Source organism: Neopsephotus bourkii, unplaced genomic scaffold (genome assembly GCF_033783945.1).
Source record: "Neopsephotus bourkii isolate Nb327-2 ecotype Australia unplaced genomic scaffold, CSIRO-AGI_Nbou_v1 NB_1433, whole genome shotgun sequence".
Classification (NCBI taxonomy): domain Eukaryota; kingdom Metazoa; phylum Chordata; class Aves; order Psittaciformes; family Psittacidae; genus Neopsephotus; species Neopsephotus bourkii.
Genome location: NW_026901910.1, coordinates 6,450,813 through 6,588,551, shown reverse-complemented (window position 1 = coordinate 6,588,551; position 137,739 = coordinate 6,450,813). Strand labels below are relative to the sequence as shown.

At 50.7% G+C, this 137,739-nt stretch overlaps 9 protein-coding genes and 1 long non-coding RNA gene across 11 annotated transcripts in view; 3 read left to right on the top strand and 7 right to left on the bottom strand.

Annotated features, from left to right (window-relative positions):
* The window catches only part of LOC133220280 (E3 ubiquitin-protein ligase RBBP6-like), a 2,451-nt gene extending 2,351 nt beyond the window's left edge, over positions 1–100 (top strand). The window contains exon 3 of the mRNA XM_061368223.1: positions 1–100. This exon is cut by the window's left edge and continues 503 nt beyond it. The gene's annotated coding sequence lies outside the window, so the exon portion shown is untranslated.
* Positions 101–2,537: 2,437 nt separating this feature from the next.
* On the top strand, positions 2,538–8,768 carry LOC133220246 (E3 ubiquitin-protein ligase RBBP6-like). The gene is made up of 9 exons (XM_061368196.1): positions 2,538–3,829; positions 3,925–4,021; positions 5,049–5,188; positions 5,748–5,917; positions 6,496–6,599; positions 7,030–7,218; positions 7,299–7,377; positions 7,471–7,528; positions 8,558–8,768. The coding sequence occupies exons 1-9, from the start codon at positions 3,792–3,794 to the stop codon at positions 8,766–8,768; spliced, it is 1,086 nt and encodes a 361-aa protein (XP_061224180.1). The 5' UTR covers positions 2,538–3,791.
* A 22,268-nt stretch (positions 8,769–31,036) lies between these two features.
* CHEK1 (checkpoint kinase 1) lies at positions 31,037–37,321 on the bottom strand. Of its 2 annotated transcripts, none has more exons than XM_061368636.1 (12): positions 37,169–37,321; positions 36,551–36,774; positions 36,016–36,080; positions 35,872–35,941; positions 35,194–35,382; positions 34,342–34,446; positions 34,171–34,266; positions 33,989–34,097; positions 33,261–33,438; positions 32,487–32,618; positions 32,288–32,389; positions 31,037–31,271 (listed from the first exon to the last, which is right to left on the bottom strand). In XM_061368636.1, exons 1-12 carry the CDS (start codon positions 37,231–37,233, stop codon positions 31,176–31,178), a joined length of 1,431 nt encoding a protein of 476 aa, XP_061224620.1. In that variant the 5' UTR covers positions 37,234–37,321; the 3' UTR covers positions 31,037–31,175. The 2 variants fall into 2 exon arrangements, with proteins under 2 accessions (XP_061224620.1, XP_061224622.1); XM_061368638.1 differs by having other exon boundaries at positions 33,989–34,070.
* A 181-nt stretch (positions 37,322–37,502) lies between these two features.
* STT3A (STT3 oligosaccharyltransferase complex catalytic subunit A) lies at positions 37,503–45,302 on the bottom strand. The gene is made up of 17 exons (XM_061368635.1): positions 45,179–45,302; positions 45,029–45,089; positions 44,126–44,247; positions 43,816–43,961; positions 43,178–43,268; positions 42,665–42,771; positions 41,974–42,138; positions 41,583–41,763; positions 40,488–40,643; positions 40,280–40,371; positions 39,508–39,663; positions 39,213–39,401; positions 39,017–39,133; positions 38,834–38,936; positions 38,137–38,325; positions 37,904–38,019; positions 37,503–37,816 (listed from the first exon to the last, which is right to left on the bottom strand). The coding sequence occupies exons 1-17, from the start codon at positions 45,264–45,266 to the stop codon at positions 37,778–37,780; spliced, it is 2,118 nt and encodes a 705-aa protein (XP_061224619.1). The 5' UTR covers positions 45,267–45,302; the 3' UTR covers positions 37,503–37,777.
* Positions 45,303–47,389: 2,087 nt separating this feature from the next.
* On the bottom strand, positions 47,390–54,827 carry EI24 (EI24 autophagy associated transmembrane protein). Its single transcript, XM_061368634.1, has 11 exons — positions 54,726–54,827; positions 53,076–53,223; positions 51,246–51,391; positions 50,083–50,143; positions 49,335–49,401; positions 48,582–48,706; positions 48,377–48,496; positions 48,174–48,285; positions 47,969–48,080; positions 47,800–47,874; positions 47,390–47,704 (listed from the first exon to the last, which is right to left on the bottom strand). Exons 2-11 carry the CDS (start codon positions 53,115–53,117, stop codon positions 47,530–47,532), a joined length of 1,035 nt encoding a protein of 344 aa, XP_061224618.1. The 5' UTR covers positions 53,118–53,223; positions 54,726–54,827; the 3' UTR covers positions 47,390–47,529.
* A 1,447-nt stretch (positions 54,828–56,274) lies between these two features.
* FOXRED1 (FAD dependent oxidoreductase domain containing 1) lies at positions 56,275–59,277 on the bottom strand. The gene is made up of 10 exons (XM_061368195.1): positions 59,268–59,277; positions 58,734–59,014; positions 58,537–58,647; positions 58,341–58,459; positions 58,149–58,243; positions 57,641–57,742; positions 57,494–57,570; positions 57,243–57,391; positions 56,761–56,890; positions 56,275–56,639 (listed from the first exon to the last, which is right to left on the bottom strand). Exons 1-10 carry the CDS (start codon positions 59,275–59,277, stop codon positions 56,280–56,282), a joined length of 1,434 nt encoding a protein of 477 aa, XP_061224179.1. The 3' UTR covers positions 56,275–56,279.
* A 208-nt stretch (positions 59,278–59,485) lies between these two features.
* On the top strand, positions 59,486–66,252 carry SRPRA (SRP receptor subunit alpha). The gene is made up of 14 exons (XM_061368633.1): positions 59,486–59,632; positions 60,081–60,164; positions 61,884–62,047; positions 62,137–62,297; positions 62,418–62,565; positions 63,010–63,163; positions 63,310–63,416; positions 63,581–63,699; positions 63,905–63,991; positions 64,082–64,254; positions 64,349–64,562; positions 64,642–64,805; positions 65,269–65,367; positions 65,560–66,252. Exons 1-14 carry the CDS (start codon positions 59,519–59,521, stop codon positions 65,686–65,688), a joined length of 1,917 nt encoding a protein of 638 aa, XP_061224617.1. The 5' UTR covers positions 59,486–59,518; the 3' UTR covers positions 65,689–66,252.
* Positions 66,253–66,370: 118 nt separating this feature from the next.
* LOC133220465 (multiple epidermal growth factor-like domains protein 6) lies at positions 66,371–90,433 on the bottom strand. The gene is made up of 41 exons (XM_061368632.1): positions 90,201–90,433; positions 89,596–89,693; positions 88,785–88,962; positions 88,208–88,435; positions 87,913–88,008; positions 87,588–87,761; positions 86,804–86,959; positions 85,535–86,264; positions 84,774–85,025; positions 84,479–84,670; positions 82,951–83,100; positions 82,709–82,812; positions 81,565–81,782; positions 81,030–81,250; positions 80,714–80,860; positions 79,925–80,089; positions 79,612–79,763; positions 79,267–79,435; positions 78,937–79,045; positions 78,295–78,440; positions 77,823–77,948; positions 77,227–77,406; positions 76,868–77,092; positions 76,659–76,785; positions 76,125–76,324; positions 75,166–75,378; positions 74,455–74,600; positions 73,835–73,962; positions 72,409–72,541; positions 72,080–72,212; positions 71,548–71,700; positions 71,082–71,208; positions 70,680–70,891; positions 70,191–70,353; positions 69,808–69,890; positions 69,107–69,267; positions 68,777–68,903; positions 68,223–68,410; positions 68,048–68,126; positions 67,470–67,607; positions 66,371–66,533 (listed from the first exon to the last, which is right to left on the bottom strand). Exons 8-41 carry the CDS (start codon positions 85,551–85,553, stop codon positions 66,520–66,522), a joined length of 5,100 nt encoding a protein of 1,699 aa, XP_061224616.1. The 5' UTR covers positions 85,554–86,264; positions 86,804–86,959; positions 87,588–87,761; positions 87,913–88,008; positions 88,208–88,435; positions 88,785–88,962; positions 89,596–89,693; positions 90,201–90,433; the 3' UTR covers positions 66,371–66,519.
* Positions 90,434–90,521: 88 nt separating this feature from the next.
* Positions 90,522–114,670, bottom strand: LOC133220243 (multiple epidermal growth factor-like domains protein 6). Its single transcript, XM_061368194.1, has 35 exons — positions 114,557–114,670; positions 114,099–114,186; positions 113,689–113,877; positions 113,126–113,234; positions 110,566–110,673; positions 107,907–108,099; positions 107,361–107,497; positions 106,624–106,848; positions 106,039–106,180; positions 105,298–105,421; positions 104,055–104,246; positions 103,593–103,721; positions 102,779–102,961; positions 102,485–102,679; positions 101,865–102,013; positions 100,715–100,883; positions 100,048–100,182; positions 99,810–99,953; positions 99,528–99,729; positions 99,296–99,436; positions 98,625–98,807; positions 98,161–98,232; positions 96,789–96,915; positions 96,424–96,563; positions 95,747–95,950; positions 95,267–95,416; positions 94,918–95,097; positions 94,276–94,392; positions 93,700–93,849; positions 92,494–92,709; positions 92,206–92,310; positions 91,972–92,116; positions 91,653–91,867; positions 91,470–91,569; positions 90,522–90,753 (listed from the first exon to the last, which is right to left on the bottom strand). The coding sequence occupies exons 8-35, from the start codon at positions 106,652–106,654 to the stop codon at positions 90,522–90,524; spliced, it is 4,272 nt and encodes a 1,423-aa protein (XP_061224178.1). The 5' UTR covers positions 106,655–106,848; positions 107,361–107,497; positions 107,907–108,099; positions 110,566–110,673; positions 113,126–113,234; positions 113,689–113,877; positions 114,099–114,186; positions 114,557–114,670.
* Positions 114,671–130,556: 15,886 nt separating this feature from the next.
* LOC133220279 (uncharacterized) lies at positions 130,557–131,822 on the bottom strand. The gene is made up of 2 exons (XR_009727687.1): positions 131,551–131,822; positions 130,557–131,071 (listed from the first exon to the last, which is right to left on the bottom strand). It is a non-coding gene; the product is annotated as an uncharacterized LOC133220279 (long non-coding RNA).
* Positions 131,823–137,739: the final 5,917 nt, after the last annotated feature.

The window sequence follows — 137,739 nt, the reverse complement described above, 5'->3', positions numbered from 1 at the left end:
ATTTTGGAGGTTTTTTAGTTGCACTGAATGACCAAGAGATAAGAGTTTGTGTACACAAATAAATTTCCATATTCCCTAGACTATGGGAACATAATGTTTTGATGTTCGGGATTTATAATTGATTTTTGGTGCTTTCTGTTGGGTACAAGTGCTTTATTTTAAGTTCTGATCACCTTTCTGTCTCCTCCTAGAAGTCGAACGGAGCCAGCGAGCAGAACATCAGAAGCAGTATGTAAAGACCCGATCTAACCCGTTTTTCTACGCACTGCACTGAATTCTAAACAATGTAGCCTTGTATTAATTTTCCAAACATTAACTTCATCTGTCTTCCAGTAAAACACAGTCCAGAGTGTAATTCCAATGCACTGATTCATCATAGTGAAAACTGAGTCACGCCATCAATTTGCAGAGTTCTGATGTGAATGTTGGGATTTATGCCTAGTAATGCATGGTATTTCCTATTGCATACGCTAGGATATGTCCTGTGTGACTTTGTGTTGTGCAGATAGTGCCTGATCATCTTTAGTTCACGCAGGTTCCAGGTGTGCCCAATTCAACTTGGTGCCACGTTCGAGATCTGTCTGCCTATAGTTAATAATGTTGTGAGTTTGTACAGCCTTTTCTGTGCTTTTTGTACAAACTGCACTTCAGCAGTAGTTCTCTGCAAACACTGCGGCCCATTCCTAACCAGCGGCCTGAGGACTTCATTGGCAAGCTACAGGCGTAGGCAGCTGGGAGGGAGGAGTATGTTTGCAATGGAGGAAGAAATGCCATGACTGTGCTTTGAATCCATGCTTTCATCGTCAGGAAAGATTGGGTTTGGTCTGATAGAAAGAAGAACAAAAATTCTCACACTTCCCAAACTGATTTGGAGAGTGTGTCCTGTGGTCTATTAAAATACAAGAAATATTTTTTCTCCATTTTTATAGGCTATTCTGTCATAGTAAACACCTTTTTTTTTTTTGTTTTTCCCAGTAATTTGAGCAGTTTCTTTTTTTCCTAGACAAATTGGCAGGTTACTTTTATGGCTGGTGGTTCAGATTGGTGTTTGGGTTTGGTGGGGTATGGTGAGTTTGGCATCTTTGCAGTTATTTGTCAAAGCATAACTGTATAAATGCATGTTTAAATGATGAGACATTAGCTGACCAATTTACAAACTACACTGCAAGTAAGTTTCCTGTAGTGATGTTTCCTTCTCAAATAAACTTCAGCATTTTTCACAAAGGCCCCTCTCTGAGGTACTCTGGAGCAGTAAGTCTATCTCCAGTGAGTTGGTTAGTTTAGTTTCGTCTCATTAGCCACATAGGCACTTTTCAGCTGTCACAGGTTTGGACTTTATTCTGAACAAATACAAATTACAGTAGGCTGGCAATGCCTCTTTCAGTGACACGCAGAGGATAGAGTGCAGATTTTCAGACTGCAGTAGAGGTTAACTCTTGCTATGTTTTGATTATAGAACTTGAATATGCGTTTATTTTTTTTGCTGAACAGGTGAATGATGAGCCTTCTGCATCTCTTTCTCTGGCCCAGCTTTTAAAGGTGTGTATATTTGTATTGTTGTAAAATATTTAAAAATAAGTGTTTCCTTCATGTTTTTAAGCCTCACTTGCAGTCTATAGATGGATAAGTGTTGTAATGTGAACAAAACTTTAATTTTTAATAAAGTATTTAGTTTAACAGGTATGTCTAATTTGATACTGTGCTGTAAAGAGTACTTGCCAGTTTGGGAAGACAGAAGGGGAGTACCTTCTCAGCCTCAACATAATGTTGCAGCGTAACTCATCTTCAGGACATAAAGCAGCAGTACCTCAAAAGCTGTTTACTGTTTTTCCTATGTTTCATTAAGTTTGTGTTGGAATCTAACAGCATCTTTACAAAAGAATTTAATTGGCTGTGTGGTATGGACATTTCAGGGCAGTTTGCAACAGCTGAAGTAGAAGTGTTTCTGGAACTTGGACAAAGGCATGGCTGGTTTTGAATTTCTGGTCATTAGAGGCATAGAAACATTCTTTGAACACGGCACAGTCCCCTGAATTCCAGCCTCTGGACAGTGGAGAACGCAATCAAATTTGTTTGCGTGCAGACTGTGCCAACTCTGTAAATTGTGTACTTGATTGTTCAGAGGAATGTACCAGTGTGTATCTGCGGTGTGTTAGCAGATGTGACCAGCTGAAAATGTTGCAATGGCCTGTTTTGGGATGGAATTGCTTGCTCCTTTGCCTCAACACTGTGTAACTTTGGCAGGACACTAATGACTGCCCTTTGTGAAAAAGCGTAGCGCTAGCCAATTAAATGGAAAAGATGGGAGTTAGTTCTTTCTCCTGAGAAGAGAGGCAGGAGTTCATTTCTAAGAACGAGAGGTCTTCCCACCGGCAGCATCTTCCCTCTCTCGCTGAAGAAATGAAATCTGGGGCCTTCGGCTGTCCCTGCGTGTCTTGGTTCTGTAAACCCATGTGAAGTTTTACTCTCAAATGTGGAAAACTGTGGTGTGCACATTGAATCTTTTGAGAAACGCACAAACAACACATAAGGCAGCTCAAAACTGTTACTTGCTCGAAACACGTTATTCAGGCTGGCTTAGCACAGGGGCAGTGTGCTGTGAACTAGTTTCTGTTTTATTATTACAGTGCAGTAAATGCCATAGTTGAATTTTGGTCTATTGCTAGTAATGTTTTGTGGGGTTTGGATATGTTTTGTAAACTGTTTGGGTTTGAACAAATCAGTCAAACGTCTGCAAAGTTTCCTGTAAACGTTAATGGAAATGATTTCATAGATGTCCATCTGGATCGTATAACTGGTAAGAAAAAACTGTGTATGTGAACAAGCCACTTAATAAAATGCAGAAACTGGTTGATTGCTCTTGTGAACGAATGCGTGTAGAAGTGAAGACGTACGTGGTTGATCTGAAAGATGGGTGGTTGGAGGTCCGAATCATTTACAGGCACTCCCTTAGACCTTTCTTGTGTATGGACTAGTGTGTAATAAAAGCACCAGAAAAATCAGCTGGCTTCAAGATCTAGTTCTGCACGTGGGTGGTATTACAATACGTCCATTAAAAGGACACAGTCCCCTGGAAAAGCCTGCAGGTTGTGCTCTCTGTAGTTAAATTCCTTAGTAGGAAGAAGTTAGTAGGGGGTAAATGCAGTTTGGATTGCCCACAGGACACGGTGGTCACATTTCTACTGAAAAGAACCTTGTGTCTTGCTGAGGGATCAGAAAGATTCCTTTCAGTGCTTTTGTGTCTGATGCTGAGTTTCAGCAAGCAAAAACTACAGCCCTGCCACTAACACTGTGTGTTCTTTTTAGTGCTGCAGAATGTAAATACTATAACTTGCAGAAATCTTTCTCAGTTAAATGCACAGTAGCTATCTTCTCCTTCAAATGGGCTGGAGCTTCAAAACCCGTTGAAAACTACTGCTAGGTCATTTCTTTTACTGATCACTTCAGTCCACCTGGAAGAAAAGTGGATCGGTTACACAAGTCTATGTCAAGCCTAAGGTTTTGAGTGCCCAAGAATGCTCTTTTCAAGTAGGCTAGCGGGCACATAAGCATCCTGTAGAAGCACAAAGTCTCCCCAGCGCACGCTCAGGACAACTGTGTCTTATAGAAGCATCTGTTTTCAGGCAACATCAGCTAGCATTGTGGTGCCCTTTACAGGACTGAGCAAGTGGTGTTGTCTTTGGCTGGGTGAGCTTGCATGTGTTTCTAATGTGTGTGTCAAATAATTCCGTGTTAAACAGACTGCCAACCTGGCTGAAGCCAATGCTTCTGAAGAAGATAAAATAAAAGCCATGATGATACAGTCTGCCCGTCAATATGATCCAGTCAAGTAAGTGTAGATAATGTCAAATCAGTCCTTTGATGATTATGGGAAAAATTGTGTAGAGACACATGCATACCTTTTTCTTCCTGAAACCTTTTCAGTTACAGGAAGAAGCCCTTGGGTACACCTCCACCATCGTACGTTTGCTTTCACTGCGGAAAACCTGGCCACTATAGAAAGGACTGCCCAAGAAACGGGGTAAGGTTTTGGGGACTTCCGGTGTTACTTTCTGACCTTGTTTAATTTCTGACCATGGCAGTCAAGTACCAAATACAGGAATAATCGTATTGAGAACTCTTGAGGGGAAATACAGAGGTTACATGGCAATGCTGAAAAGCCCTTCAAAGTTCAAGGGAAAGCCGGGATTATAAATGTAATTTTTTCTTTTTTCTAAGCCACAGGCCTGAAGTAAGTCCATAGATCTTTTCACCTGTGAGTTTACATGCATATTTTTATGTATTTTAATATTACTGGAAATGTTTCTGGTTTAGCTCTTTTTAATGACAGTTCACGTTTTCAGGATTTTGCACGAAATCAAGATGCTTCTGTTGACCCCATCTACTGAATATTTGTGTGTTTTACTGACACAAGTCCCTGGTTGAGTATTCATGCCCTTTAACATTAGTCCCTGAATGTATACTCATGAGGTATGAATTCAAGCTTCATCTATAGCTGGTGAATAGATGTTTCTCCAGTGGCTGACCCAGAGCCCTGACTTAAGCTTTCCCTCTGAATTGTGCTTTTGGGGGGGGGGGGAGCAGGTTTGTATCTCTTCTCCCAGTGCATCATGAGGCAAGGGATGTTTCACCCTTAAGAAACCTGTTGTTAAGCCAAAGAATGTCGACTCAGATCAAAACTCTGCTGAAGCCTTTCACAGGATCAGAGAACCAACTAGGTTGGAAGAGATGCATCAAGTCCAACTGATACTTCAGGACTGACAAATCCATCACGAACCATGTCACTAAGGGCCTCATCTATGTGTTCTTTTGAACACTTCAGGGACAGTGATTCCACCACTTCCCTGAGAAGCTGACTTAGGAGCAATAGCTGACTTAGGAACATCCTGGCCATGTTCATTTAGGAAAAGAAGTATTTCAGTTGAACAACCTTCACGCTGGGTAAAAGGAGAGGATTTAAAGGGTTTTGCTTCTTACAGTCATCACTGAACTGTCATTTTAAGTGTAGGTCTTAAGATGAGGTATGTCTGCATTTCTTTTCCTAACAGGACAAAAATGTCCAGTCTGTTCCCAGACTGAAAAGGAGCACAGGAATTCCAAGTAGTTTCATGATAGAGGTGAAAGATCCCAACACGAAGGGTGCGATGCTGACAAACACCGGCAAATATGCAATACCGGTTATTAATGCGTAAGTATGGAATTAATTGGACTGACCAAAAAGCGAATGAGAGAAAGCAGGCATAAACATCTGAGTGGCCATGCCACCAAGTTGGACTGCATCTGTAATTAAGGGAGAGGAAGCGCAGTCCTTGCATTTTAACCTTAAGACCTGTGACACTTACCCTCTAAAAAAGAGAGTGGTCATTCATACTTGTCATGCCCCTGGAAGCTGGTTCAGGTTGTGGTGCACCAGGGATCTGTATTTCTGCAAAACATTTTGGTAGTGTTGGCAGGGGACTCGTTCTCTTTGAGAGCTCATTTTGCTTCTGGTTTATGTTTCAAACGCTTCTTACAAAACTGTAACCAATAGCTGTTGGGTTGAGATTTCCTCCCCCTCCGAGTTTTTATTTTACAGAGTTATGGCTGTAGAAAAGTAGTTTCAGCTCAGTGCCTACACTTCAGAAGGCTAACGTGGAGTGAGAAGAATTCTGTCCAGTATCTTCTTTTGATAAAATGCAAAACTCGGAAAAGTATTCCTTTACCCATCTTTAAATTTGTTCTTTTTTTCTTCCCCACACGCCCTCCAGGGAAGCTTATGCTAGAGGAAAGAGGGAAAGGCCTCCATTTTTACCAGAGGAGCCATCCTCCTCCTCTTCTGATGGTCCTATTCCGGATGAGCTGTTATGTCTCATTTGTAAAGATATAATGACTGATGCAGCTATTCTTCCCTGCTGTAGAAGCAGTTATTGTGACGAATGTAAGTGTTATTCCCATATTGTTAATTCAAAACATCACATCTCATCTTCTGAAAGCAAACATAGCAGATAACAAGATTACTTTGTTACCTGTTCTAATTAAAACCTAAGTATACCTTGACTAGGAAAGGACTCGTCTCGTATAAAGTAAAAAAAAAACGAAAACACCAAAAAAGAAAAGGCAGAAAACCTGGTTCTCTTTCTACAGATCCAGTTACATCCTCTTTACATGCAGAGGAGTGCCTAACTGTGCAGGTGATTACAGTATTAGGTATCAAATGTTTGTCCACAGCCCTTTCTCTCACACAAAATTATACAGCCATCTCTGGTGACTGACTGTGGTCTACAGCAAACGGATAGTAAGGCATTTAATCCACATTCTTCTCCACGGGAGAGCTGGTTCAAACCTTCAGAACTCAGAGCTACCAATGCTTGTTTTTGAGATGTGCTTTGTAGCTTCATGCTGTACCCTCAAGACCACATTCACCAATGAATCATACACGTGTTTTGGTTAGAACCCAACAACTTTCCTTAGTTTGGATAAAAACTATTGTATTGTGATTACACTAATTATGCACAGGTATTAGAACAGCATTGCTGGAGTCTGAGGAATTTACATGCCCAGCGTGTCATCAGACAGATGTTTCTCCTGATGCTTTAGTTGCCAACCAGAGCCTACGCCAGGTAGTGTGATGAGTTTTACATCAGTTGTACAAAGAGCTTGTAAGGAGCTGAAAGAGAAGACAATATTACTGTAACATTAATTTAGCCTTAAGCAAGGCTAAATTGAATAAGGCTAAATTTACTTTTCAAACACATTATCTCTGACAGCTCTTTAGAGACAATCTGACAAATTCAGGTCACGCTTCTGTTTAACACAATCACCTCACTTTCAAATTTGGTGTTAACACTGAAGTATTTTAAATACAGATACCCTGAGTTAACCCTCATTGACATCAGTGTTGAATGCGGTGTGTTTATATAGCTGTGGTCGAATGCTGTTAGGATTGATAGCATTTCCAGGAGTACACGAGTCATTTTACTCCGTGGAGGTTTTGTTGGTGTATCTGCTGAAGTTTCAGATTACCTTTATAAAATGTTCCTCTGCCTCTAGGCTGTGAACAACTTCAGAAATGGAGCTGGCTACACAAAAAGGCTCCGTAAGCAGATTCAGCAGCAGCAGCAGCCGCCGCCACCACCTGCAGCACCACTCACGACTGTTATCCCTCCTGCTGCTTTGGTGACTGCCGCTGAACTGCCTCCATCTTCCTCTCTGTCAATCCGCAGCTTGTTGGAAGAGAAGGTAAGCTTTATTTCCACATATGCAGTGACTCCAGGATTTCAGTAGAGCTTATTTTGCAGCTGTTTGCCTTTATTCACAAGGGCTCTCAAGTTCCTGTACGAAGACAGCTAGCGCTACCAAGTCTTCTGGGCTCCCAAGGGCAATCGGTACCCACAGCTGGTAAGTAATGATAGCTTTAGAACTTGTGATAAAAAATTACCTTCAGATAAGCTGAATGGGTCTTTTTTCTTTTGCTTCTCCCCTCTCCAAAAGGTCATCCGAGGGCAGACAGTACCATCCACTCACCAGGTGCCAGAACAAGCTGTGAACTGTAAGTATGCTATAGAAATTCAATATGTAACTACTGGTAACCTAGGCTGTAACGTATGACTTAGACAACAGCTGATCCATAATCAAATAAGTGTGCACAGAGAGCTGCGGGGAATACAACTGGTAACTGATTTTTGAATGGCTCAGTAATAATTCCACATCCTCTTTTTCCTACCTACATCTAACACACCTCTTACCAATACTACACGCAGAACATCAGCTCTTGAGCAGTTTGTTATTAACAAAAAACACTCTCTAAGGCTCAATGTGGAGTTTCAGAAAGCAGCTTTCTTTATTGCAGCGCTGGGCGCACACGCAAACAGTTCCGCAAAGGTGAGCGTGCCCGTTCCTTGCCGTCAGCAGCTCTGTATTCAGCATACTCATGCATATTTACAGTCTTTCCAGGAGAGCATTTCCATACTCACGAGATTCCCAGGAGCTAATTATAATATCTGCATCTCAATTACACATGCGCTTTCTTGCGGAGTGGGGGTCTCTGATGGTCGCCCACAGTCTGCCTTACTGTGTTTACTGAGTGACATTTTTGCTTGCGCATGCTCGCAAGGTCCTAGTGCTGAGTTAGCAGAGGTACGGCTTTGCTTTCTTTGCGTTCCGGTCTCTGTTATCCTGAAGGTCTGCATCCTTGGTCTTACTTACTGCCTCCTTAGTTGTTACCATTCCCTTGATGTTCCTTCCCCCATCAGCTGGACATTCCTTATTCCCTGCGTGTCTGTAAGAACAGTTTGCTGTATTTTACTGTGTTAGTTTAAAGTCATACACTTTATTGTTAGTTTAAACCTATAATTGAAACCTACATAATGGCTTGAGTAATACTGCTGGAGGCTATGTTTAGCTCTTCAATTTGCAGTAGCATTAAGTTAGCAGCTAAAAGAGAAGAAAGCCCAAACCAAGTTTGGGAGGAAAAAAATTAGCGAGAATGACTGTTTTGAATTAACTTCCATTTGTGTGTGTGTGTGTTGTGGGTTTTTTTAAGATCCCAGCCTCACTGTCGTACTTCATTTTACTTTAGGAGTTCGCATACCTACTCCAAGCCAAGATCAGGTCCTTCCTGCACTGGCTGCTACTCTGGCTCACGCAGTTGTTCCCATTCACATTCCAACTTGCCATCACCGCAGTATCCAAGAAGAAGCAGGAGGAAGAGTCGTGACTATTCCAGGAGAAGGTCACATGGTCGTCACTGCTCAAGGTCAAGGTCCCCCCATCAAAGAAGACACCACTGATGGTCAAGGACCTGCCCCAGCCCTCTCCCCATCCCTGTTTCTTGTTCCATTCATTAAAAGGTCTGGGTGTTTGCTTCACAGCACCTCTCTGCCTGCAGTCATTTGCACAGCGGGAAGTGGGTAGGGGCTTAATGCAGCCCCTGGCACCCTGCAGGTGACTGAGCTGGGATGGGGATGGCCGCTGAGAGGATGGGTAGTTGGGGCATTGCTCCGGGTGCTGTGAAGCCATGGGGGAAGCCATATTGATTAGTATCAATGCCAGGAGGATAGAGACCTCCATCGCTGCCCCAGGACCAGCATCACTGCAGCGGGCTGGATCCAGCCCTGGGAAGGAACCATGGCTGCCCCAGGCGCTAGGCTGAGACTGGCTGAGCATGGGAAACTCAGCTCACACCTGGCTGGTGAGTGGGAATTGCTGGCTGGGGCTCACACAGCGATTTTCCAGAGCTGGCGCTGCAGTGGCTGCCCAGCTTGCTCCAGCCTTCTGTGGCCTCATCCAACGCTGCCTTGGCGTCAGCCAGCAAAAGCCCCGGCCCACAGGTGAGCCCCAAGCCTGTGTCACAAAAAAATCAAGCTGACCCATGAAGACCAAGGCAAGAGGCTAGGATGCAAAGGGTAGAATTAGAAGAACAAATATTTTTTCATGTGCATGTCATGCCCCTGCTCCATTGGAGCACACAAATGTGCCTCTACAGAGGGTCCTTATGCCCTTCAATCATTCAGGTACAAGACGACTTGCCTAATCACCAGCACCCACACTGCAAATTACTAATCCCTGTAAACCTTGCAAAGCAACTCCAGGTTTTCAGCATTCTCACTGCTTGCCTACTGATCCCTGGAGTCAGTCTTTCCTGAATTATTGATCTGTGATGCCAAAAAATGTTGGGAGGGGTTCCAAGATGTGTCTCAGGGGCTAGGATCAGACTTGTTCGTAAGGAAATCTTAAACTGGTGAAGATCTTTGTGAAGAGGAAAGGTGCTAATGAGCATATGCAGAATAATGTGAAATAGGAAGTAACTCTCTTCCAGCCAATACCAGGACATCCAGTTCCAACCCCCTGCCACGGGTAGGGACACCTTCTACTAGGCCACATAGAGGGGAAGCGCCATTAGGAAACGAAAATGTTGGAGCGAGGCCGGAGGAGGCCGCGGAGCTGCTGCGAGGGCTGGAGCAGCTCTGCTCTGGAGCCAGGCTGAGAGAGCTGGGCTGGGGCAGCCTGGAGAAGAGAAGGCTCCTGAAGGGGAGACCTCAGAGCAGCTCCAGTGCCTAAAGGGGCTGCAGGAAAGCTGGAGAGGGGCTTGGGACAAGGGAGGTAGGGACAGGCCAAGGGGAATGGCTTGAACCTGCCCGAGGGGAGACTGAGCTGAGCTCTTAGGCAGAAGCTCTTCCCTGTGAGGGTGCTGAGGCGCTGGCACAGGGTGCCCAGAGAAGCTGTGGCTGCCCCATCCCTGGCAGTGCTCAAGGCCAGGTTGGACACAGGGGCTTGGAACAAGCTGCTCCAGTGGAAGGGCTCCCTGCCCGTGGCAGGGGTTGGAGCTGGATGAGCTTTAAGGTCCCTTCTCAGCAAACCGATCCTGTGATCAGCACAGAACAGGTCTCCACGTGAGCTGTGTTTGCAGCTGGGCTCTGCTGTGCTCTTGTTTGAAAGCAGCCATGGCAAGTCTGCCGCTGCTGGGGGTGCCTGTTCAAGCCTGTGCTTCTTACTGGGGTTGCTGTCCCCAGGCCTTTTGAGGGTGGGAAAACAGAACAGGGCTATATGCATGTCACTTCAGGTTGCGGCTTATGTTGGATGTAGAGTAAAAAAAATCCTTGCTGAGAAACTTGTTAATAAACCTGTGATCCTGGGAAATGAGGAAGTTTGGAAGCCCAGCTCATTTTTAATTTCTGCAAGCTTAGGCCCGTGGCAAATCCATGCAGTAATTTTCATTTCTGTTTCTCAGTGCTGTAATGTTTGCTTTGGGAAGAGGGCTGGGACCACTGGGCTGAAAACCCGGCTTCAGCAGCTCCTATGTGGTTATTTTAAGAGAAACCATCATAAACCCATCCCCTGTTTGGGCTTTAGCAGGCTGGGCCATTCTTGCCCTGGGTGACTTTACAAAACTAAGCCCAGAATTGCATTTTCTTCCTGGAGCTGACAGGACCTGGGAGCCCTGAGCAGGCCGGCTCTGCTGGAGAAGAAGTTGATGTGTGAGACCAGACCAGATGTTTGGAAGCTGCCCCTAAACTAAAGGGTTGAGTCTGGGCAGCATTAACTGCTGCTCTGATGCTGTAAACACAGGCAGCACCCAGTGTCCTGTGCTGCGGAGCACTTCTTGAGAAAGATTGAGGGGCAGAAAAATACCAAGGAAAGTGTGCAAGTCCGATCAGAAGGAAAGTGTGCAAGTCCGATCAGAGTTAATGAGTAAAAGGACAATTAGCTTGTAATGGGAAATGGAGCTGGTGGTGGTGGTGGTACCGGCCCAGCCTGGCTGGCCTGGGGCTCTGGAATAATAGGCAGCACAAGGTGGTGCAAAGATCCACTCGCTTCATTTTCCTCTTTAATTTGGCTTTAAACAAAGGACACGGATGAAAGAATCCCAGGACCCTCTGCCACTTGGGAGAGGAACCCCCTCCCAGTGCCCTGCCTTGCTGAGAAGCTGCAGAAACCCTGGGTTGCTGTTTTATTTTACACTTGATTTGTTTTTGTTCCCTTGCATTCCTCCAAGAGAGGCGTTGCCTTGTCTGAATCCAGACACGGAAAAGGATTGATTTTATTTATTCATTTTTAATCAGAGTTGAAAGGGGAACAACAGCCCTGGAGCTCCTGGGTCATGGCAGTGCCCCGGCTGCTGGCAAGGATGTTGATTCCAGCTGGGACAAGCCTTAGAAAAACTGCGGACAACAAAAATACCTGGGGAATGAGAAAAAGAGAGGACCCGCAGGGTTTTTATTGACAGGCTTCCTTCAGGATGGGTGCCTGATGGGGCAGGATGGTGCTGAGTGTCAGTGGCCGGCAGCGGGAGCTGCTGTGGTTCTTGGAGGGATTTCACAGCCTTTTTATCTTGTTTTCACAGCAAATTCTGCTGCAGCAGGGGACAAACAACAGGTTGCTCCAGGCGGCTTCTTGGCACAGCACCCATGAGCAGGAGAGCTTCCCCTGTGCGCAGCTGCAGAGCAATGCAGATGGTGAATAAAGTGGTTTTTCCTACTCTGGGTATTTCCTATAACTAAAAAGAAATAAGAACCAGGAAATCAGAGAGGGGCAGCTGCAGTGATGTACCCTCAAAACCAACTCTGGTAGAGCGGGTGCTGGGCCTGCTCCTGTGAAAGGGCTGTGCTGGCCAGGTGCACGGTGAGCACTGATTCTGCGCAGCTCAGGCTTGCCCCATTGACCTTGCAGATGGGCAGTACTGCCATTGATTAGGTACTAAGTAAATTGCAGAGCATTAGAGGCACAGAAATGATCAGAGGGCTGGAAAACCTCTCTTGTGAGGAAAGGCTGAGAGAGTTGGGGTTGTTCAGCCTGAAGAAGACTCCAGGGAGACCTTATTAATCATAGAATAGTTATTGCAGCCTTTCCGTTCTTAAAGTGGGGCCGTAGGAAAGATGGGGAGAGACTTTCCAGCAGGGCCTGTTGTGATAGGACGAGGGGTGATGGTCTGACATTCCCATTTGTCTCAAGCCAACATCCCATCACCCGCAAAACCATCTGGTGATTTATGGACAAAAAGAACAAGTTGAAAAAGAACCAAAGCCCTACCCCCTAACCCAAACCCTAAGCCTAAACCTAACCCTAAACCCCCTAACCTTAACTCTAACACTAACCCTAAACTTAACCCCTAACCCTAATGCTAACCCTAACCCAAAATCGCTCATGTACTGGGACGAGCAGTTTGTAACCCACCTCTATCAGCTGCTGCAGGGGAGGAGTGGCCACTCAGCCAAGTCCCATGGAAACTCTTCCTTTATGCACTGGGACCTGCCTGAAACGTCAGGAGCCCATACACTACCCCTGGAGAACATCGTGGCCTCACCATCCTTGGTCACCCAGCCTCAGCTCTTCACAGTCCTCTGCCCTCACCCGTTTTCAGAGTGCACCTCTTCTGCCTGGGACATGAGTGCTCCTCAGCCCCCACCAAGGGCTGCTCCTCCCTTGCAGGACTCCTGCTGCTGCTCCCCGCCTGCAGCACATTTGGAAGCACAGCTCACATCGACTGCGAGGGGACACTGAGGAGGAGGCATGGAGGTGTCTTGGCACTCCCAGAGACCCCTGCACCCCCGTGGGGCACCCAACCCTCTGGCTCCAGGCCCATGGCCTCCCCATCAGCTGAGCGAGCCCAGCAGGAGGCTGGGAGAGAGAAAAAGGATCTTTGGGAATCTCCAGACAAAGTTGCTGCTCGTCCCAAAAGGAAGATCCCAGGAGTGGCCAAGGGCACAGCCCTGCCTCTGTGCCTTGAGCACCTGCTCAGCTGCAACCTAGGGCAAGCTGGGCTCAGCTCCAGGGAGCTGCAGTGAGGGCAGGGCAAGCACAGGAGCTCAGAGCTGTGTCCCAAAAGTACCCTGGGCCTGTGCCCAGCAGGAGCGAGGGCCCTGCAGGCAGAGCAGCGTGCCATCAGCCTGGCTTTCCCTCGCTGGCACTTTCTGTGCTAACTGCTGCACTCCCAGCCTCTCCTGTGTGCTCAGCTCGGTGCTAACATGACCCATCTCTGAAGGAGAGCCCAGGCACTAAGTCCTGGGGAAAAAAGACATCTCCAGGGCCGTGAGAGCCTTCTACCGCCTTCACCTCCTTGTGAGCACTGAGCCTGGGGCAGCTGCTGTTGTACACCAAAGAGGGGGTGCGTGTGTCCTCTGGGCTAGCCCTGTGCCAAACTGGGGGCAGAGCATGGCAAAGGCTCTGCTATTTCTGAGAGCACCTGGTTGGGAAAGAGGGAAGCGCTCTGGTCAGCGGAAATAGGAGGAGAAATAGGTTTGAGAAGGTGGGATGCAAACATCCTACCCTACAGCCCCCCTTCACACACACTTCATCCTTCCTGAGGGTGCTTCAGCACAGGGCCTTCCCTTGGAACCATTTCTGATGGTTTGGGGGCAGCAGAGCCAGTGCATCTCCATGGAGAGCTGGAATCGCACATTCTGCCTAGCTGAAACCAGACATTTTTCCATTTTGGGTTTGTGGAAGGAAATGGGGAGTGAAAGTTTCCCCATAGTGGGGTCAAAGACGTCACAATGGGGTCAATGATGTCACACTGGGGGGTCAATGAGGTCACAATGGTGCCAAGGACTTCACAATGCGGTCAATGACGTCACAATGGGGTCAGTGGGATATCAATGGGGTCAATGATGCCACAATGATGTCACAATGGGATTAATGATGTCACAACGGGGTCAATGAGATCACAATGGGGGTTCATGATGTCAAATGGGGGGTCAATGATGTCACAATGGTATCACAATGGGGTCAATAGGATCACAATGGGGTCACAATGGGGTCAATGAGGTCATAATGGGGTCAATGATGTCACAATGGGATCAATGACACCACAATGGCGGCAACGAGGGCGTAATGGTGTCAATGAGGTCACAATGGGGTTCATGAGGTCACAATGGGGTCAAGGATGTCACAATGGGATCAATGATGTCACAGTGATGTCACAATGGGGTCAGCGGGGTCACTATGGTGTCAATGAGATCACAATGGGGTTCATGATGTCACAATGATGTCACTATGTGGGTCACTGGGGTCACAATGGGGTCAGTGATGTCATAATGGTGTCAATGAGGTCACAACGGGGTCAATGAGATCACAATGGGGTCCATTTTGTCAAACGGGGATCAATGATGTCACAATGGGATCACAATGGGGTCAATGGAATCACAATGGGGTCACAATGGGGTCAATGAGGTCATAATGGGGTCAATGATGTCACAATGGGATCAATGACATCACAATGGTGGCAACGAGGTCATAATGGGGTCAATGAGGTCACAATGGGGTTCATGAAGTCACAATGGGGTCAAGGATGTCAGAATGGGATCAATGATGTCACAATGATGTCACAATGGGGTCAGCGGGGTCACTATGGTGTCAATGAGATCACAATGGGGTTCATGATGTCACAATGGGATCAATGATGTCACAATGATGTCACTATGTGGGTCACTGGGGTCACAATGGGGTCAATGATGTCATAATGGTGTCAATGAGGTCACAATGGGGTCCATGACGTCACAATAGGTGTCAGGGATTTCACAATGTATTCAATGATGTCACAATGATGTTACAATTGGGTAGTGGGGTCACAATGTGGTTGATGTCATCACAATTGGGTCAGTGAGGTCACAATAGGGTCCATGATGTCACAATGGGGTCAATGGGGTCACAATGGGGTCAATGAGGTCACAATAAGGTCCATGATGTCACAATAAGGTCAATGAAGTCACAATGGGGCCAATGATGTCAGAATGCTGTCTCAATGGGTCAATGAATTTGCAATGGGGTCAATGGGGTCGCAATGGGGTCAGTGGGTTCACAATGGGGTCAATGATGTCACAATGGGGTCAATGATGTCACAATGGGGTCCATAATCTCACAATGGGTGTCAAAGATGTCACAATGGATCAATGAGTTCACAATGATGTCACAATGGGGTCAATGGGGGCACAATGCGGTTAATGAGGTCACAATGGGGTCAATGATGTCACAATGTTATCAATGAGGTCACAATGGGGTCCATGAGGTCACAATAAGTTCAATAATGGTACAAAGTGATCAGTGTTGTTGCAACGTGTTCACAATGGGGTCAATGATATAATAATGGGGTCAATGAGGTCACAATGGGGGTCTATGATGTCACAATGGGGTCAATGAGGTCACAATGGGATCACAATGGGGTCAATGGTGTCACAATGGGGTCAATGATGTCATAACATCGTCAATGAGGTCACAATGGGTTCCATGATGTCATGATGGGGTCCATGATATCACAATGGGGTCAGTGATGCCACAATGGGGTCACAGTGGGGTCAAAGATATCACAATTGGGTCAATGAGGTCAGAATGGGGTCCATGATATCACAATGCACACAATGATTTCACAATGGGATTAATGATGCCCCAATGGGTCCACAATGAGTTCAATGACATCACAAAGGGGTCAATGAGGTCACAATGGAGTTGATAATGCCATACCGCAGTCAGTGATATCACAATGATGGCAAAGAGGTCACAATGGGTTCAATGATGTCACAGTGGGATCAAAGAGGTCACAATGGGGTCAAAGATGTCATCATGGGGTCAGTGACGCCACAATGAGGTCAATCAGTTCACAATGGGGGTCCATGGTGTCACAATGGGGTCAATGATGTCACAGTAGGATCTATGAGTTCACAATGATGTCACAATGTGGTCAATCTGGTCACAATGGGGTCCGTGATGTCACAATGGGGGTCAGTGATGTCAGAATGGGATTAATGATGACACGATGGGATTATTCTTTTCACAATGGGGTCACAATGGGGTCAATGAATTGACAGTGTCATCAATGATGTCATAGTGGGGTCAATGATATCACAATGGAGGCAACAAGGTCACAATGGGGTCGATGAAGTCACAATGGGGCCAATGATGTCTGAATGCTGTCTCAGTGGGGTCAATGAGTTCAATGGGGTCAATGGGGTCACAATGAAGTGAATGGGGTGACAATGGGGTCAATGAGGTCACAATAAGGTCCATGATGTCACAATAAGGTCAATGAGGTCAAAATCGTATCAGTGTTGTCACAATGGGTTCACAAAGGGGTCAATGATGTCATAATGGGTTCAATGAGGTTCCAGTGGGGTACATGATATCACAATGGGGTCAATGTTGTCAGAATGGCATTAATGATGTCACAATGGGGTCACAATGGAGTCAAAGAGGTCACAATGGTTTCAATGAGGTTACAATGGGGTCAATGATGCCACAATAGGATTAATGATGTCCCAATGGGGTCACAATGAGGTCAATGACATCACAATGAGATCAATGAGTTCACAATTGGGTCAATGATGCCATAATGTGGTCAATGATATCACAATGGATGCAAGGAGGTCACAATGGATTCATGATGTCAGAATGGGGTCAATGATGTCACAATGGCGTCAATGGGGTCTCAATGTAGTCAATGAGGTCACAATGGGGTCAAGGGGATAACAACATGGTCAATGAGGTCACAAGGGGTCCATGATGTCACAATGGGATTAATGATATCACAATGCGGTCAGTGATGTCACAATGGGGTCCATGATTTCACAATGGGTGTCAAAGATGTCACAATGGATCAATGGGTCCCAATGTAGTCAATAAGGTCACAATGGGGTCAAGGGGATAACAACATGGTCAATGAGGTCACAAGGGGTCCATGATGTCACAATGGGATTCATGATATCACAATGCGGTCAATGATGTCACAATGGGGTCCACGATTTCACAATGGGTGTCAAAGATGTCACAATGGATCAATGAGATCATAATGATGTCACAATGGGGTCAATGGGGGCACAATGTGGTTAATGAGGTCACAATGAGGTCAATGATTTCACAATGATGTCACAATGATGTCACAATGGGGTCAATGAGGTCACAATGGGGGTCAGTGATGTCACAATGGGTTCCATGAGGTCACAATAAGTTCAATAATGTTACATGGGGATCAGTGATGTCGCAACGTGGTCACAATGGGGTCAATGATATAATAAGGGGGTCAATGAGGTCACAATGGGATCACAACTGGGTCAGTGGGGTCACAGTGGGGTCAATGATGTCATAACGTCGTCAATGAGGTCACAATGGGTTCCATGATGCCACAATGGGGTCACACTGGGGTCAAATATATCACAATTGTGTCAATGAGGTCAGAATGGGGTCCATGATATCACAATGCACTCAATGATTTCACAATGGGATTAATGATGTCCCTATGGGTCCACAATGAGTTCAATGACGTCACAAAGGGGTCAATGAGGTCACAATGGAGTTGATAATGCCATACCGCAGTCAGTGATATCACAATGATGGCAAAGAGGTCACAATGGGTTCAATGATGTCACAGTGGGATCAAAGAGGTCACAATGGGGTCAAAGATGTCATCATGGGGTCAGTGACGCCACAATGAGGTCAATCACTTCACAATGGGGGTCCATGATGTCACAATGGGGTCAGTGATGTCACAATAGGATCTATGAGTTCACAATGATGTCACAATGTGGTCAATGGGGTCACAATGGGGTCCGTGATGTCACAAGGGGGGTCAGTGATGTCAGAATGGGATTAATGATGACACGATGGGATTATTCATTTCACAATGGGGTCACAATGGGGTCAATGAATTGACAATGTCATCAATGATGCCATAGTGGGGTCAATGATATCACATAGAGGTCAATGAAGTCACAATGGGGCCAATGATGTCAGAATGCTGTCTCAATGAGTTCGCAATGGGGTCAATGATGTCACAATGGGGGTCAGTTACGTCACAATTGGATCAATAATGTACAATGATTTCACAATGGTATCAGTGATGTCACAATAGGATTAATCATGTTACAAAGGGGTCACAATGGGGTCAATGATGCAATAAAGGGGTCAATGAAATCACAATAACGGGAATGATGTCATGAGTAGTCAATGACTTCACAATGGGGTCAGTGAGGTCACAATGGGGTCCATGATGTCACAATGGGGTTCAGTGATGTCACAATGGGATTAATGATGTCATGATGGCATCACAATGGAGTCAAAGGGGTCACAATGGGGTCAATGATGCCATAATTGGGTCAATGACATCACAGAGGGGTCAATGGGGTCATAATGGGGTCCATGAGGTCACAATGGGGTCAATGAGGTCACAATGGGTTCCATGATGTCACAATGAGATTAACGATGTCACAATGGGGTCACAATGGGGTCACAATGGTGTCAATGACATCACACCAGGGTCAGTGGGGTCACAAAGAGGTCAATGATGTCACAATGGGGTCAGTGGTGCCATTATGGGGTCAATGATATCACAATGGTGGCAACGAGGTCAGAATGGTGTACATGAGGCCACAATGGTGGCAATGATGTCACAATGGGGTCACAATTGGGTCAATGAGCTCACAATTGGGTCAATGATGTTGCAATGCTGCCAATGACATCACAATGGATTCAGTGATGTCTCAATGGGTTCAATGAGGTCACAATGGGGTCAATGACATCACAATTGCATCAATGAGGTCACAGTGGAGTCAATGATGTCACAATGGGGGCAATGCTGTCACAGTAGGGTCACAATGGGTTCAATGGGGTCACAATGGGGTCAATGAGGTCACAAAAAGTGTCAATGATACTATAATGGGGGTCAATGAGGTCACAATGAGGTCACGATGTGGCCAATGGGGTCACAATGGGGTCGAAGAGGTCACAATGGGATCAATGAGGTCACAATGTGGTCAATGACTTCACAATGGCAGCAATTGGGGTACATGAGGTCACAATAGAATCAATGATGTCACAATGGTTTCAATGATGTCACAGTAGAGTCAGAATGGGGTCAATGATGTCACAGTGAAGTCACTGATACCTCAATGGTTTCTCAATGGGGTCAATGAGGTCACAATGGGGTCACTGATGTCATAATGGGGACAATGACGTCACAATGGGTTCAGGGGGGGTCTCACCGGGTCCTCGGAGGCCTCCCCAGCACCTCAAGGGGCTCCCAGTGCAGCATGAGCCCATCGGCCTGTGCCAACCAGTACAGACCCATACGAACCAGTGCAGAACCACATTGGCCCCAGGCACCTCCAATGGCTCCATTCATTGCTCCCTGGCTATTCCAGTGCCCCCCATTCCCTCCCAATCTATCCCATTCCCCCCATTCCCTCCCAGTGACCCCCCTTCACTCCCAGTCTATCCCATTCCTCCCCATTGCCCTGCTATTCTCTCCCAGTCTATCCCAGTACGACCCCCATTCCCTCCCAATCTATCCCATTTCCCCTCATTCCCTCCCAGTCTATCTCAGTGCCACCCACATTCCCTCCCAGTCTATCCCATTCCCCCTCCATTCCATCCCTGTCTATCCCAATGCCCCCCCATTCCCTCCCTGTCTATTCCATCCCCCCCATTCCTCATCTTGTGATGTGAGAAATGAAACAGAGCTCATAGATCCCGCTGCCAGGCCTCGGTTAGTTCAGTGACACCAACCTGTAAGTGGGTGCGCTGCACTGCTTGGTGTTTCCACCAGCTGTGCCATGCTTCCTAGGGGTCAAGAAGCTTCCTTTCAGAGCCAAAGCTCAAGGAGGAGCAATGACCCATCTGATAACCAAGCTGAGCTGATGGAGCTTGAGACCTGATTCATGTTTTGGCTTCCAAGTGCAGGACCTGAGTTTGAGAGCCGGAGCCCTTCTGGTGGCTGTCACATGGGCACACTGGGGTTTGTATTGAGTCGCTGTTTGCCATGGGGAGTCTCCAGCCCAGCCCAGCCCAGGGCCAGGCAGCAGGGAGCCCCTGGGGATGCTCTGGGGGCACCTCTGAGATCAGAGACAGTGAACAGCCAGGGCCAGGTTTGTGCTAACTGCTGCACTCCCAGCCTCTCCTGTGTGCTCAGCTCGGTGCTAACATGACCCATCTCTGAAGGAGAGCCCAGGCACTAAGTCCTGGGGAAAAAAGACATCTCCAGGGCCGTGAGAGTCTTCTACCGCCTTCACCTCCTTGTGAGCACTGAGCCTGGGGCAGCTGCTGTTGTACACCAAAGAGGGGGTGCGTGTGTCCTCTGGGCTAGCCCTGTGCCAAACTGGGGGCAGAGCATGGCAAAGGCTCTGCTATTTCCGAGAGCACCTGGTTGGGAAAGAGGGAAGCGCTCTGGTCAGCGGAAATAGGAGGAGAAATAGGTTTGAGAAGGTGGGATGCAAACATCCTACCCTACAGCCCCCCCTTCACACACACTTCATCCTTCCTGAGGGTGCTTCAGCACAGGGCCTTCCCTTGGAACCATTTCTGATGGTTTGGGGGCAGCAGAGCCAGTGCATCTCCATGGAGAGCTGGAATCGCACATTCTGCCTAGCTGAAACCAGACATTTTTCCATTTTGGGATTGTGGAGGGAAATGGGGAGTGAAATGTTGCCCATAGTGAGAGGGCTGAAGTAACCACCTCAAGCACCAGCCCAGCCCCAGGTATGTGCAGGCCTTCCAGCTTGCTCAGCACTGCCTTGGAGCCTCTGGTTGTGTTATTTGCTTTCACTGTCTCCTGAACTCCAGTAAACAGTCCAATTGTGTGCATCTTCCCTGGTGGCCTCTCCTGGGTGTCCTGCATCAGAGTGAGTAGAATACAAATGTTTGGTCTCTGCTCCAACAGTCTAAGAGGCAGGACAGAAAGCTGATGCTGGGCCTCTTCTGCAGACAGTGAGATTTGCAACGGTGCCATCTGCATAGCTGTTGCTCCTCGCTTTCCCACCTAAAAGTCCATTTGAAACCAACATCTGTGGCGCCTGCTCTCTTCTGTCCTGCAGCAGAGTGAGTACAGGACGAATGTTTGGCCTCTTGTCCCACAGAAGTATAGCCAGGATAGAAAGCTGGTGCTGGGTCTCTTCTGCACACAATGAGCTTTGCAATGGTGCCACCAGCATTGCTGTCATTCCTCGCTTTCTCACCTAGAAGTCCAATTGTGTGCATCTTCTCTGGTGCCCTATGCTAGCCGTTCTACTGCCGAGTGAGTAGATCATGAATGTTTGGCCTCTGCTCCCACAGCCGAAGAGCCAGGACAGAAATCTGGTGCTGGCCCTCTTATGCAGGCTGTGAGCTTTGCAACGGTGCCACATGCATTGCTGTCGCTCCTCACCTTCCCACCCAAAAATCCAATTGTGTGCATCTTCTCTGGTGGCCTCTCCTGGCTGTCCTGCATCAGAGTGAGTAGAATACAAATGTTTGGTCTCTGCTCCAACAGTCTAAGAGACAGAACAGAAAGCTGGTGCTGGGCCTCTTCTGCAGACAGTGAGCTTTGGAACGGTGCAACCCGCATTGCTGTCACTGGTCACTTTCCCACCTAAAAGTCCAATTGCATGCAACCTGTCCACTGCCTGCTCTTGGCTGTCCTGCAGCACAGTGAGAAGAGCACACGTTTGGCCTCTGCTCCCACAAAGAGCCAAGACTGAAAGCTGCTGCTGGGCCTCTGCAATGTGTGAGCTCCGCAGTGACGCCACCTGCACTGCTGTCACTCCTCGCTTTCCTACCTAAACGTCCATTTGTGTGCGAGGTCTGAGATGCCCGTTCCTGGCTGTCCTGCAGCACAGTGAGAGGAGCACAAACGTTAGACTTCTGCTCCCACAGACTAAGACCCAGGACAGAAAGCTTCCGCTCTGCTTCTTCTGCAGACATTGAGCTCCACAGCGGTGCCAGCACCGTTGCCGTCTCTCCTCTCTTTCCTTTCTAAAAGTCCAACCGTGTGCAACCTCTCTGCCATCTGCTCCCGTTTGTCCTGCAGCACAGTGAGCAGAGCACTAATGTTTGGCCTCTGCTCCCACAGGTGAAGACCCAGGACAGAAAGCTGCTGCTGTTCCTCTTCTGCAGACAGTGAGCTTCACAGTGGTGCCATCACCATTGCTGTTGCTCCTTGCTTTCCTACCTAAAAGTCCATTTGAGTCAAACTTCTCCCACACCCATTCTGCAGTGTCCTGCAGCAGAGCGAGTAGAGCACGAATGTTTGGCCTCTGCTACCACAGCTGAAGAGGCAAGACAGAAATCTGGTGCTGGGCCACTTCTGCAGACAGTGAGCTTTGCAACAGTGCCACCCGCATTGCTGTCACTCCTCGCTTTCCCACCTAAAAGTCCATTTGAATCCAGCCTCTGTGGTGCCCACTCTCAGCTGTTCAGCAGCAGAGTGAGTAGAGCACGAACGTTTGGCCTCTGCTCCCACAGCCAAAGAGCCAGGAGGGAAAGCTGGTGCTGGGCCTCTTCTGCATACAGTGAGCTTTGCACTGGTGCCACCTGCATTGCTGTCACTACTTGCTTTCCCACATAAAAGTCCAATTATGTGCAACATCTCTGCTGTCCTACCCACCCCTACCTTTCCCATGGGCTGCTCCCAGCCAGGCAGCCCCAGCCTGTGCCATTGCAGGGGATTCTTCTGCAGGGACCCCTGTGTCCCCTGTTCTTATGTGCAGGTCTCCCTGAGAGGTCTGCAGCCCCCCCATGCTGTCCCATCTTTCCACACTAGCACAACAGCCCCACCCCTTGGGCTCCTCAAGAGCTCTTCCTGCTCCAAGGACAGAGCAGCCACCCCAGAGCTGGAGCAGCACGAAAGCTGATTTCATTCCCCTTCACTCCTGCTATGTGAGGATATATTGCAGAGAAGAAGTTGCTGTAGGATGGTTTATTTTACTCAGATACAGTGAGCGAACCCATTGACACAAAGTCTGTGGATGTCATGGTTTCAGTCCAGCTGGCAACCTAGAACCACGCAGCAGCTAGGTCACTCCCCCCTCTTTCTTCCCCTGCTCCCGGAGGGATGGGGAGGAGAATCAAAAGAATGTAATTCCCACGGGTTGAGATAAGAACAGTCCAGTAACTAAGGTATAACACAAAGCACTGCTGCTGCCACCAATAATCACAGAATAGCTAGGGTTGGAAAGGACCTTAAGGTCGTCTAGTCCCAACCCCCCTGCCATGGGCAGGGACACGTCACACTAAACCATCTCACCCACGGCCTCATCCAGCCTGGCCTTGAACACTGCCAGGGATGGAGCATTCACAACCTCCCTGGGCACCCATTCCAGTGCCTCACCGCCCTAACAGGAAAGAATTTCCTCCTTATATCCAATCTAAACTTCCCCTGTTTCAGTTTTAACCCGTTACCCCTTGTCCTATCACTACAGTCCCTAATGAAGAGTCCCTCCCCAGCATTATTATAATAACAATGATAAGGGAAATAACAAGGGAAGAGAATACAACTGCTAACAACCCACCAACTGATACCCAGCCTGATCAAGCAGTGATCTAGCCCTTCTGGGTAACTGCCCCAGCTTATATACTGGGCATGACGTGCTGTGGTACGGAATACCTCTTTGGCTAGTTTGGGTCAGGGGTCCTGTCTCTGCTTCTCCCCAGCTTCCCTTCCTCCCTGGCAGAGCATGAGACTCAAAGGCCTTGGTCAGAGTAAGCATTACTGAGCAACAACTAAAACCATCGGTGTTATCAGCGCTGTTCCCAGGCCGAAAGTCAAAACCACAGCACTGCACCGGCTACTAAGAAGGAGAAAAATAACTGCTAGTGCTAAACCCAGGACAGTATCCACCCCTTATTCCATACCATTCTCGTCATGCTCAGATCCCACATTTTTCAATATATCATCACTCTTGTCTCATATATATATATACACACACACACACCCACAGAGAGAGAGAGAGAGAGAGAGATCATTCCTTAGTGCATGGACCAATCCCTATAAAGCTACTGAGTTCATCCGGTCCATGATGTTGGGCTCTATCTCTTGTAACAGTCTTTCAGAGCAGGACAGTGTGATGTAGTCAGTCTGCCAGGCCTCCCCATATTTGTATTTCAGCCGTCGTCCTCCATACCAGAGAGAGGCTTTAACCGCTTGGCTCGTTTAATTGCAGCATGTTTCACACTCATGAATAACCTGGGCAATAGTGTCCATTGCTAAGTCCACCCCTCGATCATGAGTCCATCTCTATGTTGCATCTCTGCCCTGATGGCCTGAGGTGTCATGGGCCCATCAGGCTCAAAATAATTCACCCTCCCCTTCATCAGTTTCTGCAACTTGTCACTGGTGACTCCATACAGATGCCTTCCATCTCCAATGCTTCCAAAGCACTGGAGGGGCCCACTGGCGTGGATACTTGCCCATACTGTCCCACATACCCTGCCACTCATGACTGTTCAGCCTTGGGGAAAATCTCTTGGTCTTCCTGTATCTTCATCTAACCATAGACAAGACCCCAACATGACTCTGCTTAACTCTTGAAATCAGATGAAATGATCATGGGTAAATACACTCTGTATGCATGCCAATACAGTGATCCCCATCACAATCAGCAGCCAGGTCTCAAGGGTACACAAAAGACATTCAAAACCTTCAGAACTCACAGATAATGCCGCTGTACTTGTCGCTTGTGGCTGGTGTAGCCGCTGTGCTTGTAGCTGGAGTAGCTGCACTGTCTGCTGCGGTCAGAGTTTTGAGTAGCTGCTGTGCTTGTCACTGGGGTGTGTGGGAATGTCTCCCTCAGAGGCTGACCACCCGAGGAGGAGAAAAACATATGTAATTGCTATGCACTTCTATTATATACCTCGCAAAATATAGAGGTGGTGACCACACTGGGAACACAGGCCAGATCAGTTTCATGATCAATGAGTCTATTGAATTACAAGCCATTACCATAAAGTACAATGAAACAAGAACCCTAACCCAAGGCCCAAGGCCCCCAGCTGATAAACACTAACACAGCAAATACCAGCTGTAAGTAAGGTACGACATGCTGAAACTGTGAGATTGAGAGCAACAACTTTGAGAGCCAATAAATCAACATTGTGATGAGTGACTATTAATCTGAAACAACGAATGCTTATCACAAATATGATTAGACACACTCCAATCAGATCTGTCGCTATCTCAGCCCTTCATGCTCCATGTTGGATGCCAAAAAAAGAAGTCGTGGTTTAAGCCCAGCCATAAATCAGATCCACGCAGCCACTGCCTGTCCCCCCAAGGGATGGGGAGGAGAATCAAAAGAATGTAACTCCCACGGGTTGAGATAAGAACAGTCCAGTAACTAAGGTAAAACACAAACCACTGCTGCTGCCACCAGTACTAATAATGATAAGGGAAATAACAAGGGAAGAGAACACAGCTGCTCACCACCCGCCAGCTGATACACATCCTGGGCGTGAAGTGCTGTGGTACGGAATACCTCTTTGGTCAGGTTGGGTCAGGGGTCCTGTCTCTGCTTCTCCCCAGCTTCCCCTCCTCCCTGGCAGAGCATGAAACTCAAAGGCCTTGGTCAGAGTAAGCATTACTGAGCAACAACTAAAACCATCCGTGTTATCAGCGCTGTTCCCAGGGTGAAAGTCAAAACCACAGCACTGCACCGGCTACTAAGAAGGAGAAAGATAACTGTTACTGCCGAACCCAGGACAATATAGGACCCTATAAAAGGGCTCTAGCTTAGTTCTCAAAGCAACTAGATGAAGTAAGCAAAGGATGGCCTGGAGGCTTATGGACAGCAGCAGCCGTAGTCCTAAATATCCAGGAAGCTCAAAAACTTACTATGGAACAAAAGATGACTGTCCTGGTATCACATACCATATCTATGCTACTGGAACAAAAAGGGGGGCACTGGCTGTCTCCCTCTCGGGTCCTTAAGTACCAAGTGATATTGCTAGAACCAGATGACATAGATACAGTCACTACTAATATTGTCAGCCCAGCCTCTTTCCTCAGCAATGTCGCAGCAATCAGGGAACCAGTAACTCATGACTGCCTAAAAACCATCAAAACCACTTCCTCAAGCCGGCCTGATCTAAAAGAACCCTTGCTGAGAACAGAGCAGGAGAAAGGGAACTGACTGGCAGATTTAGAGGCAAAAAGAGAGGCAGAAGGAGGAGAGGTAAACCTATTGGCCTCAATAGCAGTTTGAAAGATAGGAAGTATTAATTCTCGGATTTCTTATTCAAAGGAAGATTTAAAACTAGCTCAGGATTTAAAGGCACAACTTCAAGACAAGATGTATGTTCTTCCTGCAGGACAAATAGTAGTGCCAGAACGAATATTGTGGAAAATAGTTCAAAAAGAACATAAGACACACTGGGGAGCAAACACCCTATATAATAGTTTAAGGAGACAAGTAGTGGGATGTAACCTGTACATCACAGTAACATAAATAACAAAACAATGTAAACTCTGTCTCCATAATAACGCCAAGACTACTAGTAAACCCAATTTAGGGGCAGTTGGGAAGGGCAGTGTCCCTGGACAACAGTGGCAAATTGATTTCTCTGAATTGCCCAGAAAAGGGGGGTACACATACCTTTTAGTACTAACAGATACCTTCTCTGGCTGGCCAGCAGCTTTTCCAACCTGGAGCAACGAGGCTCGAGAAGGAACCAAGGTGCTCCTTAATGAAATAATCCCCAGATTTGGAGTGCCAGCAGCCATATCCTCAGATAGAGGTACTCATTTTTGTGCACAAATTGTACAGCCAGTCAGTCAGATATTACAAACTGATTGGCAGTTACATACCCCTTAATGGCCACAGGCTAGTGGACAGGTAGAGAAAATGAATCATCTGATTAAACAACAACTAGCAATGTTTGTGAGGAAACTAATTTAAACTGGAGTCAAGCATTACCTCTACCCTTGTTGTGAATAAGGGTTAAACCACAATAAGAAGAAAACCTAAGCCCTTTTGAAATGCTTTCTGGATGACTGTACGCTGTACAATACCAAGGGGAAGATTTAAATCAGGTGGCAGAAGGGTATGTGAGGAATTAATTATAGAATTAAGTAAACAACTGTTGAAAGTTAACAAAGAGGTAATGGACACTCGATCAAGAGGTCTTGATCACCCATTACATGATGCTAAGCTGGGAGACTGGATCTACATTAAATCATTCACAGAGCATCCAGCAGGTGAGAAGTGGAAAGGACCGTACCAGCCACTCCTGACAACATACACTGCAGTGAAAGCTTGCAGGATAACCACTTGCCTGCACTACTCCAAGATAAAGAAAGCCCCTGCACCAGAAAACTCTACCACGACATGGAAAGCAGAGCTTATTGGAACCAGTCCTGTGCGTGCACGGCAGTGACTGTATTCACCTTTGTCCCTGGGAGAACTGCCCAGACTTCCAAGGTGTGTAAAAAGCGCTTTGATATAGAATACGACCACTCACTGGATTGGACCGCTGCATACAACGGAAACATCGGACTGATTACACAGATGACAAGAGTGAGGTCACAAAAGCAGTGTATGTTCTCCTGACCAGAAACGGTCACACAACCACGTACACAGAATGAGAAAAACAACAGCTCGCGCCGATACTCATCAAGAGGTGTTCCCAGCCTGTCACTCTGGCATGCCAATTCGAAACAAAATCGATTGCATGGCCAGTTATGATGGTAAATCCTTACGCCATACCTAGCCTAAATCCAGACTGTACCCTGTCTGTATCTTGCATGAGTGGAGAGTGTTTTACTATCCAGGAAGACAGCACTTTATCTTGTGTAGGACACGTAGAGAGAACCACAGATGGAGACGAGCCTCTACGCAAATTAACATTAACATACCACAAGATCAATCCTCTAAGGAATGTAATCTAAACCTTTCCTTCCTGGGAAAGATGGAAGGGGGAATTCATTTACAGCATACGGTTGGACCCTGTACTCGAGATAGGACCTGTGAGATACCTGTAAGGCCTCGCTGGGGGAAATACCCCACAACAATACTTGGTAAAAATAACACCCAGATTCTGATATGTGCTCAAAGATATGGAAACCTATCCTATCCTAGACTTTTCTTGAAGGCACCTGAAAACTGTGCCCCTGAGTTTACAGTATCCCGAATAAGACCAGATCAAAATCAAACTTTAATCAACTGTTCTTACAAGGAAACTTGCCGACTCAGTCTCGCAGTGACAAAACCAAATACTCTAGCATTTAACTGGGAACAAGGACTTGATAGAATAACAATTAGGCTGAGACTGGAAGTCTCCATACTACACCTACTCCCTTGTCCCCCACAGACTTCTCCCCTTTAGAACATACAGTCAAATACCACAGCCTCTTATTTGCAGAACCTTATGGGGTAAGGCAATCAAATGAACAAAAATTCATGCTAGACCCCAAATACTCTTTAAAGAAAGTGCTGGTAAAGCTACAAGCCAATATCTCAACCCTAAAATTGGAATGTAAATATTTTACTAACCCAAGCCTTACAGGATGGGGAACCTGGATTCAGTCTAGAACGCCACGTACTAGACTTAGAAGAGATTTGGCGGGATGGTTCGGATCAGGAATGGCAGTCTTAAACTCCACTGATCAAGAAATCTTAGGAAATAACTAAAGCACAGTCACCCCAGAGTTAGGAAATGTACCAATTCCGCTCAGATCATCTCTCCTTACTGTTGCTGGAACACAGCAGCTGGTAAGTGATCTTACCACAGGGTTAGCAGAACACCCCCCCCAGGACCTGCATCACGTTACTAGCTTCCTAGGGAATGTGCGAGGAAAAGTGCCCCTAGCCTTAAGCTGCAGTCAGTCACAACTTTGGTTACAGCGGCTGTTATTAGGGAAGGAGAAACAGGACTTTTGCCACAAGAGGTACGAACGATCATTGCTAGAAGTCATGCTTAAGTTCAAGAAAACACATCAAGCATGGTGGAAAGTAGTAAATTTCATGTATAACCCATTTCAAAGACAAATTACTGCGTTTGTATTGACAACTGAGCATGCCAAAGTATTAGACATATGCTCATTAGACATGTATTGTCTCTAGGGACCGTACACCAGGATGTTGCAGTGAGACCAGTGAGCCACCACGTATGGGCAAGATTTAACACTAGGACCCAAAAGTGATGAACTGTAAGTACAGAGGTATGTAACCCATGTGAACAGTTAGGGTTTATCTGTGAAAATCCTATAACTGAAAACAAAGATCTCTGTCTCTATACGGAGGGTAGAACTTGCATTTTCTACACGACCCCTGTCACTCATGCAAGATCCCAAGTGTATTATATTGGAAAAGGATGTGCTTGTATGAGAACTGTGTGTGAGAATCTAACAATTGATAGCTGTATCGAAGAAACAAATGCTACCAACTTGTGTGTGAGCAATTTTACCAAAATCATTGGATGCGATTTTAACTGCACCACCCCTGTCACTAGTAACCAACTAATACAAGGTACCTATGTGCTATACCATGGTATACCTGCCCTACAGATTGGAATGCAAATAGAAATGCTAAAGAAAACGTTGCATCACCCAGACCTCGAGAAGGTGATGCAGAAGGCCAATGAAATACCAAGCAATATGGGCTGTTAAGCATAATGTAGAAGAAACCAAAGAAATCATCACCGACACCAAGAAAACTGGAGAGCATCACTGGTGGGGTTTTCTTGGTAGGGACAAAATGGCAATCTCCTACAGAAACTCGACTGTTTAAGATACTGGTCCACACTGTGCTTGTGCTACCGTTGATTTGTGGACGTGGTGGAAAGTTCCTACAGCAGGAATGCTATGTGCATGCTATGGGCTGTGCAAAGGAATTCACACAGTTTTAAGGAAAAGGGGGGAAATTGACAGCAAGCCGCTAGGCCTTAGCTGAAATAACTTGGCTTTTTAGCATGAGGATGACTTAGCACCTAAACATGAAACAGGGAACCCCTCTGAGGGTGGGAACCTGCCCCTCTGGTGAGGCATGATAGACAATGCATTGGAATTCAGGCCTTGCATCTGCTTCTGGCAACTGCTTCTAAGCGGGGACATCCCTAATGGGACACCCCTCCGATCACCACCTGCAGTACCGACCTCTGCCCACAGATGGCAGCAGCGACCGGCGCCACAGCGCACCCCTCCGCCTGCTGTACCCAGTTTTGGGGGGGTACCCCCCCCACACCAGCCCCCCTGCCCCAACCCTTGCAGACCCAGAATCAGGGGGTTTGGGGTATTTTGGGGCCACCACAAGCACAGCCCGTCATGGAAAAGTCTTTTTAGGGGAATCAGCCCCAAATCCAGCTGTTACCCCCCTTTCTTCAGAGGAGCCCCCCATCCTCTACTCACCTGCTCCTCTGCTGAACCATCGCCAAGCACCAGCTTTCTGTCCTGGCACCTTAGGCTTAGGAGCAGGGCCTGGATGTCTGCACTCTGGGATCTCGTGGTTTGAGTGTAATTTGGGGCATCTGAAGGTGGTTTGGGGGCATTTCTGGAAGGTTTGGGGCACAGTTTGTGCTCTTTGTGCATCATTTGGGGTAATTCCAGCCTTCTGGAGGCGTTTGGGGTGAATGTTGAGCTGCTGTGGGGACCTGTGGGGCATTCCAGGGAGTTTGGGGGTACTTGGGGGCTGGTTTAGGACCATTAAAGCCATTTGGAGGTGCATTTGAGCTGATTTGGGACAATTTGCGTGGGTTGTTGGGGCAGTTTGGGGCGTTTCAGGCTGGTTTGGGGTATTTTGGGTAAATTTTGAGGGACCCATCAGTCCATCCCTGCATCCTCCAGGAACGGTGGCAGGATGGGACCCATTGCGGCCTCTCCGCTTGCAAGAAGCATCGCTTCATGTCTCCCCAAGGACTTTATTGAACCTTTAAAACCTGAAGCATGTGGCTGGTTGGGTGCTCCCCACAGGAAGAAGAGGAAAAGGAAGAGGAGGAGGAAGAGGAGGATGAGGATGAGGCAGGTGGGATGCTGGGGCTCAGGTGGCGGGCAGCCAGACTTTCTGGGTGCTGATGATGTCGCTGAGCTTGCCCTTGATCTTCAGAAAGTGTCTCTTGAACTCCAGGCCATCGCCCTGTATGGGGAGACACTGTGTTATCTTGCACCCACCCACCCTGGTCCTGCATCACCTTGCACCCACCCACCATGGTCCTGCATCACCCTGAACCCATCCACCATGGTCCTGCATCACCTTGCACACAACTATCATGGTCCTGCATCACCCTGAACCCACCCACCATGGTCCTGCATCACCTTGCACACAACTAACATGGTCCTGCATCACCTTGCACCCACCCACCATGGTCCTGCATCACCCTGAACCCACCCATCATGGTCCTGCATCACCTTGCACACAACTAACATGGTCCTGCATCACCTTGCACCCACCCACCATGGTCCTGCATCACCCTGAACCCACCCATCATGGTCCTGCATCACCTTGCACACAACTATCATGGTCCTGCATCACCTTGCACCCACCCACCATGGTCCTGCATCACCCTGAACCCACCCACCATGGTCCTGCATCACCTTGGACCCACCCACCATGGTCCTGCATCACCCTGAACCCACCCACCATGGTCCTGCATCACCTTGCACCCACCCATCATGATCCTGCATCACCTTGCACCCACCCATCGTGGTCCTGCATCACCTTGCGCACAACTAACATGGTCCTGCATCACCTTGCACCCACCCATCGTGGTCCTGCATCACCCTGCACCCACCTAACATGGTCCTACATCACCTTGCACCCATCCATCGTGGTCCTGCATCACCTTGCACCCACCCATCGTGGTCCTGCATCACCTTGCACCCACCCATAGTGGTCCTGCATCACCTTGCACCCACCCATCGTGGTCCTGCATCACCTTGCACCCACCTAACATGGTCCTGCATCACCTTGCACCCACCCATCGTGGTCCTGCATCACCTTGCACCACCCCACCATGATCCTGCATGACCTTGCACCCACCTAACATGGTCCTGCATCACCCTGAATGATCCTGCATGACCTTGCACCCACCATGCATCACCTTGCAAGTCCCTGCATCACCTTACACCTACTGTGCGTCACTATGTGCCCACCTTGGAGAGGCGAAAATCCACCAAGATCTTGCTCTCCATCTCCACCAGGTTCACCTTGAAGATGAGTTTGTTGTTCCTCCTGTCTGTGGTCGAGATGGTGACCTGAAAACAGCAGCAAGGAGGGGAGGATCCCCTGGATTACCTGCAGATACAACAGCAGGGAGGCCTCACCCCAGGATCTCGCCCCCCCAGCACCCACCTGGTTGGTGCAACTCTTCTTCCAGCCGTACCCCATCTTCTCACACACCTCCCTCAGGGCACGGTACGAGCCGTCAGCGTCCAGCTTGGTGAAGAAGCGCGTCATCCGCTTCACCAGGCGCTGCCACGGGCTCTGCCGGCCCCAAAGCCATGGGAAAGGTCAGAAATCCCACCAGCCTGCAGCAGCCCCCAGGGTGAGCCCCGGAAAGCTGCACCCCCTGATGGCAAAGGCTGCGAACTGCATCGCCCAGGATGCAGACCTGCATCCTGAACATCACAAACACTGTGAAGCTGCGTCCCAGTACCACAAAACTGCTCCCTAATGGTATCAGTATTGCACAGTTCCCGCTGAATCTCACAAATATAATGCAAAGTTGCATCCCAAATGTAATAAATACGGCAAAGTTGGGCTCCAAGGTTATAAATGGGATGAAAAGCTGCATCCCAAACACTTGCAGTTGCAAAGCAACACCTAAACACTGCAAAGCTGCATCCTGCTGCTAAAAATACCCTAAAGGCACACCCAAAACACTGCAAAGTTTCTTCTGGAGATGATAAAACGTTGCAAAGCTGCATCTCTGATATTGCAAAGCTGCATCTTGGTATCATAAATGCTGCAAAGCTGCATCCTGCTGCTAAAAACACTGCAAAAACATGCTGCAAACTCACGCCCAGAGATGACCAATAGTGCAAAGCTGCTCCCTAGTATTATATATGTGCAGACTTACACCCCAAACACTGCAGAGCTGCACCCCAACAGAGTGGAGCCCCATACCTGTGAGGAGCCCGGGGTGCCGAGGAGCTGGCTGTTGACCAGCATGTGCTCCGGGCAGGCAGGCTGGGAGAAGCTGATGCCCTGCACCAGCTTGTCGATGGCAGCTGCTCCACAATCCCAGAGCATCCCCCCAGTGCCCGGCTCCGGCTGCGAGGTGGAGTAGCTCACCTTCTCCTCACTGCAATGCAAGGGGAGACGGGGTGTTACAGGGGTGTGAGCGCAAAGCAGAGGCTGCAAGGATGGGGAATGCAGGGATATTGCAGCAGGATATTGGAGAGGGGCTCTTCATCGGGGACTGCAGCAATAGGACAAGAGGGAATGGGATCAAGCTGAAACAGAGTAGATTCAGGCTCAATATAAAGCTCTTCCCTGTGAGGGTGCTGAGGCGCTGGCACAGGGTGCCCAGAGAAGCTGTGGCTGCCCCATCCCTGGCAGTGCTCAAGGCCAGGTTGGACACAGGGGCTTGGAACAAGCTGCTCCAGTGGAAGGGGTCCCTGCCTGTGGCACGGACTGGAACTGGATGAGTTTTAAGGTCCTTTCCAGCCCAAACCATTCCATGATTCTGGTCAACCCTGCATTGCACAGGCAGGGTAAACACAGGCTTCTGCATGGTTTCCACCACCAACCTCATGGGGAAAACACAGGGAAAGCCCTGGAAGGTGCAACAGGGACACAGCACTTACATACCCCAGGGCATGGAGAGGGACACGGAGGGATCAGGGGCTCACCCAAGCGGGCTCTTCACCGGTGAGAAGTCCGTATCGGATCGGACGTGCTTGGAGAAGCCACCAGGAGAATCAGAGACCCCCCCTGTGGACATACGAGCCCGCTTGATGCCTGCAAAGGGACGAGATACCCCAATAATTCCCTACAACAGGAGTGACGAGTGCATTCCCACGTGTCCCCTTACCCTTCTTGAGGGGTTTGCTGTACCACCGGTCCTTCTTGATATCGGGAATGGTGATCCTCGCTGCAGGGCTCTCCGTCAGGATCTTGTGCAGCAGAGCTGGAGGAGATGGAGAGGGGTGGGAATGGCGACCCCAGCATGGCATGGGGCTCTGCTGGGGGGCTGCGGACTCACCTAAGGGGGCAGAATCAATCTTTTTCCAAGGCGGGAGGTAGGTTTTCCTCTCCTTCCAGTCACTGTACTCCTGGCAGCTGTCGCTGGGCTGGTCCCAGGGCAGCTCTGCCGGGGGGGAAACCTCGGTTACTGCCCCATGAGAAGGGGAGAAGGCAGGCAAGGAGGCAGCACGTGGGGAGGGTTTGCAAGGGGAGGGGGAATGAACACCACTGCTTTGGGGTTTTAGAACACGCAAAGCCCTGCAGCGTGCACAAGCACCCAGCACTACCACCTACAATACAACGCTCATCTCCTGCACCAGGCATCTCTGCACTGCATCCATTGTGTTGCCCCCCTGTTCTCTGGGCACCCTGTGCCAGCGCCTCAGCACCCTCACAGGGAAGAGCTTCTGCCTAAGAGCTCAGCTCAGTCTCCCCTCGGGCAGGTTCAAGCCATTCCCCTTGGCCTGTCCCTACATCCCTTGTCCCAAGCCCCTCTCCAGGTTTCCTGCAGCCCCTTTAGGCACTGGAGCTGCTCTGAGGTCTCCCCTTCAGGAGCCTTCTCTTCTCCAGGCTGCCCCAGCCCAGCTCTCTCAGCCTGGCTCCAGAGCAGAGCTGCTCCAGCCCTCGCAGCATCTCCATGGCCTCCTCTGGCCTCGCTCCAACAGCTCCAGGTCCCTCTTGTGCTGCTGCCTCAGGGCTGGATCAGGGCTGCAGGGGGGGTCTCACAGAGCGCAGCAGAGGGGGGAGAATCCCCTCCCTTGACAGGTCACCCCCATTCCCATCCCAAGAGCTCTACACACCTCCCTCTATGCATCTCCCCTGTGTCCCTCGAGCACGTCACGCGTGCCCCACACGCATGGGGCAGCCCCACCTCCAGCCAGCATGGCCGTCAGCACCACGCCGCAGGCCCAGACGTCGACAGGCTCCGCACTGAACTCAGGGCACCGCAGCAGCTCGGGGGCCACGTAGGGCAGGGTCCCACACATCTTATTGAGCAGGCGCTCCCGGCCGTTGTGCCTGAAGACTGTGGCCAGGCCGAAATCCGAGATCTTCAGGTTATCTGAAAGCGGAAAAGAGAAGGAATCTGAAGTCAGGCAAAGCGGGCATGCAAGGGATAAGCAGAGGGCAAGTGGTGGCCACAGAAGGGCCACACAATGGGCAAGCAGTGGGAACAGAGCACGCAAGCATTTGAGCACGTGCAGTGCATAGTAGCCGGGGAGAAGGCACATCAGAGCCATGCAATGAACAAGCAGCAGGCCAGCAGTGCACATACAACAGGCAGGTGATGCAGGTGCAGGTCAAGCAATGGCCAAGCAGCAGCCATGCAGCAGGCACACAAGGGGCATGCTGTGGGTAAGCAGTGGGCAAACGCAGGGCATGCAACGGCCCTGCAGTGGCCACATGGTGGGCACAGGACAGCCAAGCAGTGGGCACACAAGGGGCATGCGACAGCCGAGCAGTGGGCACACAGAGACCAAACTGCAATGTACAGATCAGTTCAAAGTAAACCTCAAAATGAATGGGCAGAGAAGATGCCCTCCCGCCTCACCTCGCTCGTCCAGCAGCAGGTTCTCCGGCTTCAGGTCCCGGTGGGTGATGCCGATGCTGTGCAGGTAGACCTGGAGATGGCAGAGAAGGGTCAGCACCGTGCAGGGACCACCACTGGTGTCAGCAGCACTGCCACCACACTCACCACACCAGCAATCAGCTGCTGGAAGAACCGGTGCGCCTCCGGCTCTGGCATCCCGATATCTGGCTCTGTGTAAGGGGGGAAAGAATGGAAACAGATTCTCAACCATTTAGGGATTAGTTTCTAATGAGAAGACAGGCAAAGAAAATGGGGCCTGGAGAAGAGAAGGCTCCTTAAGGAGAGACTTAGAGCAGTTCCAGTGCCTAAAGGGGAAACCTGGAGAGGGGCTTGGGACAAGGTCCTGTAGGGACAGGCCAAGGGGAATGGCTTGAACCTGCCCGAGGGGAGACTGAGCTGAGCTCTTAGGCAGAAGCTCTTCCCTGTGAGGGTGCTGAGGCGCTGGCACAGGGTGCCCAGAGAAGCTGTGGCTGCCCCATCCCTGGCAGTGCTCAAGGCCAGGTTGGACACAGGGTCTTGGAGCAAGCTGCTCCAGTGGAAGGGGTCCCTGCCTGTGGCATGGGGCTGGAACTGGATGAGCTTTAAGGTCCCTTCAACCCAAACCATTCTAGATGCTACGAGGTGTCTGTCGGCAGCGCACCGATGCGGTCAAAGAGCTCCCCGCCGCTGCAGTACTCCAGGAACAGGTACTGAGTGGCGCCTTCCCGCCGGTGCCCGTAGAACTTGACGATGTTCTCGTGGTTGAGCATCTTGTTGATGCAGATTTCCTTCTTGATGTTCTCGGGGCAGTCGGCCGCTCGCTTCATGTCCACGATCTTGACAGCCACGGCCTCCTCGGTGCGGCGGTTGACAGCGAGCTGCACCCTGGGGACAAGAGGGGCCTGAGAGGCTGCCACGGAGATGGGCTGCGGGCAGGGACGGGCAGGGGATGCAGGTGCAGGCATGCAATGGGTGGATAAGGGGCATGCAATGGGCAAGCGGTGGGCACACAAGGGGCATGCAACTGCAAGCAGTGGGCATAGACGGGGCATGGAGTGGCCACGCAGCAGGCACACAAGGGGCACGCAGTGGGCAAGCACTGGGCATACACAGCGCATGCAACGGCACTGCAGCAGTGGCAGTGACCACACAATCAGCAAGCAGTGGGCACGCAGCAGGCACAAAGGGACAAGCAGTGGCCACACAGCCTGTGTGTTTGCGGGGACACACTGGGCGCGCAAGCGCAGGCAACAGCCCCGACCGAACGCCGCGCACTCACTCCCCATAGGCGCCTTCTCCCAGCGTCTGCACCAGGTCCCAGTCCTCCACGAACGGCACCGCCATTCCCGGCCCTTCCTCCTCAGGTCCCGTTTCCCGCCAGCGCCAACCCCGTCCCGCCCCGCCCTGCGCGCGCAGCGCCCAAGCCCCGCCCCCTGCCGCCCTGGGTCCCCGCGCCCGCCCGCCCGCCGGAGGCAGCCCCGCTGCCCCCCCCCCATCTTTTCACCCGTACCCATAAAAGCCGTAAAACGCCCCCTAAATCCATTCCCCTTGCTCTGGATAGGGAGGGAGGAAACCCCAGCAAAACCCCAGCATCTCCAAACCACCGCCATCGCCCTTTTTTATCTTTTATTATTCATAACTCCCCATTAAAGCCGTTATTCCCGATTTGGCGACTGCTTCGTGTATAAAAATCACTCCCCGGCAGGCAGGGAGGGGCGGGGAGGCCCCACTGCTGCCTCTGCTTACAAACTGTATAAAACAAAAGGAAAACAACCAATTCCCCCGAAAGAAAACCCCAAAACCAACCACCCCCCCCCCCCCCCCCAAAACGTTTCTGCTTCACAGGCAAAGGCTGGGTCAGTGCGGTGGGAGGAGGCCATCAGCACCTCTACGTCCTCGACAAGCCGCGGTTATCCAGATCTTTCACCTGGGAGGTAAACAACAGGGCTCAGTGGGGTGAAAGTTCATGCTTTTACCCAAAGCTGAGGGGTTTGGGGCTGTTTTGGGGCTGCACCTTGTATATCCGGACGAGCCAGTGCTCTGTGGTGTATGCCTCCTCCAGCACATCCAGCTCAAAGTCCTTGTTGCCGATTTCAGCGTTCCTCACCCGGTCGTAGCCCGGCGGTCGCTCTAGGAGAGGGCAAAGTACAGGCAGTGCTGCCACATCACAGCCCAGAGATGGTGGGGGCACGGTGGGGTCTCCCTGCAGCGGTGTCACCCCCTCCAGGGGCGGTTCTGGGGACTTACTGGCCTCAGTGTAGACCTGGCCGAAGCGGTAGTAGCACATCTTGTACATGAGGCAGTTGAGGAGCACCGGGGAGCCCTCGCGGTCCACCCGGAACTCCCCCGTAGGGGTGTAGTAGTCGTGCTCCTTGATGTGGCGCCCTGTGTCCGTGCTGCCCCCGATCCGCACCATCCACAGGAACTTGTTGATGTCTGACACGGGGAGAGCAAAACGAGGTGAGAGAAGGAGGAGTTGAGCAAGGGCAGGAGTTGAGCTGGGGGGTGACAGACAAGGGGTTGAGTTGGGGGGTCAAGAGGAAGGGACCCAGTCGAGTCAGAGTGAAAGAAGAAGGAGCTGAGTTGGGGGAGCGAGAGGGTTGAGCTGGGTGGTGAAAGAACAAGGAGCTGAGGTGAAAGAATGAGGAGGCTGAGTCGTTTGTGGGCTGCAAGTGAGGGGTTGAATTGAGCTGGGAGAACCACAACAAGGAGTTGAGATGGAAAGCCTAGAGCGAAGAGGCTGAGCTGGGAGGCCAAGAGCAAGAGGTTGAGTGTTGGAGTGCAAAAAAGGCACATGCAGCTTCCAAAGAGGAGAGTTTTGGTACCATTTCCACTTTGCAGCCTCAGCTGCAGGTGGAACTTCACTCCTCAGAGCTACTCTGGAGAAGTCTGAGCCACAAACAGCCCCTAGATGGGGCTGACCCAGCTCAGAGCGAGATCTTACCATCAGATGAGTACCCAGTGAGGCCTCCAAAGATGACCAGCACATAGCTGACATCCAGCTCCCGCATGATCTCGTAGGCTCTCTCCTCCGTTGATGCCATGGCCTGGAGCAGATGCAGTGTCAGTGATACCACGAGGTGCCCCAGAAAGGCAGGACAAGGCAGTGGGTGAGGGAAGGACCTACCTGACCAACACGGGAGATGTGCGTGTTGTTCCAGGTGTTGTTGTCCACCAGGATGGTCCTGTTGGCCATGGCGGTTATCTGGTACCCGTAATCCCACCAGGACATCACCTTTGCATCCTACACACAACACCAGATGTGCTGTTGGCACCTCAGGGGACAACACTGGGTCCCCACCACCCAAATCCTCCCCGTTTACCTCTGGTGTGTTGTGCCGCAGCCAGTAATAAGCTTCTCTGAAGTCATCAAAAATGATCCTGCTGCCATCCCCACCACGGGCAGAGAGCACGATGGAGGGGGACGAGTACGCCTCGCTCGTCACCCAGGTGGAGTGGAAGGTGTAGGTGATCAGGAAGAAAGCCATGACCAGGATCATGCCACTGGCAACCTGGGGGAACAAACCGGGATCAACACTGAATGGAAGAGGCCACCACCTCCACTTGTCCCCAGCCAGGATGAGGCGTCTCCTCCTGTCCCAAGCCAGCCTAACTCACTTCGTTTTTGATGGGGTAGGTGGAGTCTTGCTGCTTTTTGCTCTTCTTGTCTGGCCGGCTGATATCCAGGTTCTTCATGTAGGTGGACAGCACCTGAGAAACCCCGATGCCAGAGAGGATGCACATCACCGGGGCCAGCACCAGCATGAGACGCACCTGTGGGTGACAGCAGAACCATCAGTGGCTGCTGGAGAAGGAATCCAGGCAGAAATCTGAGAGAAGGGGAGTGAAACACCAGAAACCTCAGCCTCGACATAAACCTCCAGCTGACTTATTTAGCCCCCAAGGGATGTTCTCAGAAAACTGGCCAGTGTGCAGAACTGACCTCAACTGAGCACCCTTGGGCAGGCTTAGGTGGAGCCAAGGATTTGTAGATGCCTCCATAGCAAAAATCAACCCATATTTAGAGCTTGGGGTGCTAAAGCAAGAGTGAAAACAGACTGAGCAGCAGCTATTTGCTGGAGTGACTGCTTGGATACCTGTAAAATCTGTTTGGGGTTGCAACTCAGCTATGGGAGACCAGGAAGAGACCCAGTGTGGCCACCTGGAAGCAAGTTAACACCAAACCCTTTGAGCTTTGCCACGTCACATTCCCTCACTGCACGGGGAGGCACACAAAGCAGTTTTAAGGAAGGGAGCAAAGCCTCACAAACACTTTGGCCAGCTCAGGGTGGAAGAACCCATCATCAGCTTGAGGAAAGAGAACATTAAATTAGCTTTGTGAGGACCATTTCACCATCACGCTTGCGCCCAGCAGGAAGCAGCCCCTCACCATCACAGCAGAGAAGTACATGCTGGTCACGCCATACATGATGATGAAAATGCGGGCATCCGAGAGGTTGCTGAAGCAGTAATAGAGACCAACTGTGGAGAGGAGAGGAGAGAGAACCAGGTCAGGTCCACCTTGGGGATCTGCTGCCTACAGTGAGAAACAGCTGCAGGGGCACATCAGGGCCTGGTGGCATCTGCGCTGGGCTCACCTGGGAACATGAACACGAGGAGCTGCAGGTCAAAGTAATAGGAGGACCAGGTGGTGGGCTGGTGCTCCGAGACCGAGGCGATGATGGGGATGTTGTTCTTTGCATAGGAAGGATCCAGGAGGGAGTAGAAACGCCCCGTCCACGGGGAGATTTTCCCTAGGCAAGAGGAGATAAAACCCAACCAACTTCACTTCCAGCAATGTCGGTATGATCCCTCACAAGGGAAGCACGTGCAAGGCTGGCTGAGCAATCCCAGAGTTTGTTTAACGTCCCTATTACTCAAACCTGCCTTTTTAGAAAGGAAATAAAGAGCAATTTTAACCTAAAAAGGCTTCACCCCCCCCTCCCAGCCATTTTTAGCATCTCTTTGCTACTACAGATCAACATGTGTCAGCTCAGCAGCTCCAGCACACCGAGTCATGGCAGGTTACTCTGCAGCTCGTGACAGCAGCAGCCCAGATCTTACAGCTGCTTCCCAAGTCTTTTCCTGGTGATGGAGAAACTGGGGCAGTCCCCAGCCTCCACCTCAGAGGGCAGGTCTGCAGGCAGCAATGTGGAATCTGGATTGACAAATGATGTGATTTTCAAAGGGCAGGGAGCTGATGCGAGGGCTGGAGCAGCTCTGCTCTGGAGCCAGGCTGAGAGAGCTGGGCTGGGGCAGCCTGGAGAAGAGAAGGCTCCTGAAGGGGAGACCTCAGAGCAGCTCCAGTGCCTAAAGGGGCTGCAGGAAACCTGGAGAGGGGCTTGGGACAAGGGATGTAGGGACAGGCCAAGGGGAATGGCTTGAACCTGCCCGAGGGGAGACTGAGCTGAGCTCTTAGGCAGAAGCTCTTCCCTGTGAGGGTGCTGAGGCGCTGGCACAGGGTGCCCAGAGAAGCTGTGGCTGCCCCATCCCTGGCAGTGCTCAAGGCCAGGTTGGACACAGGGGCTTGGAACAAGCTGCTCCAGTGGAAGGTGACACTGCCAGTGGCAGGGGGTTGGAAATGGGTGAGCTCTAAGGTCCCTTCCAACCCAGACAAGTCTGGGATTCTATGATGCAAAGCAGGGAAAGGAGGCAGTGAAATGCACTCACGGTCCCCCACCATCTCAGGCTACCTGTCAGCATCAGCACAGCCCCAATAGTGAGGAGCACGAAGCCAACCAGGGAGATGACACTCCTGAAGAGGATTTCAAACTGCTGTGGGTTCAGCTTGCTCCGAAGGTAGTCAACGAAGGCGTGGATCTGGCACAAGCCAAAGACTCCAAGGGCAGCCATGTGCTCCGAGGAGAGGACAGGCTGCAAGCAGGGGAGACGTGGATCAGGCACAGAGGAGAACAAGAGTCCAAAAGCTGATTCTGCAACAAATCAGCATTAGCAAGATCTCCAACAAGAAGCCAGCACCCACTTACAGCCTCAAGGGCAAAGGAAAGAGAAACAACTCGCTGTTGTTCTGCTACAAGCACCAAAACAACCAGCCTTGACTTTGCAAATCATTCTGGTCCCCACCTGGAAGCCAACAAAAGAGATCTGCATGGAGAGGATGGTTCCCAAGCAGTAGACAGTGCAATAGGCTACGTAGATCCTGTGGGAGAAGCGCCCGGTCAGCATCAGCACAAGAACATGCAAGGGGATGAGGTTAATCAGGAAGACGTAGCCACCCCACGAGGAGACCTGCCAAGAGAGAAAACAAACAACACCCCACAAGTTCCAGGATGGAACTGGTCTCACAGCAGAGCTCAAATGCAGCAGGTTCCATATTCCTGGGATCAAGCACAAATAGAAGCTGGGTGGAGACCGGATTGAGAGCAGTCCTGAGACTAAACTGACAGGAGCCCTGACCTGACAGAGACTGAGATGGGATGGTAGGAAGCTCGTCCCTGTGAGGGTGCTGAGGCGCTGGCACAGGGTGCCCAGAGAAGCTGTGGCTGCCCCATCCCTGGCAGTGCTCAAGGCCAGGTTGGACACAGGGGCTTGGAGCAAGCTGCTCCAGTGGAAGGGGTCCCTGCCGATGGCAGGGGTTGGAGCTGGATGAGCTTTAAGGTCCCTTCCAACACCAACCAGTCTGGGATTTTCACACCAAGCTGTAGCTACCGGAACACAAGGACACAGGAATGGGACACTGGGTGGGTTTGGTCACCATCTCCAGAACAGACTTTGTAGTCCAAAGTACCTCTGTGCCAGGAGAAAGAACACTCACCATGTAGAAATAGGCCAGAGCACACATGGCTGCCCAATAGATGGAGCCAGTTTTGACAGCTTTGATCCACATGTAGTAAGTTAACAGCATGCAGAAGATGGCAATACCTGGGTGGAAGGACAAAGAGACATCAAAGCAAGCCCGTATGAGCCCTGAAATGTTAATCTATGACCTCTGGGGCACAGCAGAGCACTCAATGCATTAACAATGCACATATAAATGCTTTTGCTGCTCCATCAGAAATGGAACAGAGCCTCATGCAAAGAGGCAGAGGTGGGAAATGGGTTTCTGAACACAGCATCTCCTCACACAGGCCCCAGAGCCCAGCTACAGGAGAGGAACCTGATCACTGGGAACAAGACTGTTGCCTTTGCCAGCCCCAGAACTGCTTCTGGAACGGATATAAACAGAGCACAGCGTCCCTCTGTCGTTCTGTGGCATCCCTACCACCATCACCCAGCAGCCAACAGCTGGGAACAGCAGCGCTCCCTGCTCCCAGGGCCACAAACCCACCTTCGTTATCATAGGAGCCGGCAACGGATCGGGAGATGTACCCGGGCACCACGGAGATCATAGCAGCAGCCAGGAGCCCTGCGCCTGCGTCCTGGAAGAGAAACCAGCCACAGGGTGGGAAAAGCCTCTTGGGAATTCTGCCCTGTTCCACATGGACACACCTCAAAGGAATACATCCTACAGGGGTGCTGGAGAGGGACTCTTCATCAGGGCTTGTAGCGGTAAGACACGGGGTGATGGGTGCAAACTGAAACAGGGCAGTTCAGGTTGGACACAAGGCAGAAGCTCTTCCCTGTGAGGGTGCTGAGGCGCTGGCACAGGGTGCCCAGAGAAGCTGTGGCTGCCCCATCCCTGGCAGTGCTCAAGGCCAGGTTGGACACAGGGGCTTGGGTGACACGGTCTAGTGTGAGGCGTCCCTGCCCATGGCAGGGAGTTGGAACTGGATGTCTTTAGGTCCTTTCCAACCCAAACCATTCTATCCATGATTCTATAAAACTGAGCACCAAAACGACGCTTCAGAACAGAAGCTGTGGGTTTTCACTGAGGTGGTGATCACCTCCAAGCTTCCAAGACAACCATGAGTTGCTTTTGCACAAGCCCATGCTCCTCCTGCGAGGTGCATCGCGCTCACCCCTTACCTTGAGCTCCTTGGTGAGGTGGTAAGTCACTATGGTGGTGAAGGAGGAGAAGAGGGGAGCCAGGAACACGCACACATTCCGGATGTCGATGGTGATGTGGAAGAAGTGCAGCACATGGTAAATCGCTGCTGATGTGATCATCAGGCCTGAGGGGTGGAAATGACACCAGAGCAGCCAAAACTCATCAGCAATGCCTTGGCAGAGGGAATCCCCCTTCTCCTACCCAGCACTGGGACCCTGCTCCCTCCACATCACCCCCTTTCCCATTTTCCCCTCATGTGAGGTGCATCTGAGCTCAGCAGCAGCTTACCTGGATAAATGGTGCCACCGATGATCCTGCCCAAGGGGTACCATGCTCGGTCATCAAACCAGTTGTGGAATTTATAGAAGCCCTCCTCTGCCAGGAAGCGGGTTGTGCGATAGTTAAAGTACCTGTAACGGGGACAGAGGTTAAACCAGCAGCTTGGGACAGGCACTTAAATCCTATTAAAGCCCACCTGGATGCCCTTCTCTGATGTTCGGGGCAGGACAGCGTTGTAAGGTGTGTTTTCCACCCTAAGACTCCTACAAACCTCAACTGCAAAAGCTCACCCTCCTCCTCAGGGGTTTAAATTGGGTTTGCAGAGGTAGCACCCTCCCTTGAGCCCGGTTTAGCCAGCAGCAAGCCCAGCAGTGTTTGCAGTGAGCCCTCTCCCCTGCTGTGTGCTGCGCAGCCCAAGAAAAACCAAACCCCAGCAAAGAAGGCCAAGGGGAATGGCTTGAACCTGCCCGAGGGGAGACTGAGCTGAGCTCTTAGGCAGAAGCTCTTCCCTGTGAGGGTGCTGAGGCGCTGGCACAGGGTGCCCAGAGAAGCTGTGGCTGCCCCATCCCTGGCAGTGCTCAAGGCCAGGTTGGACACAGGGGCTTGGAGCAAGCTGCTCCAGTGGAAGGGGCCCCTGCCCATGGCAGGGGTTGGGACTGGGTAAGCTTTAAGGTCCCTTCCAAGCCAAAGCATTCCAGGATTCCAGTGGCAAGTGGTTACTCAGATCCAGGCAGCAGGAAGAGTCCCAATAAGTTAATTTTTGGTCTGGAAGAGGAAAACCTGTCTGCAGTGAAAACCTCCCTCCAAATCCCGCATCCTCAATGCGGGTTAACCTGAGCCGGGTGTACGGCACCCTAATCCTGTGCGCTGTGGACGAGGAGAACCCCCAGGAGAGGAGCAGACGACACTTACGGATCAAACTCATGGATGACACTCTCAAACCTTAAGACAGAGAAGAGCCTCGTGGAGAAAGCTGCAAACACAGAGCCAGGGTTAGAGGCAGATGAGCGCAGAGGCAGCTCCCCCCCGCGATTCCCCTTCCAGGGCAGCGGCAGCACTTACAGAGCACGGCTGCCATGGACAGGATGAGGAGCTTGAGCAGAGTGTCCTGCTTCTCGTAGGAGAGCCGGAGAAACCCCAGCTTGGTCATCTTCACATCAAAAGTGGTGACTGAGGATGCTCCAGCACCTGCAAACAAGCAGAAAGAGCATCAGAGCACAGCATGGCCAAAGGTTCCATGAAGCACACCTTCAATACTCCGCTTTTGCAACATGCTTCCCATCCCCAAATCCCCTTCCCTCCCATCCTCACCTGATTAGCTGCCCTCTCAGCTGAGGCTTTCCCTCCTATAGACACCAGAGCTTCTCTGGGGCACAGGAGGCGTCTGTTTCTCTGCATAGGAAACAAAGCCCCAGTGTAAGCTCTTAACAAACCCACCAAGCTTCCCCTGGCTGGAGTTGAACCATCGCTTCTGAGAATGCACACAGAACACAAGGAATTGGTCTCGGACACCAAGGAGATGAAACTGTCACCAAGGAATAACATCTCTGTACTCCTGAAACCAGGGATTGCTGCAGGATGCTTCTTGGCCCAGTCAGCACGGAAAAACCCAGTCCCAGAACTGGTGGCTAAACCCTTAGGTCACGTATCAGAGCTGCAGCTGAGAGTGGGACAGGCTGAGGTTTAAGGCATAAACTGGGCTTTAAGAGCCTGAAAAAGGACGTTTGATTTTAACTTGCACACGTCCACGCCTGACACAGAAACAAGCCCCTGATGGATTTCTTTCCTGGGGGTAACAAGCAGCAGCTCAAGAGAGATGTCATGCGGGCGCCTGCAGGGCGTGAGCGGTTCTGCCAGTGAGGCCCCACTGGTACCCCGATTTCACAGCTCCTGCAGACCACTCATGGGGTGTGGGGGACCCTCTGCCACAGCACAGCTATGGGGGAAGGCAGTCCCAGGGATCCTGGAACAGGAAGGAGGAAGAGCCATCCCCAGGCTATGGATTATGGCCCCGCACTCACTGCCAGCCCCTCTGAGCTGGTCTGTGCCACACAAGGCACTGTACCCCGCACAAACCCCCATGCAGCACCCCACAGCCACCCCCTATCTCCCCACAGCACAGGACACCCCACAGCTCCACATCCCACAGGCTCCAGCCCCTGACAACCACCAGCCCCTCGTCCCACAGCATCACCCACCCCAAAACACACACACCCCATAACCCCCACAGCCCCCTGCCCCACACACACCCCATAACCCCCACAGCCCCCTGCCCCACACACACCCAATAACCCCCCACAGCCCCCTGCCCCACACACACCCCATAACCCCCCACAGGCCCCTGCCCCACACACACCCCATAACCCCCCACAGCTCCCTGCCACACATACACCCCATAACCCCCCATAGGCCCCTGCCTCACACACACCCCATAACCTCCCATACACACCCCATAACCCCTCACAGCCCCCTGCCCCACACACACCCTATAACCCCCACAGCCCCCTACCCCACACACACCCTATAACCCCCACAGCTCCCTACCCCACACACTCCATAACCCCCCACAGGACCCTGCCCCACACACCCCATAACCCCCACAGCGCCCTGCCACACACACACCCCATAACCCCCACAGCTTTCTGCCCCACACACCCCTATAACCCCCATAGCCCCCTGCCACACACACACCCCATAACCCCCACAGCTCTCTGCCCCACACACACCCTATAACCCCCATAGCCCCCTGCCCCACACACACCCCATAACCCCCCATAGGCCCCTACCCATAGCCTCTCTCCCCCCAGACCACGGCCCTCACCCGAGCCCCGCCGCCCCGTCCATCCGCCTTGCGCAGCCTCCCTTGCCCTCCGCCGCACCCCCTGCCCCGCTCGCCATTGGCCGCCACTCGAGCACGGCCGCTCCCATTGGCCGAGCCGCAGCGCACTCAAGCGGAGGGGCTGGGCGTGCCGCGTACGGCGCCTCCTGATTGGCGGGGAGAGAGCTACGGCGAACGAGCCGCGACGTGTCCCCCGTAGCTTGGGAGCGCGTCACGTGGCCGGAAGCGGAAGCAGGCTGCGGTGCCGCCACGTGGGTGGTGACACGTGGGGCGGTGCTACCGGGAGGCCCCGGCCGCGCATGGGGGGCTCAAGCCGTGTTTCGTCCGTTTAATGTTTCCGTGTGAAAATACTAGAGAAAAGTTGATAAACCGCCCCAAAAAAAACACCCCCAAACCCACCAACCCCGGCCCGGTTCCGTCCCGACCCCACCGGAACCGGCGCATGCACCGGGAGGGGGACGGGAGCTCCTTAAAAAGTATATCCCCCCCCTTAAAATTCCCATGGCGGGGCGAAGAACCGCCCCCGGGGGGGGGCTGTCGGTCACCGGGGGACACGGGGACCCCCACCAGGGGCTCAGTGCCCCGGGGCCGGTGTGTGTTTGGTAGGAGAGGGCTGAGGGGGAAGGGGGCGGTCGGAGGAGGAGGAGGAGGAGGAAGCACCGCCCAGGGCCGACTGCAGGTAAACGGTCTTGTGGAAGAGTCTGTTGCTGAGGAAAACCACCAAGGAGAAGAGCCGGAGCTGGAAGTGGCTGGGAAAGGGAAGAGAACGCCGTGAGCTTCCTCCCGGATGGAGGTTGGGAAGGGGTGAGGCTGAAGGTCTGGGGGCACGGAGGGTCTCACTCACTAGGTTTTGCCGGGGGTCCTCGCCTCGTTGGCGCTGATGATGAAGAGGGGGAAAAGGATGGAGAAGAGGCAACCGCTGGAAGGGAAAAAAAACCCAAAATATGATAAAATGACATTAAAAAGGGCATTGGGGTGAGGACGTGGATGTGGAATGGCAGCTCTCCCCTCACCTGATGATGTAGGAGGACTGCATTGCTGTGAGGAAGGCGAGTGGCAAGCCGAAGCCAAAGTAGTAGGGCCAGTTCCTCTCGATGTTGGACAAGCGCTGGTGCATCTCTATTCCTGGTGGGAAAGGGGGAGAAAACCCATTAGAACCCAACCATTGGCATGGAGCAGCCTCCACCCCGACACATCCCATCTGGAAGTGTCTCCCACCTTTGTTAAACCAGCGGTACTCAAAGCAGTAGAGCGAGTACAGTAGTGACATGTGGAGGAGCCCAACCAGCTGGCCGACCAGATCGATGGGGAAGAGGCTCACGATCATTCCCTATGGATAAAATCCCAGTGGGAGCATGAGGGGAGCTCTGGAGAAGGTGGCTCTGGGGGGATGTGGTTGTTTGGGGGGATTAAATCCTCACCTGGATGAGGAAGAGCGCCTGCAGCAAGAGGTTGAAGAGCATGTCGGCGATGATTTTGCTGACGCTGGGGAAGGGGTGAGGTTTCCTGCCGGAGACTTCGAAGGCGAGATCTGCAATGTCCTGATGGAGAGGAGAGAGGGGATCCAAAGTCCACTGGGATTATGTCACCAGGAATACACCCAGAGCCTGTTTTCTGGGCACCCACCTGAAACCAGATGGCGTTGACGACCTTACTGAGGACGAAGAGGGGCAGGACCCAGAGGGCGCTGAAGATGGAGGTGAGGATGAACTCCAGCCAGGCCCAGACATCGCTGTGCAAGGAAGGGTCACCTTCCAGAAACAGGGAAACATGTCAGCATTCCGGCAGGGAAGCGCCTCGGCTCAGGGAGCTCCTCAGTACAAGAACCACGTTTCAGGGAGCTCCTCATTAGAGGAACCTCCTTGTCTCTGGGAGCTCCATGTTAAAGGAACCTACTCATTTTGGGGAGCTCCCCACTGGACAAAACCTGGTTTTGGGAAGCTCCTTACTTTGGGAAGCTCAACATTTCAGAGCACTCCTTGTTGGAGGAACATCCTCACTGAAGGAACCTCCTTGTTTTGGAAAGCTCCTCATTACAGGAAGCTACATGTTTCAGGGAGCTCCTCATTGGAGGAACCTCAATTTAGGGAACTCCTCAATTGGAGGAACCTTCTTTTCCCATCAGAAATTCCCCCTGGCATCTCTGCTCCCAGGGCAGCCCCCAGCAGGAGGAATCCCACTTGCTTTTCATGCCTTTGCAAACCCACAGCGCCAGCTGTGTGGTAGAACCCTGCACAGAGCCCAGCAGGCAGTCCGTGAGTGGGACTCTCCATCCCTGATTCCCCCTGGATAATTAACAGCAGCCCTCATTAGCTCGGGGAGGAGGACAAGAACAAGGCAAGGAGAGGGCAGCTCAAGGGCTGGTGGGAAGGAACTCACCGATGATGCGCGCCGTGACGGACTGAAGGGCGGGTATGAACACGCGGTAGAACAAGAAGAGGCTGAGCTGGGGGAAGAGGAAGGTTCGGTGATGCTGGGTCAGGTTTTGGGCTGCTGCTGCTGGACCCTTTACCCATGGGGATCCAGGAACAGCCCAGGACTGGCACACCCCAAATCTACAACGGAGCACATTCCCTTTAACATTCCTGGGCCAATTCCTCATTCTCTGCCGAATGGGAAAATGAAGCTGGTGATTTATAAGGATCGGCCTCACAGTAAGGTCAGAGCTGAGGAATCAATATTCAATTCAGTGAAGCAATATCCCGCACAGAGCCCTCTCAAAGCAGTTTAGATTGGATCTAAGGAGGAAATTCTTTCCTGTTAGGGTGGTGAGGCACTGGAATGGGTTGCCCAGGGAGGTTGTGAATGCTCCACCCCTGGCAGTGTTCAAGGCCAGGTTGGACCAGGCCTTGGGTGAGATGGTTTAGAGCGAGGTGTCCCTGCCCATGACAGGGGGGTTGGAACTTGATGATCTGAAGGTCCTTTCCCACCCTAACTATTCTATGATTCTATGTGGGCTTTCCCAAGCAGGTCTATATCCCAGTTCCCTTAAAACACAGCGGTGGGACAAGGAATATGGCAGCTGGCACAGGTCCCTGCAGCCCAGCTGATGGCTCAGCACCAAAGGTGCACAAGGGTTGGTTTCCACAGAGGGGTTTAACACAGAAGGAACAAAATTCCCACTTACCCAGAACACGCCTCCATTCCAGGCACAACACTGAAATATCCGGCTCACTATCCGGGGTTCACTGCGGAGCAATGGGAGAGAGACACATCAAGGACCTTTAGTAATTCCCTGTATCCATGCTGGAATGGAAGAGAAGCAGAGCTTTCCTCCTGAGTTTTAAGCATTTATGGGGGAGCTCAGGGTTGGTTTGCCTCAAATCTCTCAGTGTAATAGAACTGGAGGGGTTTGGGGGCATTTTGTCCTTGGAAAAGGCTGGTTTTGGCTTCTCTCTCCTCACAATGTACCTATGGACATGCCAAGAGCACAGTCGGGATTTAATCCCAGTGTTTTCATCCTTAGTGGATGCATTCAGAGATCTAAAATGACTAGAGCTGCAGGGGCACTACTGCTGTAAAAGTCATGGCAAGAGAAAGGTTTCCCAGCAGCAACATTACTTGTTGCAGATCTTTTTCAAGTGGGCGAACCTTGATGCTGGGTATGTAGGCCTCAAGTCAAGAGAACTGCCTTAATTAGGGGTAGTTAGGGTTAGCATTTTGAGATGTAAAATGGCTAGATCTCTAGGGCATTAGTGCTGTAAAATTCATGCCAAGCGATATCTGGCAGAGCAACAATATTTTCCTTCCAGAGCTTTCTCAGTTGGGCATGCCTTAATGCTGGTGATACAAGCTTCATGTCCTGGGAGGTGGCTAAAATTAGGGTTAGGGTTAGGCTTAGGGGTTAGGGTTAGTAGGGTTAGTAACTAAGGGTTAGGTTTAGGGTTATGGCTAGGGTTAAGTGTTAGGGTAAGGGGTTAGGGTTAGGTGTGAGGGGTTAGGATTAGTAAGTAAGGGTTAGGTTTAGGGTTAGGGTTAAGTGTTAGGGTTAGGTTAGGGTTAGCGGTAGGGTTAGTGTTGAGTTAGGGGTTAGGGTTAGAGGTTAGGGTTAGGGGGTTAGGGTTAGGGGTTAGGGTTAGTAATGGTTATTGTTAATAGAGGGTTAGGGTTGGGGTAGTTGGGTTAGGGTTAGGGGTTAGTAGGTTAGGGTTAGTAAGGGTTAGGTTAGGGTTAGTAAGGGTTACGGTTAGAGATGGCAGTGCAACACAGCACCGCTCTGGAAAAAGAACCTTGATTCACCGTTGTTGGAGTGGGAGAAGGGAATTCCCAGTCCTCAGGCCCCACACTCACTTCTCTTGCTTCTTCTCTTCCAAGTGAAACCTCCGCTGGGCCAGTGCACTGTTGGCTCTCCTCCGCCTCTGCTCTTCCCTTTTCTGCTGGATGCGGGCATCCAGCTTGGAGATGGTGCAGATGCCCCAGATGGAGTCCTTAATTCCCTGTGGACATGAGGAGAGGCTGCGGCACTCCTTCCCACTTCCTGGTTATGGAAGGGGATGAGCCTTGCTGCCCAGAGTGGAGGTGGCAGCACCAGGCTAAGGCAGAGCCAGGGTTTGGAGTGCTGCCTGTTCTCCATAGCCTGGTGACCTAAATCAGTGCCTGTTCCAGCAGCAGCCTCTCTTTGAAGGTGTGATTTCTCATCCAAAATCCACTATTTATAACCCAGAGAGTCACATCTCTCACGGCCCATTTCTTCTGCCTGGCAGAAAGCCCTTCTCCTCCCCGCTAGCCACTACAGGCCAATAAAATAGAATTACATCAAACATTCAGGAGGTGCAAAGCCCTCGTGGCCTGATCATACATCTGAGTGTGATGCTCGTGGCTTTACAGATGACAGCATCCCTGAAACAGCCTCGGAGCCACATCCGTGCAAACCTGTTAACAGAGAAGTGTCAAGAAGTCTCTGCCTCAACTCCTGCTTTAAAAGACTTCTACCAACACCTCTCTAGCACTTATTTCCACCTGTGGGACACATTTGTTATCAAACATTTCACTTCAAAATGAATTGTGAAAGCACTGTGAAATAACTGAGGAGAAAGACTTGGGGGTGTTGGTCCATGAGAAGCTCCCCATGACCTAACTTCAGTGCACTTTAGCCCAGAATTCCCCCGTGTGCTGGGCTGCACCAAAAGGAGCATGAGAAGCAGGTCATAGAGTGGATTCTCCCCCTCTGCTGTGTTCTGCTGAGACGCCCCCTGCAGCCCTGATCCAGCTCTGGGGCAGCAGCACAAGAGGGACCTGGAGCTGTTGGAGCGAGGCCAGAGGAGGCCATGGAGATGCTGCGAGAGCTGGAGCAGCTCTGCTCTGGAGCCAGGCTGAGAGAGCTGGGCTGGGGCAGCCTGGAGAAGAGAAGGCTCCTGAAGGGGAGACCTCAGAGCAGCTCCAGTGCCTAAAGGGGCTACAAGAAACCTGGAGAGGGGCTTTGGGCAAGGGCCTGTAGGGACAGGCCAAGGGGAATGGCTTGAACCTGCCAGAGGGGAGACTGAGCTGAGCTCTTAGGCAGAAGCTCTTCCCTGTGAGGGTGCTGAGGCGCTGGCACAGGGTGCCCAGAGAAGCTGTGGCTGCCCCATCCCTGGCAGTGCTCAAGGCCAGGTTGGACACAGGGGCTTGGAGCAAGCTGCTCCAGTGGAAGGGGTCCCTGCCTATGGCAGGGGGCTGGAACTGGACGAGCTTTAGTGTCCTTTCCAACTCAAACCATTCGGTGATTCTAGGAACCAAATCCTTCTGCTTGAGGCCATGGCCAGTGAACACCAGTTTCTGAACATGAATTACTTCTTAGCATCCCATCAGCAACATTTTTGAGCCTGTGTTTATGCCTGGATGATACAAGATGGTGTGGGAGCACTGAGGTCACATGAAGCCTTATCACTGTGACTCTCTGCAACAGACACACCAACGCCAGCTTGGGAAAACACTTGGGAAGCAACACATCCCACACAGCTACCTCAAACCTAACAGCAGAAAGCCTGCTGACAGGTATCTCTGCCTGACTAAATTGAAGTCTTTGATTAACATACACCCAGAGCCCCTTTTCCTTCCCATTCTTTAATTCCCCTTTGACAAAGCCACGGATGGGAACAGGACCAGTGCCCATGACCAGGGAGCTGCAGTGCATGGACTCACCCTGACAAGGTCATGCAGGAAGGTTTTCACGCTGTCTGCCATCTCGACTCCAGCATCACCTCCGGTTCCAAAACTATCAACTACAGGGAGAGGGGAAAAGCCGAACCCAAACCTCTCTCATCCTGGAGGGATGGGAAACGGATGGAGCCTGTGGAGAGAGAAGACACAAAGGATCGTGACTGGCATTAACTACACAGTGGGATTCCAAGCTAATCCCACCAACAGGCTTCCAGCCCCCCCAAACACACAGGCAGAGAAAGGATCCATCCTGTGTCATTGTATCTCATGTTAGAAACCTCAGTTTCAGGAACAGCCCAGGCTTTAGTTCTATGCTAACACCTCACTGCACCACTCATTTTGGGAAGAGAAAAGCCAGCAGAGCCAGCCCAGGGAGGTGTGAAGGCATCTGTGCTAAGCCCAGCATTCAGTTAACACCATCCAGCTCCACAGCTCCTCTGACAGGGAGGAAACTCCAGGTCTGCACTCAGGAGCCTCACAAACCCAGGGCTGCTCTTTGAGCTGTCCCATCAGCTTCTGCCCAAAGCAGGAACAACTCCCAACAGCCCTTGTGCTGAGTGCCTTGTGCTGAGTGCCTTGTGCTGAGTGCCTTGTGCTGAGCCTTGCTTCTTGTGAAGCGCTGCAGAAACAGGTTTTTGAGTCAAGGAAAACAAAATATAAAGCACATGGGGCTCTTCCAATGGGATCCAAACTGATCGCTTTTCCTAGGCAGGAGCTCCCACAGCTCTGGAGCAGGCTGGTATCACAAGCCCCAACATGTCACGGGTGCTGTTGCTTTATAGAGTGCAGCGGAGGGGATAAACGAGTGAAATGATTCATTTTAACACAGGATTTTAGTTGGGTTATTCCAAGATGAACCCTGCCAGGGTGTGAACCCCACTCCCGTGAAGCGCGGATGCCGGTTGAGATGAAGCTGTGGAAGGAGAACCAGCCCCCTGCGTTATTAACATCAGGTTCATCACAGGCACTTCCACCCCAAAACGAAGCTTTTGGAGCAGGCACAGTCAGATGGAGGGGGGGGGGGGGGGTGTCTCTGCTTTAGCAAGTGTCCATGGTCCGGGTCACACTGGCAGGCCCCAGCAGAAACAGAAGGCACAAGAGCGTTCTCTTTGTTCCCAACACTGCACCTCACCCTGCCTTGGGCTCGGAAACCCTACAGTGAGACCCTGCTCCCGCAGGCAGCTCCTCCCGTTGGGCGATTCCAGCCGTGGGGATCCCTGTGCACAGAGGGGATCCCCACAGCACCCAGAGGTGCCCGGGCACCATCTCCCCGCCGTTACCTGGGGGGCAGTTACCTCAGACCTGCGGGCACTGTGGCCCCTGTAACCGCAGCGGGGGAGCACCGCTTCACCGCCGCTGCCCGCACGATCAGGGCAGGGAGCGGAGCCGGACGGGACGGGACACTCTGCACACGCGCCACCGCGGCCCAAGCCCGCACCGCCCCCGGGATCCCCTCAAGCTGTTACCTCAGCGCTGCCCCCGCAGGGCCCCCAGGCCCGAAGGTCCCTCAGCCTCTCCCCATGGATCCCCCCAGACCCCGCAGCACCCCAGGGCTCCGAGCGGTGCCGCCCGCCCCGCTCCCGGCACGGCTCCCTCGGGCTGCCCCCACGGCCCTTCCATGGCCCCACTCACCGCGGGCCGGGCTCACGGCGCTCACGGCCCAGCTCCAGCGGCCCGGCCGCCACCGCCGCCGCCACCGCGCATGCGCCGGGCTCCCGCCGCGCAGCCGCCCGCATCCCCCCGCCCCGCCCCGCGCAGGCGCACTGCCGGCGGAGAGCCATACCGCCGCGCCGCCAGGGGGCGACGTGTGAGCGAGCGGGGATGGGGACGCTTGGGGGCGATGGGAGCTTGGGAGGGGCTAGGGGGTCACAGGGGGATATTGGGGGTAATGGGGGGCAATGGGAGGGATGTTGGGGTAATGGGTGGCAATGGGAGGGATGTTGGTGGGTCATAGGGGGATATTGGGGGTAATGGGAGGGATGCTGGGGGTCATAGGCGATATTGAGGGTAATGGGGGAATGGGAGGGATGTTGGGGGTCACAGGGGGATACTGGGGGTAATGGGGGGCAATGGGAGGGATATTGGGGGTAATGAGGGGCAATGGGAGGGATGTTGGGGGGTCACAGGGGGATACTGGGGGTAATGGGGGGCAATGGGAGGGATGTTGCGGGTAATGGGGGCAATGGGAGGGATGTTGGGGGGTTATAGGGGGATATAGGGGATAATGGGAGAAATGAGAGGGATATTGGGGGTAATGGGGGCAATGGGAAGGATGTTGGGGGGGTTATAGGGGGATATGGGGGAAATGGGAGGGATATTGGGGGTAATGGGCGGCAATGGGAGGGATATTGGGGGTAATGGGAGGAATGTTGGGAGTCATACAAGGATATGGGGGGTAATGGGCAGCAATGGGAGGGAAGTTGGGGTCATAGGGGGATATTGGGGGTAATGAGGGGTAATGGGAGGGATGTTGGGGGGTCATAAGGGGGTATTGCGGGTAATGAAGGGCAATGGGAGGGATGGGGTGTCACTGGGGGATATTGGGGGGCAATGTGGGGGTCATAGGGGGATATTGGGCAGCAATGGGAGGGATACTGGAGGTCATAGGAGAATATTGGGGGTAATGGGAGGGATGTTAGGGGGTCATAGGGGGATATTGGGGGTAATGGGGGGCAATGGGAGGGATGTTGGGGTGTCATAGGGGGATATTGGGGGTAATGGGGAAATGGAGGAGTAATAGGGGGCAATGTTGGGGACCTCGGGGAGAGAGGCTGGGGGGTCATGGGGGGATAATAGGGGGTAATGGGGACACTGGGGGCATTGGGTGAGAATGGGTGGGCACTGGGTGGGAATGGAACGCAGTGGGGACACTGGGGGTGCGTAGTGAAGACACCAGAATGGGTGACAATGGGGCTGGGGAGCACTGGGTGAGCAATAGGGGGAGCACTGGTGTGTGCCTGCTGTGCAGAGCAGAGCAGAACCAGGTGGCATCGGGGGTGTCCCCATTCCCCCATGTACTCCCCCAGCACATTCCACATTGTCCCGTTTATTGGTGCAGGGCTCAGCGTGGCCCCTACCCGTGCCTCAGTTTCCCCACGTCCATCACCCCACGTCCATCACCCCACGTCCATCTCCCCACGTCCATCTCCCCACGTCCATCACCCCACGTCCATCACCCCACGTCCATCACACCACGCCGCCTTCCACCAGCGGCTCCCCTCGCACCAGCCTCCTCCAGCCCAACCTGCTCAGGTCCAAGGTCTCGTATCGCCCCTTGAGCACCAGCTCGGCCACGGCTCTGCCGGCCGCCGGCGCGTGCTGCAGCCCGTGACCGCTGAACCCGGCGGCCACAAAGAGGTTGTCCAGCCTGGGGTGAGGTCCCAGCACCCCGTTGCGGTCGAAGGAGTTGTGGTCGTAGTAACCAGCCCAGGAGCTGCCGGGACGGAGGGAGGAGAAAGCGGGGACGCGCCGGGCCAACCGCGGCCAGACCTGCTCCTGGAAGTAGTTGTGATCCACAGAGAGATCGCTGGGATCAGGCTCCTCCTCCTGGGAAAAACAGGTTGGGAGGGAGTAAGAAAGGAAACTACGGAGGGAAAGCACGTAACTAACGTATTAAAATAGCATAAATGATCAATGCACATAGAGAGGAACCTCCCTTTGGGCGCACCTCGGGGGGGCTCATGCCGCCCAAGTAGTTGCCGGCAATGCCCTCACGGCGAAAGTAAGCACCGGTGGTGTCAATGAGGAATGGGCAGGATAAGCCAGGACCATCGTGACAGTGCCAGGAGAAGATGTACCTATAGGACAAAGGAGATTCCCCCCCCAAAAAAAATATAGGGATGAGGGGAGTGGGTTGTGCCTCAGAACACACCAGGGGGTGCATGGAAATGAAAGCATTGAGGGTTCACAGCATTCCTGACAATTGGAGAGGCATCCCAAAAGAAGGACCAAGGGGTTTACCAGCCCTTGAAGATGGACAGTGGTGAGTGCTGGGATGTGAGATCCCCCCCAAAACCCCACTAAAGGCCTCACAGCCCCTTTGCAAAGGGATGGATGGTGGGTACCGGTACACAACCACCATCCCCATAGAGCACAAAGGGGCTCCACGGTGATGCCAGGATGTGAACCCCCAAATCCTGCCCTCCCCACCTCTTCCGGGGCTGGATGGGCAGGGGGGGCTGGCACAGCGCCTCGGGCAGCCCGGCTGCCTCCAGCAGCTTCCCGGCCCAGGCACCCGCTGCATTCACCACGATGGCGCAGGTCACGGGCTGGTACTCCAGGCTGTCCTGCATGTACACCTGGGGGGGACGGGACAGACACCCCACATGAGCCAGGGGGTCCTGCACACCCGTGGGGTGTCACTCCCCCTCTCAGGTGTGTTCTGGGGGGGATACACTCACATGGATGCGTTTGATGCGCGCGGACAACAGCTCCGGTCCCTGCGGTGGCATCAAGTCCTCAGCCGAGGTGACAAAACCTGAAGGATTGGGGGGGTGAGGGGGTGACACCCCCAGGGACACCCCGCTCCGTGCGTGTTCCCCCCTCACCTCGCACCTCCCCGGCACAGCTGAGCACCCCCAGGGACATGGCTTTGCGCCGCAGAGCGGTGAGGAGGGTCCAGGGGTCGAACCAGCCCTCGTCCTCCAGACCTGGGGGGCACACAGGGGGTGGGGGATGCTGGTGGGACCCCTCCAAACACAGCCGAGTCTGGGGGGGGAAGAGCCCCCTTGCCCAGATTAAAGTGGGATGAATGATGTGCGCAGTGGGGATGATTATGTGGGATGTGGGTGAGGGTAGGAATGGATAAGGATGAGCGCAGGGATGAAGATGGGGATCAGGATGGGGAATAAGGTGAGGATGGGGGTAAGAATGGGAAGGGATGAGGATGCGGATGGTGACAGAAATGAGAATGAGGATACAGATAAGGATGAGGAATGGGGTGAGGATGGGATGGGGTTGAGAATGGTGACAGGGATGAGGAACAGGATAAGAATTCAGAGAAGGATCAGGACAGGGAATGGGATGAGGATGGGTGGTGATGGGGTCCCCACATACCATAGGATGCCACGGCCACATCCTCTGTATCTATCCATGGGAATTTCTCCTTCAGCTGAGTGGGTGACAGCAGTGTCACCTGCACCCCTTCCTCCCTGGGGACAGCCAGCATGGGGGGGGGGGAGTGTGTGTCAAGATGAAAACCCCAAACCCAAAACCCCTTGATGGGGACACTCTGTGTGCGTGTCCCACCTCTGGACCTTGACAGTGGCCTCCAGCCCATCAGCATCCTGCGGGGAGGCCAGGAAGAGGTATCCTGAAGGCTGGAACTGGATGTCAACGGCTGGCTCGTTTGGCACCCTAAGGTGCTCCTGTGAGGACAGGGGGCACCCATTGAGTAGGGCTGGACCTCCCCACGCTGCCACCCCCCCCCAGTGACCCCACGTACATTGATATTGCGGAGAAAACTGGCTGAGAACCGGGACATGTGGATATTCTCCGGGAGGGAAAACTGCTGCCGGATGCCCCCGGCCGACAGCACCGTGGAAGCTCGGGAATACTGAAAGAGAGAAACACCCCCCACAGCATAGGAGGGGTTCCGGGGGGGTCCCCAAGGCTATGCCCTGCCCAGGAGGGGGTGCTCACCGTGGGGTCCCGCTCCACCACCAGCACCCTCATGCCGTGCCGCCGGGCCTCCAGCGCCTTCAGCCAGTAGGCCACGGACCAGCCCACCACGCCGCCCCCCACCACCACCACGTCGGCCTCTTCGGGGGGCCGCGGGTCCCGGGGCGTTCCCGGGGGAACCCAGCCCCCTGTGCCGGGTCCCAGCGCCGGCAGCTGAGCCTGCAGGGTCCGCCCCAGGCGCCTCAGGCTCAGACCCAGCTCTGATGGGGTACGGGGGGGGGGTGACGGGTTTGGGGGCAGCCCTGGGACACCCCAGTGCCTTCTGCACCCTCCGGGACCCCCCCCCCCCCTTCCCTGGCTGCCCCCTCAGCATCCCGAGGCCTTTGGAGCCACCAGAACCCCCTGTACACCTCCCCCTCCATGGACTCCAGTGCCCCCCACATCCACCCACTGTCCTCTGGGGTCACCCTGCGACCTCCCTGCACCCTCCAGCCCCCCGCCCCGGACTCCCTGTGACCCCCAGGCCCCTGCAGCCCCGCTCCCCCCGGCTCTCACCCCGGAACATGGCCGCAGTGCTCAGGGCCCGGCTCGGAGCCCCCCCCTCAGCCTCAGCGCGCTCCCCCGGGAGCAAGGTCCTAACCACGCCCCCCACTCCCTATTGGCTAACCACACTTCCCACCTCCCTCCATCCCCTCCGCCAATGGGAGGTGTTTCCCGGCGGAAGTAGGGCGCACGGGAAGTCGGAGGGAAAGGGAGGGGGCGGGCAGGCGACGTGTGCGGGAGCCGGTCCCGCCGCCGCCGCCGCCATGTTGGACTTCTTCACCATCTTCAGCAAGGGCGGGCTCGTCCTGTGGTGCTTCCAGGGCGGCTCCGCCGCCACCGCGCCCGTCAACGCCCTCATCCGCTCCGTGCTGCTGCAGGTGCGCGGGGCCGCGCCGTCTGCCTGAGGGGGGCGGGGGGAGGCGGGCGGGACCACTTCATGGTGATGGGGGGGCGTTCAGAAGGGAGCGGTTGGACCGGACCATCCTGCTGCGGAGCGGGCACGGGCATGGGCATGGGCATCGTCATGTAGTGGGGTGGGATCATCCGGAGGGGGGGTTAAGGGGGAAATGGACGGGGCCATCTGCTGGGGGAGAGGGGGGTGACAGGGGCGAGCCCATCTGCCTGGGGACGGGGGGGAAGTGACCCGTTCTGGGATTGGGTTGAGCAGTATGGGGGGAGAACTGAGCCACTGCGGGGGAGAAGGATGGGGCCCCCTGCGCAGGGGTATGGGCTGGACCACTTTTTAGGGAGGAAGGGGGGGGTAAGGATCATGGGGGGGGTTTGCTCGCTGCTGACACCCCTTTTCCAATGTCTCCTTGTCCCCAGGAGCGCGGTGGCAACAACTCCTTCACCCATGAAGCCCTCACGCTCAAGTACAAGCTGGACAACCAGTTTGAGCTGGTGTTTGTGGTAAGGGATAGCCCCAGGTCACCCCAAAACCCCACAGAGGGGGTACCACAGGAAGGGGGCTTTGACTGCCATGGGCTCTACCTTGGCTCCCCAGATTGCAGGATTTTGGGGATGATGGGGGTCTTGGCCACACGCTACCGTGGGGCAGCTAATTCTGATCATCATTTAAACTCATTAAGTCTCCAGGAGAAGCTGCAGGGGTTGCTCTGCCCTAATGAAACCTTTGATTTTGACCAAATCTGTTTAAAACCAGCCAGAAATCATAGAACTGTAGAATGCGTTGGGTTGGAAAGGACATTAAGATCAACCAGTTCCAACCCCTGCCACCGGGTTGGGGACCCCTTCCACTGGAGCAGCTTGCTCCAAGCCCCTGTGTCCAACCTGGCCTTGAGCACTGCCAGGGATGGGGCAGCCACAGCTTCTCTGGGCACCCTGTGCCAGCGCCTCAACACCCTCACAGGGAAGAGCTGCTGCCTTATCTCCAACCTGAGCTTCCCCTGTTTTAGTTTGAACCCATCAGCCCTTGTCCTTTCACTACAGTGCCTAGTGAAGGTTGCTGTCCAGCACTGGAAGCTGCTCTGAGGTCTCCACGCAGCTTCTGTTCTCCAGGCTGAACAAGCCCAATGTTCTCAGCCTGGATCCATATAGGAGGTGATCCAGTCCTGTGATCATTCTCATGGCCTCCTCTGGACTTGTTCCAACAGTTCCATGTCCTTTTTATGTTGGGGACACCAGAACTGTACGCAATACTCCAAGTGAGGTCTCCTGAGAGCAGAGCAGAGGGGGAGGATCACCTCCATAGACCTGCTGGTCACACTCCTTTTGATGCAGCCCAGGATACGGTTGCTTTCTGGGCTGGAAGCACACACTGAAGCCGGCTCATGTTCACTTTCTCATCAACCAGCACTGCCTGGTCCTTCTGCGCAGGGCTGCTCTGAATCAATTCTCTGCCCAACCTGTAGCTGTGCCTGGGATTGCCCCGACCCAGGTGTAGGACCTTGCACTTGGCATGGTTGAACTTCATGAGGCTGGCATCAGCCCACCTCACAAGTGTGTCAAGGTCCCTCTGGATGGCATTCCTTCCCTCCAGCGGATCAACCGAACCACACGGCTTGGTGTCATCGGCAAACTTGCTGAGGGCGCACTCAATGCCACTGTCCATGTCAGTGACAAAGGTGTTGGAACAGGATCACTCCCAGCACGGACCCCTGTGCCATCCCTTTACTTTAGAGAGTTGTAGAATGAATCACAGGATGGTTTGGGTTGAAGGGACCTTAAAGCTCCTCCGGTTCCAACCCCCTGCCATGGGCAGGGACACCTTCTTCTAGAGCAGGTTGCGCCAAGCCCAGTTCAGCCTGGCCCTGAGGGTTTTAGTGCACTTCCTTGTCATCTGGCTGACCTTATCTCTCTAAATCCACACAACCTCCATTTGCACCTGAAGATAAGCAAAACCTTCCCTGGTCTGCCACATGGCTTTGTTGCTGTGAAACAGCCAACCTGGTTTTATCAGTGTTGTCTTTTAAAGTGAAGTTCTGTGCCACTGTTTTCCCTGTCTTTTTCCCCTTTAATTTCTTGGCAAGTCCAACTAGAACACATAGCCTGAAGCTTGATGACATTCAAGAGTGCTGTATTAAACGGAGAGGTTTTCCCCTCCACGCCAAGCAGACTGTTGTTAAATGAGGTCATGGACCAACATCTTTCCACTGTGCTGCTTCCCAGGTGGGGTTTCAGAAGATCCTGACTCTAACCTACGTGGACAAGTTGATAGACGACGTGCACAAGGAGTTCAGGGACAAGTACCGCAATGAGTTCCAGCAGAAGGGCACCTTGGGCCTCCTAAATGGCACCTTTGATTTTAAAGACGACTTCATGCGCCTCCTCCGGTAGCAGAGCCTGTTTTTAACTCCCACATCCCTGTTTAGAGTGCAGCTAGGGCTGAAATCCAGGCTCTTAACGGGTGTCCTCTCCGCAGGGATGCAGAGGAGAGCAGTAAAGTCCGAGCTCCCACGGTAATGAAGACGTTTGAGCAGTCTCTGAAGTCTCAGAAGACTGTCAAGTGTATGATTGAAACCCGGGGGGAGAAACCAAAGGAGAAAGTCAAGAACAAGAAGAACAAAGGTTCCAAAAAGGAGGGTGAGTTTGTGGGAAAGAAAATTGAGACGGGGGAATAAAGATTCCAGAGTTTTGTGTCTTTCCCAGTCCTCTTGCGCTGCGCAGCGCTGGCCTGAGCTCACGTTGGGTTCTTCCCATCAGGAACTGAAGCTGTCGCAGCGCCTGGCAAAGCCTCTGCAGGTGAGAAGCAGTCCTCTGGGGACAGGGAGGAGCTGACCAAGGATGAAATCCTGCAGAAGAACCGGGAGGAATTCTTCAGGAGGCACATGAAAGCAGGGGAGAAGTCCAGGTGGGTGGCAAGGACGTGCTCAGGCTGCCTGTGGTCCAACCCCGCTGTCCCTCAGCCACGGCCGAGGCCCTCCAGCCTTTGGGGCATCCCAGAATGCAAACTTTGCTTTCCGTTTTCCTTATTTCCCTGCTCACTGGGAGGACTGGGAGAGGGCAAACTGTGGGTCCTGGAGGTGTAATGGGAATTGATCCATTCTTTTCCTGCAAGAGCCAGGAACCAGGAGTGCTGTGAGCAAAAGGCAGTGGCACATCAGTGCCTGGCTTGAGTGAAGGGATCTGCTACAGGGTCAAACATCAGTTAATGAAACTGTGGAGACTAAATCAACCAGGTTTAGCCTTAATTTCTGCCTTTCTGGGGTTAACGCAGGCTTGTAATTGTCACATCTTCCAAGCAGGCCATTGCTGCCCTGCACCGAACAAACCACGTTTCCCATCTTTATTCCAGCAAATCTCCAAAGCCCGAGGCACAGAAGGAGAAAGGGAAGAAGCCCAGAGTGTGGGATCTGGAGAACTCTAATGCCAAAGTACTGGATTACAGTAACTCTGCTACCAACGGGAGCGCCGAGGCTTGTCCTGTGGAAGAATTTGACCCCGATGCAGTAAGGAAAAGCTGGGTCACTGTGTCCTGGGGTGTGCTGGGATCAGCTGGGTGTTGCTGTCCCAGCCCATGGAGACTGGATGTGGCTGGAGCAGGATGAGGGGCAGCAGTTGATGGTTTTCAGGGTGTCTTCTCCCCTCCTCGCAGGCCCTGGGGGATAGGAATCGGGAGCCCGGCCGTCTCTACGACCTTGAGTATGAGAGTGATGAGGAGGCTGAAGAGGAGAAGGTTGTTCAGAACCCTTCAAAGCCCAGGTAGAGGCTCCTGCAGCCCCCACGTGTCACACACCTTGGTTTCTGCCCCGTAACTCCTCTACTCTTAACTGGTTGTGAAGTAGGGACAAAGCAGTGGTTGTCAGCTGTGGTGGGCTCTGCACAGCTCGCCCCTTGAGCCTAAAGGTGACCCCTCTTCTCCACAGTGTGAAGAAAGGTGGCCTGGGGGGCATGTTTGGCATGCTGAAGGGCCTGGTGGGCTCCAAGAGCTTGACAAGAGGGGACATGGACCCCGTACTGGAGAAGATGAAGGATCACTTGATTGGTAGGTCTGGCTCTGCTGAAAGCAGGTTGATTTGTGGTGGCTCCATGGGGTAGCATGTGGGGGACTGTGGTGGGTTCTTGTCTCACCCTCAACAACGCATCAAAATGGGGATCCTGCATGGTGACTCCATGCTCCCTCAGCGTTGATGTCTGGTGTGTGTAACCTCGGCAGCACTCACTCTCCTCTCTCTGTCTCCCTCTTGAAGCTAAAAACGTGGCAGCTGAGATCGCGGTGCAGCTCTGCGAGTCAGTGGCCAAGAAACTGGAAGGGAAGGTGATGGGGACGTTCACCAGTAAGTGGCCATGAGGCCTCCTGCTCGTGGTATGGGGCTCAGGAGCGTTCCCGGGTGTGACAGGTTCTCATTCCACCTCCTCCTTCCCAGCGGTGACCTCGACAGTGAAGCAGGCCCTGCAGGAGGCTCTGGTCCAGATCCTGCAGCCCCAGCGCCGGGTGGATGTCCTCCGGGATGTCATGGATGCCCAGCGCCACCGCCGACCCTACGTGGTCACCTTCTGTGGCGTCAACGGTGTTGGGAAGTCCACCAACTTGGCCAAGGTTGGACACGGTGCTCGTGGGGAGGAGGCCGGGGTGAGGAGGTGAGGCTGTAGTTGCTGACGGGCGTTTCTGCTCCCTCTCCTTGCCGCTGCAGATCTCGTTCTGGCTCATCGAGAACGGTTTCAGTGTCCTCATTGCCGCCTGTGACACGTTCCGGGCTGGAGCCGTGGAGCAGCTCCGCACCCACACCCGGCGCCTCAACGCCCTGCACCCTCCAGAGAGCCACGGTGGGCGCACCATGGTGCAGCTCTATGAGAAGGGCTACGGCAAGGACGCGGCCGGGATTGCCATGGAGGCCATTGCTTACGGTACACGCCAAGAACTAGGGGTGGGAGACGTTCTGGGGGGGCATCCTGCTCACTGGTGCCTCTTCTTCATCTTCCCCAGCTCGGAACCAGGGCTTCGACGTGGTCCTGGTGGACACAGCTGGCCGCATGCAGGACAACGCGCCCTTGATGACGGCGTTGGCCAAACTGATCGCGGTCAACACTCCTGACCTGGTCCTGTTCGTTGGGGAAGCGCTGGTGGGAAATGAGGCAGTGGATCAGCTGGTGAGGGACCAGGCTCTGGGTCCTGGGAGATAGAGTATCATCATCATTATTATCCTTCCAGTATCTGCAGGGATGCTGGAGACAGGTTCTTCACCAGGGACTGGAGTGATAGGACAAGGGGTGATGGGTTCACACTGAAACGGGGGAAGCTCAGATTAGATATAAGGAAAAGTTCATCCCTGAGGGTGCTGAGGCGCTGGCACAGGGTGCCCAGAGAAGCTGTGGCTGCCCCATCCCTGGCAGTGCTCAAGGCCAGGTTGGACACAGGGGCTTGGAGCAAGCCGCTCCAGTGGAAGGTGTTTGTGCCCATGGTAGGGGTTGGAACTGGATAATCTCAAGGTCCTTTCCAGCCCAAACCAGTCTGTGATTACGGGGGGGAAAACTCTGCTTCCGTGGGTTTTATCAGGCATTTGGACAGCGACAGCACCATAAGTGAGTTTCTTGGATCCGTTTTCTCCCTCAGGTTAAGTTCAACAAGGCCCTGGCTGATCACTCCATGGCCCAGACACCACGGCTCATTGACGGGATTGTCCTCACCAAGTTTGATACCATCGACGACAAGGTAAGGAGGCTGTTGAGACATCTCCACATGGAGCTTCCCGCTGGAGAGGTAGGAAGTGTCCAACACAGGGTGCTTTGGTGCTGCCTCGGATGCCATCTCTTGCTTTCCTCTTGCATTGCAACCCAATTCAGCGATGGGCTGAGCGAACAGCAAGGAGGCAGAGTGGCTGATAGTGCTGCTTGTGCTTGGCAGGTCGGCGCTGCCATCTCCATGACCTACATCACGAGCAAGCCCATCGTTTTCGTTGGTACCGGACAGACCTACTGTGATCTGCGAAGCCTTAACGCCAAGGCCGTGGTCGCAGCGCTCATGAAGGCCTGAACCCCACCAACGGCTGTTGCAGATGTCCAAGAAGAACATGCTTTACCCCGTTCCCAGCTCGTCCTTCCCACAATGAAGGGATGCCAGCGTGAGGGGAATGGTTCTGGGAGGGTAAAATTCCCTTTATCCAGCAAAAGCCCTTCACCTGGATTCCTTCATTCTGGCTGAGGGGGCACAGGCTCCCTCGCAGGGAAGCTGAAGCCAGAGCTTTGTATTGTTCATGCTGCAAGGACCTGCTGTGCTTTTTTGGGGGGGTTGAAGGCTTTAATTCCTTAGAGCTGCTTTTGGATTTCTTTTAGACCAGTTGAGGGAGGATGAGGAGTGATGGTGTTCGCTGGTGCATAGGAAGAAAATCCCAATTCATGCTGGCAGATAACTGGTGGTGGCTTTGGTGTTCTCCCCCTTCGAGTGCCTCTTGAGCCCGGTCTGAAGTGCTACACTTGAGTAATACAAACCTCTGTTACAATGTCTTGTAGCTCCATATCGCAGATGTGCTCCAGTGCAATAAGTTGAATGCTGTCTGCTCAGAGACATAATTTATATGAAATAAACCTCATAATTTGTCCTCTGTGTGTACATAACTCGCCTCCAGGCAGGACCTGCTCACTCCTTGGGGGTAGGGAGGAGACAAACCCGGGGTGAGGGGTTGGGGAGAGCAAGTAAATCACCCACCAGGCATAAGGTCAGTGAACAGGCTTTTAATAGAAGTTTCCTTATATAAAACACTACACAATAAAGACAGAAACTAGAGAAGTGGAGCTTTAAGTAGGCAAAAAACCCATCAGCTGTGCCTGGGAGCTGTGGACTCAGGTCCTGGGATGAGGCTGCTCCTCAGATGCTGCATCCTGGAAGGATGAAAGGGAATCAACAACAGGGAAAATACTGCTGGCATGTGTGGGGAGCAGCAGGGCTGTTCATGCAGTGATTTCCTAAAGGTAAATCCCAAGTCCAGCTACATTCACAGCAGGTTTTGGGGGAAGAGACCCCAAGCTCCAAGTGCTCAGTTGGGCTAGAGTAGCAATCCCTCCCATTCCAGAAGATCCAGGCCTTCCCCAGCACCCTGTGTGAAGCTGACAATGACAGCTCCCCCGATCCCTGCAGTCACCAGGTTCCTCACGGAAGGGAGCTGGTGGCTGTTTCACTGCAGATGCAGTCCTGTTTCTGCCTCTTCAATGCTCTGGGCAATGCAGCTCCTCTGTATCTCCCCCAGCAAAGCTTCATCCCTCTTTTGTGACCCAAAAGAAGGGCTCAGAAGAGGGTGAGCTCCCCATGCTGGTCTGGTGGGTGCCATCTGTATGGCAATCCAAAAGCAGAGTGCAAATTCAGGGGACAGCACCAGGGGACAGCTCTGCCACCACAACGCAGCCTGGCCCCATGGCCAAGGAACTGGCTCCAAGCGCTCTACACTGACTTGGGCTCTACCTGCACAGTGTGTGCTGCTATAAACCATGAAGGGAACCTGCTGCCTTGCTGATGAATTGCTCCCTAAGCAATTCACCCTAATCTCGAGTGAATTCCAGTGTTCCCAGACTGTGATGAACAGAAAAGGCTCTAAGAAATGACATTCCCTGGTGACAGAACAGATGAAACCAGTGTGCACATGTGAATTAATCAAGCACTTTGGGCTAATCAAAGGTGGCTTCTCTTTAATGACCTGCAGCTCAACAGCAGGTATTTGTGTGTGGCTTTTCCCAAGGTGAGAGACAACTTCTCTCCCATTCTGTAATCTTCTATCCTATCCACTACAGGGAAACAGTGCAGTGCAGAGCAAGGTGAGTTACCTGCATTACCAACGTCTGAAGGTTGCTGCAGGTTCACCAAAGCTTGCTTGATCTCACACAGAGTCTTGGCAAGGGGAGAAGCTGCTATCAGGCTCTCCACCTCCAGCTCGCTCAGGTAAGCCAACTGGACATCTAAACCTGAAGGAAAAGGGGGCACTTTTAAGCCTGAAGGAAGAAGAGGCTTTTCATGGCTGGGAGGAATTAAACTCAAGGGGGGAAGCGATGCACAGTACCACTGCTCAGCACCTGCTGACCAGCCCAGCCCAGCCCCAAGCAGTGATCAGCCCCTCCTGGCCAACTCCCCCCAGTTTCTATCCTGAGCATGATGTTCCATGGTATGGAATATCCCTTGGGCTAGGTCAGGTTCTGGCTCTGCTACCTCCTGGCTTCTCGTGCCCCTCCTCACTGGCAGGGCATGGAACACAGGGACATTCCTGACACTGAGTAAGTGCTACTGAGCAACAATAAACCATCGGTGTGTTACCAGTGTTATTCTCACACCAAATTCACAGCACGGCACTAGGAAGAGCACTAACTCTATCCCAGCCAAGCCCAGGACACCAAGTCATTGCCCTTACTGTGTTCTTCATGTCCAGGGAAGCAGAAAAAACCATCTTTCCCACTGAAGAGCTCCCACTGCTGAGGCAGTTCATGACCCTGTGGGGTATAAAGGGCCCAGGAGTTAAAGAAATGGGCAAGTGGGAAAACTAGCAGGAAGGTGAGAGATGGCCCAACAAGACACCTGCAACTCACCTGCCCTTCCATTGCTTCTGGTTTACCTTCACTGGCCAGGCTGTCCAGGGAGGGCACAACTGCCACCACATCCTGCCCTTGGACCTTCTGCTCCACGGCCCGCTTCAGGGACGCATTCTTGTACAGAGCGTTCCCCAGCAGCATCTCCAGAGCTTTCATTAGCTCTGCTGCCTCTTGCCATGGAGCACCTAATGAACCCAACAGGCACTTTCAATGGACTCCTACAGAACCACATGAAGAACTGCAATGATCTCCAGAGCAAAACCAAGAGCACAAACCTTTGGAAATGCCACACGGTGCCTCCAAGCTGCCTCATGGTGTAGCATTTCCAAAGAACTCCGTGCTTACCTGTTCCTGGCTTCTCAATGAACTCACAAAGACAGGCTGTCAGCTCTTACAGAGCTCCTACAGAGCTACAGCACCACTGGAGGACATGGTCCTGTGGGATGTCCTCTCATGTGTATGAGCCATCCACTGCACACATCATGCACTGTGCCACCCAGCGATGCTCCCTGACACTGCTGCTCTCTTGCTCTGCACTTTGGCTCTCTCACCTGCTTGGCAGTCGTGTCCACAGGGCCCATCACATTGCTCAGCACACGCTGCTGCCCCGCTGCTCTCTGCACGTTTGTGCTCATGAGCCCTTCTCAAGTCTTCAGTGTCCAGTGCTTGCAGCATGTCCTGCTTACAGAGAGCAGCAGTGTTGGGCTCTGCAAGTCCCACAGTCCCCCCATTCTGCTGCTTGTATAAAAGCAGGAATTAGCACGACTATGTCATGCCAAAAGAAGGGACCCAAAGGAGCAAACTGCCACTGCAGGGGAACCATTTATCTTACAAACGTCGCAGTTGCAAGACTCCCTTCCCTCAGTTGTTTCCACACTGACCGTGAGACTCTGGATCTGCTGGCTGACTCCACTGTAGAACACCTGCACGTCCATCCTGTGCTTGGCCAGCTGAGACGCCAGATGCAAGTTCTGATCTTCCAGCTTATCGTAGAGGGTGCGAACACTGAAATCCTCCAGAAGCCTCCGTGTCAAATGCTCTTCTGAAACACAAAGTGTCTGGGGAGTGGACACAAGCCTTTATTTCCCACTGCCTGTCCATAGGAGGCAACAGCATGGTGTAATGTGAAGGAGGGAAGCGGAAGAGGCAAGAGATGTAAAAGGAGGTCCCATTCCTTAGTGATGGGGAGGAGGAGAGAGTGTTACTATCACCTCCTAACTCAGGGTTTCTGCTCCTCTGTTCTCAGCATCACCATCAGCTGTGCTCTGGGTTTTACTGTACCCTGTGAGCATCCTGAAATTCCTTGAGGTTTATCTCCTGAAGGCAAGCAAGGCCCAAGAGGGCTGGCCACTTGCCCTCCTATGGAATAAAGCACTGACCCATTCCATGACAGGAGGTTACAGTCCCCATCTGAGGAGATCAAATGAACCTAGAATGGGAGCGTGTGTGGTGTGTGTAAATTGCACACATGAGTACAGGGCAGCCAAAGTGCCTGTGTGCCCTTGGTGAGTAGGCATGAAAGTATCACACGAGAGAGCTAACAGGAGACAACATGATGGGCAGTAAACTGGCCCAGCACTACCTGCATTATGCACAGCTCCCTTCTCTTCAAAGCCAGCATCTTCTCCAGAAGCACGAGGACCGACTGTCTGATAGAACTGAAGGCTAAAAGGAATGACAGAAGAGGGTGAAGAGTATCTCATCCCCAGTAAAATCAGATCCTGCACTATCACCATCCCAGTTCAAGGAGGAGGATAGGTTTCTTGGGCAGATTTTGAAGTCAAAACAAAGATGGACACAACAGAGCTGTTACACACCATGCTGCTGGTAACATCGATGAGCTCCCTGTGCAGTTAGAGACTCAGCATACTGTAGAGCTGGCAAGAGGTCCAGCATCAGGGACTGAGAGTAATGCAACAGGACATGCTTTTGTACTATCAGGGTGTCCATGCAAAGGGGCTTTACCTGTCTTTAAGGAGGATGTACTCTGGTGGGACGTGTGGCTCACCCAGGCTCCTCCATCGTGGCTTCCAACCCTTCATGGGGCTGATGATGGGCACAGCAGGCTGGAGCACTACAGCCAGGGTTGCCAGCACCACAATTAGGGAGCCCAGAACAAAAAGGACTGCTGGGAAAGCCAAGAGGGATGGCAAGGAGGATGCAAGCCACACTTTTTCTATTGCTTTACTGTCCTCTCACTGATGGACATGGGACTGGTGTGTGCACAGCACTTAAAGAGGCACAGCTTTGAGGAAAGACCTCAACTGTCCTTGTATTTAGCCTCAAGCAACCTTATAAATGATGCCTTTCATTTCAGCTGAGTTTAGCACTAAAACACGCTGGCACTTTCTGCCTTCAAGCCAAGAGAAACAAAGCCCTCACTTGAATTCTTCAAGCAGAGAGTGGGGAGAAGCACAACTGGTCCTTCCCTCCCTCACAGTGTTCTGGCTGTACCTGTGATAGTGGCCCAGTTAGGAGCCAAGTTCAGGTCCTGTTGCTTCAGAACTCCATGTCTGGCCAGCTGGAACAGGGAGGAGGGCTGGAAGGACACATCTCGGGGGTCACAACCCACGGTTGCTTCATTCACAGTCACGATCAGGAAGTGCTCCTGAATGGTCCTGTCCCTGAAAACGTATGTCCCAGACTCCAGGAAAACATGGGCAAACCTGGAAGGGAGGAAGTAAGGAAGGAAAGGAAGGAAGGTTGATCCAAGCTTCCTTTAGCCTCCAGCTGTGCTGACAGTCAAATACATGAACACACCAAGCTGGCATTTTCACTGCTCACTGATCCCGTGGCACACTCACCCTCAAGCCCAGACCATGACATGTGTATGTTATCCACAGCAGGCATTCTTACCAGGAGATGTTGAGGTGAGTCTCCTGGATGAGGTGGTCCAGCCTTCGGAAGGCTCCAAAATCCCAGCTTGGGTTGCTGTTATAGAGATGCTGCTTCTGGTAGACAGGGTAATGGCTGGATGCACGATCTGGGAATGGTTCAGCACAGTGTCAGCAACAGTGACAGTTGATACTGGTCTGGCAAAGAACTATGGAGCTGCATTTCCCTTATGGGGCCATGCAGGGCCAGCTGCTTTGAGGTGTGCATTACTGCCCAACAACATCTGCTTTCTAACAGAGGGCAAATGATATCTTTATTCTGTAGAGATCCAGTCAAGAAGTGAAAAGCACCATGTAAGTCACTAGGCTAAAGCTCTGGAGTCCCCCAAAGGCAGGAGAGACAGGGAGGTGAAGGAATACATGCAGTGCTCCCAGATGTGGAGTCACTGCTCTGAACACAAAGAGCACAGAGACCCACCAACACTCACTGTGGGAATCGATGCTGAGCTGGAAAAGGATTGTGTCTCCTGCTTCCAGGCATACTACTGGGTTAGGAACAAGGGGCAAGGTGTGGGTGTCTGTGGAGGAAGCCCTCTGGATTCGACGACCTTTCTGTAGCAAGTGATGTGATGGAAAGTCTCCTGGCACGGGCAAGAGGACAAACAGAATGAGGAGCTCTTGAAAACAGAGAACTCTCTCTTTGTATCCGTGGGCAATTACAGCTCACCAGGTCAGATTCTGCTCTCAGCCACACTACCAGAAATGAGAAGCAACTGGAGTTAGGAGCCAGCAACAGACCTGCCTTTGAATGGAGCTTCCTTCTAGCTTCTTGGAAGGCCAAAATCCTTCCACAACCTGTATAGGACCGGCTCCCAGAGAGCCAGTGCAGGTCACTCCCACAGAGAACAAGATCTCTCCCAACTTTGTAAATAACTTGGACAATAAATTCCCTCTGTGCCAACTTAGAAGGAAACGAATGGCTTTGTCTGACTGGAACTTTGGGTCACCCTCAAGCCTTACGTGTGAGAAACGCATCCAGAACATCCGTGCTGGAGGCAATGAAACCCAGCACTCCAGTGGGACTGAACAGAACCAAATGCACCCGCTGGCTTTTCTGCACGTGTTCGTCTGGGCCCAGAACGTTTCCCACTTCCTGTTAAAAGCAGAGGCAACGCTTGTCAGTGGTTGGAGCCTGGGCTGTGATCAGTGTCAGCTGTACCACACTGCTCCACAGAGGGCTTTCCCCAACCATGCAGAAGCTGCCATCTCTGAGCAGTGCAACAACCTGAGCAGTGAGAGCCTCTCCTCTCTACTCGCAGCTTTCCACCCTTGTGTAACCTCACACTTACCCACACTTCTCCTCCATTCATCCGCAGCAGCAGCTCTCTGTTGATGCCAAATCCCAAGGAGATCTGTGGGGCTCTCAGCAGACACAGCTGGTCACACAGCTCCTCAGCAGAGACATACTGCTTGCAGTGACATCTGTGCAGAGGACAAAAGCTCCTGATCACTTCTGATCCCTGAGCACACGCTGATGGTCAGGATGACCCCAGTATCTTACTATTTACACTATGTCCATGGAAACCAGGATGGAGCAAGCTCACAGACCGTCTCACTCAGCACTGCCCGCTATTCAGTGCCTGTGAAAGGCCAAAATGTAATACCCCACTCTCCAACAGCTATCTATCTAACAGCTATCTATCTAACAGATACCTAACAGCTATCTAACAGCTATCTATCTAACAGCTATCTATCTAACAGATACCTAACAGCTATCTAACAGCTATCTATCTAACAGCTATCTATCTAACAGCTATCTATCTAACAGCTATCTATCTAACAGCTATCTATCTAACAGCTATCTATCTAACAGCTATCTATCTAACAGCTATCTAACAGCTATCTATCTAACAGCTATCTATCTAACAGCTATCTATCTAACAGCTATCTAACAGCTATCTATCAAGTTTTTGTTTTTGTTTTTTGTTTTTGTTTTTGTTTTTGTTTTTGTTTTGTTTGTTTTGTTTTTGTTTTGTTTGTTTTGTTCTAACAGCTATCTATCTAACAGCTATCTATCTAACAGCTATCTATCTAACAGCTATCTATCTAACAGCTATCTATCAAACAGCTATCTATCTAACAGCTATCTATCTAACAGCTATCTATCTAACAGCTATCTATCTAACAGCTATCTATCTAACACATACCTAACAGCTATCTATCTAACAGCTATCTATCTAACAGCTATCTATCTAACAGCTACCTATCTAACAGCTATCTATCTAACAGCTATCTATCTAACAGATACCTAACAGCTATCTAACAGCTATCTATCTAACAGCTATCTATCTAACAGCTATCTATCAAGTCAGTCCTGTGGCAGTGTTAGGCATCCCCCCCTAAAGTTCTGCTTTCAGTCAATGGCTGAAAGAAACAGAGTTTAACTTTAACACACCTGATTTCTGCGCAGTCCATGCTGGGAGATTTTGCAATACAGAAGTTCCTCCACAAAAAGCTCAGAAGTACAATTTGACAAGAACTAGCTCTTAGTTGGCATTAAGCTAGTGTTTTAGTTGGCATTAAAGATAGGGGGGGAATGAGGGTTGATTTCCTCAACCTGAGGCACATGGAGAAGGTCTGCCTCGGCAAAATGCGAGCTCTGCCCACCCTCCCCTTGTCCCTCAGTGTCATTCTGGTGTCTCTGCCCGTAACACCTCCCTCGGGATGCCCTGATGGGATCAGCAACCCCTGTGAGGTGCTTCTGGACTCACTTACATGCCCAGCTCTGCGTTCAGCTCTCCCCCGGCGGGCCCGCAGGCAGGGGAGCAGTCGTACCGCTGGGGAAGCACGCACTGGCGTGTGGCTGCGAGCCGGACCGCTCCTGGGGCGCACAGCTCATCCACCTGCAAGAGCAATGCTCACCAGGGAGGGACACCCGGGCAGCAGCCCTCAGATCCTCTTCCTCCCCCTGCAAGCTGCTGACGTTCAGGTAAAGGTAACCCCACAAGGGCTGATAGAGACAGCTGGGAAAGCATGGAAGAAAGACCATGGGGTCCCATCCGAGCTCCTCAAGCAAGGCTGATGAAGGACTCCATAGGAACAATGTGGAAACTTTAATTCCTGCATCTGTCATTTGTCTGTGACCCTGCTGCTCCCCATTGCCACAGCATGGAGGAAGCATCCTTTGCCTTCATCTCTTACGAATTTGGCAAAGACAAGTGCTGTTATCCTACAAGGACTGGTCAAACAAAGCAGCTAAAGGACTTGTGTCTGCAGCAGCCCAGAGAACCGAACTCGGGTTGAATGCACGCACCCGGAGACAGGGCCTGAAGCACCAAATCACCCTCCCTCCCCTTCATATCACACAGCAGCTCTGTTCTGAAGCCAAGCTTTACCTGGGGGCGGCAATCCTGATCGCTGTTGCTGTCAGGGTCCATCTTGCCTCTCTCATCATAGTAAATGTAACCTGCCTGGCAGATGCAGGAGGCATCCGACGGCTGGAAAGCCCGGTTCAGCCCATGGCAGGTACAGCTGGTTGCACCTTAGAGAAGAGCCGCAGTGGCACGTTGACAAACACTCCAGACACTTGTGCATTAAGCCATTAGGTAGGGTAAGGACTTGGTCAGTCAATGCTGCCAGGCCCCTCTCTTGTGCCTTAAATCCACCACAGTACACAGGGTAAGGCATTTACCACCTACCTTCCAGGTTTCCAGCCTTTTCCCAAGCTGGATATGGTTCAGTGCCCAATTTTGGCAGACCTACACTTAATGCAAGCTCCCCAGTGCAGGGCAAAAGTACTCTTGGTGAATGTTTCCAAAGCAATGATAGAACAAGAATTAGTAGGGCTGCTCACCTCTTCCTTCAAAGCAGACAAATCCCCTTGGCTAACAGAGTGTAAGAGGAAAAAAAAGCTTTGGAAACGGAATCCTCCTTCTGGGCGGGACAGAGGCAGAGCAGTTGGTAGCACCAACAGCACCATGAGGATCCCAGGACTCGTGGCCCATCACGGAACCACAGTGTGGGGGATCACGTTTCTGGGCTATTTCCTTCCTGGCCTCTCAATAGAGGTGAACGTTTCACACACACACACACACACAGGGACTCACCAGGCTGAGAGGATGAAGAGCTGCCGCAGGGGAAGCAGGCAGCCTGGGCAGGGAGGTGATTGAAGGTGCCAGCAGGACAGGCCTGGCAGTCCTCCATGTGCTTCGCGAAGCTGCTGCTCCTGTGGGTGCCCGGGGGACAGGGCAGAGGGGCAGATGCCAGGGCAGGGCAGTAGTGGCCACTGGGACAAGGCTTCTTGTGGTAGCTCTCACTGCCTGGAGACACAGACACTGCGTAGGGACTGAAGCACGTGCAGAGGCTGCTTATTCCCATTGTACATATCCACACCTCTCTATCATAGAATCCCAGACTGGTCTGGGCTGGAAAGGACCTTAAGATCATCCAGTTCCAACCCCTGCCATGGGCAGGGACACCTTCCACTAAACCGTGTCACCCAAGGCTCTGTCCAACCTGGCCCTGGACACTGTCCAGGATGGGGCATTTACCACAGGTAGGTATATATAAAGTTCATAAACATTCAATTTAATTCATTGATATTTAAATATAAATCTTCATTTCTTTGTCTTGCCTCTTTCACTGGACAAATCCAATGGCAAGAGTGAGAGGACGAGATCTCCTCCATGGGAGCTCAACACACACGAGTGAACTTCACACAGGATACCAGCCAACAGGCTTCCCATACTCGTAAAGCTGTTCCTAACCCCTCAGGCTGCAAGCAGCAGGGGCTGCCACAGACTTTGAGCCCTTAGGCTCACTCCTCTGGTAATACATTAACTCTGAACCTCTCGGCTAAGCCACGGAAGCAGGGAGAACACAGGGGACAGGACGTGGATATCCAAACCACTCTTCATACATAACCACCTACCACGATAAATGCTCCACAGGCTGATGTGACAGGGTTTATAACTGTGGAGGACCAAAGCTTTGCCCCCACAGAACTTAAAACTATCAGTTTAAGCTGCTATTTCTTGCCTCCTTCCTCCGTGGCAGCTCCTTTTACCTTGTGGGCATATGAAGCCTGCAGGGCAGGGCTGGCAGGGTGACATGATGAGGGGGTCACTGCGGTAGGTGCCGGCATCACAGATCCTGCAGAACTTCTCAGGTGAATCCCTTGGACCAGGCAAGCTGAGGGCCATGGACCCTCCTTCACACGGCAGCGGATGGGCACTGCCTGGGGGGCAGTAGTAGGGAAACACACACCTGGAATGCAAAACAAGGAGGGGAGAAGGAAAAGTGCCTGGAAGTGTTTGGATTTCCGGGTTCCATGGCCAGTGCTAACCGAGGGCAAAACTGAAAGTGGTTTTCACCTGGTTCCAGGCTCAAGCTAACGAGTAGAGATCATAAATCACCCTACTCAGCCTTAGCAGCCACCAAATCCATGACTGTTACCTATTCCAGAGGTCCCTTTGCTTCTGCACAGTGCACAAAGTCCACGGTTGAAGCATTAAGATGGGTTTTAGCACAGGCACATTTCACAATATTCAGTCCTTAGAAGGTTAAGGCCGGCTGCACCAAACACACCCGGTATACTCACAGCTGCTCAGGGCTGTTGTACGTTGATGATCCTTCAGGACAGTAATACCCAGCAGGGCACATGGAGGGCAGGGCTGTGTGAGCAGCACAGTACAGGCCAGGCCTGCAAGGCTTGGGATTTACTGAACCTGGTGGAAAAAAGGGGAAAGAGTGATTGATTCCGGCCAGAACTAGCTGGAAATAAGGAAAACAGGAGCATGGTCATGTCACCTGCTGGGCACTCATAGCCAGCTTTACAAGGTACTCCCTGGGTGTTAGGCAGCCCTGTCTCTGCTGGATCCGGGCAGAAGTATCCAGGGGAGCAGGGAGCACACTCTTCCAATGATTTTGCACCAGGCTGGATCCTGGAAGTGCCAGCTGGACAAAGGAAAGCATCCCCTTTACCTGGGCACCAGTATCCAGGGGGGCAGGGGTAATCCTCAAACCTGCTCAGACCTGTTAGGAAGAGAAAGGAATGAAGACAGGGCCATGAGGGGGTTTAGAGAAGGGCTCTGAGCACTGCTCCATCTCAGGGAATTCCATAGCCAGCTCCAGAGATGGGAAAAGGCTGGTTTCCACCTGGCACTCACCTGAGAAAGGGCAGTGGTAGCCAGGAGGACAGGGTTGGCAATCTGTCAGGCTCTGAGCTCCTGGGAGCCTGCGGTAGGTCTGTGGAGGGCATTTCTGAGGTGCCAGGAGACTGCTGTGCTCACTGCCATTGCCTCCAAAGCAATAGTGTCCTGATGGGCAGGGATAGGCCTCTGAATCCCCTAGCAAGCAGGAAGCAGGGCTTTAAGGAGTCAGCTTTGCATTGTAATTGGAGCACTTGTCTTCTCTGTCCTCGCTGGGTCCTTCCTGAACTCCTGCACAGATGTGTATAACCCCCCTTCACAATCCAATCCCCTCTGACACAGGGACACATCTGGGGCCTGGCTGTGGCTTCAGACCCTCCCACATTGCCAGTGTTTGCTGGAACAGCACATTGTATTAAGCATTCAGTGCCTTCTCTCTCTGCAGTCACTAGAACTCATCACTAGAGAGTGTGCCTGCTGCAAGGGCTCTTCCCCAGTGCAGTATCTGGTCTCCTAGGCTTTCTCCTGGGCCAGCTTTCCAAAGTCACCACCAGACTCAAGGATACAAGACAACGTCCATTCCCTCCCCTCACTGGTCAGCTCCAAGCTCCCACCTGCTTTGCACCAGTGGCCTGGTGGACAGGGGAGGCAGTCTTCTCTCTTCACAGCTCCTGGAACATCTCTAATGGTATTCGCAGGACACGGTGTTGGTACCTCAGATCCCTCCAGGCAGTAGAAACCTACAGGAATGGATGGGAAGGAGATGAAAATAAGATCTGAAAGGCCTCCAATGGCAAGAATGGCTCAGCAAGAGCCTCCTGTTGTTGCAGGATGAACACCTACACAGCTATGGGGATGCTGCTGTGCATTTAGAGAGCCAAACCAACCGCACTAGCAGTCTAGCACTACAAATTCAAGGCAGCCTTTAGGTCAAGCACAGCTCTTTGTTAAAAGGCACAAAACCAGAGGCAACCCATGAGCACTGACAGCTTCACAGAAGGGATCACACTGTATTCTGCACGATAACAGGTGCTCTCCAGCGAGTCACTGTCCTACACTTAGCATACGACTGAGATCCTCACTTACCTGCAGGACACAGCCCTGCGCACTCCTGACCCCAGTGGCACCCCGTCAGCAAGCGCCAGGAGAAGCTGTGGCCCTGGGGAGTGGACTGGGAGCTCCCAGCAAGGCAGAAGTATCCAGCAGCACATTTCCCCTCCAGCCGCCCATGCCTGCAGCAGGGAGCACAGTGAAGAGCTTTTGTAGGACCTGCTGCTGAGGATCTGGTGCAGGGAGAGATGCGATGAACTTGGCCATGAAAAAGACCTTTTTAAGCTGATACAAAACAGACCCGTTTTTCCACTTACAGAACCATGAAGGTAGCTTGAACCAGGCAGCTCTCAGTTCAAATTCCACGAGCATGGGCAAAGTGCTTTAGATGCAATTGTGGGTGACTTCCCACTGGGCTGGAATCCCTGCATTGCTTTCGTGCTTTCACAAACACTACCCACTATCCCTTTCAGATGTATCAGACTGCTTTGTCATCCCCCCAGAATCCATGGGTCCAAAAAGTACCCAAAAGCTGTGCCTAAGCTTCTGGTTCTTTCCTTTGAATGAGAGATGTGGTAGAGAGCTGGGAGGAACCTGGCATCGACTCATCAGCACAAAATAAGATGGCAAACTGCTTAAAATGGAGAAGAAACACAGCAGATCGAAATGGGTCCTAACCTGCAGTAGTGACCAGGTAAGCAAGGCAGGCATTCCTTCTCATTCCACAGACCACTCATATTTGCAGGAGTGAAGGTGCCTTCAGGACATGTGAGAGGAACCCATGTGCCTGAAAGGGAGCCCACAGAGACAATAAAACCCCTGTTGTGCTCTGACAAGACTCTAGAATGGAGGAGCTGACTCCCAGGAAGCAAGATGCCAACGACACCACATCTGCTCCTTGCCACTTCCCATCACCTGGCTTACAGGACGATACGCATCAGGTTTGTACAACTGGGGTCACACTGAAGCCACAACATTGGGATCCTTGGTGTGCAAGTTCCAGTGTACCTGTAGGGCAGTAGGAATGGGGGGGGCAGCGCCTGGGGTCTCCCGCCACCAGCTCCTGGCAGTAGAATCCTCTCTGGCACGGGATGCAGGCTGCAGAGCCGCTGGCTGGCTGGTACTGCCCAGCAGGGCACGGCGTTGGACGGGCTGCCCCGGAGCTGCAGAAGTGACCCTGGCAATGACAGGAGGAAGGGGATTGCATGGGGATAGGATCTGTGTAAAGGGTGATCCCAGAACTGCCCAAGCAGTGCTCTGTGGGGAGGTAACCAACAATCCCATGGCCTTTCACCACTGTGGGGAATGAAACCCCCTGCCTGGAGCTGAGATCCACCTCTCACTAAGCAGTACCTTAGGGCAGAGGAAAGCTGTGGGGCTGACGGAGCTGAAGTTCACTGGGCAGTAAAACCCCTCAGCACAAGGTCCTGTTGGAGAGCTCAGCCCAACACCAGCACAGAAGGAGCCAGGGTAGCACGGCACACAGCTCTGCGGGGAGGCACCACCTGGGAGCAGACCAGAAGTGAAGGCCAGCAGGGAGATGATGGATGGACACCCAGTGCTGCCACAGCATCGTCAGCGCTTCTCCGGACCGATAACCCATTGCCACCATCAGGCCTGGCTGCTGTGGACCACAGGAGAACCCTGTGGGTGAGGCCACACTCACCCGTGGCATTGTTCAGGGTCCCAGCTGGGCAGGGAACTGGGAAACGAGTGCCCTCTGGACAATAGTGCCCCAGTGGGCAGGGCCCGCTGAGCGGGAATGCAGGTGTCCCACGTGGAATGGCATCAGTGGCTCCCCCTTCACAGTAGTAGCCAGCTGCACACAGACCTGCCATGGGGGGACAGAGAGGGCAGCAGTCACCAGCCCATGGCACGGCGGTCAGTGAGGGAGCACGTCCTCAAACCCCCACAAGAACCTGTGTCACCACTGCTCATACCCTGGGCCACTCGCCTTTGGTTTGCCTTCCCTGCTTCCCATCCATCTTTGGCCTCTATCACTTCCCTTCCTGGCCTGCACTGACCTCACCTGGCATTTGCCTATTCTCCTCCCTTCTCTGACTGGTTCCCCATATTCTGTTTTGGGTGGGAAGAGCTGTGACTCTGCTCTTTATGCCTCCAACCTTTGCTTGTGGCCCAGTGACACCTACTCTGTGCTTAAATGGGAAGGGATGGATTTTGGAGGACAGAAAAGAGCAATAAAAGGGTTAAAAGCATAGAATGAGAAAATGGAAAAACCCAAGGGGGATAAGAGAAGTGATGCAGTAACGTCAAAGCAACATCCAAAACAAATGCTCAGCTCCAAGAATGAAACAGAAATGACTGATAGGCACAGAGAGAGGGCACGTGGGGTGCTTCTATAGCCTTCACGACCTCTGTTCTCTGCTTCCCCACATCCTTCAACCCCGACTCTCCACCCCTCCTGTGGTGGGTGTCTGCTACGAACAAAACTCACCATCAGGCTCCCAGTTGGCATCTCCTCTGCAGTACCTCCCCACTGGGCACAGCTTGCAGGCACTGCGGGCCAATGCCCCCTCCACAGGGCTCAGTGTCCCCTCGGGGCATGGCAGGGGCACAGCAGTCTGAACTGGACAGTAGTGACCTGTACATGGGGAGAGGGGAGGGAGGCACTGCTCAAAAGAGAAAGCAGAAGAGGAGGACACATGGAGCTTGCTCCAAGGGCAAATACCCCATCCCCTGGAGGGAATCAGCACCAGCAGTTGTGCAGGCATCAGTACCTGTTCCCATTGCTGCACACTGGTGTTGCTCACCTCTGGGGCAGCTCAGTGGCTCAACAGTGGCTGCACTGCTGCAGGCCATACCAGCAGGGCAAGGCAGGCAGGCACTGGCCCCAGGCACAGGGCTGAATGTGCCAGGCTCACAGGGCAGCTCTAGCACAGTGCCTGCAGGACAGTAGAAACCCCTGGGACATCTGTACCCATGAATCCCATCAGAAGGGCAGGGAGCAGAGTTTCCTTCCAGGCAAACATACCTGTAGAGAGAGAATTCAGACCTGAAACAAAGAGCTCACAGCCCTGCTCTGGAGAAATAGATGGGGGAGGCAATAATCAAGAACCAAGGGTCACCACAATAGAATCACGGAATGGTTTGGGTTGGAAGGGACCCTCAAAGCTCACCCAGTTCCAACCCCCTTCAATGAACAGGGACACCCCTCACTACAGCACGTTGCATAAGGAACATCCCTTAATGCAGGTTATGTCAGTTTTGATAAAACCAGTGAAATAACTTTAAAGATTCTAAGACAAATCCTATTGTTTTGCCCCAGGAAGCGAGTGCCTGCCATACCCTGCGTTACACAGCGGGGTCTGGGCTGCATCAGACAGTCCTGCCCCACTGCAGTAGCGTCCAGGCGGGCAGGGCTGGCACTGCCCCGCTGCCTCCAGCCCCACCATGCTGGAGAGGGAGCCAGGAGGACAGGGTATGGGATACTCTGTACCACTGGGACAGAAGTGCCCTGCAGGACAGATGTCATTCCCAGGCAGCCCAAGGCTGGAAGGTTCCACCTGCATCAATAAAACACAAAGGAGAGAAGTGTTACTGAGAGACTTGGCACCATGTGCTACAGACAAGGCTCTGGAAAGGGCACAGAGGAGCAGGGTTAGAATATCCCAGATTGGTTTGGGTTAGAAGGGACCTTAAAGCTCTTCCACTTCCAACCCCTGCCACAGACAGGGACCCCTTCCACTGGAGCAGCTTGCTCCAAGCCCCTGTGTCCAACCTGGCCTTGAGCACTGCCAGGGATGGGGCAGCCACAGCTTCTCTGGGCACCCTGTGCCAGCGCCTCAGCACCCTCACAGGGAAGAGCTTCTGCCTTATCTCCAACCCGAGCTTCCCCTGTTTCAGTTTGAACCCATCACCCCTTGTCCTATCACTCCAGTCCCTGATGAAGAGTCCCTCTCCAGCATCCTTGTAGCCCCCTTCAGACACTGGAAGCTGCTCTGAGGTCTCCCCACAGCTTCTCTTCTCCAGGCTCAACAGCCCCAGTGTTCTCAGCTGGCTCCATACAGGAGCTGCTCCAGTCCCTGAGCATCCTCATGGCCTCCTCTGGCCTTGCTCCAGCAGCTCCGTGTCCTTCTGATGCTGAGGTCCTACAAGCCTGCTGCTACTGGAACTAAACAAAGACCACAGCTGGCACTGGCTGCCGAGATGTGGCTATCCCATCCCCGTGCCATCTCCTGGAGGGGTATTAGACAGGAGACTCCAGTGCAAGCTACACAGGGGTCTGAGCAGGGTTTATCTGTGGGCAGCAACATATTGCAGCAGACGTCAAGAGCAGTGGTGTATCATTACACCTGAGGAGCTCTCAAGGGCAGCAGTAAAAGGCATAAGCAACCCCATAGAGAGCAGAAATGCTTGGAAAACGTTGCCCCAGAAGGGACAGGTCCCCATGTGACCGGGTCTACTGTGCTGCTGCCTGGCACTCACTCACCCTGTGTTTGAATGGGGCTGGGGTGATGGCTCCCTTGGCACAATGATAACCTGAATAGCACAATCCAGACGGCTGTGACAGGCCTGGTGCTGAGCAATACATGCCTGCAAGGAGCAGAAAAGCAATCTCAGTGGGAGGGCCTGCACAGAAGATCAGTGGAGGAGTCAACAGCATGACAGGAGAAGTGTTCCTCATCCTTGCCATGTATGCCCCTGGGTTGCTTGTGCCAAGTCCCTGCTCACCTGCAGGGCAGGGCTCACAGTCAGACTCATTGGTGGCACCACTCCTGGGGCCAAAGGTGCCCTTTGGACATGGGTGCTCCGAACTGGAGTTGGTGCCGGGCAGGCAGAAGTACCCAGCAGGACACACCTCAGGAGTATGGGCTCCAGAGCCTAGGACACAAGCACAGCACCTTGCTCAGGGCAGGTGACAGCAGCACAGCCCCATCCAGGGAGCTGTGCAGCCCCATTCCGTGTGGTTCATCCTGCTGCATGCATGAGCAGTGACATAGTGAGAGCTCTGTGACTGGTGTTCTCCTGGGCATGGAGCTTCTTTCCCCAAATAGGAGAAAGATTTGGCTTCAGCCTACTTGCTCACCCAACAACCCCATGGGCTTTCAAATGGGTTTTCCCTTCCATTCTTGGCAGGAACTGCAGCCCCTGCATGTCCAGTCCAACCCACACTGACTTAGCAGAACCTTAACAGAAGAAAGGCAGCATTCAGAACCCCTTTTATTGTCTGTGTCACTAACAGGAAGACTCAGCCCTTAATGACATGGAATCCCTTTTACCCCAACACACACTCCTCACAGGAGAGTCCTGCTGGGCAGAGGGCACAAAGTCCTTCCTCTCCTGGGACTGCTATGCCCCATTCTCACAGGGTATAGGGAGGGCAGATCCCAGCGGGCAGTAAAAGCCCCATGGGCAGTGATGGGGGTTACAGGGGTGCAGTTGTAGCCTGCAGAACATGGTCCTTCAGAACTGGTTTTGCCCAGCTCTGCAACGACAAAAGCAAACCCCTTCCTCTTCCTTTGCCAGATCAAAGGCAATGGAAACCCTTAGCTCCTGAAATCACCATCTCCATCATACACACATACCTGTAATACGTGTCAGAAAGCACCAACTCTGAAGCTCAGCCTCAGACAAAGGACATCTTACTGTACAGGAAAGTAAGCTCTGAATTATGTGCCTGGTTTAACACAGGCTTCCAGTTCGGTGCTCAGCTGTGACTGATGCTCAGTTGTGGTTCCAGCTCTGCTAAAAGCTTTGTGTTAGCTCAGTCAAGTCAGTTCCTTCCCGTTGCTTCAATTCCTCACCTGAGAAAGTCCAAGCCTCTCTGTCCCACAGAAGGTGATGGGTGAAGCCCTTACAGTCAGCGTGAGCACAGACACTGCAGTGCTGGCTGGGGAGCACAGGAACATCTTGCACAGCCAGATGGTGAGAACAGCTGAGAAGCTGCTGTTAGCGAGCACCGAGTGCCTGTTTGCTGAGCTGTTCTGTTTCCCTGAGGCTAAAGACACAGTGGACATCTAGAAGAGGAGGCTGAGCCAAGGGAGAAAGGTGTGATAACAAGCAAGAAGTGTTACGGGTGACCTGAGACTGATACTGAGATCCCAACGTGAGTTTTGGGAGACAAATGACAAGGGGCATTTATACTGGTATGCAACCTGCAGAAACCAAGCCGAGTTTCTCCTCCTGTACCTGCTAAGCACGAGCTTGTAAGAATAAAGCTGCAGTGGGTGTCTATCTCGGCTCACACTGTGTAACTCACCACTGCAGAAGTACCCAGCTGGGCAGGGCTGACAGGCTGCAGGTTGCCATTTCCCACTGTCAGGGTTGAAGCTTCCAGGGCTGCAAGGGACTGGGGATTCAGAGCCTTCAGGACAGTAGGAGCCAGGGGGGCAGCGCTCCTGATCTGGCTGCGTGGCTCCACGGTGACAGAAATACCCAGGGTAACACATTCCTGCAAGGGAGAAAAGCTCCTGCATTAGGTTTAAGCAACCAGAGAACATCAGGAAAGCCAATCCTGGGAGACAAGAAAGATGTCAGACGCACGCAATACACACCAGAAGCACTGGGCAGGCCTTCTCCTTGGCAGAACCTCCCCGCAGGGCAGGGCACACAGGCATTACCATGAACCATGCCAGCCTGAGGCAGAAAGGTGCCAGCAGGACAGGGCTCTGGCTTGCTGCTGCCTGGTGGGCAGTAATGTCCTGCTGGGCAAAGGCTGCCTGCCTCCTCATGGGCAGGGTTGGGGACTCGGGCCTCTGAAGTGCAGTAATACCCAGGCAAACAAGGACCACTCGGGGAGGAGAGTCCTAAAGACAAGGAGCATAAAACATAAACCAGTGGGTGATGTAAATCACAGCTTTTGGACTAAACAACCCAGCCAAGCCTTGCCAGCACAATGATTGCAGAGTCTGATGGCCCCTTAAAAGCTCAATCCAGGGTCTCCATATTCACAAACCAGGTAGCTAAAGGCTTAAAGAGCTTTCTAGATCACCTTCACAGATGGGGGGGATTGGTCTATCCACTGAGAGGCAACCAAAACCTAATGAGTCCTAGAACCCAAGCTGCTTGGTTTGTGGTTTCATCATCTTTGCTTAACCAGATGCACCTCAATCTGCCTCTTTCATTCAGCTTACAAAGACTGCAAAAATCTTGGACATGATCACAACAAATCTCTACTCAAGGGGTCCCAGAGCTCACTGCAAATGATACTTCAAAGTCCCATGAACTGCATACAGAAGAGCACCCACTGGAGAAACCTGGCTCTGCTCCACACAAACCAGCCTAGGATTCTATGTAACCCACAGGTGATTCCTACCTGCACCGGCACAAAACATGCCTCCAGGACAAGGCTTGCATTCCCTGGGGTTTGCCAGCCCAGTTTGGTTGCTGTAGGTGCCCTCTGGGCACGGGTATTGATTGGCAGCTTTTGTTCCTGGCAGGCAGTAGTATCCTGCTGCGCATTCTACTGCCTTGACCACAGCATGTGGGGAGTTCTGGAGATCACCCGGATGGGCTTCTAGGGCACAGAACCTGCCCAAAAGAGCCCAAGTCTTGCTTCAGGCCATGCTCTTCCCTCTGTCCTGCCAGAGGCCAAGGAACTTGTGCACAACAGCGACAGTCTAAGAGTCCATGATAAAAGGAAAGTCAATTACATGGAAGGAAGTAAATGGAGAGCTAAGATGCAACCTGTCAGGAGCATTTTGTCCATCCCAGCAGACAGAGCTCCCAGGATGGGTTTTCTATGGGTCACAGACTGTGGTACAGAAAAATGACACGATAAAGGGAAAGGTGATAACAGAGCCAAGAAAACCAGCCCTGTGTATCAAAGGATACAACACACAGAGCAGTCTAAGGCAGAGGGAAATGCACATGCTAACTCCTAAAGGAAAGCATCAAGGGCAAGGAGAGAATCCACTTCACTTACATCCCTGCTGGGCATGTTTCACACTGGCTCTTCCCAGCCTGATCCTGGTATTTTCCAGAGGGACAGGGTATGGGCTCTGGGCTGCCAGGGGGGCAGTAGTGACCCACAGGACACAAATAGTCTATTAACAAAGAAAGAAACACACTTGTAATGTCACTGCTCTGCTTATGTGCTGAACAGCTCTATAGTGCCACGAGGGGAAGCATCACCACACACCTAGAACTGGAAGATTTAATAGGATATAAAATCTTTATAAAGCTATTCTGCACGGCCACATGGTTCAATAACTTCCTCTTCAGAGCCCCAGGGATGTTTTTAATCCATCAGAATCCGAGTTACACTTATGCTTATATCACTCCTATGAAAGGGAGAATAGACAACTGCTTATACATCTTCTTGCTCTCTTTCTAACAAAGGTGAAAATATCCCATGGAATAAACTTCTCTTGGGATATTGTTTTCAGCTTGGGTTTTGCCATGGTAAGATCCCCTCTTTTTCCTACTATATTTACACACAATTTACACACCACTAAACCTGTGTTGCAAACACATTGTAATCTAAAGAACCAGTCATTTCTAAACGTGACTTGGAAGCTTAACTAAGGTCAGATTTTAAGCCCTGTGACTCCTGTGGGTAAAGAACGACCCAAGGATTTCCTACCTGGATGCTGGGCTGACACAGAGCCCTCTGGGCAATACCATCCTTCTTTACACAAGCCCTCTGGGGAGCTCTGGCCGTGCTGAGAGCAGAACCACCCTGGGGAGCAGGGCTGGCAATCCTCTGCTGACTGGCCCCCATCATGAGCCAAAAAGGAGCCTGGAAAGAAAAAGCCATCCAAAGCACATCCTCTTGTCATCCTAGACTAGAGGAGAAGAGCAGGAGCTGCTCACACAGTACCTAACTACACCAGCCCCAGAAACCTCCTGCAGAAGATGCCAAGAGGATGCTGGCAAGGAAGGAATCCAAAGGGAGTACAGTCCCTTTGGAGAGTAGATGACAGGTTGGTCCTGAGTGCTGGCTGGGCTGAATTCCTCTTTATTTCTGGTCTGGACTGAGCAGTGCAACCACTTGTTCAATATAAAAGGAAAGAAACAAACATTCCATAGTCTTTCTCCTTCAACTTAACCATCTGTCTCGTGAATGGTGACAGTAAAGGACAGCTCTTGATGTGCAGGGAGGGTGGCAGTGGTGTGCTGGGCTGTGTGACCTCTCCTTCAGCATCATGCAGGCCACAAGCTGAGGCTCCTGAGGCAGCTGTGCAACTGCTCTCTGAGGGCACATCTAGGACTGTTGTTCCCAATACAACAGCACTGGATTAGAGGATGTGCTGACAGCAGCTGTCCCTTGGGGAAATAAAGGGGCAGCAGGACAATGGTACAGCCTCAGGCTCAGCAGTGCACTGGGAAGAGAAATGGTTGAATGCAGCAGCTGCCATCAAACCTACCTGGAGGACATGGAGATGGAGAAGAACTCCCTGCAGGACAGAAGTGGCCCCGAGGACAAATGTTCCCTCCTGCTCCATCCGTGGGGTTTGGGAGTGCTGAGCCCCCTGTGCAGTAGAAGCCAGGTTCACAGGGACCTGATGGAGCCGAGAGCTCTGCTGTTGCACAGTATGAACCTGATGCAGGGGCAGAAGCAAGGCTGTCATCTAAGAGCGCTCAGAACCAGTCCCAGCACAAGACTGGAATTGCCCCTGCTCTTGGCAAAAGGAAGAAGAGCACACATGGGCAAAACCCCATTGTTGCAGGAAGCAAACAGTCTTCTCCTACCTGGGGTGCAGGGAAGAGGAAGAAAGGACCCAGCAGGACAAAAGGTTCCTGCTTGGCACAAGCCAAGAGATCCAGAAGCTGGAGCTGCCATGCCTGCTAATGGAAAAGACATAGACTGAGTTGAAACAGAAGAACTGAGAGTACTTAAAGCTCAGGAAAACAGAACTAGAGTGCTGAATGAAGGAAAGGAAGCAGGAAAGTAACCCACCCTGAACTGCCTGGACCCTACAGGTGACTCTGTAATGCCACCTTCTCAATAACAACAGTCATCATGCTCTACCATTCCCCTTTGTACCAGAGTGATTGCCAAGGAACACTGGTTTGCTTGATGTGGATCCAGGTGGACAAAACCATCCAGGCATGCACAGTCCATCTGGTCTTGTTAGGCCTGGCTTGGAACAGACCCTTCCAGGAGGACACAGCTGGCACTTGGAAGTATCATAGATGTTTAAAGCTTCACTGTAGGTTCCAGGGGGACAGGGATACTGAGTGGCAAACTCTGTATTCCTGGGGCAATAGTGACCTAGGAAAGAAGAGAGAGGTTTCATAAAGGTTAACACGTGCTGAAGAATCACCAACCTCTTCATCTGAGAAGGACTCATCCCAAGCTTCTCAGTTTTAATGAGAAGGTCTCAAAGTGTATGATAAAGATCAAAGCTGATGCTCTATTTACCATTTTCCTCATTCAGACAGGAGCTGAATCTCAAACAGCTTAAGTGCTTTGACCAAAGACATTGACCTGTCCATCTGCTGCATCATGCAACCAAGCCCAAGGACAAATTCACTCCAAACAGCTGTCAGGACATCTGCTAATCCCAGATTATCCAATCCCAAACTGGCCCAGGATGAGTGGGCAGAGCGACCAGACCCACCTGCAGGGCAGTCGGTGTAGTTTGCAGAAGCAGCCGTGCAGTAAAAGCCTTCTGGGCACTCCAGACACTGCGCCATGCTCCAGGATGGGCTGTAACTCCCTGCAGGGCATGGCTGGGCTCTGCTGCTCCCCACCTCACAGTAATGTCCCGGTGGACAGGGTCCTCCTCTGACCGTTGTCTTGCAAGAAGAACACCCCAGTTACAAGGCTACCAACACAGGGGTGGCCCTTGCAAAGTGATTTGGGTCAGGTTCTTACGCTGATGAGAACCAGATGTGTCGTATGAAATCCTGTGCTCAATCCTTGGCCTGCATCCCTATTCCTTTTCCAAAAGAAGGGATCAGAACTGTGCCCATAACAAGTCTTGCTGGGATGGCCATTTGGAAGGTGACAGCACCCTTTCATCAGTCATAGTCTGCAGAGAGCTGGGGCATAACCCAGTGTTTGCTGGGTTATCACCTTTAAAGATTCTCACTGTATTTTGCCTAGGAGGGGGGCTGACAGATGCAGGGTTCTCATCAAACTCCTGCACTCCTAACCTCTGCAATTCTAATCTGGTACAGCATTCCAGTCTGCTTTGCAGCATCAGTATGCAGATAGAGAGTTCTTTTTGGTCAGCTCTTAGACGTAAAAGCTGAAAGAAGGCCAACTGCCCCTTTTGCTATCAAGAAACCAGATGCACCGATGCACCCAATACACAACGTAAGGTAGTTAAGGGACAGTTCAATCAGGGGCAAAAGAACTAAGGTGACTTTATGGTCTTCAGTTCCACAGATATATTTTACACTCTTCACAGTACAAGCACAGCTTACCCTGGGAGGCTTAGGAGAAATGGCTCCTCCACTGCAGTAAAACCCAGCCTCACATAATCCAGTTGGAGAAACAAGTCCAGTCCCATCACAGAAATACCCTGAAATGAAGAGGGACCACAAAATACCCTGAAATGAAGAGGGACCACAAAAGGACCATAATGATATTGGTCACACGAGACAGACAAACAGCAAGTATGCAACGAGGAAATCATCACTGAAGCATCACGTTTGATGGCACTGACATCTATTCTCCTGGAGATGCTGTCACTGCGAATAGCTGCAAGTACAGAGCTTACATGCCTGAACAAACAGCACTCCTTGTATCATCTGCAAGGGGCTGGAACTGGATCATCTTCAGGTCCTTTCCAACCCAAACCATTCTGTGATTCTATGACTTTATGACCTCCAAGTACAAAAGCACCTAGAGAAAAGGTGGAAAGGGAAGCTCGCAGTGCAGATGCAGTCTCTCTATGTTCTACCCTGTATCTCTCTCCATGAAAGCAGTTGTTCATATTGCCTGCTCTGGAACCACAAAGTGTCTCAGGAGCCCTAGAAATGCTGGTGCTTGGCTAGAATCTCATTCATCCTTTCTTTTGATATTGTACCTGCATCACATAGGAGACAGTCCTTGATCCTAGTATTCCCAGTTGAGTTGCTGTAATAACCAGGAGGACATGGCTGTGGAAAGGCAGAGCCCATAGGACAGTAAGTCCCCTTTGGGCACGTGTTCCCCAGAAGACCATCTGTAGGTGTTGGAACAGAAACACCTCCTCTGCAGTAGAACCCAGCCAGACAAGGTCCTGTAACATGGGACTGCCCCACAAGTGCACAGTAGTGCCCTGAGAAAGCAACGCAATGCCATTAGTAGGGGCAGGAAAACACCCCAGATACTCCAAAGAGGAAGCTACACAAGTCATCCCTGAAGCTCAAGAACATTCCCAATTTTCACACATTCTCCTGTCATATTGAGATGTCCTTAGCTGCCGCTTGCCTGGGTCACAGCGGGTGCAGTGAGACTTCAGGCTGCTTCCAGTCTGGGGGTTGTAAGTCCCCTTTGGACATGGGAACTGAGTGGCAGAGGCAGTACTTGGAGGGCAGTAGTGGCCAGCTGGGCATTCATTCTCCATAAAGGAAGAGGAATTTTGGGGGCAGAAGAACCTAGTGTAAAAAGACGTTAAAAAAGAAAGAGAAGCAATAAGACATTTTCTAGCAACATTCCATCCACAAATACCTGAATAGCAACTTAGTGGTGGGGCCAGCTACTCTAATGTGGTGTATTGACCACAAGAGACCTACTTATGCATATTTCACTACATTTTGAGCTGTTTCCTCCTCTGCCAAATTGATGGCATAATTGCAAAAGCCACAGAGACATAATTTGCTTAACTTGAGTCACAACACATCCAGGCTGTGATTCACCAACTTGTAAAAGTTAATCAAGGTCAAATCCAGGCAGTAATTGGAGATGAATCCCCACAGGAAAAAGCCAGACTCAGCATCAGGTGATACCCAAGATCCTCTTCCCCTTCAACAGGCTTGTTGCCAAGGGAACAGTCTCTTACTTTAGACATGGGAAAGGTTCATGGTGCTAGTGGTTTCCTTGCTCCAGATAACTTTCTGATCTGAATTCCAGTGTAGTTGTACCTGGATTTAGGACTCTGCCTGCTCCCACAGTCAGCTGTAGCGTGGTTAAACAGAGCTCTGCTTCCTCACAGAGACTTTTCAGTGCTTTTCAGTGGTAAAAGAACTCCTTTTCCCACCACACTCCTCTCCACAATGACTGGATAAACAATTGTTCCTAATAGCCCCTTACTCACACCTAAAATGTGCGAGTACGGGACTCACACGTAGGGGACTCAGTGTCTCACCCTTACCCTTCAGGACAGGGGAGGCAGCTGCCTTGCCTTGGAGAAGGGTTATAGGACCCTGCTGGACAAGCAAAAGGAAGAGCTGTGCCCTTGGGACAGAAATACCCTGGAAGAGAAAGAACAGACCAGAATCAGCAGCCTTTGGAACATCAAGGACGAGTCAGACATTTAAGCAGGACATTAACTCACCTTGGGGACAGGGCTGTGGCTTCTCACCAGAGACACAGTATTCCCCCTCTGGGCAAGCACGGCACTCCTCTCCATGGGTGTGTGGCACATAGGAGCCAGGGGGGCATGGAGCTGGACTGCTGGATCCGAGAGGACAGAAGTGACTGACTGGACACGGAGCTCCTGAGAGGCCATCAGTGGGAGCGGAGGACCGGGCCCCAGAGATGCAGTAGTACCTGCAGCCAGGAAAACATCCTTATTTCCACAAGGCCAAGAAGAGCCCTTGTAGACCTCCTCTTCTTACAACCCAGCATGTAAATGTGTGTGCTCCTCTACTCACCCTGGGCTGCAGGGTCCTGAGGGGGCTCTCTGCCCTGAGCTATTGCAGTAATATCCCCCAGGGCAAGGCTGGCACTCCTGCAAGCTCCTGCTGCCTTCACCACCAGCCCATGTGCCAGGAGGGCACTGCAATGGAAGGGGGGCACCTGGCAAAATACATTGTGCTGGAGTGAGGAAACACCACCTCATGCCTTCTGCGACTGACGAACAGCTCTGCTTTAGCAAAGCACTCTACCTTCAGGGCAATAATGACCAGGAGGACAAGGAAGTCCTGATTCTCCATCTTGGGGGGCTCTTACTCGGGCACCACTTTTGCACCAGAACCCCTCAGCACAATCTCCTAGAAAACAGAATAACTGATACAAAATACATGAATCTATTAAAAGATATCAACAAGTTCTTGATAAGCAAATGGGATAGTTCACCTAAGCTGAGATCAGCACCCTAGAGTCCTAACACCAGTCCATCAGTGCCTGCCATGACTCCAACACCACTGAATACACTCAGGAGAGCAGCAATTTACCTGTTGGGGCAGCAAGCCCAGAGAATTCACAGTATTTTCCTGGTGGACACCTTTGGCATTCTGTGATTGCTTTCAGTTTTTGCCTTGGTCCAAAGGTTCCTGCAGGGCAGCTGTACTGAGTGCTGCTGTTTGTTCCTGCTGGGCAGTAAAACCCTCGTGGGCATGGGTAAAGGGTAAAATCAATAACTGGCCCCTGCTGGTTGTTACAGTAATAGCCTGCAGAGGAAAGAAAGCTATGTTAGGAGGTAGTTCCTAGGAGATAGTAGCTATTGAGGTGCTGCTCATTAGGGGAGAACAGGTTCCCCCAGGCACACACCTCTGAATTGCTTTAACCTCTCATGGCCTTTTCACACAAAGCCAGAACTTGCTCTTCTCCAAGCCAAGAGAGGGAAACCACCAAGACAGGCAGCAAGTCTCTAAACCTGCACCCATAGGAAGGCTCAGGAGGCAGCAGTCAGCAGCCACCTCTTGTATGATGTATGGAATGCCAATTGGATAGGGTGAAAACAGAACTCCTGTTTTCTGGATGCCTGCACAGCCTACAGCTCCTTCTCGACTCCTGGCGGATCTCCCAGCAGAGGAATGTTTTCCACCTCTGGCTTTTCCTCTCTAAACCACTGGCTCACACGTTATCACAGTATCACAGTATGTTAGAGATTGGAAGGGACATGAAAAGCTCATCCAGTCCAATCCCCCTGCCGGAGCAGGAACACCTAGATAAGCTTACACAGGAAGGTGTCCAGGCGGGTTTTGAATGTCTCCAGAGAAGGAGACTCCAAACCTCCCTGGGCAGCCTGTTCCAGTGTCCGTCACCCTCACTGAGAAGAAGTTTCTTCTCATTTAAGTGGAACCTCTTGTGTTCCAGTTGTACCCACTGCCCCTTGTCCTATCATTGTTTGCCACTGAGAAGAGCCTGGCTCCATCCTCGTGACACTCCCCCTTTATATATTTATATACACTAATAAGGTCACCCCTCAGTCTCCTCTTCTCCAAACTATAGAGACCCAGCTCCCTCAGTCTTTCCTCATAAGGGAGATGCTCCACTCCCTTAATCATCTTATTTGCCCTGCGCTGGACTCTCTCCAGCAGGTCCCTGTCCTTCTTGAACTGAGGGGCCCAGTTCATGTGAAGCTGTCCAATACACACAAACACACTTTCCTTTGAGCATGTGCCCAGAGACTCTCAGTCCGTTTATCCATGACTTACCTTCCCAGCACTGTCCGGTCGGAGCAGTGAGGCCAGGTTCCTCACAATAGAAGCCAGAGGGGCAAGGCTGGCACTCAGAAAGCGTTCTCCTCCCCTGGAGGCTGGAAAAGGTGCCAGCAGGGCAGAGCTTGGGTACTGCTGATGCTGCAGCTGCGAGGACAGAGAGAAACGAGCAGTGAAAGATGAAGGAGGTCATTGCTGTGTTCAGGGCTTGGATGAACGTGCAGCAGCATGGAAACAGGATCAGGGCAGCCATGTGCTTCATGCAGAGCTCAAACAGAGCTGCATGGGAGAGGACTGACATTAGCAGCTTCATTTAACAAGGGAAAATGAGGTGCAGCTGATTACAATCCAAAGATGGAGGAGTTTGGGTGCTGAGACAAATCTATCACTCCCCACTTTCAAAGAACAGGCCAGGGGGGAAACTAGGGGAAGGATCAGAGCCTTCAGGCAGTAGCAAGTTGGCCACCACACTCCCAAAATCACCCCCAGTGATTTCAGATATTGCAGGACAGGAAAATTTCTGTATTTCAGACATTATGTGACATGAAATTTTTAGTCCTGCTGGATACCTACTGCAGTAAGTGCCCCCAGGGCAGATATTCCCAGTCACACCATCTGTTGGGTTAGGGATTGTTGCTCCAGCTTTACAGTAAAAACCAGCAGTACATTCCCCAGTGGGCACAGACAGACCTGGAGGACAGAGGGGATAATGGCACTCAAAGCACTAAGGTAAAGGAAGGAAAGCAGGAAAAACACACACTCAAAGCGTCCCTCTGGAATACACCAAAGGCATCCCGCAAGCACCATCACAGCTCTACAGGAATACCAGGATAAAATCAGCTCCTCTTTAACACATGGAAGGAATACTGAAAGGATGGAAATGGAGCAGGAGAAAATGAAGCAGCGTTTTGTCTGTATCCCACCATCTGCAGGCGCACAGAACACAGGGAATTCTGTCAGGAGATCCGGATACTCCATGTCTATGAACCTATAGCCACCTGTGTTCCCACCGGTCCTCGAAGATGGCCACGGAGGCAGTGACTCACTTGAAGACACACAGCAAATTCTGGGAAACCCAGGTTTATCACCCAGAAACAAAACTAGATTTAGGGTCCTCTACTGAGCTCTGAAACAACAAACATTTCCCTGCTCATACAATGCCTTCATTTGAACTCCCCTCAAACCAGATCGCTCCTGCTCTCCAAACACACAAACCTGAGGCATTGCAGTAAAACCCTGGAGGACAAGGAAGTGGCTCTGGGCTTCCTTTGGGGCAATAGAAACCAGCTGTGCACTTCCCTCCAGTGGCAGTGGCTGGGCAGAGGCAGTTGGTATTGGTGTAGTTATCCAGATCAAAAGGCTGTGAGGTCCAAGCAGCTGAGATGCAAAACCAACCTGAGAACAAAAAACATGACTGAGAAGCTCTAGTGATGACAGAGCCCCAGGAATTCTCATGAATAACCCATCCTGGATGGCTCTGCTGCAGGACACAAGCATCAGCCTCCCAAAACTAGGCTGTCCCCAAGTGCTGGGCAATGCAAAAGCCACAGAGATCCAGTCTCACCTGCATCACACATGCCTGAGGCAGCTGTCAAGTTCTCCTTCCCACAGTAGTGCCCAGGAGGACAGGGCAAGCAGCTATCCAAGCTCTGTGTCATGGGATCAGGGTTATAGTAGCCCCGCGGACAGGGGAACTCAGTAGCAAACCTGGTTCCTTTGGAATAAAAAGAGCAAATAGCTTTCATGGACTATAAATACTGTCTTGGCTACCAGTCCTGCTGTATCACTTCATGTGGCATCCTACGGTTCGAGGTCATCTTTGCCAGTTTATGTCACTGCTGACCTTCCCAGTGCACAGCTTGCCCTTCATGGCCAGGCAGACAGGGCTGTTTGGTTTGCCTTTAATGCTCAAACAACAGCCATAGCTGTGGTTTCCAGGGCTGGGGTTTCCTTCTGTGGAGAACCAGACTGACACTGAAACCTTTGGTCCACAGAGACAGTTTCTTGGCCCATGGATTGCCTTGTCCCCCCAGACCCATCTCACCTTTGGGGCAGTAAAAGCCAGCTGGGCAGGGGTTCATACTGTAGCTGGTGGTGTTTTCTGGGCAGTAGTAGCCTGCAGCACAGGGGAAGCATGCAGCTTGTCTGGTGAGGTTGTTGTAAGTCCCTGCAAGGCAGGGCAAGGGGAAGCTGCTTCCTTCTGGGCAGAAGTGGCTCACAGGACAAGGACCTCCTTTCTCCCACATACCTAGAGCATAGGAAGCACAGAAACACGGCCCGCAAAGGGGGCTGCTGAGGGAGGGACAATGCTAACAAAGGTCCACCAAGAAAGATGTTGTCTTCTCTGGGATCCCAGAAGACAGAGCAACACAGTAACTAGAATGACCACAGTATGCCAGCTTTGGGATTGTTTGATGCTGTGTTACCATGCCTCTTCTCTCCTTGCTTCACAGGCAAAGCCACAACAAATCATATTGAACAGATCAGCTTTCTAAATGCTCTGCTTCTCATCTACCAAGAATTCTGGAGAACATGGAATTCACTATGAGAGATCTGTAACTCTTCCCTGGACATTCTTATTTCTGAGACACAATAAAATGGCCAGGAGCAACCAGGCTATGTCCATTACAGGCACAACGGGAACTGCCTGGGGCCAAACCCCCTCATTATTGGCCCCAGACAAATGAAGACACCAATACTTGTTCACCCAGGGCAGCTCACCCTGTGGGGATGGTGAGGAAGCTCCACTCGAGCAGTAGTAGCCAGCCGAGCAGGGTCCTGAGGGTGCTGTGAGGCCAGCAGAGCTGCAGTAATAGCCAGATGGACACACTGTGCAGCTGGAGTCCTGCCTGTTGTAGAGCCTGGGGAGGGACACAAGCAGGCTTTCTGTTGGCAGGAGCACAGGTTCAGCAGTAGACCACTGACACCTACAGCTCTGGGCAAGTGAAAGCACCCATGAGGCTTTTATGATCAATGCAATGTGTCTAATGAGCCTTGCTGAGTTGTACTTTGCTACTTAAAGGACTAAGGGAGAAACCAAAAGGAAAATACCAATGAATATCAGCAGAACCAAGAAAACTACTTACCTGTCAGAGTAAGTGCCCATAGGGCATTGCTGGGGGATGCTTGTGCCAGCTGGGCAGAAGTGGCCAGGGGGGCACGGACCACCAGTGCTCGTGTTTGTGGCTCCATCAGGGTTTGGGATGCTTGCTCCTACATGAGGAAGGTAAAGCAAAGGTGTTCTGAATGACACAGGTAGCTATTCCTGCCTAAAGAAACATTTCCACAGCTGAAAGAAGAGAGCAGCTGATTGTTACTCAGGCCAATCTATAGTGGAATGGAATAACTAACAGCAAGTACTAGGGGGGAATGGAGCCATTTGGATGGCTTAGTCCACCACAGACCTACTCCTCTAAGAGCTGAGATGTCAGGAAGAAGGAGACAATGACCACACATGATACAATTGCACGTAAACCCCTATATAGCTTTAACTATAGCTCACAAAATTCCTCCCTGGCATGTATCATCACTCTCCAGTGAATAGCCAGGAAAACATACCCAGAAGAGAATAAACTCATCTGAGTTCCCACTGCTGCAACCAGGGCGAAAAGTGACCCCAAATGCCCACCTTCCACGCTAAACTCAGAGTCATCTGCTTGTGGAAGGGCCAGTATGTACAGAAGCTGTTTAAGTTATATGGGAATAGTGAGAGCATCTATGGAGCCTGTCACCCACATCGCACAGCATGGATCTGAATGCTGATGGCAGCAGAGCTGCCTGCCTTCTGCACTTGACCTGAACGAGATCCCAAAGAAGGGATGAGCTGCCCAAACCAGCCACAACCAGAGAGCCAGGCCTCTAGGAAATCTGTATTTGTGTGGTTTTCAGCTCTAACTCAGACTCTTCTTAATAATTCCAAGCACATAAGAATTTAGGAGTAAAGTAAATGGCAGGATCCTTATGAAATCACCCAAACTCAGGATCCGTGCTTCCATGAGAGGCATCAAGCACTAATCCTCAGCAGCATGGTGGCAGCATGCAGCACAGAGAACAGTCAGTGCTACTGGATATGGTGCAGGAGGACTGAATGGTGTTGCCACCATCTTCCTATCTGTAGTTCTTTGTCCCTACAAATCCAAGCCCTCATTCTGTGCAAACATCAGCTGCAAGCTGCCAGGAAACATGCTCACAACAGTCAAATCCCTATGGTAATGACTTTCTTCAGTCTGCTTCTTGTAGTTTTCCCCAAAGTCCTTCTAGTAGGCTCAGAAAGCAGGTATCTAAATAGAGAAACTTATGATGGGACTGATGATAACCTTATCCCATTGCTTTATTCCTCAGGACCATCCTGGCACTCTCTGCAATGGGAGAGATTGTACAGAGAATGTACAAAACCTGATCCCTACACGGAATTCCTTTTCACTCCTCTTTTTGCCCTGCGAGCTCTAAATTCAATACCTGCTGTGCAGAAGAATCCTGGCCAACAGGGACCACTTGGAGAGGATAATCCCCATTCTCCACAGAACATCCCTGGAAAACCACAGAGGGAAAATAGCATCAAGTATGGGTAAACAGGGAGAACAGCCGGGAGAGCTGCGGTGCTGCACACATGCACTGGGAGGCAAAAGGGAAGACAGAGAGAGCCAGCTCCTCAGCATCAGCACAACAGGGACAGAACCACATCCCAACCCAGCTCATGGTCCTCTGGGAAACCCTGAGTGTAACCCAACCTTCTGCAGAGCCTCAAGGAAACCTGTGGCTCACTGGGGACACTGTCAGTGGGAGAAGGAACCTCCTGGACTGTGTGCTTTGATGTCTGTATTCCCTAGAGTTGAAACATGCACCAGTGGCTTAGGAAAAGGGATATGCAGAGATATCACCCTCGTAGACACTGCTCTGCACCGACAGAGTGATCTCCTCACCTGCAGGGCAGTGCTGACACCGCTCAGCCTGGCTGAGGCCATAGGAGGGGTTGTAGGTCCCAGGGGGACAGGGATAAAAGCTGATTCCAGTGTTCTGAGGGCAATAGAAGCCAGGAGGACAGCGACGGCGCAGTCCACTTGAGCAGTGGAACCCAGCAGGGCAAGGGAAGCATTTCTCTTGACCTGTGAAGGAAGGAGAGGAATTTAAAGGAACCATGTAATGAAGTGGAAGAAAACCACCATGTACACAGCTTCGCTCTGCCTTAGGAAGCAGGAATGGAAATGAAGCTATTCTGTAAGCCCTCCTGCTATTCAAACACAAACCAGGAGAGCTTGATTCAGCTTCTTGACTCCACCAGCCCCAGTGTCAGTAACCTCCACACCTCACCATAAGCAGAACAGCAAGGAAAGCCAGTGAACCGCTTACCAGCTCTCTGTGCACCTACTGCTCCAATCCTCACCCATGAGCTGGCTGCCAGGGTGAAACACATTCCCCATGTGACACGAGGGAAAAAACACCCCCCACCCCGACCCCTTTCTTTAGTCCCCCCCACTGAATGCTGATAATGGCCAGCAGCTCTCAGGACATTCTTGGATGCAGACAAGTAACACAACTGGTGTTTTCCACATCCCCCAGGTCACAGACAAGCTGCAAAGCTCTGGCTCCTGACCTGTTGCATTGCTGTATTCCCCACTGGGGCAGGGAGAAGGGGCTGCTGAGCCTGCAGGGCAGAAATGTCCTCGAGGACAGAGATCTCCAGTGAGCCCATCCTCTGGCTTTGCAGTCTTTGTCCTTCCCGTGCAGTAATAGCCTTAAAGCAGAAAGCATTTGAGTCCTGTCTCTGATCCAGAGCCAAGGGAGTTTTTAAGAAGCTAAAGGAGCTTTGCCTGGCTTTGTCTCACCTCGTGCACAGAGTCCCTCAGGAGCAGCCTGGCCAGACATGTTGCAGAAAAACCCAGGGGCACAAGGCAGGCACCAAGTGGCATCCTGGGCTCCCCTCTGTGCATTCCAGGTGCCAGCAGGACACGGCATCTCTTTTGGGTGGGTTGTGCCAGCAGGGCAATAATGTCCTTGTGGGCAGAGATCCCCAACTGGCAGCCCCATCTGAGGCGAGGGAAATGTGGTTTACAGAAGGTTTTGTAGTGCCAAAAGGCGTGAAGCAACGTGAGATATTCAGTACTCACGGGTGAGGAGGTGCTGGAACCTTGAAGGCAGTAATACCCTGGCTGGCAATGTCCCTCTGGCTCAGTCAGAGCAGCCCTGCTGCAGTACATGCCTGCGGGGCAGGGCTTGCAAGAACCTGCCCTGACTACATCGGTGTAGGTTCCCTGCACAGAGAGAACCAGTGAATGTCCTCTGCCAAGGGGCTGGGAGCCTGCACACAATCACTGCTTGAGACCCAAGGTCATATCTGACTCTTACCACTGGACATGGGAGAGGGAAGGAGCTTCCAGCCAAGCAAAAATGCCCTTTGGGACAATCCTGGGGTGCAGCCAGGCCTGCCTCACTGCAGAATGTACCCTCTGGACAGTCCCTACAAAGAGCCTGAGCACGAGCCTAAAGGGGGAACACAGAAAGCACTTGGCAGATGTGGGGTATTGCTGCTTGCCACATGAATCAGTGAACTTTGCACACTCTCCCAGCTCCCTACTACAGAATAAGCACCCTGAAGCACATGAACTGCAGTCTGAATGCAACGCCACTAAAGCAGTGGCAAGCACAGCCCTGATCTAACAGAGCCACAGTAGTATGCACAGGTGCATGTTAACTCACCCATGCTAGGCTGAAGCCTCCTCAGCCACTTCTACATTTGCACTATGGAAGAAAACTAAAGAGAAACTGCCAAATGAGCAAGAGACAACAGTGCTGGACTGATGGACCTGACATCCTGACCCAAACCTTCTCAGTTCTGAACAGTTCCTCTGTTGCAGGGTAAAAGCAAAGGAGGTGGTGATTACCCAATGCAGGAGAAAACCTTAAGGTGGCCACTTACAATGACCTCCTGTGTTTGTGTTCCCACACTGGACACTTTCCAAGGGCTCTGATGCCCCCTCCAAGTACATTACACCGTGTATACTAACAGACTTACAGGCTGGAAGCTGCCAAGAGGACAGGGCTCTGGCTTGAAAGCTCCTGGTAAGGAATAATGCCCTTCCATCACCACTTGCTGAAGAGCACTCTTGGCACCTCCTGTGCAAAAGTAGCCAGCTTCACAGGGTCCTGAGGGAGCTTGGCTGTTCGTCCCATCACAATACAGGCTATGTGGGGAAAAAAGACACCGTGGGTACAATAGTTCCTTTTGTCACTGGATAACAGTCTTGGTATAAAAATACCCCTACTGTCTATTGGGAATCTCGGAGACCTGTTTCTTGTTTGCTTACAGGCCTTGAAAGGGAGCTACAGAGGATACGTGTCACTTCTCACACATGTTTTTTAAGGACCATAACCTCTGTATCCTGGGAAGAATCCTCCCCTCTACGAGCAGGGAGCAGCAGCTGCATCTACTTCTGACTAAGGGCCACACAAACACCCAAATGTTGGTTTTCTTCAGACCTGCTCTGCAGCTCTGGGCTAAAACCACTCCAGAAAGCCACCCTGATGGCATTCCCTCCAGCTTCTGCACGGAACAGGAATCCCACAGCAGCCTCCTGCTCAGTTTTCCTGCCCACCTCTCCTGGGACAACAGAGTTAAGTAAAAAGAGGGACAGTTCTTTGAATTTGGATTCTCCCAGAGCTTTGGACTGCACCTCATGGAGGCCTACAGCACCTGAACGTCACTGTCCCTCACTGGCCTGAAGCTGCACAGACTCAATGCCCACTCACGGAGAGGTGAAAGCCACCACAATCCATTCCTTTGCCTTCAGAATCAGTGGTGTCATTTTGGTGCCATTAAAAGGAATGCAACAGGGTGGTGAATTATACTATCTGCTAATCTAACATCAGTATTAGGGAGGATGTTTAAGCAGGAGCTGCTGGGTGAAACCATGGGGCACCACTGATAGGAGCCTTGACAGAGTGAGTGAGCAATAGGAGCTGGGGGACAACTGAGCCAATTTAAGTCCCTTGTTGTAAATCTGCTGACACATGGAGAGCTCAGGCAGCAATGGGAACAGAGCCCTGGAACAGAGGGGGCTGCTCTGCAAGGCAAGGATGGGCTGTTGGAGCAACTAAGCTGAAGGCTGAACAATCCCTTTGCAATGGGACAGGGCTGAGCCATATTCTCTGGAGAGGACACTCACCCAGGTGGGCAGTCCAAGCACTCCTGGAGGCTCCTCAACCCACTGAGGTTGCTGTAAGTCCCTGCAGGACAGGGGATGGGTGAGGGACAGCCGGGTGGGCAGTAAGCCCCAGCAGGACACACGTCTCCTGTCACACCATCTGTGGGCAGCTGGAATTGGAAAAGGCATCATTCAAAACAAGGAGGAACCAGGGTTCAGGTGTTTAGAGCATCATCCAGCTTTGGGCCCAAGGCAAGACAGGAAAACAGAGACAGACAATACCTACTTGAGGGAAATGCAGTAAACACAACATGAATAAATGGATGTTTCCACAGCAGCATCCCACTGGAATTCACATCCACTCGACTTTTGGTTTTAGTTAAGGGGATGTTGGTGTTGAGAGGGACAGATAGGACGTGGCTGCACTCCCTTTGAGGGCTGCAAGTGGTCCTCATGCCATCAACCTGGGGACTTACCTTGAAGGTCTTTTCCAACCTAGTTGATTCTATGACTCTATGTGAGCAGCACAGAATTGTGACTCTTGAAGTCACCGAGCTAATAAAAAGCACCACAGTGGGGAAAGAGCCACCACACTGGAGCACAATTAGATAAGGAGGAAAAGAACTTGCCATGAGACTTACTGGTGTGAGGGCTCTGCCCTGGCAGTAGAATCCAGCCTTACAGGGACCACTTGGCCCAGTCTGTCCTGGAGCAGCACAGTAGAACCCACGGGCACATGGGCTGCACTCTGAGGGTCCAGATAACCACTGCCTGCCACTGTATGTCCCCTCAGGGCAGGGTTCAGGTTTAGAGCTGCCTTCCACACAGTAAAAGCCCTGCAAATCAAAGTCAGCTTAATACAGCACTTCAAGCTCTTCTATTAGACCCCCACATACCAGCTTCTTCCATAAGGTAACTAAGAAAGAACAACTCACTGCTGGGCAAGCTTTGGGCTCTGGCATGGCAGGAGAGTCACAGTAGTACCCAGGTGGACACGGTGTGCAAGGGTCTTCACCCTCTGTGCTGGAATTATCCCAGAAGAAGCCTGGCATACAGGGGAAGGAGAAAGGGAATCCAGTCCCCGGAGGGCAGCGATAGCCAGGTGGGCAATCCCCTGTCTGGAAAGCAGAATACACACTCAGGCATGGCTTTGTTGTCCTCTTCTGAGTAGGGAAGAGGAACCTCCTAAGATTCGACTCCAAAAGAACCAAGCTTAATCTTGAATAACCTGGCATCTTTTAATACAGGGAAATGGGGCAGAAAAGAAGGGGAAGGAGGGAATTCACAGTCTTATCAGTAAAACTCTGACCATGTAGGATCATTATAGGTGAGGGGTTTGGAAGGTAAAAACTTGTCATTGAGACAGGCCCTACATGGTGTCTATACAGCTGTGGGGAAGACGCTCTTCTTCCACACTTGGAAAAAGGGCTGGAACTGGGATAAGAGTTATCCTCTTGCTCCTAAATGAAAGCACAGACTCACCCATGTGGAAGAGAAGAGGATTCCTTTTTAACAGCTATTAATATTGGAAGAGTTCATTCTTTCCAGAGACAAAATAATCACCCTGAAAGATCCCCAAACTCATGAGATACAGAGCAGTACCAGCTCCTGATCGCTGTCCCCTCTTTCATAGCCTGCTTTGACAGGCACAAGGTTAAGTAAAGACAAAAACCATGCATTAAGCTCACTCCATTTACAGTTGTAGCCTTTGGAGAAGAAAAAAATCAGGAGGAGCTGGGCTCTACTTACAGGGTTGGGAATTCCTGGAGGCTCAATCCCCTCTCTGTAGCAGTACTTCCCCATGGGACAGGGCAAGCATTCAGCAACACTGCTCAGACCCATCTGCTCACCATAGGTCCCACTGGGACAAGGCTTACCCTTGAAATGAAACAGAAGAATGGACCTTTACCATACTAATACGACTGGGAACAAACAGTGACAACAGGCACTAGGAATCTGGGATGAATGCTGAAAAGATGGTACAATGGAATGGAGATCCAATGCTCTGGACTGTGCACAGAAAACATTATCCCAGTATTAGCAACAGTTGGATGGAGGGCAAATATTGCTAGGGTCTGTGAACACCAAGAGTACAGAAACCAGTTCAGAGGCTATTGGGAAAGGCTCCTATAGCAAGACAAAGCCCAATGCAGACTGTAACTGCACAGCCAACTCGATCCCAATCCCAAGGACCAAAGCAGACTCACTCACAGTGTCTCCCTGGGGACAGTAGTATCCTCTTGGGCAGGCATTTGCACTGGTGTCTGGAACAGCAGCCTGTCCTTGTGGGCACAGCAGACCCGCTGGGCAAACCATGGCTAGGAGCATCACCTCCGAGCTGGTGTGCTCTCCAGCACAGTAATGTCCCACCAGGCATGGCAAGCAGGAGGCTGAACCTTGGTCCTACAACAGGGAAAGCACGTGGTTCTACTTCTCAAGGGCAAAAGAACCCTTGCACAATTGGTAATGCTACCAGAGACACAAAGAACTCCCACCTAAGCTAACGTGTGAGCAGCAGGCAGCTTACAATTCAGTGCATTCACCCTGCAGGTGAGAAAACCTGGCCTTCACAAATAAGAAGCAGGTTCCACGGTTTATCGAGGCAAAAGGATCTGATGCTCAGAGCAGTCAGTCCAACACCCCTTGCCAGCAGGAGCAGAGAACACAGACACATCCCCTCCTCTTTCTCTGTTACACGGAACTCCAAGGTGCAAACAAGAAGGAATCTCTTTGCTGTCCATAAATCTCCATTCACCATTTCCCTCCTCTCTCATCTTAGTAAGGGTTCCAGTGGTAACTACCAAATCTGTGCAGTGATGGAAAACTGGCCTGCATGAAGATACTGGGGTCACCTGACAGAAGTGAAGAGCCCATCAATGGGGAAACATGGCAATTAGCACTAGATTATTGATGCTGGTTTTGGGGTAGACAACTCAGAAACAGGCCTCAGCACCTGCTTGTGCTGAGGGCCATTGCTGCTCCCTGCTGTGGCTCCATCTTGCTTAACTGACAGCTTGACTCCACTGCAATCAAATGCTTCCCTTGGAGCAGGAACCAACTCTCCTTTCTGCCAGGGTCAAATATGCCATGAAAACCCAAAGTCCCTGCTCAGCTACACGACAGATGTACTCAGATTGCTGGTGCTAGCCTCTGGAGTGGGAATAACAGCAGAAGCAGCATTGCACACATGGTATGTACTTTTAGCACCCTGTCTGGAGCACATCTCTGTGCTAGCACTTTCCCTCCTTACTTGCAGAGTCAGCACATGTGGCCAGTATTGCTCACAGCACTGGATACCATCTCCCCAAATCGGAGCCATCACACAAGGAGATGAGCTCACTCCAGTGCCTCCTTTTGAGGCACTCAAAGCCTCAGGCTCCCCTTGAAGCTCCCTTTCTGCCAGATTTCAGTCCTTCTGCTCAGCAGGTGCCAGGAGAAAATGATAGTTACTTACTGAGAAGTTGCCAGCACCGCAGGGTTGAGGAGATACGGTGCCCAGCTCAGGGCAGTAATACCCTCCAGGACAAGGGGTGCAATCTGCAGCCACTGCTGCACCATGTTCTGTGCGATAGGTTCCTCTGGAGCAGAAAATCCAACAGAAGAGAGAGTCACAACAGCAGCAAAATGATCCAGTGTCTGAAGGGGGCTACAAGGATGCTGGAGAGGGGCTCTTCATCGGGGACTGGAGTGATAGGACAAGGGGTGATGGGTTCAAACTGAAACGGGAAGTTCAGGTTGGATACAAGGCAGAAGCTCTTCCCTGTGAGGATGGAGCGACACTGGCACAGGGTGCCCAGAGAAGCTGTGGCTGCCCCATCCCTGGCAGTGCTCAAGGCCAGGTTGGACACAGGGGCTTGGAGCAAGCTGCTCCAGTGGAAGGTGTCTCTGCCTATGGCAGGGGTTGGAACTGGTTGAGCTTTAAGGTCCCTTCAACCCAAACCATTCCCTGATTCTATCACAGCACACCTCTGGTCTGGATCCTCAGTCTTCTGTATAGGGGAAATCTACCATTTCTGGAGGCAAGAAACTCCCTGATTCAGAAAAATCCTGCCTGGACCAGCCAGTAACACACAAGGTCAAAGAAACACTGCTGGTGCAGAAAGCTATTATTTAAACCCAGAAGTGTTCTGAAATGCCATGTAGAAGTGCTTTCTTTTGTAACTACACAGCTATGCAGCACATGGGATGCACTTACACTGGGCACAGAACTGGCTTGGAGGTCCCACTGGGGCAGAAGGCTCCCGCGGGGCAGGCAGCACAATCTTCCACTCTCCCATTTCCCAGCCTGGGGGCATAGGTTCCTGCGGGGCAGGGGTACTGTGTGCCCCTCTGTGTACCTTGCCAGAAAGAGGAGAAAACCAGCCTAGTTCTTAATACAGCTCAAAGACAGGAGGCAATAACCCCCCTGCTCTTCACTGCTGTTATTTACACGAGTTACATGTAAATATGTATTTCTATATACAAAAATCACTGCTCGCAGCTCTGAGAACAACAGCAACAAAATCACCACTTAGCAAAGAGTGCCGAATCTCTGCAGGAAGCTTCCCATTTACAATTGCAGCAGATATTTGCATCTGAATTCTTTGCCAATGAAGGGAAAGAAAACAATGCCAAAGTGCTCTGTGCAAACAGTGTGTTTACTAGACAGAAGGGACCTTTCGTTACCAACTCCCCATCGAAAACCCAGTGAGAAGATCCGCTGATAAAGCCAGGTGTGATTTCATCAGAGCCCAACACCGTTTCTAAGGACAGAAGCACACTAAAGCTCCTTCACTCCTACCCTGAGGGCAGTAGTGCCCTGAGCTGCACATCCCAGTAGGAGAACGGGCTCCTCCGAAGCAAAACCAGCCTGCAGGGCATGGGGAGCACTCCTCTCCTGAGGTCAGGCTTGTCCTGTTGCTCCAGGTGCCTGGGGCACACTTGTGCTGCGTTGGGTGCTTGGTGCCTGGTGGGCAGTAGTGACCAGCTGGGCACGGAGTGGGGGGCTTCTGCTTCCCCCCTGTTCCTGTAACACACATTGAAGACAAGCAATGTAGCCTGAAGCTGGCTTTACAAAGCCCAGTTCCTCTGCTGGGTGACCCTGAGTGAAGTCCTCCCCTCATTTTGCACCTTTCCTCTATCTGAAAGAGGGTAACAAGAATTACATCCGCTCATGAGGGATTCTGTCAGAGCTGGTTACTAAAGCAGCTTTTCATCAGTTTAAGTATCCTATGTGGTGTCTCTGTCCAAAGCAGGAATCGATATTAAAGCCACCAACAAGCTAAAAGCTTTGAAGACATTAAAGGCTGGCCACTTTGAGGCCATGAAGTTAAAACAGTCACTCTGGGGGGCATAAAGAGAGAACTTGAGAATAAATTTACCTTGTCCGCAGGGCAGAGCGATCTCTGCAGTACCACTTCGGGCATCTTTTTCCCATTTACCATCATTGTGATACCTCATTGACCTGTTCTAGGATTTCCCAGTGGGCTCTCTGACACCAAAGAACACAGTTTACCTGGCCATGAAGCCCCTCCTTACCTCTCCCACAGGCAAATCCAGCTGGGCATGTTTCACACTGGGACTTCTCAAAGAGGTTGAAATCATTGCCAACTGTTCCTGGAGGACAGGCATTGCTGGGAGAATGAGGGCTGGATGACCCTGCTGGGCACACGTACCTGACAGAACACAGCAGCAGGGTAAGCTTTGGTGCAAGAAGGAGACAAACTCTGTGCCCTGTGACAGTATTAGGATGAGTGCTGCAGCTGGGGAGATGCAACACAGTGAATGGAGTGGTTGCGTCACACACCTTTCATCTAAAGAAAAGTGGGTTATTCAGCCAGGTTGTGCTGTTCACAGCCAGGGGATGTGGGGCCTGGCTTCATCCTTGGCTAATTTTATAACCTACTCTGTGGCAACAGCAGGTAGCATTGCCCTCCATCAGAACAGGCTACATCAACACTGACTCAGCAGTGATGTCTTGACACAGCAGCACCACCTGCACCTCTTGACACATGAAACAAAACCAGGGGAGGTGAAATACATGCACAGCCATCAGCAGAAGCACAGGAACCAAGCCAGGCTTACCCCGGTAAGCACTCAGCATCAGGCTGGGCTAAGGCAGCCTGGGTGCAAGCTCTCCCTGCTGGGCAGGCTCTGCAGTCAGTGGCTTCATCCTGGCCTTGCAGAGGGTTGTGTGTGCCTGGCTGGCATGGCACTGGGTGACTTGCTCCAGCAGGGCAGAAATACCCAGCAGGGCACTTCCAGCACAACCCAAGTCCTAAAGAGAGACAGAAAGAAGACCCAAGGTAAGGTCCCCAAAGAAACCCCCAGAGGGTCCCATGAAATGTGCTTCCTTTGCTTGAATGATGGAGGTTCACTTGTACCAACAATGAAATCACTGCAATGCCAGAAGGTGGTGGTGTTGGATTAGCTGAATGCTAGTGAGGTTTAGTGGCTCATGGAAGCAGTAAAACCATCTGGGTTGTGTTCTGTGACAACAGGACAAGAAATGAGACACATTAAATATAAAACCATCAGCCTTAAACCGTGCTCTGCTACAGGTACATTTAATAACCCTCATGCTCAGGCCTCTGCTGCAGCAGAGCCAGGGGTTTTCCATGTTTGTATGGGGTTTTCCATGCTTCACAGACTGGAGTACACGTGGATACCTTGTTTGAATGACAAGCAGTGAGCTGTGAGCACCCCTAAAATCCTGGCTGATGAACAGGAGGCTTGCATTAGGAATGTGAGTAAGATCAAGACGTAATGAACCAACGATTCCTTCCTGCTGTTACCATGCTCAGAAAGTGCATTTCACCACAGGATGCCCCCAGATATCTCACTGGGTGAAGAGGAAACACAACTTTAGCACAGGAGTAGTCACTCTCCTCCTGCACGAAGCAGCTTGAGCAATTCAGGGGGCAGGGAAACACTGGCTGATGGAGTACTCCCAGGTTGAACCCCTTTCCCAAATGCTTGTTGAGGCCAGGCTCAAGCGCATCCCAGTGTGTATGTGCTTCTGCAGGCTGGAACAGAGCTCTCCAGCACCCCAAAATGACCAGGATTTATCCAAGCCTAGGTTTCCCCCTCCACAGATAGAAGGTGCAGGTCCACATCAGGATTCCTCAGGGTGCAAAGCAAGTTCCAGGGTCACCTCTGCCTTCCACCCACTCGCTCATTCCCAGCCCACAAAAACCTCATGGTTTCCCCCTTACCTTTACTCCACACGGCCCAAAAGGGCACAAGGGTCCAAAACCTGGCTAGAACCAGGTCTGAAGTTCTCAAGGCTACAAAATCCCCCAGCTCTGAGCACAGCAATGGAGTCAATGCAGCTGAGGGGGGCTGCAGCCTCATGGAACTTTAAGCATTGCCTTAAGATGGAAACAGCTGCATGATGGGGGGCTGTCCCGGCAGCAAACCCAGTGGGAATGCCATCTGACAGAACCGGAATCCACACCACTTAGCTCAACCATATGAGCCATCACCTGCCTCATGACAGCATACATGAAATACTCAGGGTTTATTCACAGGTCCCCTCCTTTGCAGGTGCTGTCCTGCCTTTCCAAGTGCTCCTGAGGATAGCTGACATCAGTACCTAAAGCAGTACAGGCCTAACAGGACCACTGAGCAGCTGCACACAGGGTTTCTGCTCCTACCAGTGCACATGGTGGTTTGTGACCCTGGATAAAACATCCTGGACTTGGACCAAAGTTTACTCGAGTGAACTGAGCTCATCCCCTGAGCACCCCTCTGAGTGTCTCTCTTTTCCCATTGTCCAGCACTGTGAAGGAGAAAGCAGCAATTTCTAGACCTTTGTGAGCCACTGAGTTACTTGCAGTGTTCAAACCCAGGCAGAGCTTGCCTCAGCAGCATGCAACTGCTGCAGCAGAAAGCCAGCTCTCCCTTTCCATGTCTAAGCAAAGATGTAGTTACCAAGCTCCATTATTCTGTCCTAGATTCATTTATCCATTACTAAACTGCAAAATCCAATCACCTTCCACAAGTTTCCCAATCACGAGGGGAACTCAGCCCAAAGGAAAGGTCACAGAAGAGAGCTGGAAACCTGTGGGAGCCTTGTGCCTACCTCCTTGCATGCATTTCAGAACACGACATGCTGCTTCATCTACTTGGCACTATAAGAACTCTTAAGGGCAGGGCTTCTACAGTTCTGAAGGCTTCAATTCCAGTGTTTTCTGACCGATATAATGAAGTTTTGCCTAATCTGTAACCTTATTTCCCTTTGCTATGAGAACTGTGCTATAAAAGGTGGCTCATGCAAAGCTGACACAGTTGAATAAGCTTTAGCAACAGGCAGCTGCTGACTTTGGCTTCACAGCTGATCTGTGGATGCCTTTAGCACAATGTGTCAGGTTGCTCCTTGGTTTTCTTCTGCTCAAAGTACAAGCATCACTTTTCCCTGCCATGGCAACTTCTTTCAAGTCTCTTCATAGGGCAGAGATCAGGGTCCAAGTCCACAAGTGATGTAAGTGAAGTGAAATAAGGGGACAGTAACTTCTAGATGTAACGGCATTGCAATCCCCAAATGCTCCACCACAAATCTGGCGATTCATAGGCAATTCCATAGGTGGTCCTTTCATGCAGAGCTCTAGGACTGCCTGAGCCAGAGCCTAGTAAATACACACTGTAACTGCCAGCCCCTTCACAAGAATGTGATTTAACAGACTGATTTACAGTGAGAATTATAACCCCAGTGCCCAAAATGAAGACCTTTTATGACACAGACCTGGCAAGCATGAGGAGCTGCTGCTGCTGGGGGGGTGAAGCTCCTCTTTGGGCTTGAAACTCCCTGCTGGGCATGGAGGGACTGCAAGGCCATCAGGACAGAAGTGACCTATAGAGAAGAAGAAAACAACCTGTGGTTCAGCAATGCCATTGTAAGTCAGAGCAGCGTGCTGCTGGGTTTCTTGCACACTGACACATGTCTGTGTTGCAGGGGATAAATGGGAAAGCTCAAGTATTCGTGGCTAAATCATATCATGGTGTCTGATGGTTGCACCCTGAAGGCTTGGTTCTGCAATAGAAGCAGAGATGCATGGGCATAATCAATGGCAGAAACCAGCAGGTTGCTTTAGGGAGAAGCAGCACATTACAGACAGCCCAAATCTTTGGGTTTGGAAATTTTGACAAGATTTGATAACTTCTCATCCACTTCCCATCCAAAAGTGTTTCTTCCTTAGGTAAAACCTGAGCTGGTGATTCAAATCCAATTCAAAACATACAGTGACATTCCCACCTAAATATCCCAGTTAGTTTTATTAGTTGGCATTATCAGAGTTAATTCTTCTCTTTTTATTCCAATTCTTCTGCTCTCTCCAAAATGGAAAGATGAGCTGAAGTGCTCCTGCTCTAAGGACCACATTCCTCTTTCCCTTGAGATCCTCCTGCCAGTTGCACATCTAGTGATGAAATGCTCATATCCAGCTACAATGAATTGTTCTTTCCAAGTAATGCCTTGTAGAACTTGAGTATCAACTAGTTTCTAATGTCCAGATGGATATTTGAAGAGTGAAAAGAAGGATTTAACTCTGACACAGAGTGCCACTGCCAAGTGCAAATGTGTTGCTATGTATTGGAATAGCAATGACACATTATTCCCATGCATACAATGCTGAGTACACAGATTATATGGAATTAAACTCAGGCAAACCATGAAATATCCCACTGGGAATCCTCAGGTCTCTCCTGCTTGTGGTGGTAGTCAAACTCCTTACCATCCAGGGGCTTTGCAATGGGGCTGGATGACTTATTCTGATTGAAGGACACAAGAGGTACTCATTTAACACTGAATTTCACACTGGGATCCTTGGCATATATTGAACCTGTTGAGCATCAGGAGATCTGCACTTGCTCTCTCAGGTTTTGTGGTTGATAGACTGGAGGTGAAACCTGACCGCAGCCTTTGGCTGATCCTGTGCATGGCAGGAACAGAACTCCTTTGTTCTGTCCTCTTGTCTCTCTATTATAACTAAATCTAAACTCCTGAGATCTTGCTCTAGCACAATCTCTTTAGCTTCTCCATTTCTCCTTCTACTGCACAACACGTAAGGTACCCAGAGTACAGGAACTCTTCATTATTTAATAAGAGGGATTCTAATTACAGACACAAGAATCAAGTTACTGAGTTGAGTGACTCTGCAGGAGGCACCTGGAGCTGTGTAGGGCTTACAGGAGAAGGAAAAGCATGATAGGACTGCAGATCACAAACTGCATCTCTGTAGTAACAGCTACCCCATGCTCTCCCTGTAAGGCCAGGGTGCTAGGAAATGAAGCCTGAGGGTGTGTGGAGGGAACTCTTAGTGATATTCCTGCTACTGCAGCACCCAACTGTCCCTCTTACCAAGGACTGTGGTGAAGAAGGGAGCAGAACTGATGCTGAGGACCTTGGAGGGACACCAAAGCACTGCACTGTACCACAGGAAAGAAGCACGACGGGAAGCTAATATTGGGCTACCAAATCCTGTCTAGGCTTATACTCATTCTCCGGGATGTATAAGGGATTTTAATGCTGCAGAAAGCTCTCTTTTTATGGGGAAACTAAGCCAAGCAGCCATTCAGTACCAGGACAGCTTAACCTGCAGTGTCACTGAAGAGCTGCACGCTCCCAGTCTGGACAAACACAAAGCTTTGGGGTTTTGTACTGGGATTATCCCCAAACAAACACTCACAATGTAAGTTAAGGTGCTTTCACAGTTACTCCATCATTTCCTTTTGGCTAAGAAAGCACGTGAAATGACATTCTCTGCCCTGTTCTGTTCCTCTGCTGCCTAATTTTGCATCAGCATCTCAGCGAGGAATTTGTGCCCCCCCAATGACAACACACTGCTGCTGCCTAAACATGGGCCTGTTTGGATTTCTTTGAGAGTGTCAAGCAGAGAGAGGAATTAGGTAAAAAACCACAGCGTGGCCTTATTTGATTCCGAATGCTACAGCACCCACTATAAATGGGTATTAGTGATAGCCTGTGAATCCAGCTCCTGAAGTGGAGAAAGACATAACTGTGTGTGAATCAATTTCACAGATGATCAGTTAAAACCCACAGAGAGGGAGAGCTTTCTGGGAGGAAAGAGGAAGCCAACGCTTCCCTCATGGCTCAGCAGCACTTGAGGAACTTGCTTTTCAGGAACCCTTCTTGATGCCACTGCTGGTTTTAACCCCTGGGGTTGCTGTCCCACAAGGAGCCAATCTCTGTTCCCAAACTGCCAGCTAAGCTTTACCAGAGCAGAGTGCCATTGCAGGCTCCTTAGGGTCTAATGCCTACAGAGGACACGGTGAGATGTACCTACCTGCTGGGCAGGGCTGGCACAGCAGAGGGTCTTCCCTTGGGAACGGGCTGGGAGCGGAGGTTACACACTGAGTGCGGCTCGGGTTTGGCTGCTCACCAGCCCCACAGTGCTAAGGGGAAGAAACACAAACTGAGCCCACCACAAGGTCCAAATGGCCATTGCTGCCCAAAGCTGGGTCCCAGGGAGGCCCGAGGCATCAAAAAGCCTTTCATTCTATCTCCTGCTTCCTCCTTGTCTGCCTCTTCCCTTCCCAGCACCAGGGAAGTAAAAAGAGTACTTCAAGCTCCAGGCTTTTTGAGCCCTCAGCTGAGGGGTTTAGTGGTGGCAGATAATCTGAGCACTAACAGCCTCACAATTTAGATGAGAAACGTTTATTTCTATTAATAAAGACCATTTGTAGAAGGCCTTAGGTCTACTGTACACCACTGAAGTGTACTGAATGCTTTTCCTTGAGGGAGAAAGGTCATATCCTACTATTAAAGCAGGGAAGCCTGACTTGTCCTGACAACACACTTCTGCCTACCCCAAGTTTGCCCTTGGAGAACACCACACTCATTCTGTACCTGTCTGCTCTGTCCATCCGGGCAGATGTAAGTCTCTGGACATTCCTGGCACTCCAAGTCTCCCTCTGGTGAGTAGTGACCAGGAGCACAGCTCCTCTGCACACCGCTTTGGGGATGGCAGGAATATCCCTCTGGACATGCACGGCACCCAGCTCCACTCTCCAGGCTGAGGTAGCCACTGGGACAGACCTGCAGTAGGACCACAAGGAGCATCAGATCCACGGGGACACATCCTTTGCATGATCAGTGCAAGCCACTTTCTCTAAGCCAAATCAGAGACAAACAGTGCAGGAATATCCCGAACAATGTCAAAGTGGGCTGTAAAATCTGGGAAGCAGCCTGATGGTTCAGAATAGGTGGGAATAGAGGCAGAAAGCACGACTTGCTGCTTGCTCTGTCCCCCAGCTCACCTGGCAGGCAGTGATGTCTGTTTGAGCTGTAAGTACATTGGCTGTTCCCAGTGGGCATTTCCTTGGAGCTGCTTGACCCCCAGGGCAACTGGATCAGAAATAAAGAAGTTGGAAACCTGAATCCAAACAACATCCCTGCCCCTCCTCAACACACACAGGACACAAGATCTGCCCTAAGCAATAGCAAAGGGAAACTGGTTTTGTACATTCCCCACTCCCATTGACTTCGAGGGCTGTTCTGGATGCTGTAGAAAGCCCTTTTAAGTCAAAGGGCAGTTTAAGTCAAAGACAGTGGATTCCTCATCACCTATAAGGGACTGGGCACCATGCTTTGTGCCCCACCTCCTGACTTGCATTGTAAGGCTGCTCTCAGGATATCCTGAGTAAAAATGATGTCCCAGGTGTTCAACTCCCTTCCTGCAGTGCCCAGCAGGAGGGAAGGAGAGATGGAGACTTACTAGAAACCTGTTGGACATTCCAAGCAGTTGCCAGCTGTGTAGTAATATCCCTGCCTGCAGTCTATGAGGCAGTGGGTCTGGCAGTCTGTGCTACAGCCTGGGGACAGGGAAAAGGCTCCTAGAAGAAAGCAGAAGAAATAAATGCAGGTACAAATTCAAGACTCCAAGTTAATGGCCAGTTATTATCACACCATAATGTGTCATTAGTGTTAATGGCACTAGTAGTACTACAGCAACGGCTTTTATTGTTAACAACATTCCTTTGCCTTTATAGAAGAATGGTGGCTATGAAAGGCACACAGCACCCCACCATTTCACCCAGCCCTCTCGAGGATGTCTCTTGACTTCCTATACCATAAGAGAAAGGTGATAAATACAAAGATGCTGAAACCTGAACTTAAAGAACAGAACAAACCCTGAGTTACTGTTGCCCTTTCTGCGCTCCATACTTTCTATGTTGAAAACACTGCCATGCTTAGGTTTTTTTCTCTCTTCAGACAATCAAAACCTCTTAGTGAATACATTGAATACATCCCCCACCTTCTCCTGCCTTCTCCCTGAGTAAATTCCCAGAAAAGACTGGCAGAATGGCAGTTACATTCATCTCTTTATGACCAGAACGAGCCACATGTCTGCATGTGTACATATATACACAACCACCATCTCTATTAGCTTATAGCTTTCTGGAGGTAACCATATCAGCACCACTAAAGCCAAAGTAAAACCAAACCAGACTAAACCAGCAGTCTGCCAGTATGAGAAAGTTATCCACTCACCTCTCAGCAAGATCCCAAGGCTGCAGCAGAACGCCAGCCAACTCCAAGCATTAGCCATGGGGACTAGGAAAGAGCCCTTCAAACAAAGCCAGGCTTAGAGCTTATGTTTAAAACATTCCCTGAGCATCTGGTGGTGCTTTTGTTGAAGCTCAGTGTAACCAAACCCCTCCCAGGTAATCATTGCCAATCCAGCCCGAAGTGAAACCAACACCCAGCTGCGGAAAGAAGAGATGGCCCCAGAGCTCATCCCATGGGAGCTCCCCTGCAGCATTACTGATGCTAAAAGTGAGGAAACCCATTTCAACGGGAGATAATGAATCCATACCTCCTAAACATCTGCTAGGGAGGGAGCTTGCAATATACTTGCCATCATCTCGCAGACCTGTCTGGCTGCCCAACAAGATGACCCCATGAAAAGGACCCCGTAGGGCCCCATGTATCTTCTTTTTCTTCACCATTCAGGTGAAACGCCCCCTGCTCGCTGGCCATTTGTTCTGCAGTTTGAAACCCCAGACGGACTCTTCCTAAGCCAGGATTCTCCCTGGTAATGTCCCCTGCCCGCTAGGCCAGTTTTCCTTTTCCTGGACAACTCTTTGAGGAGGCACAAGGCGAAATGCTTTTAGGAATAACATGGAAAACATGAAGTTCAGTACCTGCTCCAATGAAGATAGTTTCTCTGTAAGTTACAATACTCTTTGTTCCATACTTCCTATAACTTCCTGGAAGCCAGAGACCGATGAGGGCTTTGGAAATAGTCTGATTCCTGGTATAATTCCAGTCCAGGAGCCAGTCCAAGGCTCACACGACATTACTGGGGTCTGGAAACCAAACAGATCCTTCTTCCTCCATACCACCTCCTAAAGAGGCCTGTACAGATACTGAGGGGTCTTCTCACCTCTGCAAGCCTTCTGGAAGGGAGCTGAGGCCAGCTACAGAGGTCAGGGAACACAAAGCTCCTGGTGGGAAGGGCAGTCCCCTATGGAACAACACGGCTTCAGTCTTCCCAGCTGGGACCAGAACATAAGGGCCACATTATCCTTGAATTGTTTAAGTCCCCTGATGGGAGGTTATATCAGAGCATCTCCAGCCGCAGGGAGAACTCAAAGCACCATGGCTGAACATGTACAGGGAGGCCCCATGCCTGCCTTCCTCCCTAGCCAAGCACCATCTGCTGCATTTACACTGCCCTTCATCGAATTCCTCCACTAGAACTCAGATGTGTCTTGGGGTTTTCCCTATTCTACAAACAGTTCCTGGAAATCTCTGTAATTCTCTTGTGTTGCAGAGAAGAACTGCCAATTCAAAGCTCACCAACACAGTGTAAATGCAGGCGCCAGGCCAAGCACTTCTCATTCTCTTCCCCTGTTGACCTGCTTGTTCTGTGTACTTCAGCAAGCTCAGGAAAGATGGAAGATGCAATAGAAGGCAGCAACGAGAAGACAAACGGTTCCATTCACTTTGCCTTGTTTCCAGTTCCCTAACTCACTATAGAACCCTCAGATTTATGTAGAGATAGCTCCCAGGTCCAATTCACTCCTGTGGCATGCACTAGAGCAAGGCAAAGAAGGATCTGCTGTTTCACTGCAGTCTCATGTGAGGGATGAAATGCCGACCTTGTGCTAAAAGATGGTCCTACCTCTGCTTAACCAAACTGGAGCTCTGATGGGACATCACCCCCCTGCTAGTATAGATTGTGAATTGCCCACCTCTCCAAACAGGTTCTGACATCCCTGTGCTCTACACCAAGCTTGAATGAGCAGCTCTGTGCCTGCCCCTCCTAGTGCTGTGAGAGAGATGTGCCCCTGGTGTGCTTCCTTCCAAGTGCACTGCTACAGAAGAAGCTGGGACCCGCTCCAGAACACCGCGATTTACTTCCACAGAGCAGCAGCATCGCTCATCTGAAACATCACAAACCCCGGCACAGTTTATGCTGATGGTAAGACACAGCTCTCTACTCCTGGCTATAAAGCAAACAGAGCCTGGCTGTTATTTCATCCTCTTCTGTCAAGAAACAAACAGACACAGATTGAATTCTAAATCTGGGCTGCTGGATGCAATGCACAGGAACACGGAGACTCCAGCAAGGAAAATCAATAGGCATGTCCTCTTCTCAGTTGCAGGCATTGGAGGCCTACCAAATACCAGCATATTCCTCTGGGATACAAACCAGCTCAGCTTCCAGAACAGATATACTCATCTTCCCTCCACCAACAACCTGACTGTTGCTTCAAGCAGCCCACCTGCCTCTGTTTGAAAAGCTCATGTTTTTCTTCATCTGTTTGGTCAGTCACAGTATCACAGTATCACAGTATGTTAGAGATTGGAAGGGACCTGAAAAGCTCATCCAGTCCAATCCCCCTGCCGGAGCAGGAACACCTAGATAAGGATACACAGGAACGTGTCCAGGCGGGTTTTGAATGTCTCCAGAGAAGGAGACTCCACAACCTCCCTGGGCAGCCTGTTCCAGTGTTCCGTCACCCTCACTGAGAAGAAGTTTCTTCTCAAGTTTAAGTGGAACCTCTTGTGTTCCAGTTTGTACCCACTGCCCCTTGTCCTATCATTGTTTGCCACTGAGAAGAGCCTGGCTCCATCCTCGTGACACTCCCCCTTTATATATTTATATACACTAATAAGGTCACCCCTCAATCTCCTCTTCTCCAAACTATAGAGACCCAGCTCCCTCAGTCTTTCCTCATAAGGGAGATGCTCCACTCCCTTAATCATCTTATTTGCCCTGCGCTGGACTCTCTCCAGCAGGTCCCTGTCCTTCTTAAACTGAGGGGCCCAGAACTGGACACAATATTCCAGATGAGGTCTCACCAGGGCCGAGTAGAGGGGAAGGAGGACCTCAAGCCTAAGCACCCAGCCAGCTCTGCAGGAGCTGCAGGACTACAGAGAGGAGGAAAGCAGCATCCTTCTTCGTTTGAACACCAAAAATCCCTTCTGCTCAGCTCACAGCCAACAGCAATAAACTCCTGCGTGTGCAAGCAGCAGCACTCCTCACCTCAGGGCAGGTGAATGCACCGGGAGGGACGGAACAAGCTGGAGCAAGTCACCCTGAAATCAGTCACCGTTTCCATGTAGGCGTTAGTTACCATTTCCTCAGCCATCAAGGCTGATAAAGCAGCAGGTTTTGAAATGGGTGATACATAAATACCCCAAATTGCAGATACTTCAGCCCCAGCAAGCATTGCCAGAGGAAGGGGGAAAAGGAGGCACAGAAAGCTCAAAACTAGGGGAGAGACAGGAGGTAGAAAACACACTGGGAGTAGTTCTGCTATTCATTTGTATAGATATAAGTTGTAATAGCACCACCAGCTTATAGAGGTTTCTCTTCAGTGCAAAAGGAAAGAAATCTGTGACTTTGAATCAAACCAACTCTTGGTTCTTGTATAGAATCAGGAGCCAGCCGAACAGCCCTAGAGCAACTTGAGCACTGATGGCAGAAAACACAAGGTTTAACACAGGACAACCAAGCTCAGTGGCATGCTCAATACACACAAACACCATCCCAATCAGGGTGCCACACACAGAGCACTGAGCCACCCCTCCCAGACACTTCCCTGCTGCTGTACACCAGGTCAGGGCATCTACCCAACCATCTGATTGGCAGATGCTTGTATCATGGGATAAGCCAAAGCAACAAGGCAAGAACAGACTGATCCTTGTCTTGCCCTGCGCTCCCCACAGGTTTTGGCTGTCCCTGTAAACATGGATGCATAAAACACAGCCCAGGGCTGGCCCTGGATGTTGTCATAGGGCAGACAAGGCTTCCAGAATGCCATAAAGCCCACATCACCACAGGCTGCGTTTGCTTGGTGCACCCTGCCTCAGGCTGCCTTTGTTACAGTGATTACCTAATTACAGTGCAGTTAGTGGCAATTACACTCTAGTGAGACACTGCCGAAAACCCCTTATTTCTGTGTATTGCCCTTAGTGAGAAGGGGACAGGAAGGACTAAGCCCCTTTTGACCTCTGCTGCCCACAACCCTTTGCTTTCAGCTGCACCCAGCAGCAATGATAACTCCTGGTGTCTTCCAGCTCCTGATGGACATCACCCAGAGATGTGCTGTCAAAAGACACATCTGAAATCACACCCAACAGCCAATGGTGAGGGCTCCAGTGCTGGGAAACACAGGGAGAAGGTGGATTAACAAAAGTGTTTGGTGCATTGCCGGACAGTAAATAAACAGACAACCACATAAAGGCTGTTATTGACTTAGAGCTACTGCCTCCTGCTCCAGCAGCATGCTGGATTGAAAACCCTGCAGAAAATGAACCCAGTGCTCAGCTACCAGACCCAGGTGATGCTGGAACCACCTAGAGGAAGCAGGACGAATGTGCAGAGCATCTGCCAAAGAGACCAAGGGAAGCATCTTTGAGTACAGAGAACGACAAACAGGGCTGGTTTCAGCTCCATTATTGCCAGGACAATCCCAGGCTGGAATAAGACCAGCAACATGGAAAACAGTTTGGAAAAGCAACACAGGGATGCTGTAGTCTCACTATAAGGCATCTAAATGACCCTGTTCAGACTGTGTGGTCAAGTGTGGTTGGTTGTGTGGTCCCTCAGCAAGGGCCCCAGTGCTTGGCTGTATCTCACCCAGGCAGTGCCTGCTAACAAGCAGTTTTGATGGGTAACAGTGCCCAGAGCTTGATACAGGATCAGAGAGCCAAGCACAACAAGCAGTGCTGAGGAGCATGTTGGAAGCTGGAAGACCAGGAAAGGTCTGAACTGATTAAACAAACACGTATCAGGAATCCCAGGCAGAGGGATGGATTCCATCTCCACTGGTACCAGGATGGGAGAACAAACACTTGATGCTAGTGAAGTGGTGCCTGCTCACCCTAGGAGAACCTGTTCAGTTTGTGTGCATAGTACAGCAATGGAGCTTCATTTCTCACTGACAGGAAGAAAACAAAGGATAACTCCCTATAGCTGAAGCCTTTGCTAGCTTTGAATAAAGCGTGAAGTGGGGGGAGCATTTGCTTGGCTTTTAAACAGTAGCCCTTAAAAACTCTCTGGGGAGTTCATACAGAAAACTGTAGCAGCAGAACCATAGCTCAAATGTAAGCAAACACAGACCTGTTGTATCTGTACAAGCTTGTACACTCTGTTGAAAGAGTATCTCAGTTGCAGAGAAGGAATGTTACCTCAATATTGACTCTTCTATTATAGCGTAGCCTGATTAGTGTGCTGTGTGTTGATTACATCTGGAAACACCATCCTTGACTGTGGGCATGTATTATGCACATCTATTCCCCTTTTCAATATAGCAGGACTAGAAACCTGGTACAGGAGAAAACATTGTTCCCTGTATTGGGAAAATGTGGTCACTCCATAGGAGTAGCTGAGAAATCAGTGGCATAGAGGTAGAACTCAAACACTAGTGCCAGTTGAATATGGCAGCTGGGGGTGGGGGGGTGTTTCTGCCCCCTTCTTTCTGCATGTGTGAGTTTAAAGGGCTGTGAAGGGTATTTGGAAGAGGTAACTGTGATTCAAGAGCACAAAGCGAAACACAAGAGTCCAGATAACCCCAGCGCTCCACTTCTGTGTATGCATCAAGTGCCCATAGTCCAGAAGGGATCACAAGTTAAAAGGCTCCCAACAGCACCAGATCTTCTTTTGAGAGCCCCCATCCTGCATTTTATTGGCAAACAAGATTGGTGCTACAGCAGACAAGCAGCAGGAGCTGACTTCAATTTGCTGGTTTATTTGTGACCCCACCGCTCCCATTATTGTGTTATCTAGATTCTTAATACAATCATTGTTCAGCCTGCAGAAGGCACCAAAACAAAAGGCACAGCCTAATGGTCAGAGATCTAAATACTGAAAAGAGTTTGGCAGGTCCTGCTTCATAAAAGCAAGGCTCTTGTTCCAGAGGACAGAAAAGCTAAAAGCCTCCTACATCATCTTGAAACCAGGATCAATTCTGTCACCCAGAAGCAGCAGGAGTAACTCTCTTTTACGCCCTGCCAAGACCTTGTAAAAGGTGTTTGCTGCGGGAGCTGGACCATGTCAGAAGTCTCCAAGGCCAAACTAAGCAGCTGAAAGGAAAAAAGATTGAAGTGAGTGCCAGGAACAGAACACGGAGTGACTGAAAAGGAACGTGGACCAGACAGACCATAGCCTTCCAAAACATCAGGCTGGTAAGCTATCAAAAGCTGCCAGTGCTGCATGGAGGGACCTCACATAACTCGTGAGATTTCTGCATCTCTTCATCCTGAATTAGATGCTTCTAATGGAATCCTCAGATAAAAGCAAGGACTGGCTTTGCCAGGACAGATGAATCAAACACATCCATCCCCTCCCACCTATGCTTTCCTTACCATAAGCTGCAACAAGTCTAAGGGCTGTGTAATTTATATACTCTACCAGAGTCAAGAGCAGAGCCTGGCCATCCAGGACAGGGGAGGATTAACAGCTTAAGGCACAGTTAGCTCAATGTGCAGCTCAGGCTCTTACAGCACAGCAGTATGCTAGCACCTCACCAAGGAAAGGGGATGACCTTGGCCAACTGATGCTGCCCATTAGTTTCTTTCTGCATCCCTGACTTATTGTACCACTTCCCTGAGATCAGGACAAAAGGACATTTATTAAAGCTAAATCCCTCACAAGACCCTGCTTTTGGCCTCTTTCAGCTACTATGGCCCACCACAGGGTCCTGGCTGCAGGGGCATCTCAGTCTGTGGCTTGGACTCCTGTTGCAGTTATGGACACAGATACCTGGCTGTTTGTTTAGCCCTGGAAGCTTGGCATTGTACAAGAACAATCTGAGTTCAAGAGGTGCCTTGTAACAGCTACAATTGTTCTCTAGGAAGAGAACAGTGTTAAATAGACACTACTGAGTTATCCTCCATAGTGTGCCCAAACCTATTATTTCTCATTTCTAAGCTTAAAGCCCTGGATAGCTGCTTTGTCTTACTTTTGTTTCCTGTAAGCGTCAGACAGTTTAGCAAGCATGAAAAAATCACTTAAATGTATTTTTTAGTGCCACTTCCTGAATGGCAGTGACTCAATAGCACAGAAGAGAGGTTGTTATGTACAGCACAGCCTTTGTTCAAAGGAGCAGGCTATTTAACAATAACTTCAGAGCTTAAAGGCAAGTGAAGAAGCTTCATCTCTTCAGTTCCCTGCAACCAGACTGGATGTAGCCCTGGAGAGTGTGCTGTATTCCCCCTGGAAATAGGGCTGAGATTTAGAAAGTCAATGGCAAAAGTGAACAGAAGCTATTGGAATGAAAAGAGGTCTGAATTCAACCCCTTGAAAGAATGGACTCTGAACAGCTGGACCAACCTTAAGGCATGTGATGTCAGCACCAAGGGAAGAGCATTTTTGGGGTGCTCTCATGTGCTAACCAAGGTACACTCCTACCCGTTCAAGCATTTACAACATGCTGGGGTATTCTGACATGGTTCAACCCAGATTTAAGGCTTTGCCTTCAATTGGAGGCAAAAGCCACCAGCGGTTGAGTGGCTTCTGCTCTGCTCCATGACCATTTACCTTCCAGGGTGGCCGTGCTGCAGCTGCAACACTAAAAGCTTCTACGGATCTTCCTTTCAGTGCTTTGCTCAAAGAAGACACAGCACAGCAGGACCTGAACTCCGAGTCCCAGAACTCCCTAACTTCAGCACCTCCTATTCGACATGAGCATCTCTGCAAGTACCCAGTTCCATCTGCTGTTTCACTGGAGTACCTGAATATCGAATGCATACTACCCAATTAACCCCTTTAAAACAGCTATCTCCATGCAGCAAGCATCAGGATAGCACTAGAGAGGACACTATCCATGAACATTTAATCCACAGAAATGCTGCATTCGAAAGAATCTTTCCTCTGTGTGCTGCTTAAATGCCAAAGTGCATCATACAAAGCAGAAACATTCAGCCACAGGCTAAAACACTGCAGAGCCCTTCAGAGACCAAGTAGATTCCTTTGTTTTCAGTGTTTGTGCGCAGCTTTGGATCCCATGCTACATCCTTATCTGTAAGGTACTAAGATACCCTAACATTCGTTCCCTCTCCTGCTGTTATCCCTCTCCCATGCCCAAGTTGCATACATCCCCAGGAAGCCACAGCAGGAAGCCAAGTGCTTCTTTGATTATCAGCAGCAAACTGTCCCACACGAGTTTCGCTTGGTTCAGACCACCCAAACACCTTCTTTATAGGAGAGGTTTGTAGCCACATCTTGAGAGAACTCCCTGCTATTTCTCTCTCACACCCTCCCCTTCTAAACCCAAAGCCTGGGTTGTGAACCAGCCCCTGGAAGTTTCTAATCCCTGTTTAGCCTAGCATGAAATTGTGTGCCAGGTAGCAATTAATTCTGCTGCAACTCTCCCCCCTTCCCCGGCCATTTGTCTGAGAGGACTCCACTAAAGCAGAGCTGCCCTGTTATCAGCACTGCCATAGCAGCTGTGTCAAACAAGCCTCTGAGCATCTCCTGGCACGGCATATCTCACTGGTTCCGGGGACTGGAGCAGGAGGGGAGCTCCTCAAACAACGGGGACAGACGAGCGGAGAGCATGAAGGAACAATTGTCAGCTCACTGACTGTTAGAAAGAAAACATTTCATTGCAAAGGCTTTCTGGTTTCCTTCTTTATCATTGCATGCTCGCTGTAAAATGCAAACTCAGTGCCTGCTTCTCCCCAGTTCTTTCCCTTTTGAGCTGCGTTTGCCACAAAACCAAACCCAAGCACAGCTTTTCACAGCAATTCACTGCTTACAAAGCAGGCTTTGGTTCTTGGGGAGAACTTGTGGTTGGTTTGTACCTTTCAGCATTGTGACAGTGTTTGATCCCCAGCTCAGATCAGCTGCCTTGTTACTGCGGTCCAATCCAAACCCCTGCGTCTCCCTCACACTCTTCTGGTTTTGTCTGTTTTGTCTCAGCTCCTCATTTATCTTCATTTAGCCTCTCCCTGTCGCTGCCATTCCTGTCTCACCACTTCCCTCAGGAGACTGCTGGGGCTCCCACCCTTGCTCCTTCCAGCCACCAGCAGCTCTCCCGTGCCTGCTCAGCTGGCACCAGTGGAAAAGGCAAGGAGATTTGGTGTGATGAGGGGAGGAGGCCCCGACTTGGGCACAGATGTCACAGGGCTCACATCTCCCCTCTAGGACATCCTGCAGGGACCTCAAATGCTTGGCCATGACTCCTGAAAGTAGCAATGAATTCCTTTGCTACGCTTCAGGAGCTCTTGGAACTGTTCTTTACCCATGGCAATGGACCTGGGCATATTCTTTAACACCTGGAAACTCAGTTCTGGGCCAATAATCTACTTTTACTGCTCTATTCTTCATCATGAGCAAGAACAGCACAATTTGGACCCTTGTTTATTAAAAAGTGCTTTTCATCCAGACACTTTCTGTCAAAAGAACCCCAAAGCTGATGGATGGGACCTGGAATTCCCTGTTTGGAGATGAGCCCTGAAAGAGTTCCAACTGTTCCAATCCTTCAGCCACCACCACAGCAGCAAGTCTCTTGTAGGAAGATGTGTCAGTGCCTCTAACAGCTGGACCCATTCCACATCATCCAGCTTGCTGAGGAAAGACTAATACCAACTCCCATGCTAGATTCCCTTACTGGAACTTCAAGGAAGAAAGAATAGTGAAATTCCACTGAATGAAGAACATCTGGTAGGGAGAAAAAGGCCTGAACCCAACCTCCGTGTTTTCTCTGGCTTTTTACCCATTCTGGTTTCCACTTCAGGAGCACAGCATTTTGTATTTAGGTTTCTGTGCTCAGGTTTCCTTTAGAAGCCACAGTCACTCACACCATTTTCTACCAGAAGATGGTTTTCACTCATCGTTTTTCCTTCTCCAGACTAACCCCCCAGCCCCTGATGTAAGGGATGTACCATTCCTCTCTTAAAGTCTTCCAACTGACTAATAGTTTAGCATTGATTTTAAAGGCTCTCTGCAGCCAGACCACAGCCAAAACGCTTTGTGATACCACCAACTGCCAGGCCTTTTGTACTGAGAAGCCAGTTTGGCTTGGACCCTAGTTTCCCCTTTGTGATGCATTTAGCTGCACAGCAGCCAACAGCTGAACTGAACTGAACAACAGCAACATTGCATAGCACTGAACTCCAAACTGGTGCTGCCTCCAAGGCAGGAAAAGCACAGAATGCCTGTCCCTTTCCTTTTTCCCAGCTCCAAGTGTCACATTTGGCCATCTACACAGCACTGGCAGTGGTGACAAGGCAGGATACAAGAGACATGCACATGTTCTCTTTATGGGAGGGTTTCACAAGCTCAGGGAAACCACAAGCAGCACTAAGACGTTGCTGCTAAGCAAATGGTCACTAGTACTGAAGTAGCCCACAGCAGTAGTGACTAAAGCTTTACACATCTGGCTTCACATCTCCTGGTAAAAGGCTAAATCCCAAGTTTCCCATTAGCTTTTACTCTAGGCTATCCATTTTGGGATAGCAGGACATCACAGCCTCACTTCACAGGCATGTGAGTGGCTGCCCAAGGTACAGGATCCATGTCAAGCTTTGCTCTTTAGGCTGCCCTTTTCAAGCATTCCTTTCTGCTTGTGCAGAAGTCTCCTGTGTTCTCCTTTGTTGGCTTGAGCAAGAGCAGAGTAATTCATTAGTGTGACCTTGACCATTACTGAGTCATTTGAATCGTGAAGCAGGGTTTGATCATCCAGCAAGTCACTGCTTTAATCTTGCCATTTTGAGCCACGTGAAGTGGACAGAAGTGCAGAACACTAGCAGAATATGTCAGCAAGGATTCCTATCTGGATCCCAAATAGCTGCTTATGTCCAGAACTTCCCACCCTCACTGGTTTTGACTTCCCACATTTCCTGGATAAGAGTTCTGGTTCGGGGTATGAAGTTGAGATCTGGAAGGTACTCACCACCAAGTTTTAAGGTTTGGGCACTGCGAGCCCAAAGCAGTATTAAAGAGTCCCATCCTGAGCCATCCAACACTGAGTCTGGCTTCATTTTGAGTTATTATGATGAAGCTGGATCCAATTCAAAGTCTGCTGTGTTTCAAAGAACTCTCATAGACTCAGGGCTAGCTTGTTCTGTAAAGCCTAGCATATAGGTTTTGGTCTTTCTAAAGTGAAGACTTGATTGATAGCATGGTATGAAAGCTACTGAAGGCTCAGTGGTCTGGAATGCTAGTGCTGCTGACTCAGGAAAACATAAAGCACACTTTACCTTCCCTCCTCAAGCTCAGAAATAGTCTCTGATCACTCAGACTGACAAGTTAGACACACACAGGCTGGACAGAGCTCTCCTGTCCAAGTGGCTGCTGACAGGCTAGAAAGAGGCAGACTTCTACTTTGGAGCAATAAATGATGGCTGATTTCAAGAGAAATGAGGAATGGATGCACTGTGAAATCCTATCTCTGAAGAGATTACGAGCTGAAAACATTAAGAAAGCCATTTGATAGCTGGCATGGTACAGGGTTTACCATATCCCATGCTAGGTGCTTAGGCAGGCCACTATTATCCCCCTTTTCCATGCTGGACACTGACACAGGGAATTAAATGGGCTTGTCTGAAATCATACGGAGTATCCACAGTGCATCAAGGAAATGGATTTCTGGACTTCCAGGCTATGGTCACACTAAATCCCCCCCTTCTTTTAAAGGCACTGGGAAGAGCTGCTGGTGTTTAAGGAAACAGAAGCCAAAAGGCCAAGGCAGCATAAGATGCCAAACAGAAGAATAAGCTGATTTTCAGGTGGTTTACAGGTACTTGTTACTAAAAAAGTACCTGTATTGGTACTGCATTGGCTTTGCCACAGGTTCCTGTAAAATCTGAAGTAGAGGATGTGTTACAGGACCGATGCTTGACCAAATGGGAAGTGTTCCCCCTCCTAGTGCCAGTTTGCAAAGCACTAATGCTGCCTGGCTGGGCTGCCATGGTGACTCATGTTCCCAATCATTTGCTTTCATACTCTGAGTCCCTCTTGACATTGCAGCCTTTGGAAGGGCAAGAATTGAGCCCCTTCAGGAAACTGAACTGCAGCTCAACGTTCCACACCGAGACAAGAACAGCAAAACACAGGTTTGGGAGCTGGGGCCGTGGGATCTCAGCTAAGAAAGAGCCCTGGCAAATTAATTGCATTCAGGGAGAAGTACGAGAGAATCATTTTCCAAGCAGGGGGTTTTATTTCCTTCTTCAGCCTGTACTTTTGAACACCAAGATGTGCACCACCAGCCCAAAAGCCATTTCAGTATCAAATGCATTAGAACAGGAAAATTACAGTTCAAACTCCTACCAAAGCCTGAGCAATACAAGCTCAGAAGAAGGATGCTATCGTTTTTAAATGTCACAGCAGGCATGGAAACCCAGCTCTTTTGAAGGCAATAAGAACAACTATTAATAACCCAAAGGACACAGCGGTTGGGGAAAGAACAGCAGCAAGGGGCCCAAAGAGAGTTAACAAATCTGGCCTACTTCTGGAGGGAGCTCTGCATCCTACCTAACAGAGAATAAGCTGTCCTCAGTAGGATAAAATGCATGATGGAGCAGTGAAACCTAGGGAACTCTAACCTTTGCATTCCTTCTTCAGGGGAAGAATAAGGTTACTGATGTATTCTTGCATATGAAGGTTGCACATCTCAAGACCACAGCAGGTCAGCTTCACAAAGGAAAAGCAAGAACACAAAGCTCCACTCCTGCTCCTTCTGCTTCCCTATGCCACAACCAGGTAGCCCAAACCCTCCCGAGTGGCTTCCGCATGTCCCATCCCCAATGTCACACCTAAACCATGGTGTCATCATCCTGACTCAGAATGGAAGACTCTAGGGAAGGCACCAGACAGCCCATAGAAGTCAAGGGAACAGCCTGAAGGAGGCTTTTGCCTCTCACCGCTGCTAGAATAGAACAAAGTCCTTTGCTGATGAATGCGTGGTTTTGCATAACAATAGAGCAACTGAGAAATGAGAATACAAGCACCCAGAATCAAATCTAAATTAAAAGAACTGCCAAATCAACTGCAAATGAACTGGTAACCAGTGAAGAGAGACTAAAGCAGGCAGAATGGGATCATATTTCCTCGCTGCAGCCGCTGTGTTTGGAGCAGCATTAGCAAATTACAGAGCAATCCAAGAACAAAACATCCCAACAATCAATTCCTTTAGGACTCAAGGCACACGCTCTGCATTCTGCTCTGGTAGCAGTCACTCAGCCCGTTATTTCCCAGGGAATGTGTTAGCAAAGGAAAGGAAATCTCGGCCCTGGAATTTACAATTACTTCCCCTTTGCAGATACTAATTCTTTAGTTGTGGGTTGGGTTTCCCCCCCCTCAGATGATCACTGGAGTAAAGGGAGCTACAGAAGATACTAATACTGGAAAATACTCAAAGATTGTCTCAACTGCCCCATTTTCCAAGGCAATGGGAGGTATTCCAGAGAATCTCCCATTCCAAACTGGTTCAGGCACAGGAACACGGTTGTATTTAGGGGAATCACATATTCCCCTGTTGGACAAAACCTTGGGTGACCTGGTTTAGTGTCAGTTGTCTCTGCTCATGGCAGGGGGGTTGGAACTGGATGTTCTTAAGGGCCTGTCCAACCCTAGCTGTTCTATGATTCTGTGATCCCTTTAGCACCACACAGCACGCACCAAGGTTTATGCCGTGCATAGGAAAGCTAGGAGTGTTGTTTATGTGAGCTTCTAGTGTTATTTTACATAGACTCCAACCAACATCCCACAGTCCTCCCTTCCTCACTGCCAAATACCCTCTCTGAAGTATTAAATCAACTGAAAAGACACAAAAGAAGCCCAGTGGCATGAGAGAACCATTGGTTCCTTGGTGGTACAATATAGCCTGCTGCATTTGTTAGCAGCTTGCCACAAGGGCAAGAGTGACTGATACAGCCTTGCCTGGAAAACGCTCCTGTGAAGAGGCCCCATCAGGACAAGGAGCTGTTCTTGCTTCGGGGGCTGCCTGCTGGAGTTATTCATCCTAGAGAAGTTTAACCCAAGCTAAAGTCCTGCCTCTAATGGAGCTTTCAAACACTGCCACATCTTTGCTTTCCTTTTCCTCACACCCGACTCAAGTATCAAGCAAAAGCTCCCTGTGGGCGAGCTTGCTTTCTTTTAAGAGCTTATAAACCCCAGTCCTGACAAGGAAGTGTGAACTCATGCCGTTTCTTCATGGTTCTACATTCATTCTTCCCCCCTCTTGACCATTTGAGCCAACACAAGCCAAGAGCAAGGCCACTGTGCTATAACTGCTCCCTGCTGATGGCTCCTTCCCCATTGCAGTCTGTAATGTAGTAGCCTCTAAAGCAGCATGTGGCTGGTTCAGGAGTGGAGCTGGTTTCATGCTGTAATTGGTACTCATTTGAGACAGTTCATTAGGAAAGGCAGCACTTCTGCCTCCTTTCACGGCCCATCTGACCTGACAAGCAGGCACCAGCCATTGGGATCAAGCAGGGACACTAATGAACAAGCCCCAGCTCAGCTCTCTACAAACACATTAGATGCTGCTGTAGGGCCACAGGGGGACAGAAGCAGTGTGCTCAACACATTCAAAGCTTTTTGTTTCCTTGTTCCACCTCTGGCAAGGCAGCCCATGGATGCATTACACACTCCAGCATTGCAGCAAAGGGACTTGGGCACAACACCGGGTGAGATGCCCTGAAACAGTCTTGCAGGACTTGCTGCTAGGTCACCTGCTTCCATAGGGGCAATCCCATGCCAAAGGGACCACACTGCATCAGGAAGGAAGCTCACAACCAGGATATTTATGCTGCGTCTCCCCACTGTAAACAGGTCTCTGGCATAGCCAGAAAACAGAACCCTAACTGTGCAGATGAAGCCCTCCTTGGGTTAGTGGTGGCTTTGGCAGTGCTGGAGTAAAGGTTGGACTCAATGATCCTAAAGGTCCTTTCCAACCTGGTTGATTCTGTGATTCTAACGAAAACAGAAAGACCCATTCAGCTCTAACACTACATTACAAACTACCTTCAGAGCCAGCAGAGAGAAACCAGAGGGCAGATCTCAAGCAAGCTGGAGCCTGAAGGGTTCAACTAACATTCAACATCTCTAGTTCAAGAATAAAAAAGACATGTTAGCCAGCTAAACCATGCAAAAAAGCTCCTATTTGAAGGCAAGAAGCAGCACACATTGACACTGTGCAAATTCTTTAGCCCATTTGTAACTGAGTCTCCACAAAGTCAATACCAAGGCAAACAATTTAAGAGTCACTTTTGGAGGCAAGACAGAAAGGTTAAGACTTGCCATAACCAATCAGTGTCAAACCAGAGCCACAAGAGGATTTATCTCACAAAAAAGTAGCATGGGATCTCATCTTTTATGTAAGGAAATACAATCCCCCACAATGGAAACAGGCTTTTTTCTTGGGAAAACCAGGCTTGCAGCTGTATGGCTCTGACTGTATCACATGTGCAGGTGCAAGCTTGAAACTCAACTCATGACCCAGTTCTTGGAACTGCAGGAAAGCATCACTCTTGGAAAGTCCTACTTTATTCTTTCTTCCTACCACTGGTCAAAAAATAGGGCACATGGAGAGAGCACTTGAGCTTCCAACACTCATCTTACAAAGCCTTAGAGCAGGCTGTAAATAACAGGTTTTACCTCTTACACATCAACTCTTCCATAAGCCTGTGCTGTGGCAGTATTCCTTCATTCCCTCAGAAGGCTGTAGAGCGAGGTTCCAGGTCCACAGCCTCTAAAGAGGTGTCTTCTCAAAGTTGTGCTGCCAGCATGATGACAGCTCAACTTCTGCCTTTGCACCGTTCTTCATGCCTGGAATTCAGAGAGCAAAGTGCATCTCAGAAGATGAAAGGCATCTCTGCAGTGAGGTTTTACAGCTCATTGTGAACTTACAGGGTGAGGTCTGTCATGATTCCCATCTTGGTTACACACCACCAGCTGGTAGGTGCCACCAGCGAGGCACAGTCCCTCCGAGGGGGACATTTACCCACGGGTGTCACCAGCAACCAGTTATGCTGATACAGGGATGACTTGACAGCACTGTCAGCTGCTTACCTGGCCCTGTCTGTTCCAACATGCCTTCTGCACAGATTGCCTCCTCTCCCTGTCCTCACACACGATGTTTTACATTTTAGAGTGACACTGAAGCACTTGGGAACCTCAGTAGAAATAGGTACTGTCATACCTCGTGCCAATTGGGTGCTATGTGGAGAGACAAAGCAGGGCTGGTCTAGTGAAAGCCTGACTCGGAGATGTCAGGTACCTCTCACAAGCCTGCAACCAGGACTCACCTCAGCTGGTGCTGCCATTCCTGTTGGATGTACATAAAGCCTTTCCAGAAGAACAATTCTATTTCTATCAGAGGTGCTCTGGTTCAAGTGGATTGATTTGTAAAGGGATTGTAACTTCTTTCCATTAGCAGTCCCCATCGTTTCTTTTAAGGGGAGTTGCTGCTCAACAAGGTATCCAATTAGAAACTTCTCCTTGCATAAATAATCACCACTTTGAATGCCACCCCAGAGCTCTTGGACCCCCATGAGGAGATGGAGCAACAGGCAGGATACCCATTCTGAACCAACAGACAGGGCTGGAAAAGGGGAGAGCAAGTGCACAACTGAATGATGCTAATAAGAAAGGTCCCTTTTGGACTCTTTCCCATCTCTATTCCCCATCCTCCCTGAAGCCTGTTCAGAAATCCTGTTGTCATTTGCCTTAACATCTTAACACTGTCATATTTCAAGCTCATAATAAAATGTGAGGCAGCAGGAATTTCATCTCTTCACACTTACTCTAACACAGCCACACATTAATTTCCTGTTTCATCCATTATAATACTTCTCCAGAGCAATTTTTCCAGGGAAATGCAGAAAGCCCCAAAGATTTTCCTTTAACAGCTCAGTCAAGCCATGTATTTGGCAAGTTTAGTTTTTAGATCCATGCTTGAGAATAATGTAAGTGATACTTCAAACTTAATTGGAAAAAACACATACTATGTGGGGATTTAATACTAGTATGAGAGAGCACAGAAGCAAGCATTTGCCATTTGCTTTGCTGCACTATAGCTCCTTAAATAGCTTCTTACTTACATTGCATTCCTTGTGACAATTCCAGCCTGAGCACTGAGATTGGCAAGCTGTGCAACACAAACATGCATTGACATCAAGGGAAGGAGATGATGCCATTAATCAAGAACAGCATAACAAGGATCTGGTCAGCAGCATCTCAAGGGTATTCTCCCAAATGCAACACAGGAGAAGGACATTCCAAATCCTAGAATATAAACTGGAACAAAGTCATTACAGCTCCAACAGCTACAGGCCAGTGTTATCCTTTCAGACACCAGTTGCTCTGAAGGTGACACTCCACATCTTCCCCCCACCCCAAGCTGACAATACAGGAACCAGGATGGTTCAGATACTTGCAGGATGCATGTCTCCAGGCCAGAGAGAACCAACACAGCTTTGCATCCCAGCACTAAAAGCACTGGTGAGACAGCTCTCTCCAGACTTTCCGGTCACTTGGAGAGACTTCTGGCTTTGGATGCATGGAAGACCTTGGTATGACTCCCAGTTTTAGATGGCAATCTCCCAGCCTGTACTACGAGCAGTAACACAGAATCCCTCTGTTGCATTTCCAGAGGGCAAAGCTAAACCCTCACCAAACTCCAGCACACAAGAATTAAGGTAGGACCAATTTCACAGACTCTTCCTAAGAGCAGCAAGCTCCAAGTAATTCTGAGCACAAGAGTTTCATTACTGGATAGCTCATCACATGCTCCTGAAGAGCACTATTTGCAAAAGATAAAGTGGAAGAAGCTACCTTATGAATAATGGAAGTTTATGACCAAGTGATGGGTTGGAAATAAATCCAAGTCCTTGGGCATTTCAGTAAACACCTTTGTGCCTGAAGGAGGAAGAAAAGAAAGAGACGGATGAGAAGAAAATGCAGGAACAGCTCCTAAGCTGGTTCTTTTGTAGCTAACTCCTCAGCCAGGCTGATGAAGATCAAATGACTTTACTGCACTAACAACTGACAGAGCAATTTTACAACTCATTTAAGAGCCATCAGTTAAGATTCAGCCAATTTTAGTGTTGCCAACTATGTTCTCCAGCATTTCCAGGACACCCAATGACATCAGTCAAGGTAACAGCAGCATATAGGAAGGCTATAGCCTGTGCTGCAGGTGTCTTCCATCTGACAGTACTATCCAAGCCGAGATAAAGTGGTGAGCGTTACATAACCAGGTTTAGATACAGGTTTACCCAAATTCCTTCTAAACATCCTCTAGTCTTTTGTTCATCACTAATTCTAAGAGGAGATCCTCTGTAAAATGCACTGTTCACATCAGCTCCTTGCAAGTGCTTTAAACACCTGAAAAGCAGGCCCCAAATTCCAGCAGCAGAGATACCATGGCCTGAAGAAGCCGTTTTCAGCACGCACAGAAATGAGCCAGAAGGCGAATTGCTTGTTTCTAAGTTAAATACCTCATGACAACCCCCGGGTTGTAGGAGGCAAAACAATAGGTGTATGTTTAAGAGGTTTCTAATCCAAAGTTGCTTTTGCTGTACCATCTTCCCCCAAACAGCACCTCTCCATTTCGTTTTTGCGTTGATTACACTTAATATTCAGCCCATATGATAATTTCAGGAACTCTCCCCCAATTAATAACATGCAGATTTATGCACTTTCCTACTTTGCATACCTAATTTTCCCCACACAGTTTGTCTGCTTTACTCTAATTCCTCTGCTATTTACTTTGCCTTGGTGTTCTTGATGCAAAGCTCAAAAGGAAACTCTCACTTGAACATTCATTATTAATTTCTCCTAAGTGTCTCCAATTAATTCTCTGAATAGATTGGTACTTTATGGCATTTGTTATGGATTGTTTGGAAGCAAACTTCCAATTACCAAAGGAGCCCTGTTTTCCTTGGCTTGGAATAGTTTTCTGCTCAGCAAAGCAGTGTTAAAGAGACAAAACTCTTTTCGATGGGAAGAAGGCCCTGTCCTCAACCATCTCCTCACACCGCAGCAGCTCAGCAGGAGGAAGGGAGTAGCTGTGCTGCTCTGACCTGGCCTCACAGCCCACAAAGAGAGCCCTTTGTGACCAGGAGATCTAAGAGGAGAGATCTCAGGGTCACCACTCGCCAATTCCAAGCTTTCAATCACAAGAGCATCACCATACAAAGGAGCATCACCCTCACCCCTACTCTCCGAGCTCTGCTTGGAAACATCCCAACCTCGAGTATGAAGGTTAAGCTCTGTTCCACCAAACTCAAAGAACTCAAATCTGGGGTTTGTGGAGCTGGTTTAAAAAACAGAGCAGAAGGAAAAGCTTCATTTCTGGAGGCCTAGAAAGCTTTACAAGATCCCAGGTCCATGCAGCACTCTAGAAATGCATTGCTAAGCAACACTCAAGTGGTGCTTAGGCTATAAAGATACTGTGGGCAAGAACACAAACCAAGCATCATCCAAATTACAATTCTTAACTATGCCTCAGCCACCAGCAGACAACATCAGCCCCAAAGGGGACAGCAGGTCAGGTTCCATGTCAGCCAGCTTTCATTCTGAGGCATAGGGATGTCATCTGTCTGCCTCTCTGACAGACCCAGCCTTATCTCAAGATGTTTCTGAGCCTGACAATGACTTTCTAAGTGTTTCATAGGAGCAGAAAGAGCTGAGAACAAAGACAGGACTCAGATGAGACAGTCTGTGCTCCAGAAGTCAACATACAGTATTTTTCACCTAGCATTTGGAACTATGCAGGCAGAAGGAAGCAATTTAGAGGCAAAGTCTCACATAGCTCTGAGAATTCCAGTCTGTTTTATTTCATCCATTTCACAAACACAACTTACTATGTGTGTACTTTTGCCTGAGCTAGGTAACACACATCTTTGAATTAAGATTAGAGGAATTCAGTTCAGGCAGTGCAAAATAAGCTATTTCACAATAAGTGAGAGGTTGGCATGAAGATCAAGTCCTCACAGCACTCTGGGGAGAAATCATCTCCAAGCAATGCAACCAGTTTTCCTTACATAAAAACTAGGCTACCGATAGAGCAGGGGACAAGCAAACCTGTGGATGAGCAGTACAGACTGCAGGTATGGAGAAGCTCATTACACCAGAGCTATTTATCACTGGGAACCTGAAGCCTCTTCCTAGAGATACCATTACTTGGGCACACGCCTATCACTGCAGTCTCTCCTACTGGAAAACAAGAGGGTAAAGGAAATAGAGTTCTCATTCAGCTGCCTGTGCCAGTCAGCTGCTAAAAGCCATGAGGTTCTCCTCAGCCACCTTCTGCTTTCTGCCCCTTCAATCACACACACAGTGCCAAGCAACATTTGCCTTCTAAAAACATCCCTTACCTTGCGAGCTGTGACTGACACCCACAGAAAGGAAGGGAAATGGAAAAGAAGATGCAAGTGTGGGAAATAACTCATTTAGCAGAAATCCTTTAGAGAAAGGAATGCTGTCAGAGCCGGAGTCAAACAGTAAATAAGCGTTACCCAATTTAAATGTGGAGCTGCTTAAAAACCTGCTTCACAGTAACATGCAGTTTAAGCACTTAGGAAAATTGCCAAGAGGTGTCAAAACAGGAAGAAGGCTGAAAATAAAACTGCATGTAAATAAATCCCCCTCAGGTCTGTCAAACAGCTCAGGCTCACTAACTACAAAGCGATGCCATATATATATATATATACACACACCACATACCAGAGAGAGCCCCCTTCCAGCCATACATGGCCAGACTGACTATTCTTTGCCATGCTGGAAGGACCCACCAGCACGGACCATCTTGTTCTGTGCCCCCAAACCCTGAATTCCACCTTCCATTTTTGTGCTTCTTGGTCCCTTTGCACCATATCACCCTTCAAATACTCAGAGGATAAAACCAGGTATGTGTGTTCTACTTTTTTATTTACTCTTAACCTATAGCCCCTCAGATGGTCCCATTTCTGGTCTGGAAAAGTTGGGGTTGAACAAGAAAGAATCTAAACCTCACTAAGAAAACAAGACAATTGTTTAAGATCTGCTTTGGAGACACACACAGGCTATGTAACATCCTTCGTGCACAGACACAGCATCATTCTACAGCACAGGACAGTAACAGCCATAGGACAAGCTAAAAAGCATGGGAACACCTTTCCTACCTCAGCCACCACCTTCTTACCAGCCAGTTTCTTTCTGCAATGCCATTTTTTGCCACTGAATTGGGAACATTACTCTGCAGGTAAGGTTAGCCCGTGATTCCAGTACTTGAGATCACCAGATGAAATGAGACTCATGAACTGTAAGCACATGCTACGGGAGAACAACTGCAAAACAGGTTGTCAGCTAAGAAAACCCTGTGGGCTCACAGCTGTGCTTAGCAAAGACTCCCAAGGCAAGAGAACAACTGCTTCTTACTTACGTATTCCTCATATGCCACGTTCTCTCCTTAGCCCACGTGGTGCTAGCAGCACCCAGATGCAGCAGGGAACAGTTCTTCAACATTAAATTCCCTGGGAACTAGATGATCTTAATGTCCTTTCCAACCCTAACTGCTCTATGATCCCAGTGGAAGGGCTGGTTTGCTACAGGGCTCATTCCATAGAGTAATAGTACTACTAAGAGTAAAAGAGAAGTCTTTTGCTAACCTGCACTGAGATAGTCTCTACAACAAATTTTGGGCATTTTAGTAGGCTGACACAATCCAGAACCCTCTAAGATGTCTTTTTTTTTATGGCATCTTCAATATAAGTCCCATGCACACCCCTCCAAACCCTGACACTGATTTGTATTATGCCATTGACTATTTAAAGCTGGTTTTCTATTAACATTCAGTCCCTAAACACTGTAGAAGTAAAGCTGCACATACAACACAACCTCCACCCACTGTAAACAAGTTTTACGTCCTCAGAACACCGAGCACCAGATGCATTTTATTTCATCAGGAAATCAACCAAAAGACGACCTCTTTATATCTTGATTGCTGAGAGCTATTCCCATAAAACAGTCCTGGAAAAATACTTCAAGCCCTACTTATTAATCAGGCTCCCAGCACTGCCACAGCTCTGACTTGTCAAAGAGCTGGGAGGCAAGTTCCATGCATTCAGACAGAACAGAATGGATCGGCTCCAATGCGGGTCCTTCAAGGTGACAGGGCAGCGTTTAGGGCTGCATCTAAGCTCCAGCCTAACTGCTCTCAGGCTGAAGGCTGTTCCCACATCTCCCATGGAGCTCAGTGCACGTGGGTTAACATGGCAAGATTAAAAGTCTATTCCCACACAATAAATGGAATTTCTAAGGCCTGGTGAGTAAAGGTCAAGCAGCAAAGGCCAGACAGGGACAGGAAGAGAGCACCAGAACCACAGAGTGAACTGCAGAGAAGTTATAACCAAGTCACACCACAGCATGGACCTTCACCAGCTGAAGGACTGGTTACAGCAGCACTAGATTTCCTGTTCCCACCACTAACTGAGCCCAGACCCATTGGTGGC

Excerpts from the sequence above, each read along its gene's own strand:
- LOC133220246 (XM_061368196.1), top strand. The coding sequence starts at position 3,792 with ATGATGATACAGTCTGCCCGTCAATATGATCCAGTCAA. Across the intron at positions 7,219-7,298 it reads GCAGCTTGTTGGAAGAGAAG|GGCTCTCAAGTTCCTGTACG; the intron begins GTAAGCTTTATT and ends TTTATTCACAAG. Across the intron at positions 7,378-7,470 it reads GCAATCGGTACCCACAGCTG|GTCATCCGAGGGCAGACAGT; the intron begins GTAAGTAATGAT and ends CCTCTCCAAAAG.
- CHEK1 (XM_061368636.1), bottom strand. The coding sequence starts at position 37,233 with ATGGCGGTGCCGTTCGTGGAGGACTGGGACCTGGTGCAGACGCTGGGA. Across the intron at positions 34,267-34,341 it reads GATTGATTCTGCCCCCTTAG|CTCTGCTGCACAAGATCCTG; the intron begins GTGAGTCCGCAG and ends CATCTCCTCCAG. Across the intron at positions 32,619-33,260 it reads GCACCCCGGGCTCCTCACAG|AGCCCGTGGCAGCGCCTGGT; the intron begins GTATGGGGCTCC and ends TGGGGCCGGCAG.
- STT3A (XM_061368635.1), bottom strand. The coding sequence starts at position 45,266 with ATGACCAAGCTGGGGTTTCTCCGGCTCTCCTACGAGAAGCAGGACACT. Across the intron at positions 39,402-39,507 it reads CCTACCCCATCAAAAACGAA|GTTGCCAGTGGCATGATCCT; the intron begins GTGAGTTAGGCT and ends TTGTTCCCCCAG. Across the intron at positions 38,326-38,833 it reads CACTGGGTACTCATCTGATG|ACATCAACAAGTTCCTGTGG; the intron begins GTAAGATCTCGC and ends TCCCCGTGTCAG.
- EI24 (XM_061368634.1), bottom strand. The coding sequence starts at position 53,117 with ATGGCAGACAGCGTGAAAACCTTCCTGCATGACCTTGTCAGG. Across the intron at positions 48,081-48,173 it reads GTACCGCTGGTTTAACAAAG|GAATAGAGATGCACCAGCGC; the intron begins GTGGGAGACACT and ends CTTTCCCACCAG. Across the intron at positions 47,875-47,968 it reads CAGTCCTCCTACATCATCAG|CGGTTGCCTCTTCTCCATCC; the intron begins GTGAGGGGAGAG and ends TTTCCCTTCCAG.
- FOXRED1 (XM_061368195.1), bottom strand. Across the intron at positions 57,571-57,640 it reads CTGTGCCGGGGAGGTGCGAG|GTTTTGTCACCTCGGCTGAG; the intron begins GTGAGGGGGGAA and ends CCAATCCTTCAG. Across the intron at positions 57,392-57,493 it reads CGCGCATCAAACGCATCCAT|GTGTACATGCAGGACAGCCT; the intron begins GTGAGTGTATCC and ends CGTCCCCCCCAG.
- SRPRA (XM_061368633.1), top strand. The coding sequence starts at position 59,519 with ATGTTGGACTTCTTCACCATCTTCAGCAAGGGCGGGCTCGTCCTGTGG. Across the intron at positions 62,298-62,417 it reads CAAAGGTTCCAAAAAGGAGG|GAACTGAAGCTGTCGCAGCG; the intron begins GTGAGTTTGTGG and ends TCTTCCCATCAG. Across the intron at positions 64,255-64,348 it reads AGTCCACCAACTTGGCCAAG|ATCTCGTTCTGGCTCATCGA; the intron begins GTTGGACACGGT and ends TTGCCGCTGCAG.
- LOC133220465 (XM_061368632.1), bottom strand. Across the intron at positions 77,407-77,822 it reads AGGCCACTGGTGCAAAGCAG|GGGATTCAGAGGCCTATCCC; the intron begins GTGGGAGCTTGG and ends CCTGCTTGCTAG. Across the intron at positions 70,354-70,679 it reads TAACTGGGCCACTATCACAG|CAGTCCTTTTTGTTCTGGGC; the intron begins GTACAGCCAGAA and ends TGGCTTTCCCAG.
- LOC133220243 (XM_061368194.1), bottom strand. The coding sequence starts at position 106,654 with ATGTGCAGCTCAGGGCACTACTGCCCTCAGG. Across the intron at positions 99,954-100,047 it reads TCCCTCTCCCATGTCCAGTG|GGAACCTACACCGATGTAGT; the intron begins GTAAGAGTCAGA and ends CTCTCTGTGCAG. Across the intron at positions 98,233-98,624 it reads GTGTCAGCACTGCCCTGCAG|GGATGTTCTGTGGAGAATGG; the intron begins GTGAGGAGATCA and ends GTGGTTTTCCAG.